Raw genomic sequence first — 116871 nt, forward strand, 5'->3', positions numbered from 1 at the left:
TTAAGTGAAAACGAAAGAAACGTACCAAATGAAGAGGAGGAGGAGAGAAGGCCTGAAGAACCAGATATGCTAGATATAGAACAAGAAGTAATTACAAGGGAAGAGTTAAAGAAAGCTATTAGTAGAATGAAAGTAGGAAAGGCAGCTGGTCATGATGGCATTGCACCAGAAATGATCAAGTATATGGGAAAGGAAGGAGAAGATTTGCTGCTCAGAATAATAAATGTGGCATGGAAGGAAAAGAAGATAGTGAAGGATTGGGAAATATCAATACTAATACCAATATATAAGAAAGGAGATAACAGGGAATGCGGAAATCACAGAGGTATTTCACTACTCAGTGTGCCTGGCAAAGTCTATTCAAGAATTTTGGAAACTAGACTAAGACAAGAAATCGAGGATAAATTAGAGGAGACACAAAGTGGATTCAGACCAGGTAGAGGTGTCCAAGATCACATATTTACAATAAGGCAAATAATAGAGAAAGTTATAGAATACAATAGAGAATTATACCTATGCTTTATAGATTTGGAAAAGGCTTTCGATAGGGTGCCATGGCAAGAGCTATGGAAAACCCTAAAGAAAAACAATGTAAACAAACAATTAGTAGAAGCAATACAAAGTTTCTACAGAACAAATATATGCTATGTCAGAACTGGCAATAACAGATCAGAGGAATTCAAAACATCAACAGGAGTAAGACAAGGTGATATTTTATCCCCATACTTGTTTATTATTCTGATGGATGATGTTCTGAAAGAAATAAAACCAAAGATGAGAAAATTCAAAGTAGGAAATTGGAAAATGAAAACTGTAACTGTATCTGAACTTTTATATGCAGATGATATTGTATTGTTTGCAAATTCACAAGCAAACCTACAAAGGAATATAGAAATAATAAATGGTAATATGTCAAAGAAATATATGAAAATAAACAAAGATAAAACAACTGTGTTAAGGATAGGGAGAATAGAAAAACCCTGCATAATAAGCCTTGAAGATTCAGAGCTAAAACAAGTACAAAGTTTTAAGTATCTAGGTGTTACAATCAATAGTAATGGAAAAATAGATGAAGAATTAAACACTCGAATAAAGAATACAAACAGATTATATTATGCCATAAACAAAGGATTTTTAGGGAAAAAGGAAATAAGCCAAAAAACAAAAATGATTGTGTACAAATCAACTTATGTAACAAGATTGATATATGGAAGTGAATCCTGGATAATTAATGAAAAACAAAAACAAAACTTACAAACAGTAGAAATGAAATATTTGAGGAGAACAGTGGGAAAGACCAGAAGGGACAAAATCAGAAATCAAACAATAAGAATAACATTAAACACAAAACCAATATATCAGGATGTTGAGAAAGCACAACTCAGATGGTTTGGACACCTCAGCAGAATGCCTGAACATCGAATACCTGAACAGGTATGGGAAGCAAGAATGGGAGGATTGGGTGCAAAGAGACCGAAAGGAAGACCACGTAGGACATGGAATGAGGGAATGAAGGATATCCTGAGCAGGAGGAACATCTCGTGGAGTGAAGGAAGGAAGTTGGCAGAAGATCGTGACAGATGGCGAGCTCTCTACAAAACCTCGACACCAATCGGTAGAAGAGGATCGGAATAAGTAAGTAAGTAATATTAGGCCTTAATTGACACGTGGGTTCTGGGGGGATTCTGAATTAAACTTGAGGGGGCAGTATCCAACTCCAGGTCTTAGATTATGGCGGGTATTTTAGTTAAAGAGGGATTAAGCATTAAATTGAGGTGGTATCCAATTCTTGTGTATTACTATTGTCTTAGTCTGTTGCGGAAATTTTGGTGTGGAGACTGAGAATTATTCTTTTTGGAGGCGACAATATCCACTCTTCAATATCAACAGTGTCTAAAATTGGCATGGAAATTTTGTGGTAGGATTGAGTATTAAATTTAAAGTTGGATTTACGAAGCTCTTGATAAAGTGTTAAATCTTACGTAGATTGTCAAGGGATTTCTGTAGTGGAGAGAAAGTTCGATTTGATTGATTGATTGAGTTGGTGTTTTGAGTACACTTTATGCACAGTAAGGCTAATCGGGACTGGACCTACAGTTTAAAGTGGGATCCGTACCACTATGTGCCTCCACCGGGTATCGAACCCGGGATCCAAGAAAGTATTGACATCTCATTAGATTAAGATTAAGCCTGCAAAGAAATGGATATAAAAATTTTCTTGCTCACTTCGCTCGCAATTTTCTGTAGCTAGATTCCGTATTTGGGGCTTTACTGAGATGAATGTGAAGTTTTATACTATAGGTGCATTATAAAACACTAGCGATATTCTCGAATTTCATTAATAACATCGCTTCGTAAAATATAATGCTTAGTGTTGGTATACTGCTTAATTTAAAGCAGGTGCATCATTTGGAAAAAAATATATATCGAATCCGCATTTCTAACTTCTTTTCACAGGAGAATTTTACTTTAACAAGTTAAATTTGCACTGAAGATAAAATCCACGTAATTATTTATATAGGTTACTAAAATAATTATATTTACCCCAAGAAAACGGCGGGGGGGGGGTCTTTGAAAGAGGAGCCGTATTATATAGCGTGTAACAAAAGTCCGGGAACACCTTAAAAAAATTATTGTAGACAAACGAGTAGCAGTACAAAGTGACAAAGTACATCATTTCAAAGAGTAAAGTTGTAAGTTTTTTTCTCATTGCAGGTGTTATGTGTAGTTTCATATATCGTCGCTAGGTGGTGTCATAATCAAGATGGCGCTTTCTGGAGCTGAGAAGGCTTTCTGCGTGCTGAATTTTACAAAACAAAGAGTGCAACGGATGTCCAACGAAAATTTAGGATGAAGTATGGGAAAGTAGTACCAACCAGGAAGGCAATCTACAATTGACATGGAAAGTTTGTTGAAACTGGGTGTTTGTGTGTCAAGAAGAGAAGTGGTCGGCCAGGTGTGAGGGAAAATGACATTGAGCGAGTTAGAGAAGCTTTCACAAGAAATCCGAGAAAATCTATACGCAGAGCTTCACGTGAGTTGGAAATGTCAACAATGGCTGTGTGGCGTGTTTTGCGTAAAAAATTAAACATGAAACCGTACAGACTACAGTTAGTGGAAAAGTTATATCCTAAAGACAAAGACCAGCTCCAGAAAGCGCCATCTTGATTATGACACCACCTAGCGACGATATATGGAACTACACGTAACACCTGCAATGAGAAAAACTTGCAACTTTACTCTTTGAAATGATGTACTTTGTTACTTTGTAATGCTACTTGTTTGGCTACAATAAATTTTTTAAAGTGTTCCCGGACTTTTGTTACACGCTGTATTATCGCCCTGAGCTTAAAAATTTCTAGCTAATTTTCTGTAATGTCTTGTGACACAATAATTGAATCGGTCATAAGGCTGGAGCATTTTATTTGGTTTGCCAAGGTTGAATTTTCTATCTTTACCTTAGTTGTGTAACAATTTGTGTTAAATACTCAAATTGTGAGTTTCATTAAACCCACTCACAAACACTATTTATGTGCATATTTACATAATTTAATTTACTACATTTAACCAACCAATGTGCAAGCTTTAAGTTTTTTTCGAAAATCGAACAATTAAAAAATATGGACAGTTTAACATGGTTTTTCATTCAAATAGACATAAATTATTACGTATTCATCCAAACTATTTTTGGGGGATTATGATGAACTATTTTAGGTGCGGTCTTGAGTGATGGGAACCTCTGTTTAGAGAGCAGGGGCAGATCAAGTATAGTGTTCAGTAAAGCTAAGAAAAAGTTACTTTCGGTAGACACCCTGTTGTAATTAAATACTTTGTGGGGATTACGATATGGTTTGATGGCGAGAATATGATTTGGGGGGGGGGGACGCATGACATGATTTAGCGGGGATGAGCCATTGGCCTTGGGGGGAATGGGCACCCCTGAGCAAAAGGGGGGTAGAAGTCGGCGCTAAAGCATTTGTTTGGAACAAACTAGTATTTGAAATATTTTTTTTCAACACGTTCCATTTCACATTACCAAATAATGGAAAACAAGCAAACAAACTGTATTTTTGAATGACAGAAAATGAATGATAAATGCATTCCCAAGATAATTCTTTGTGTACACAACATGTATAACTTTCACGTTCAAGATATGTTTTACACATATGCAACACGGAGCGACATAAAATAAGAAAATACATATGCAACACTAATTTGTGTACATATTCAAAGTTTATTCAATACATATACACAACACATATTTTTTTAAATACATTAGCTAGAGAAAACAGTAACGTTGCGAGCGAAGCGAAGCGGGTAAGAATTTTTTTTGGCTCGGGACAGGATCAAGACTGGAAATGTTCGAAATTTCCCGAAGCTCTGAAAATCTCGAGTTCTACACGTCATTTTCACCTTAAGTGATTGTTTTTGCATTTCTGATACGAAAACTTACCATTTCCATTCCAATAAGTTCCAGACATTTACAGTGCAGCAAACGTCCAAAATTAACGACTTTTTAAAATGGCCATTCGTTATTTCCCGACTGCTCGGGATCCCGAAAAGTCGGGAAGTCATTTCCCGAACTCGGGATCAGGACGGAAATTTTTTCCCCGATCCCGATCCCGACTTTTCGGGATCCCGCACACCCCTATTTGCAACTGACAACAATATTGATTTAATTGGGAGCAAATAATTTCACGGGTCGTCATGGCATTCTCTGTTGTTTTTTTATTTTTTTTTATTTATTTAGATAGCTCGGCGTCCATGGCAGGCCCGTGGCCAGGAAATCTTTGTAGGGGGGGCGAAGTCAATCCTAGAGGGGGCAAATTTTTAATATATTGTCTCGTATTAGCAGAGATATAGCAGGGTACACAGAGGCACTTGCCTCCTCCCCCCAAAAGAGATAAATAACAGAAAAGGGATGATATCTTGAAACTCCAACGAACAAAAAAAAACTTGGATCAACATCAAATAGCAATATTTCGATAATGACCTTTCCAGATTGCCAAAGAATATAAAGTTTAACATAAATAGGCTAATAGGGACTGTATCTTCTTGATATTTACAGGTCGATAATGTTAATAGACGATTAATATGTACCAACAGCTTTGGGCCTCTCTGCAGAACTGATTAAGGGAACCCTTTATAAATAATGCTTCATAATGAGTACCTCTAGTTTCCAGTATGTAAGATTTTTACGCACAAAGGAATCTAACGAGAATCCAACAACACCATTGTGTTGTGTTATGCAAGAAAAATTGAATTACTTAAATAATGATGGTTACATATTATCTACATTTTGATGAATTGTGTAAAAATTTGTAATTTTGTACTTGCTAAAACATTAAAACCCGTCCCTTAGTCCTGCACGGACTCTACTTCCTTCAAAGGGAAGACTCTTGCATCACTACAGACAATGTTTGCTTACTGGTTGCGGTAACCAATTTACAAAATATTGTGTGAATTGTATTATTTTATTGTTGAAATACATGTCTTTGACACCTAACAAACAAATAGGAATCCCTTGATTGATCAATGACTTCTTGGATTACAGTGTCATCATTAATATTTCATTTTAAGATTCATAGAAAGAAATTCTTTAAATAGGGCGCAAATAATTTTACGGGGCCACATGGCATTCTCTTTAACATGTTTTCCTTCATATAGATCGTTTGGCTCCCAGGGCCACTCCCGCCGTCTCATAGCTATGGCTCTGAACTTGGACTATAAGAATTGCAGACATTGCAAGCGGAGCAAGCAAGAAATTTTACGAAATGTATTTTTATTTGTATAAAATTTGAAATCGAGGGGGGCAATTTCCCTTCTGTGCCCCTTTCAAGTGCCCTTGGCCGTCTGGAAGAAAAATGCAAGGAACACATGGAAACTAATTCCATCATGAGTATCCAATTGTCCTGCTATTCTTAGATTCTCCTAGTCTTATTTTTTTACTTCAATGTTTGCTTCCCCTAGAATGGACTTCCGTCCAAGGTCGTGGGGGGGGGGGGGGACAATGCACCCTGTCCCCCTGTGGTTGCAGCACTGTTTATGAGTGTCTCTTCATCAATTTCACGTCATCACTGGTTGTTACGATTTGCTAGAACTGGCAACGCTAAGTAACAGAAATCAAATATCCACTCCCTCTCTCTACCATATGAATCACTATTACCAAAATTCAGACTTGGGAAACAAAACTTTAAGCAGTTGCAAGTTCATAGCAACACATCCAAGAAAAACATCCAAGAAAAATATCCGAACACATTAGGCACCTTTAATATGTACAAGACTACTCAAAATGTCACAACTCTTCTAGATACTGAAAATTGCGAAATCATTCCCAAAGTCTGAATCTGGAAGCGAATTTTCCCCCCAATTCTGATACGACATTATATGGAATCCCACACACCTTCATAAATCACAAAATCAATAAATGTCTTTGTTATGTTGCTAGAGTAATATAGGATATAATTGTAAAGATTAGTGAGAATTCCAGGTAGGAATGTGTTCTGTATTTTTCACAAGGGGGACAAAGCAGGCTCTCAGGGGGGCAGTTGCCCGCTCTGCTCCCCACCTCTAGCTACGGGTCTGGTCCATGGCCGACTCCCGCAGCCCCCTAGCTATGGTTCTGAACTTGGCGAGACTGAGAAAAGCGGGCATTGCGAGCGCAGCGAGTAACAAAATTTTACGAAATGTATTTTCATTTGCATAAAATTTGAAATCAAGGAGGGCAATTGCTCCCTCTGTGCCCTCCTGCAGGTGCCCTTGGCCATCGATGTTTGCCTCCTCCCCCCCCCCATATTTACCCCTAATAGGGTGCAATCAAAATCGCGGGGCGCGAGAATTTTTTTTTACAGACAGCTATGCCACATCTAGGGAGTTATCCAATCAGAGGCGAGGATTTTGTTTCCCGCGCGTTTCTGTCGTCTGCACCTGCTGCCCATTCCAGCGTAGCTCTGTCGCCTACCATTCAACTTACGATGGATGGTTCTGGTAAAGAGTTTGTTGTAACCACAGAGAAGATAATTTCTTCTCTGTGTTATAACTTTTGCAAGTGATATCGGTATGGTAACAAACCATAGGCGTGCACACGGGGGTGCAAGAGGGGGCAGTTGCCCCCATAATAATCTTACTTAGAAATTTTGTGTAGAGGAATCTAATCACCGTAGTCAAATAATATTATGCTCTGATAAAAAAAAAGTATTTTCAGGCCGTCGAAACTTCCAAGCTCCTACGGAAGGAGCGCATTATTACCTACGTAATTGAACTACCAAACTTCATTCTCTAGCTATTTTTTCTTTTGTTATTAACACTCCCACATACTTTATCCTTTACTGCGTTACCTCTAAGTGTTTGCAGAATAAATTGCCCATACATTGGAAGTCAATGTCGAAACTGGGGATGGCAGGCGCCTATAGCCACAATTTTATATTCAGGGTGAATCATCCCTTATCAGCCGCTGACATCTAAAAGCGAAAAATTGGGGGTTAAATAAAAGCCCAGAATATGGATTTCTCAGTACATTACAACTAATACAGTAGGATCCATGAGAATTGCCGTGCAAAATGTCCATCGCCATGTTTGTGCACTTTATTTGACCCAATAACAGCTTCAAGAGTCAAAAACAAGCTGTTGACAACTTCTGCACCAGCATACAAAAAAAAAAAATCAAACACATACCATGTAAGAGAAAAATTGATGAAAATAATCATGGACAATTTGCCGAGCAATACTAGTGGATCGCACTGTACAAGATGTTTAATTCTGCTAAGAAAGTAAAATTAATTACTACTACACACTATTTAAGTTAGATATTATTTGCACGAATTCGTCGGGGCTCAGCCCCCGAGCCCTTCTCCTGACTACGTTCCTGGTGGATTGGGGGCTGGTCAAGAACAGTTTCATTTTTTCAAAGTAGACAAGTTTTAGCATTAAAAGGTCATAATGCAATGGTAAAAGTGTGTGTGTGTGTGCTCGTGTATAGGTTAAATTCCTATATGCAATTCTCTCTTTTATTTTTTGTTCCTTTGTAATATATATATATTGCTTTTTCTATTTTTTTTTAATACTTCAATGTAGACTACTAACTTCCATATTCAAAAATTGTGTAAAAACATGGTCAAGTCAAAGAAAAGGCTCCACAGCCTTAACTTCGCAATGTAAAACAGGACGAAATAAATAAAACAATGGTGCCCCCTAATGACCGTCAGGGGTGCCCATAGTGGGGAACTATGGCGCAAGCTACGCCATCGAGATTCTAGGGGGGATTTTTCTCTTCAAATAATATAAAAATACAACATATATGTAAAAATTTTACACCTTAAATTTTATTTAATTCATTAGATGAAGAAAAGAAAAAATTTAAGGGTATTATCATAGGAGAGGAGGGAGAGAGAAATATCCAACTCTTACATATTAGGTCTTATTTGACACGTGGGTTCTGGGGGATTCTGAATTGAACGTTGGGATGGGGGGGCGCAGTATTCAAATCTAGGTCTTTGATTATGGCGGGTATATTAGTTAGAGAGGGGATTGAGCATTAAATTGACGAGGTATCCAATTCTTGTGTGTTGCTGAAATTCTTGTGTAGGGACGTAGTATGTCTATGGTAGAGACCGAGAATTAATTTATTGGAGGGGTCAATATCCACTCTTCAATATCAACATTAAGTCTAAAATTGGCATGGTAATCTTGGTGGTTGGATTGAGTATTAAATTTAAATGGGGAGATAGGAAGCTCTTGATAAAGTGTTAAATCTTAGATTGTCAAGGGATTTCTGTAGTGGAGTGAGAGTTCGAACATTAAATTTTGGAGACTGTATTTAGCGATATGGTATCCACACGTTTTCGACCCCGAACGTGCCAAAAGAGAAGCTGGAAAATACTAAATATCTCGTGATCCTAAGAAAGTATTGACACCTCATTAAATTAATATTCTTGAAAGCCTGCAAAGAATTGGATGAAAAAATATATTCTTGCTTGCTTCACTCGCAATGTATTTCGAGCATCTGTGTTTGGCGCTTTACGGAGGTCAATGTGAAGTTTTATACTAAAGCTGTATTGCAAGACATTCCCGATATTCATTAATAACATCACTTCTTAAAATATAATGCTTAGTGTTGGTGTACTGCTTAATTTAAAGCAGGTGCATCATTTGGGGCATTTCTAACTTCTTGTCACGGAAAAAAATTACTTTATTTAACAAGTTAAATTTGCACTGAAGATAAAATCCACGTAATTATTGTTATGGGTTACTAATATAATTATATATACCCCAAGAAAACGGCGGGGGGAGGGGGTTATTTGAAAGAGGAACCGTATTTTATGTATTATCGCCCTGACCTTAAGGATTTCTAGCCAGGGTTCCGTAATGTCTCGTGAAGCAATAATTGAATCGGTCATACGGCTGGAGCATGTTATTTGGTTTGCTAATGTAGAATTTTCTATATTTATCTTAAGTTGTGTAACTCTGGTGTTAAATACTCAAATTGTGAGTTTGATAAACCGACTCACAAGCACTATTTATATTAACATTTAGATAATTTAATTTACTAAACCAATCAATGTGCTAGCTTTAAGTTGTTTTCGAAAATCGAACAATTAAAAAATATGGACAGTTTAAGATTCATTCAGACATCAATTATTACGTATTCATCCAAACTATTTTGGGGGGGGATTATGTTGAACAATTTTATGGGCGGTCTTGAGTGGTGGGAGGGGCAGATTAAGTATAGTGTTAAGTAAAGCTAAGAAAAAAGTTATTTTCGGTAGACACGCTGTCGTAATTAAATACTTTGTGGGGATTACGATATGGTTTGAGGGCGCGAATGATATGATTTGGGGGACGCACGACATGATTTGCGCCATTGGCCTGGGGGGGGGGATGGGCACCCCTGATCTCTACGAAACCATTTGTACATGTAAATTAATTAATCTCTGAATCACAGAGAGGGGAAATGAAGGAGGAGGCAAAGAACACTGGTGCCACGGAAATTGGAATTCTTTTGATATAGTGATTTTCGATGGGTCCAGACACACTCTATACACGCCCCTGTTTCGTACCCATCAATACAATAAAACAGTGATATGAATTGAGGTTTTTCTTTCTCCGATTGAACATTCATGAAGGCTTCCCCCACCCCTAATCGGGGGGTCTGCGCACGCCTATGCAACGAAGAAAGATGCAAGTTGCAGGTAAGTGAAAATATAATACAGTGGAAACATGAGAAATGTGTACCCGCATTACGTTGATTTTTAAACTTTGGTTTAGCCTATCAGAAAGACAAATTCAATATGCTTTAATTGTACGCAGTATGTTTACCTTGAAGACGATATTTTCAGGAAATCTCTCATTTCCATATTTCCTTTACCACGCAACGTACATACAAATACAGACATCGATTGAACTGGTTTGAATTTTTAATAGATACCAGAGTAGTTCGGTTGTTTTTGCCAGATGACAAATGTATGTGTGTGTGATATACGTGAAAGAATTAATGATGCTCAAAGTGAGTGGTATCCCCCAGCTATCAAAATTTTTGCAAAGCGTTGCCCCAGTTGTCTCATTGCCACAATGTTAAATCATGGAAGCATCCTCTTAGCTAACCCAAAGGCTCGACCAAACATACCCAAAGCTAGGATTCCACTTCAAGGGCGGGGTATCAAGGAAATACGCGTAAGCAGGGGCGCCGACTTGTCAAAATTATTGGGGGGGCTCTGATAACTGAAAGAAATTAATGAATGACTCACTCTAAGTTTTGACCTCAGTGTTCGGAATCTCCTAAAAAAAAACATGAATTCCTCAAAAATATCAAAAGTTTCATTCACAGTTCGAATGCAGAATGTCAATTGTTCACGGATGGATATGTCACAAGTTTCGTCAACCATAATAGCAAAATATTCCCGACTTTTAATATCTGCTACACGGAGCGCAAAACAGATCTCCCTGATATCAACGATCTCGTTCTGAATACCACGTGAGAGCCATTTGTAGCCCGAACGTCCCATCCACTCCCCTAGATCATGCACATTGTCTTTTGAAACTCTTTTTAGTAAAAATGTTAACAATACTCATAATTATATACTTAGTATATAGTAATAAGTTGTGTGTTTTGCTGTCTCTGGTCATAGCCCCTCCAAAGTTGGTGGTTTAGCGATCTCAGCACCCCCCCCCCCCACCAAAGTTGATGGTCTAGAACATTTCAAATGTGTATTTAAAGTTAAGTTCATGTGGCACAATTCAAAATAAACTTTACAAGAGAACTAAAATAATACATTGGATCCTCTTAAGCAAATTATTTGGGGGCTCTGCCCCCAACATCGTCAGCATTCCCCATGGAGTTGGCGCCTATGCGCGTAAGTACACGTATGATCGATCATCTTTATGTCATTGCAGTCGCGTGGCGTGAGTTTTTCAACAGTGTTATCTGCCAGAAGACAATTATGGTTGTTAGACGATATCATTTCCACCGTTCTCCAACCCAGATATCTTGGATCTAGTTTTTTGTTAATTTCGTTCTCTTTTTACAACCCACCTCGGTGATTTATTCACACACATACTGATATAGATAGGAAGAAGTATCACTCATGAGAAAGCTCGAAAATCCTACGAATAGTGGCCGAGCCCTGTTGTCATTTTTCTTTCTATTTGAGGTGGAGAGGGGAAGAAGAACCACACAGTCCTGGGTTCAGTTTTCCGTCAGGTGACAGTACGGCAGAATGTAGCTGCCAACTTGCCAACCATTTTTTTTTTTGGATTAAAATTTATCCAAATCACGAATCATGCCATAGTCATCTATTACCTAATCCGTCTCAGTCGTAGTTAAATCCAGCCTTGGTTTGCAGATAAATTAATTTCTGATATGTGTACGCAAGTAGTGCAGAAAATAATTAAAAGTTCTTGCCTTCGTTCTCTATCTCACACACACGGGTAAAAAAAGTTACGAATTTCATACAATTTAACAAGTTCATTTTCTAACTTTAACCCATTTATATATTTACATACCATATCTATTAGTTTTGTTCATTGGTGGCGATTTGTACTAAAACTGCGGGAGCAAGGTATCGAAACTGGAGAGGGAGGGGGGGGGGCAAGGACAGTTTACTTTCCCCTTTATACATAATGTTTGGCATAGTGCGGCAGCAAAAAGAGTGGGGCACCACTGGTTTTATCTCATACCATCTGCATAACATTTACGGTTATTTCTAAAGTGCATACCAAAAAGGGAATATTTATCATCCACAAATATTTTGAAAACAATCACCGAAATCGAACTTATGATTATTTACTTTTCCATCTCATAAGCTACGACAACCAAAGTGACGTATGTTCATTCCACACGTAGCCGACACTTCCACACGTAAATTTTGCACCATACACTGACGTTCCCATAGGCATACAGACGAAAAGACGACGAACGAATGCTGCGCCATCAAGCGTTATTTCCCTGAAGCTAGTTTACTGGTTTGCTATTGGTCGAAACTCTAAGATATGGAGATACGGTAAATGAATGGGAAATTTCTACCCTGTGAACATTTGAATGGAGAAGGCGCGTACGTGAAAAGCCGTACGTAATGGCAAAAGAAGTAACACGAAATATCTTCAAGATAAGATAAGAGGTTGACACGATTATATTGCCGCGCTGAAGCTGAGTCCTGCCTTCTCAGGGACTTCGACGCTGGATTTTCACTGAATTCAGTCCGCGTCGTTGAATATTATTAATGCATTTTGCATAATTTCTGTGTTCGTAAAGAATTGCATAATAAGTTTACATTTTAAGTACTGTTCGCTGTTTGATGTAGTGATTTTCCAATACCAGTCTATAGATTTTTGGTTATATCATGGAAAACATACGTGTTGTCGTTGTAGGATCATGCAACGTAGACTTTCAAAGGTAATTTTTGTGTGATTGATAACCAACTGAATTTTGCGGCGTATGTGTGGGCAATTGTAATTATTTTTCCTTAGGGAAACAATTGGAACGACTGAAGATGACCGGACCCCTCTCCGATTTTCTTCATATTTGGCATACTCACTAATTGAGGCCTCCTAATCACGAATCTGAAGTTAAAAGTTGTTGGAAACGTCTAGAAATTGCAAAATAAGCTAAAATAAGGCGTTAGTTTTCAGAATGGAAACCGTCGATTATCGCGAAATATTTTGTTTCACAAGCAAATATATATATTCCTGGTACTACCACGACACCAAATTTTAACTATGTTTGCCTAACCTAACCTGTAAGAATGGACAATATTGAGAAAGTCTCCAATTTTGTTAATTTTCGGTATACTAACTAATTTTGGCCTCCTAATCACGAATCTGTTGTAAAAAACCGGGGGTCACCTCTGGAAATTGTACATTTTTGATGAAACATTGTTTGTTAGCCCCAAAAACCATCCACGGGTAGCCCCACAAACCATTGACGTTAGCCCCCAAAACAATCTACAGGTACCCACAAACCATTGACGTTAGCCCCCAAAACCGTACACGGGTAGCCCCAAAAACCATCCACGGGTAGCCCCACGAACCATTCACACGAGGTTAGGTTAGGTTCCATTAGCACTCATTTCACCCCTAAATTCATCGAAAAAATAGGGTTCGTACTAAAACTGAACATCATAAATCATTTTCTTGTAAAACAATGGCGTGGTTGGAAACAATGACAGGAGATTACATTTTTGTTCGTAAAACTACGCATATACACCTGTATATATAAAAAAGTTCAATTGGATTTTTTTCAAATTTCCAGACTCCATCCCCGTTTTTTTTACAACAGATTCGTGATTAGGAGGCCAAAATTAGTTAGTATACCGAAAATTAACAAAATTGGAGACTTTCTCTATATTGTCAATTCGCTCCACCTAACCACACGTCAATGGTTCGCAATTTCTAGATCCTGATACTACCACGACAAAGGTAAGATTATAGTATTGGGGTGACGGATTTCTTAAAATTTACAGGAGAGAGTACTTACGGATATCATTTTCTGTAGCGTTGTGGAAGTTCGTGAATATAGTTTTGATCCATTTTAATGCGAATACATGTTGTTTTCTGCGAAAATCTCTGTCTGACACTCTGTTTCTGCTGCCGCCATTTGCTTTCTGCATGAGAGCACGATGTTCCGTTTGTTAAGTTGACGTAATCCCGTAGTCAGTGTTTGAAACTCGGCGTGTTTTCACTAGAACATGACGTTTCGAGTATTTTTAATTTTTTTTTGGTAAATGTTTACTATCCTTCGGACACCTATAACTTCTGAGTTTCGTCAATTTTTGACATTTGTACTTACCTATCTGCTTTGCGGATCATTTTTTAACGTGTATTCACGTTTTTTTGATCATTTTTTTTTTTAAAAAAAAGTGTTTTTGTAACTTAAAAACGTACGTTTCCGCAAATGGTTTGTGGGGCTGTGTGTCAATGGTTCGTGGGACTATGCGAGAATGGTGTGTGGGGCTACGCATATTTTTTCGAAACCAATTTTTAACTATTGTAACCTATTGTGACCCTACCTAACCTAACCTTACTAAAATGGTTCGTGGGACTATGTGTCAATGGTTGAATTTCCGCTATGAAACATTCCCACATCACACAAAACACCTTCCAGATGTTAGACAATACTACAGGAACTTATTACGGTAAGTAGTTTCTTCTGTAAAAATGAAGAAATCTGTCCGAGGGATAGGAAACTAGTACCAGGCTAATGTAAATGGTTTGTGAGGCTAACATCAATGGTTTGCGAGGTATTAGCATCATTTCAAATCCGGGCACGAAAGTAGGTATTTTCTGGTGGACGAGGTTGCAACACTGCATAAATTGACACAACACGCCCTGAACCAGTATGCTATCGCCCACCATAGTGTGTTACAGAATCAAAATAACAAGTAACAGTAAGTACTCGTAAATGTAAGAAATAGACATTATCTTAGTTAGAAATTCATTATTTCACCTTAGGAAATGTTCCGTTTTCCAAAATAGTACGTTAGCAATGTAAAAATGTGCGAAATATATGACTTATAGGTGTCACCCCCATACTATAATAGTACCCAAAATTTTAACTATGTTTGCTTAACCTAACCGAAACTAAGCTAACCACACATCAATGGTTCATGGGGCTAGCGTCAATGGTTTGCAATTATTTTGCAATTTCTACAAGTTTCCAATAAATTTTAACTTCAGATTCGTCATTAGGAGGCCTCAATTAGTAAGTATGCCAAATATGAAGAAAATCGGAGAGGGGTCCGGTCATCTTCAGTCATACCAAATAATTTGCTGTAGTCAGGACCCGAAAATAAATATAAACGTAAACTACAACAAACCTAATGATATTTGAAAGAAAGATATTAAGGAAAATATATGGCCCAACGAGACAATCTAATAATATATGGCGAATAGAAACAAACGAAGAGCTTGAAACATTAGTAAAGAGTAAGAATATAAGAAGATTTATCAAAACACAAAGATTGAGCTGGTTGGGTCATATTGAAAGAATGCCCGAAGAAAGAATTGTGAAACAAATTTACAATTGGAGACCTATTGCTACAAGATCACAAGGAAGGCCCAAAACCAAATGGATAGACGATGTCAGAAATGACATAAGAAAACTGAAGACACAGAACTGGAAGAAATGTGTGTTGAGTATGTGATGTGCACAAGTCAATTATTTGCACGATTACATTTCGTTCATAAATATTTGAAACTAAAACGCGAAGGTGAAGATACAACTTCTATAGGTCTATATATTAGTGAAATAACTGAGTAATATGCAGTTCACTATTACCTATATTTCCATTTTTGCCAGACACACTGCTACATAATGACTATTGATTCTCGTTGCTATATCAACGTTAGAATTCCAAATATCTCGTTTATACAGCGTATAGTGCAATGAATAACATAAAACATAATTAACGTTGTACAAAGTAATAATTATACATTTTTTTAAACGTTAATATAAAGTGATTTTTATAATATGAAATTAATAATTTCAATAAACATATAATTATATTGTGCGGATTCACAGAACCGTCACAACATTCCCCTGCTCCGGGAAAATGAAAACTACGAAACAGCAAGGAGGAGTTTTCATTTAAAAATCAGTCAGATGTTTATCAACATAACTAAAACAAAGTTACAAATGCACAATATTATCTGACATTCGACAACAACGTGCACATAAACAGATTTGTGCCTAACAGGTAATAACAAATCAGAACATAATACAACATTCAATTGTACAAAATAATAAACAGAATGGTTTCCTTTTTCCAGTATCTACTCTCATAAATTTAATTTTCAGACAAGAGTTGATTCCTCTTTTCTTCCGAACAGTTAAACACTCGAAGATTTGAGAAGTTCACCTTGCCATAATATTGCTGGTTCATTGTGTAAAGAATTGCATTATTGTCCTTAATTTCCTTGACAAGGAATGGCCCAATATACAAGTTGAACAATTTATGAATCTGGCTGTTAATTTTAGAACTAACTTGCCTATCTTTTATCATAACCAAATCTCCTGTTTGAAGTTTGATCGAGTTCAATGCATTCTTAATCTTTCTACTTCTTCTAGATTGTCTAGTCCTGATTTCTGCTAAAAACAATTTGCGTTTCCATGGCAAAGATTTAATTTGTTCTGGCCAGCCGATTTCTTCAAATATTGAGTCCTTCATATCTTCATGTAAGAAAAGTTCACTAGGAGATAATCCGGTAACTGAAGAGCATGAATGATTTAATAACTGAATAATAGAATTTATTTTTGGATACCAAGTGGTGTGATTATCATTGCAGAATAATCGCAGTAACCTAACAATCTCCTTATTGTACCTCTCAATAGGATTAGATTTCGGATTGTATGTAGTGGTAGTAATATGCTTAATTTTCCTTGAATCCATGTAGGCTTTCCACTCATTTGATGTAAATTGGCTTCCACAATCTGATAATAATACATTGCATACAGGGTAATGTTTAAAATATTGTTCTTCAAAACGATTGATAATTTCCCTGGCAGTCGCTTTTCTTAACGGATAAATCATAACAAACTTTGACATAACGTCTACAATTGTGAGGAGATATTCATATGTACGTGATCTTGGTAATTTTCCGATTAAATCAATAGAGAGGAAATCGTGTGGTTTGTGAGAAACGACGTGATATTCATCTCTCCGCAACGGCCGACCTACAATCTTTGTTCGTGCACATTCTAAGCAATCTTTCAGGTAATTTCTAATTGATTTTCTCATGTACGGCCAAAAATATGCTCTTCTACAAGCTGTTAAAACCTTCTGATAACCAAAATGTCCATTTAAATCATGCATTTTGTGCAATACCAAAGGTATAAGCTCACGTGGCACTACAAGTTTACAAATTTCATCTGAATTGGGTTTATAAAAAAGAATTTTGTTGTGAAGAAGATACTTTGTAAAGTCTTTATCCGTTGTACTATCTTCCAGGTGAGAAATTATATTATTGCATTTTTCATCTGCTCGTTGAGCTTTTAACCAAATAGAAGAAGTATCATCTTGTGAATCTTCCATAATTACTTGATTGATATATAATTTATCATCAAGTGCAGAATAAGTAGTACAAGGCGGAAATCTGCTCAAAGTATCAGCAATATTATTCGAAACTCCTGGAACATGATATAACGTGAAATCAAAACACTGCAGTTTGAGAGCCCATCTCGTAAGACGAGAATTAAGTGATTGTGCAGTTTTAAGCCAAGACAACGACTTATGATCTGAATATAAGTTGAAATCAGTTCCTTTAAGATATATAGCAAATTTCTCCAGAGCAAATAATATAGCTAAACATTCCAATTCGTGTGTACTATATGTAATCTCTGCTCCTCTAAGAGAACGACTGCCGTATTGTATGACACGAATTTCATCATTATCAACTTGCCAAAGTACACAACCTAATCCTTTCTGGCTTGCATCAACAGAAACACAAAACCTCAACTCAAAGTCGGGTTGACTCAATGCTGGTGCTGAAATTAGAGCATTCTTTAATAACAAGAAAGCTTCTTGACACTGAGGTGTCCAATAAAATGGCACATTCTTGCGTAAAAGATAATATAATGGACTAGCGATATCTGAAAATCCCTGTATAAAACGATTTCTCCAATTTGCCAGTCCCAAAAATTTGCGAAGTGACTTTTTGTTTTGAGGAACAGGAAACTGTAGAATAGCTGAGTCTTTATCATGATCGACCTTAATCTCGGAACCAGACACCACATGACCCAAAAACTTAATTTCCGTTTGGAAAAATTTGCATTTGGCAAATTTTATGGACATGTTCGTCTTCTGCAATGTCTGTAGAACATAATCAAGATGTTCAAAATGTTTCTCTATTGTTGTGCTAAATATTAAAATGTCATCCACATATATCATCAGAAATGAATGAGTCTCCGGTCCAAACACCTTATTCATCCTCTCAACAAAAACAGAAACAGCTGATTTTATACCAAATGGCAAGTAACAAAACACGTGCTGTCGTCCTCGATACGAAAAAGCTGTGTACTTATATGAGTCGGGCGTAAGTGGTATTTGAAAATATCCACAGGAGAGATCAATCGAAGAAAAATATCTTGCACCCTTAAAATGTTGAAGTAGCTCGTTTATAGGTTCAACATGGGTAAGTGGTGAAATTACATGTTGGTTTAGGCGACGAAAATCCACCACTGGATGCCACTCGCCATTAGATTTTGGGACGATATGTACTGGGTTTAAATAAGGCGAAGACATCTCTTTAATTATTCCCCAGGCCTTCCATTTCTCTAGTTCCTTTTCTAACGCTGCTCTTTTGGCGAACGGTACCAGATATATAGGTGCCTTAATTGGTTCCTTTGTGTCTAGTTCAATTCGATAAGGTTCTATGAATGCAGATCGGGGTCGATCAGAAAACAAACTATGGTATTCTATTATTAGATTCTCAAGCTGAGACTGCTGCTCCGTGTTGAGTGATTCACACGACCGCACCTTCGTTGTGATCTGATCTAGAGAAACGACAAGTAAATTTTCTGCTTCTTTGACTATAGTAACTTCCTGCATCTGGCAGCGATCCCTATCAGTTGTGATTTTGCTAGAATTAAATGGCTGAACCAATTCGGAACCAGTAGACGCCATCAAACTAATTTCGTTTCTTCTAAAATCGAGTACAGCTTTGTATTGCCTTAAAAATGGTATTCCGAGAATTAATTCAGCATGCAGTTGCTTCAATACGAACATCTCCAAAGTAAAAACTTCCGAGTTAATTGAAATACTTATAATATTCCGACCAGCAACACGAAACTTCTGATGTCCTGCAAACGGCAATAACTTAAGTTGATCCACTGTATCCAGTTTGGCACTCGGAATAATTGATTTTATACTGCACCATAATTCATAACTGACTAAATTACACTGGCTTCCACTGTCGATGACACACTGTATCGTAATGCCGCAAACTGTTCCTGTGATCAAAGGTTGATCAGTAATAGGAGTAGGTATACCAGTATCATTTAAAATCCAAGTAGGTTCATCTTCGTACCAATCTAATTGAAAAAATATTGAAAGTGGATAACAATGATCAACTTCAGGTAAAACGGAATTACTTAATACAGCATACTGACAAGTTGTGCCTATATTATCACTACGATATGATTTAGACGGACCCTCCATTATGTTAGTGCGAGCAAACTGGTCCACGTTCACCCGCGACGTTCGTTTAATGTTGCTTCAGGGACAGAAGAAATGAACTGTTTACAAGAAGTTTCTCTTGGATCGAAAGATGGAGCATTTTCATTTAATGGAGTATTCGCCACTGCAGTTGCATTGCAACTGTTTCCCGTTGACAACTGAGAAGACGAATATCCGCAATTGGCACATACACTGCATGGTTGGAATGAGTGGAAATTATTGTTAGAGAACTGAGAGTTAGGACGCAGTGTAAATTGCTGTTGTTCTTGCTCGTTTCTGGCATTGAAACTGTTGCTCATAAATCTACCATTATTGTTGAAGTATCGTGAGCTTTGTGGACTTCTATTTTGCCGGAAATTTTGAGTTCCTGCACCATTACGTCTGTAACGATTATATGGTCTGTTAGTTAGGTTAGGTTTCCCAAAATTATTATTTCTATTAAATATCATCGTCTTCTGGCTGGAGTTTGATTGTTGGTTTTCAGCAACAAACGGAACATCTGTACGTGGAATCTTATTTCTTTTATTTTCATCGCTAGAAGAAACAAAATGAACAGTATCATTAGGTCTTACGTTACGTCTTGAACCTTGATTTCCATTAGGTTCATCATCGTTCACAAACGATGAACTTTTAGCAACACTCTGAACTCTCAGTTTTGCCCTTGCACTATTATTGTCGGTAAAACTTTTAGAATTATTCCCATCATGTCGGAAATTTTTTTCACGTACATTATCATGAACATTAAAACTCTTGTTTGATCTTGAATTCACTAAATCCAACCTCTTTAGTAGCGCAATTACATCATCCATTTTAACTAATCTAGCAGCTAATATTGTTTGTGCAATAGATGTGGGCAACTGATTGATTAAAATATCAATAACTTCTGCATCATTCGGACGATCAACTAAATTATAATATGCTGAATGCGTACGAATAGCAAAAACTTCCATACTACTCGTCGATTTAGGATCATATTTACGACTTCTAAGTTCAGATAATTGAGCCTGAGTTAACGAATAAGACGTGTAGTGATTCAGAAATTCGTCAACAAACTGTTTGTACGATGTAAACGAATCGACATGAGTATTATACCAACCTTCTGCAGGTCCTTGAAAACAATTAGTAATACATTCAAGCCTTTGCATGTCAGGAACTTGCAGTAAGTCTAAGTAGGACGTTAAAGTTTTAATAAACTTACGTGGACTTGATTTTTCAGGATCTCCAGAATATTTAGGAAGAACAGTAAGTTCATTCAATCTTACCAACCGTCGAGGTTCTTGAGTAAGCGAACGCATACAATTGTCAGGATAATCACATCGATGATTCTTCGGATTTGCTGACTTTTGGTTTACTTGCCTCTTTCTTTGCTGACCAGAACCATCAGAATATAAAGAACGGGTTGATTGACATAACTTGTTAGTATTACTAGTTCTCACTCGATTATTACTAGAACGTTTGTGTCTTTGTGAAGCAATGCGATTGTGTTCATCATCAGAAACATCACACGCTGAAGAATCAGATGATTTAGAAGAGGTTAGGTTCCGTGCAGGAATACCAGGTTGACAGTTACTATTCACATGAGAACTGTAAACTTGTACAGGATTACTTGATTCAACATTAGTCGAAATATTAGATGTTAACTTAGTAATATTTTCCTCACATGCTTCCACGCGCTTAGTTATTTCGTCCTTGCTCACAACGACTTCAAGTCTTTGAACTTGCCGAGACAACCCTGAAACATTGTTCTGGCATTCTGTAATCTGATCAGTCAATCCAGCAAGTTTATCAGAATTCTCTGTACAAGTAGTGTTGACTTCCTCGATTTTCTCTGTTAGTCCTTGCACTTCTCTTTCCATTTCCTGATGTAATGAACGTGTTGCTAATTTGCAGGACTCGGCAACTTCAGCTAATTCCTTTCGTAATGATGTACTCAATTCGTGGAAGTCAAGCTTGAGTAGTTGCTGTGAATTTTGAATTTCCTGTTGAGATTCCCTGATTTTTATAAACTCAAGCTGATGAGACTCTTGAGTTTGCCTCATTTTTGTAAACTCAAGCTGTTGAGACTCTTGAGTTTGCCTCATGTTTGTAAACTCAACCTGTTGAGACTCTTGAGTTTGCCTCATTTTTGTAAACCCAAGCTGTTGAGACTCCTGAGTTTGCCTCATAGAATCTTGAGTTTGCCTCATTTTTGTAAACTCAAGCTGTTGAGACTCCTGAGTTTGCCTCATAGAATCTTGAGTTTGCCTCATTTTTGTAAACTCAAGCTGTTGAGACTCCTGAGTTTCCCTAATTTTTGTAAATTCCATATGTTGTGACTCACTGATTTTTCTTAACTCTGCCAGCACATCAAACATTTGAAAAGGAACATTACTTTGCCCCGTTGACGTCTCTGCCAACACAGAAGGACGAATGTCAATTTCTTGAACATTTTCTTGACTTCTTTTCCATTCCACGAAAGCTTCAATACTGAACGGATCATAAGAAGGATCACAATCTGTACAGAAATAATTTTCATTTAACTGGTATAATTCCCAATGCTTATCGGACAAACCCAAACATTGTAAATGATACCAATGGCCACAATTTTCACAAGCTACCAACCTTTCCTTATCGGGGTCTTTGCAGCACTTCACCATATTCATGGCACCATTCTTATTTTGTGATTCATCAGGTTCATCACCACAATTGATAGATCTAGCTGTAAGACTTGTTTTGGATCTCAGATTATAAGGATTACTTGATGCGTACATAAAACATAATTAACGTTGTACAAAGTAATAATTATACATTTTTTTAAACGTTAATATAAAGTGATTTTTATAATATGAAATTAATAATTTCAATAAACATATAATTATATTGTGCGGATTCACAGAACCGTCACAAGTAGAGAAGAATGGAAGGATGTAATTGAGCAGGCCAAAGCCCATAAAGAGCTGTAGCGCCTTATAAGAAGAAAGAAACTACAACATAGGTTTGTAAAATGTCACGAAATAATACTTCAGCATTCAGTCAGAATCTGATGATAAAAATACGTTTGGTCAGATGGATTGTTTTCTTTGTGATGATGTAACAACAGTATCCATGAAACAAACCAAAATCTCTGTGCTGGTGTTTCACTATGATGATAGAAGACAACGTCAGACCATCATTGCGTTGTAATCAAGGGGTCCGGGAATCAATATCCGGTGGATGTATATAGTGGTTCAGATCCCACTTTTAAGCTGTAGGTCTAGTCCCGATTAGCCTTACTGTGCATAAAGTGGACTTAAATCACCAACTCAATCAAAACAGACAATTGAACACACTTAACCCTTCATCGATCGCACCTGGAAAAGTAACACGATCTGTTACTGAGTCCCTTCATCAATTCTATATGTCATCACTCATCCTCATCGCTGCAATTAGCCGAGAGTGGCTGAAAGTGACGTAAAAATAACCTAATTCAATTCAATCAAAAATTGATAGAGGTGAGGAGGAATTCCCTACTTTGAAACTGCTCTCCTCTTTTGTTTTATACTTAGGCTTAGGGAGTGATGCACTAATATTCCGATGCTTCACCCTTGTTATCGAGTTGTCTAAGGTTCAATACCTGGTGGAGGCACATAATGGTTCAGAGCACACTTTAAACTATAGGCCCAGTCTCTTTCTGTGCAACTCGTATGCTTCCAAGAGAGGTTACTGAAATTTCTCCCTTCACTGGAAAATTTTCAAATAACACTCTGATTTTTATAAATTATCTAATCTATGCAAGAATTCCACAGTCCTCAGTGACACATCTTAAAACTGGGCTACTTCATACACTTTGTTTCCATGGCATGCCCAAATACAATTGTCACTCCATCACATCTGTATTGCCCAAGTAAATGCACAGGATTTGTGTTGAAAGTATCAGCTAATTATTATCAGGATGCCATGTGTTGAACCAGATGGAAAGTTTTGAAGTTCCTCTAGAAGTAACTATTTTTTTTTATTTTTTTGTTGAGGAGCTTATTTATGGGTTATGCTATTGTGGTTCGATGTTTGTAATTTTTTTACATCATAATTTTCACAAAAGTACTTTCTGGGATCAAACCTCTCCAAAATTCATCCCTACTTTCCATGAAATAAAAACATTACACTTGCATTCTATAAGTTAGGATGGTAACACTTTCGTATAGTGGAAACGGATTTTTTACTTTTTACATAAGAAAGTACTTACGCAAATCATTTTCTTTAGCGTTGTTGAAGTTCGGAAATGTAGTTTTGATCCATTTTAATGCGAAATCATGTGTTTATCTGCGAAAATATCTCTGACATGTTATTGCTGCTGCCACCATTTGCTTCCTGCACGTGAGCACAACGTTCCGTGTGTTACATGACATAACCCCAGTAAGTGTTTCAAACCTTACCGTGTTTTGACTATAACATGACGTGTCGAGTATTTTTATTTTTTAAAAATTTTTGTAAACTATGCTTGCCTAACCTAACCTAACCTTTACGGGAAAAAATTTTTGTGGGGGCAAACGTCAATGGTTTGTGGGGCTAACGCCAAATGGTTTGCGAGGTATTAGCATAATTTCAAATCTGGGAATGAAAGTAGATATTTTTCGGTGAACAGGGTTGCAACATTGCATACACACTCCAAATCGACAAAACACTGGCTCAACGTGCGATGAACCAGTACGTTATCGCCATATTGTGTGTTATAAAATGCAAAAAATGAAAACAGTAACTACTCGTAAATGTAAGAAATAAGACATTATTTCCATTAGAAATTCATTATTACACCTAAAGAAATGTTCCGCAATGCAGAATAGTACGTTAGGAATGTAAACAAGTGCGAAAGAAATGATTTATAGGTGTTTCCACTATACGAAAGTAGTAGTACCTTTTTATGAAAGATGCTGAAATTGATTTATAATTTCTGTAACCTTCTATAAATCTGTGATTACTACCACATGGATGCATTTTTTTTGTTAACATTGAAGCATGTAGAGTTCATTGTTGGTGTAGTAATTTGTGTATCTATATTTAATCTCCATATTTTCCTAAGATATTGTGGGATGAAAATTTTGCATATTTTTTAGTTTTGCCCCAAGATTACCAAAGCCAGGGGAGACATTGCATGGAACACATTTTGCAATGGGTTATGGTGGGAAAGGAGCCAATCAGTGTATTGCTGCTGCAAAGCTAGGTGGAACGACTGCAATGGTTGCTAGAGTAAGTATAATGTAGCCTATATTGTTGTTATTTTTTTTTCAAACCTGAAAAATGTTAAATTTCCTTGAATATACCTTCCTCCAGATGACCAGTCACCATGGCATCTGAATTTTCATATCCACTTGTAAAAAAAATATTTTTTGATAGAGCTCACTTGTAAAAATTTCCATTACCGTTTTTTAAATAAGAAGTACTGTACATTTTTTAATGTGTGTGTGCTTTGTCTATCATTCAATCAGAATAATAAACATGCCAATAAATTTTTACTACCCAAATGTTAAAAATCTGCCGTGATAATGTAGAGTTGGCCATATATTGGAATGTATTGCTAGTTGTAGAACCACCTTTAGGAAGGCCACTCCAGTGGGAGAATTATGTACTTTAATCCATTCTTGTATCATTAATAAATTACATGCTTTAAGTTCATCTCAGAGTAATTTTAAACCTTGACTAGCAACCATGTAATGTTGCTTATATATTCAAGGGAACCTATTTAAGTGAAACATGATACTTGGAATAACCTTTTTTAGTTACAAAAAATAATATTATGTTGCCCTCGTCCTCCTACAAAGATTTCTCAAAAATTTACAAGTGTCTTCCATATAGCAATGATAAGAATATTACATCATCTAATATAAAGCGAAAAAATTGAACAAAAAATATTTTCATGATGGAGATGTTAAACACGGTTTAAGTATTACCTACATAAAGTTTCGTGTTTCTGCGTTGCACAATTGGATAGTTTCTTCCGATTAATTTTGAAGGCTCACTCTCTTCATTCACTGGACACACTACCATCTCCACTCCAGATGCTGTACCCTGAGTGAGCCTTCGAAATTAATCTGAAAAAACTATCCAATTGTGCAATGCAGACACATGGAACTTCACGTTGGTAAAAAAAGGCTTGTCTCAAATTTTATAATTGAGGGTTCACCATTTTGGTGGTGATATAAATAAACCAACATCTGCTAAAAATACAATACAGAATCCATCTTCATACATGAAATTCAATCCCATGGAGATGAAACTGGATATCCCATTTCTTGGGGTCTAGGTTAAGAAGGATATAATGGTATCTGATAAAATGGGTTAAGATTATTTTTTAATTTAATTTTTTTTGTTGATAGTAAATTCAAAATTCATATATAGTCCTGTTCCTTTATGCAGGTAGGTGATGACATGTTTGGAGAGAATTTTGTGAGAGTTTTCAAAGAAAATGGAGTGAATGTTGATCACGTGCATGTTACCAAAGGCCATTCAACAGGAATAGCGCAAATCATTGTTGCAGATAATGGTCAGTAAGTAGACATTGCCTTCCATTATGTGACCCAATTATTTAGTCATGTGTTAAGCAACGTAAGATTATCATTCTTTCTTTATATTTTGCTCTATAATCTCTAGATGAGTTGGAAGAAATTTGCTTCCATTATTCCTGTAGAGCATGACATACATATGTGGTGTGTAAATAAAGTAATGAGACTGGCAACACTGCGCACGAACCGGTGACGTGGGACTTGGAGGGGAGGTGGATGAACATGTGATACACCATCAGTGCAAGTTGGAACTCGCTAGCGTCACGTTGGTTGTCCGTAGCGATTGTTTTAGCGAACCAGGTTTTGCTTGTGCGTTCGGACAATGAGTGACACGAATATCAAGCAACGGTATGCGATCAAGTTTTGCTTCAGACTTGGACACAGTGCAACGGAAACTTTTGCAAAACTGCAACAGGTCTACGAAGCCAGTGTTTTGTCAAGGGCCCAGGTGTTTCGTTGGTTTAAGGCATTTGCAAATGAAGAGAGTCAATTGCAGATGAACCTCGCAGTGGAAGGCCGTCGGTTGCAAGAACTGATGCAAATGTCAACAGAGTCCGGGAGCTTGATCATGTTCCCACACTTCCAATCTGGTGAGGTATGTGCTTCAGGGATTTGGCTCGGAATCACTTCAACATCCTCCCTACTCCCCAGATCTTTCCTTACATGAATTTCACATGTTTAGCAACGTGAAGAGATCCATTCGTGGACATCGGTTTCACTCGGGCAAGGATGTATATGACTGGTTAAGGTTGTGGATTTGTCAGCAGCCGTCAAGCTTCTACAAGAATGAAACTAACTATTTTTGTTTTCCAGTGAGATAAATGTGGTAACAGCTATGGAGATTACTTCTGAGGTAATACATTTTCAATGAAACCTTTTGGTGGCTGAACCATTTTCATTTGGCAGCACCAAGGTCTACAGTTATCACACCATTCTCTTAATGCTATTGTTCTTCTTAGGGATATTTCAGACCAAAATGACAATTAGTAAGTGACATGTCCTGTAAAAAAGTATTCACGGCACGTGCACCACCAAAAGACCAAGGCACCATGATCCACAGTAATGAGAAAGTTCCACACAAGTAACACGTAACATGTGCAGATGGTCATATCACTAGTTCGAAAGGTTGCATTTATTCCTGCCAGTGAAAAGTGTTGCTTGTCATTTGACGTTTCAGTTTGAAAGCTCCCTTAGGAGGCACCAATGAGAGCATATATTGAAAAACAAATGTGTGTGTGAAACTGTGTCTTAGAAAAACAATGCCGAGGAGCTGAAAGAAAAACCAGTCAATATGCTTATATATTTCTCCCTCTGTTTTTGCATACATTTTGTCAATTTTTGAGAATATTTCCCCGTTGCTTCAAATTATTTATGATTTTTTTTTAATCAATAGTGCATAAAATTGTCAAGGTGGTGGTATCCAATCTTTGTAGTTCAACTTATTTTCAACCACTTTATCAGACAGTTTTCATAGGTACATTTGTGAGAAATGCAGATATTGTTCAGATTAAAACCCAGAAGTAAATGATATAGATCCTAGGTGTGTTGTATATTTTTAGTCTTGTCCAATAGTGTCTACTGTAAATGTTTGTAGAACCTATGCATGATCTACAGAGTGGCAGTAATTTATTGAGCAAATTGACAGACTTTTTGTAACGAGGGATGGGAACTTTTTGTTTCAACAATAACGCAGGAAAGTTATAAGATAACAAAATAAAGGATGTGAATATGTTTGAGAAGGTCAAGGAAATAGATTTCTGGTGCTTCAAGACTGTGACATAATGTCAATTTGGCAGTTTTGCAAGAACAATTTTACACATGAATACAAAAATGCAATGTAACTGGAGAAACAATCATTCTGTTAAAAAGGATTTTTCTTGTATGTACACATTGCTTGCATTGTAGAATTATTTCTCTTGTAGTCTACAGTTATTACAAGCATAAAAACACAATTTTTTGTTGTGACGTTTCAGGAGAACACATGCTCTCTTCATCAGACATTTATTTTTAGTTTGATTGAAGATACAGTATGTATCAGCGTGTGTTCTCCTCAAACGTCCCAACGAAAAACTGTTTTTTTATGCTTGACTACAAGAGAAATAATTATGTTAAAAATGAATGTCCACAGTCTAAAGCAGTATTATTGCTCTCCTCAAATGTAGACTGAAAAAATTTTCAGAGTATAAAATCCTTTTGGAAAAAAATTGCAAGCATAAATTTGTAAAGAGCTTTGTGAGTGGATATTACTGGCATTTGACAACAATATGTAAACTACAGAAACAGTGTTTTTTTGTCAGAAAGGAAAACTTGTAAATATAATGGTGTTTAAAGAGTGGAACTTAGATTATTAATCTTTCATGTTAAATGCCCAATGTCACAATGTAAGATGAACCACCTGGTTTCTCTGGACCTAAGCACCAGTGGGCAACATTTTGTTGTTTCACCTGTGCAGCAATGTATTTGTTAATTTTCCTTGCATTGAATGATTGATTTGCTGTGCTTTATTTTACTTCAATTTTTTGTGCAACTTTTGGCCAATTTGTGAAGATATGGATGAGCGATGATATGATGAAATTGATGAATGGACACTCACATACATCCATACTCACTCAGGCTGGGATTCGAACCTGGGACCCCTGGTGTCGTAGCACGATGTGCTAACCACTCCGCCATGGGGGCCAAAATTTTTCTTGGAGTGTGTTAAGTCAAAATATTGGCATAGGCAGGGATGCGCTCACCGAACCCTTCCCAAAGTTTGACTCCACAATAAATCACACATGCACACCACTCAAATATGTTCTATTGTATGTCATAAACCAGGGCATGAAATTTCAAGTTTGAAGTCAGTCGCCGGTCTAAAATCTTTGGTCGCCACAGTGTCTGATTCAAAGTTAGAGAAGGAAACAAAAGTTTGTATTCTGTCCACTCTGCTAACAGAACATCCATTTTCTCATTGTATAGGCTCGGGTTCAAGTACATGTAGAGCTTCTTTATTTCTTCTATCCCAAACTGAAGAATATTTTCTTTGGGAGGCCAACCCAAGGTGTCAAAAACATGCAGAGATGCAATCACATATAGATTGCAGTCTTTCTGTGATGTACACCTTCGCATTGTGAATTAAGTTTCCTCTAACACTCTGAAACTCTTGCTCTCCATTTTGAATGTTTGTGAGCTGATCTTCCCTGAAATGGATACATGGTCCAAGAAATCTTGTTCGCTTGGTCCAACATTAGATTCCAGGTCAGCCAAAACTGAAATACAGTGTTCAATTCTTATTTTCAGAGATGAAATCAAAAGATTCTTATTTTGTAGTGCCACACTTAAAGGGTTCTATTTCCTGTAGAAATCCAAAAGGAAGTACAGAAGCTTAACAAATTTAAATTGCTTCAAACTTTTCAGCAAACCCTTAGCTTTAGTGCCATCATTGTCTTTTCCATGGGCCCCTCTTCAAGATTGGTCACAACAGCTTTCCATGATTGCAAGAGAGCTCTTACAGCACTTTCTTTGCTGGCTAACCACCTAATAGTGTGGATATCGCTCAGTTTTAGAATTTCTTCTCCTGTAACTTCTGCTGTTTCTCTCAAGAGGTGAAGTCTTTTAGCAGAGCCATGATAAAACTGAAAAATATTCCTAATCATGGAATCAAATGCTCTAAGATATTCAACTTCACCACACGCATCCAACACAGCTAACTGCAAAGGGTGTCCAAGGCAGTGAATATTTATCATTTTATTACAAATAGCTTTCATTTGCACAGCCAATCATGATTTGTGCCCGACTATATTTGCTGCACCATCAGAACCCAAGCCTACAATGTAATACTTGTTTCTGTATTTATTTGAACCTATTGCCTTATCTAAATAATTAGTTATGGCTGTGAAGTGACCAGCAGAAGTAGCGTTTGGGAGCTCTATTACTCCTAAAATGTCCTCTTTGATGTGACCATCATTTGCATCCACGTATCGAACATAAACATTTGCATGCTCGACTGACGATCTATCTGTGGATTCATCAATCAGAAAGCTGATGTATGTACTTTTCTTTAATTTCTACACTAGATCTAACTTCAAAGTTTCAGCTCTGAAATGAATAAATTATCTGCATTGCTTTTCATTGCCATACTTAGGTAGAACACTCACACTTAATTTTCCTGCCAAACACAGCAAATCTACAAAGTCTTTTAATGGCTTCTCATGTTTAGCTACATAGTATGCTACATGAAATAAATTTGTAAGGTGAGAAAACATCTGGTGGTCCATTTTTTTAATGCATTTTGCCATCTGTGTTTCTGTCGGGCATTCTTTTGCCTTTGCACTGGCAACATTTTCACCATGGACTTTACTCGGACTATGCTTTAAAAAGGACTCCTTTTTAAAAGGTACAGAAAACCCATTGACCCATTTTTTATCAATGTAACAGGTAGGCACCTGTTTACAATATTTGCAAGATGCGAGATTTGTTGCCTCATCATACAACAACCACTCAAAATGGTTTAACCACTCTTTATTAAATTTCCTTTTAACTGGAAATGACACTGAATCACTATCACATTTCCTTTTACCACTTTTAGCACATCTGGGAGATGAGAAAAGCTGAACACTGTTACTAGCCGATTTTGATACATCACCCATAACGAAAAAGGATCGTATCTTTGTTTGCTTCTTCTCCATAGCAGTAATTGAACTAAATAAAATTAATTCTCTGGAACCACTTCACTCACAGGCAACTACCACCGAACCAAAAAAAATGAGATAAGCAGAACGAACGGGAATGTTACTACCACGTCATCCAACGCTCACGAGTGCATTTATCGCATTCTTTTGTCAACACAAAGACTGGACACTGAAGTGCACGACAGCAGTTCACAATGGTGAAAACGGGGTTTTTCCACGCACAAGCAAGGAGCCACAGTCTGCTCCAAGCTACCCCTTTCCTCCCCCCCTCAGGTTTGCGCGGTGCACGATACACACATACTTTCTGCAGTGTCGTCATTTTGAAACAACAGAATTGAGGTAAAGCCAAGCAGGGAAAATAGGTTGGGTCGTGGTAGCATCCCAACAGTTGCGGTAGCGTACCAACAGTTGCAAAACTGTTGTGCCGATTAGATGGTGTCAGCGTTGAGTGGACACGGGGTTTTCAATCGGGTTGCTTTTGAAAACTATGTACAAACGTTGGATAGAGATATTCGGGCGTGTTTAACACACATTTGAAACAACAAAATTTTAGTCGCCAGCCCCAAACTTTGGTCGCCAATGGCGACCGGAAATTTTGCGTCCTGTCATAAACCATATGTAGGAACCTTAATTTGGGAGGCAGAATTGCAATAACGCTGAAAAAAACATTAATTGTTGCTCAAAATTGCGTATGAAGTATCATGCCAAATTCACATGATACACACATTTTTTTATGTACACTAAATTGCAAGATAATGGATACACACATTTTTTTATGTACACTAAATTGCAAGATAATGCAACTGTAGTATTTTACAAGATTTCTAACACTTCTCACGAATGTCATCACTGTAAAATTGTAAAACCTAAAAAAAACCATCAATTTTAAATTAATTACTAGTTTTTTAGGATGTCACATTTCCTAGGCTGTGTGTTTTATGAAACTATGTACTGATAGCCTTTTTTCTTATCTGTAGTAGCTTTAGTGAGCATTGTGGTAAGTTCTGTTTGGTGATTTGTCTTTGAGATTAGTTTTTGCCCAAATGGATAACACTCCCATTGTTTGAGTAATGCTGCCAAAATTGTATTGTAGTACTCAATTCATTAATATTGTCATTTGTTCTATTTGGTACAATAACCTCTTCATATTAACATTATATGACCAGGGCTCGAAAAATCCCGGTCGCCAGGGTGACTAAGGATTTCAGCCTGGTGACTGTGATCTTTTGCTACAATATGTACGGAATTTGAATGATTCTAAGTTCAAATTGCAGTACAGCGTAAGTTAGTAAATTTTTTTTTTTAATCAACGTTGTGAATATTCCATAGAGTCTAACAATTTCTTACCCTTTGTCCCCCAACACCCAATTTCCTGCTTCCTCAAATGATTTAGCGATGTTTTGAATACCGTGATGCTCAGCATCTTACACAGTGTGTTTTAAAAGTGGCACAACCCAAACTTTGGAAATGTGGTATATCATGAAAACCGTAAGAGATATTTACACCAGGTTTTCTGCATTATAAAGTCTCATCCATTGAGATATTTTTCAATGCTTAAAATTATCAGTTCACTCCGTACAGAAAATTATATAAATTAATAACTAACTAACTAACTGAAAGCAGCATTCAAATTTTCCCAGAAATGAACTTCTTCGTAAGAAAAATATGTAAGAAATTATCGAAGGGTCATAATTAGACATTTGTTGTCAGTCTGTCATTTGCGACAATCTATCCCATCTTGTTATTGTTTTTAACTTTGTTATTTTTGTTTCAGTTTAAAATGGCCAAATAAGACTGTATCTGAAACTTGGAGTAAATAAATGTGTGCAACATTTGATGAATTTTTGACTGGCGATTTTATGGGTTGAGTGAAAAGTGCCAATTTTTAGGACATATCTTCCTTCATATATGGCAACACTAGCAGGTCGAAATGTTGCCAACAGTCGCATGCAAGATGTGTCTTAACTATTAGCTGTACATTTACGTGAAAAATCGTAAATCAAGATTTTGTGCCGAAATTGGACTCTTGAGTGAATCTTAGGTTGCCCCTGGTTACATTGAATTATCTTCGCCCACTTTCACTTTGCCTGTTTTTTAAATTGATTCAGTATGGCATATTCATTGGAGCAGTGCGTGTGCATTGCTGAAGAGTATTTTACTACTCATTCTTACACTCGTGTGCAAGAGGTTTTCCAATAAAAATACCCTGCTTCTGCTGTACCTCACAAAGCAACTGTTTTACGACTAGTCAAACACCAACAAATGACCCCAAAAATTGTTTGAGTTGGTATTTATTGTTGAAAATCAATTCTCAGATGTTTTCAGCAAATTAACAATGTTTTTTTTTTAATTATTGTAATTGCTTTTATTTAGATAAATGTTGGTAACGCGTCTGACTACCATGCTAAAGGTCCCGGGTTCGAACCCCGGCCGGTTCAAATCCGGGAACTTTTCTAACGGTGGAAGCGGCCCCGGCGCCTACCCAGCGTCGAATAACATGGGTACCTGGGGGAAACCTGGGGGGTAAAGGCGGTCAGGGGCGTGATGCTGATCACATCACCCCCACTCACGACCGGATCAAGAAAGTGTGGGGCGTTACCCCCACACCCCCTATACGCCTTCATGGCGTGGTGCTAAGCACAGGGGAACACTTTACTTTTTAGATAAATGTTAACATAAATTTATGAACCCAGTGATAGCCTACAGGATTAATTTAGTGCAGAAAACCCGGTGTAAATATCTCTTACGATTTTCATGATATATATTTTCAAAGTTTGGATTGCAAGACTTTTGAAACATACTGTAGTATACGCAATTGCTAGTAGGTGGTTTCCTGGCACCTAGCTTTGAAGACAATTTTTCGAGCACTGTATATGACTTATCATATCTGGGCTGAAAAGGTATTAAAATAAACTACACTTTACAAAACAAGGGCACTGAACTCCTTGAACACGCCATGCCATACATTAGGATTTTGAAAGATGGGTTTTTCTAAATCTATGCTACCATGCAGTCTTGCACTTGCATTCATAGTTTTAATTTGTTTAGAAACAGTATTTCCACACATGCTTTGTGTATTATAGAATAGGATGTTCACTGTACATATCAATTCATTGTCACCTTATTTATGTATGTGTAACAACTAGCCCACTTAGCAGAAGTTAGAAATCGTATATCAAGTGAAACAAAAATATCATACATTGAAAGAAGAAAGCAGTCATGATTCATACTTATAATTACTCCTCTCCACTACTGCCATACTCAGAACTTAGTTCTATGCATTACTGTCAAGCACTTTATAAAACTCCTCTTCACCAACACAGGCGACATGTGAACCATCCCTTTGGATTTGGAGAACCATGTAACTGTGCCATGCAATAGAAAACTCCATGGCGGTCTCCCCGATAGCATAATGGTAACGTCATCACCTTGTAATCAAGGGGTTCAAGGTTTGATACCTGGTGGAGGCACTGTGGTTCAGATCCCACTTTAAACGGTAGGCCGAGTCTCGATTAGCCTTTCTGTGCATAAAGTGGACTTAAAGCGACAAACAAAATCAAGAAAGCTGCATGCCACTGTTGCGCTATGTTTTGCAATTATACCATGGGTGAGTGATCAGTATAGCATGCTACTAAGTATGTTTGATTCCTAGATAAGGCTTGAATGTTTATTTAATCAATTCATCATTTATCTTCACCATTACAATTAATGCAGAGTGACAGAAAAGCAAGGTGAAATAACTAAAAATACAAATACAAATTGAAATATGTATTACTAGCTATTATTTGGATTTGTATTTGTGATTTTCTTATTTTACATTGCTCTCCTGCACTAATTGGGTTGATGGTTAGATGAAGTTGTTGAAGGGACACTCGACTATAACATCCATGTCCAGGCTGGAAATTGAACCTGGGAATTACAGTGGCAAGATAAAAAATTGACTACTTAATGCACTTGGACACTGAACTGGCCGCTTGCTATTATAAATACTGCATAATTAAATGTAAACACTGAATTACTAACAATTTTGAAGATCAAATGTTACGGATTGAAATTTGTTAAATCAGATGTTACCTTCACCATACAATTTACATTCCCAATGGTGCAGTGGTGGTGTTGTCGCCTTGTAATCAAGATTCCGGGTTCGATACCCGGTGGAGGCACATAGTGGTTAGGATCCCACTTTAAACTGTAGGTCCAGTCCTGATTAGCCTTACTGTGCATAAAGTGGACTTAAAACACAACTTAACCAACTCCAGTGTCATCAGAATCTGACAAAAGGGAAATGTGATCTCATTGAACTTGACCAATCTGTTCTTTGTGTCCTTGTAATTTGTAATTGAACACAAAATAGAATTGACAGAAAGAATCTATTCACTCTTTTATATTCTGAAATATCTCAGTCATTATTAATTGATGTCCTTCTTATTTAGGTGAAAATAATATTGTGATAGTAGTTGGTGCCAATAATCAATTGAGTGCTCAGGATGTAGACAATGCAAAGGAGCTAATCAAGAAAGCAGAGGCTGTGGTATTCCAGTTTGAAACACCAGTAGAAACTACTGTTCATACTTTGAAGTTGATGAAAGAATCACAAGGTAATTCAAAAGAAAATAAAAATTGTGTCAGATAATATACTTAATAAGATGATATTATCTTATTACCGCAAATTCCTTACTTTAAAATTCTACTTGTTCTTAAATTACACAGATGTAAGGCCAACCGCACAATGGATCCGACACAACGAGTCATTCTTGTTGCAAACCATCTCAAGGAAGGTTTTACCATAGTTCCTTATGGGACGCGGCACACCAGATGAAGCATTTGACTCAAGTCACCTTCTGACAGTTTGCGAGAAAACAATGAAGGTCCATGCACCAATCCATTCATACAGGCACGGACCGGAAATGGGGCCAACTTGAAGCCAGCAATTAAATGTTGTCATTGAATCTTACATTAAATGGTTAATTTCTTATTTTCTAACCAATTATTTGTTAGAAATATATTCAATTCACAACATAGAAACTGAAATCAATCCTACATACACATTGATACATTGATTCTGCTGTAAACTGTTATACGAGAATAAATCATTACCGGCTTCGCAAATTATAAGACAGACCTAGATGTACTTGCCACATGGATAAAATCTGGTATCAAATTTTAGCCAACAAATTGACTTGTCTTGTCACATCATGTCCTGTTGTGACTAGCCATGTTGAATTGTGTCGCGTCAGATCCGGTGTGCAGCTGGCCTAAGTACATTTTTTTTTTTTTTGGGAGTACCCAAATTACCTTACCAAACTCTGAAAGGAACAACGAATTTATATGTGTATTTTATGAATATCTATTCTTCATTCACCCTAAGAATGTAGTAGTTAGTGTAGACAAAACCACGTGATTTCTAATAGTTTTCTTTCCTATTTGTTAGTCTGGGCCTTGTCTTGGTCATAAGCATATTGGTTGTAACTGTACAGTTCATAATATAAGACCCCACAACTTCAATATAGTAGCTATATTGAATGGTATGACTTTAACGCAGGCACTACATTCCTGTGTGCAAGATTTCCTGCACATCTGCCATTCGAACAACCAATAGGATTTCTCAGAAACCGTGTGTATTTGTTTACATTGACTTCATTCTTACAGTAGACAGAAAGTAATGAGGTCAGTTGACAATATGAACAACTGTACAGTATTTACAGTGTGTGGTATTATTTCTCTTAACAGGACATGAAAACTTTCACAACACTAAACTATTTCCGGTAATAAATAACCACTACCTAGTGCAGCTTATGAGGACGGAGAAGAAAATTATGAAGCGTTTGTTAATACAAAATTTTATCACAATTTGTAATAGTATGCTGAAAGTATTCAAGACAATAAAGAGGCATTGCAATTTTTTCACTTTATTGTTAATAATGCTAACAACACATATGTAATATTACATTTTTCGTACTTCAATTGCTATCAAATGGCCGAATATTTACTTGATATTTTTGCAGAGCTTATTACAATGGACACATTAGGCACATTAGATCATAATACTAAACTAGTGACTTAAACATTTATTAATTATTTACAACAAACATATTATTAGCAGTAATGTTGTTTTTTTTGTCTCTAGGCATATCAATAGTGAATGGTGCCCCAGCACTGGCCAATCCAGACCCTGATATTTTCAAATATTCTGACATTTTTTGTGTCAATGAAGTTGAGGTAATTAGCATTTTTTTTTATTTGAAACTCATGTTTAATACATATCTATGTATGTAGCAGGTGGTTATAATTAAAGTGACTGTGTTCAGAGTGGTAAAGCACGGGCTCTAATGAGAGTAGCAGTCTGAAACTTCGTAGATATGCGCTCGCGAATTATGCAAAAAAAAAAAAAAAGTTCCAATTCTCGCCACCAGGGTAAAAAATGGCACTGTAAGCAGTCAAAACGTGGAATTTTCCGTAACTCTGACGTCAAAGTCGGTGACATCCTGTAACTATACCAAGTTTTCACTGCTTACAGCACCATTTTTTACCCTGGTGGCGAGAATTGGAACTTTTTTTTTTGCATAATTCACGAGCGCATTGCTTCATTAGCATATCTACGAAGTTTCAGACTGCTACTCTCATTACAGCCAGTGATGTACCACTCTGAACACCGTCACTTTAATTATAACCACCTGGTACAAGGGAGAGAGAAATGAAAACCTTAAAAGTCCAACAATTACAGCTCAAATTTATATTTTATTTGTCAAAAATATCATACATAATTATACAGTATTGGCCATATTATTGGACTAGTTAGTTGAAAAAATGAAATGCAGATTAACTCACTTTATGTAGAGAAATTTGACAGATTTAATGTTTTGTGATACATATTGCATTGTTATACACACTGCAAGTATTGTCAGTACTTCGTATGATCACCTTTGGCTCTTTTTGGGCCCATTTTAATCATTGTACAATTCCCTTTCACTTTTTTTTTCTAAACTTCAAACCACATGGTTTATGAAATTACACATTGCTTTGAAGATACAAATAAAGAACACAATTACAACAACAAGAATTAATATTATTTTCTTTTTTATAACCAAAAAATAGCATAAATAATATAGTAAACAATATACGTATTGTTCCAGGCATTTTTGCGAATATGCAAAGAATCGATCTGCCATCTATTCTTAGGACACAGTAACAGAAAGGATTGTGGGAAACAAGATTATATCAAAGCAGGTAAATTGTGTTATACCGTAGAAAGTTATAACAGTCGTCAAATATATTTAGTTAGAACACTTTCAAAACATGGAAATGTGCTTCTTTTTTACAATGAGTCCAATAATTTGGCCAATACTGTACATGCCCTTCCAACAAATCCATGTCTGACCAAGCATCACTTAAAATAAATCCCATCAGTCAGTTTTTGATCCTCATATTACATCAGTAGCTTGAACCATTATATTTTATTGTCATCTCGTTATGTCATCTGCACATTTTTTCGTGCCACAGTTATTCATATATTTTCAATGCGCAAAAGTCTTGGTCAACCTTAAACGATCATTGTATTTTATGCTTTTGCATTAAAGAAGGGCATTTTGTCTAGAAGTCTTAACCTCCAGAGATCAGTTCATAGGGTACTGAAAATTGTTACTTTCAGAGAGAAAAATAAATGTCAGTGGCAAACATGGCTGCATACATACTGAGTAGAGGATGCTATTCGTCGAGCATTTATAGTGAGGCCATAATGCATAAAATATTATTAAGAAAAGTTACAGTAGTAGTTTTAGTTTAGAGCTCAGCATTATCCAGTTGTTGTTTATACACTTTTAAAATTATGCTAAATTGTGTTTCACAAAGATGAGGAGCGTGGTGGTAGTATCATTGCCTTGTAATTAAGGGGTCCTTGGTTCGATAAGCGGTGGAGGCACATAGTGGTTCGGATCCTACTTTCAACTGTGGGTCCAGTCCCGATTAGCCTTACAGTGCGTAAAGTGGACTTAAAACACAAAATCAACCTGGAATAAATTGCCCATAACAATAACTAACCAATCAACACCGCATGTTCTTAAATCCAAAGTAAATGACTGTCTACTATGTAAACAGTTTGAATCTAGAAGCACACATGAATAAAAATGCATCCTACAATGGATTAATGGCAATGTAAAAACTTGATATTACTTCATGTCAAATATTTATGTTGCACCATTAAACATTCACAAATCGTGTCTGTGTGCATGCATATACAGGGTGTTTCTAAAGGTCGTTTACAACGCTGTTTCGTCACCAGGCTCGTCGTAAACTGTGAGTGTGTAGGATGAGTTGGGAGGGAGGGCGGGAGGGTGGGTGAGGGTTGGGCATTACTGGGTGGCCTTGTTCAGGCCAGGTGGAGTGGTTGCACTCATGGCCGATATATAGGCGATCATCCACCTCCTACCCCAACCAGCCAACACCTCTGTTCGCAAAAGATGGGAGAGGGCCTATATATCGGCCATGAGTGCAACCACTCCACCTGGCCTGAACAAGGCCACCCAGTAATGCCCAACCCTCACCCACTCTCCCGCCCTCCCTCCCTCCCAACTCATCCTACACACTCACAGTTTACGACGAGCTTGGTGACGAAACAGTGTTTTTTTCGTTCTACACACCGCTTCTTCTTCAATGGGGACCTGGCAACTCTGCAGGACCCCAACTTCCGGTTCCGTCTTCTGTTTCTTCTCACACCGATGATGCTATAAATTAGCGAAAAATTTTGAATTTTCCTACTGTCCGGTGAGTGTTTCCTTTTACCTTATTTGATTTATATATATATATATATATATATATATATATATATATATATATATATATATATATATATATATATACAGGGTGTTTCTAAAGGTCGTTTACAACGCTTGGGAGGTGATTCCTCACACGAAAACAAGCAAAAAGTCTAAGTTCCATTTTTACGACTGAGGCTTCGTTTCCGAGATAGGAGCCTCGCAAAAGGTGACAAAGTGAACGTCACACCTAACTGGGACGAATACTATCACAGATAGAGAGGCGGTTCCAAGGGAATCATAAAGGAATCGTATGTGCTCAGTCCGGAAGTCACTATGAAAAGTTCACTGCACGCATGCGCAATGGAGTCCTCAAAGGAATTGGGGATTTCCAGCAACAACAATGCATGGAAAAGGTATGTAACGCAGCAAGAAGGACCGTGACAATGAGAAATGCGTTCAAGACAACACATCCCGACCTCAAACATCAAAACATGACCACCGAACACAAAATCCGAAAAGTTGAGCACGGTTGCATACCCCAGTTACACGCGAGGAATGAACGAATCATGTCATGTGGCATACGAGAGACAGGAGGAGGGAAAGAAAAACACAATATCAGATGATTGCGACAACGTGTATTTTTACACGCGACAACTGCGTAATATCCCCCCCACACACACACACAACAAACAACAAATGCTACAATATCTTACGCACAGACAGTCCGTGTCACTGTACACCAACTGAAGATGTCACTTTCACCACACAAAGGGGGTGGGGAGCAATACCAAAAGTGTTCTCACTGGTATTTGCCGAGGGCAATAATCACAGACGGTTTTCAAAATGTCTGCCGTTTACTTCTACGCAGAGATGACAGCGACGAATCAAGGATTGTCGAGTACGAGCAAACAAGCCAGGTGTATCTGCTACCGTCGCGGCGGCGACGTTGATGCGAGCAACGAGGTCCTCAGCTGATGTGACAGGTGTGTCGTATACGAGGGTTTTCATTTCTCCCGAGAAGAAAAAATCGAGAGGGTTGAGATCTGGCGACCTCGGTGGCCAAGGCACAGGCTCATCCCTACCAATGAACCTATTGCGAAACACGCCATGCAGGAAATGTCGTACATTACGATCGAAATGAGCTGGTGCACCATCGTGTTGGTACCACATTTCTTGCCGCAGTGCCAAAGGTATGGTCTCAAACAGTTCAGGCAGAACCTCACTAAGAAATGCATGATACGTGCGACCATTCAGGCGAACAGGGAGAATGTATGGTCCAATTAAATGATCATGTACTATCCCGCACCACACATTCACTGAAAACCTGTGCTGGTGATGGGCCACAAAAAGTGCATGTGGGTTGTCAAAGTCCCATACATGACTGTTTCTACTATTGAAGACATCCATCCTGGTGAAAATGGCTTCATCTGTCCACAATACGTTTGCCCCGAAGTGAGGGTTTGTGTCCAGCTGATGCAACAACCATTGGCAAAACTCCATACGAGGGCGAAAGTCACGAGGTAACAGTTCTTGTACTTTCTGCAGTTTAAAAGGGTGCATTCCTTCATCTGACAACACTCGCCAAACATTCACATGAGACGTGTTTCGTGCCCGAGCGAGCACTCGCGTACTGGTGCCAGGATGTTCTGCGACCGCTGTTAACACATCTTCTGCAAACTGATGTGTGCGTACACTTCGGGGTCTTCCAACTTCTTGTCGCGGTGGTAACACTGACCCTGTTTCACGCAGTCGACTGTCCACTACCTGAAAGAAGGTGTGAGACGGTAAACGTCTATGTGGAAAGCGTTCTCCATAAAGACGCCTTGCCTCACGGCTATTACCACGTGCCTCCCCATACATGAGATGCATGTCTGCTAGCTGCTGGGTCGTATACGCAGCCATCTGTGTAATAGGGAGCTGGAACTGCAAAGTATTGTTTTTGTTTAACACTGGCACACTGCACAAATTGGCCGTATCACCGTACGAACACCACAGACCAATTGTTCCTATACTTGACTTGCCCACTCCACCACGTCAACTTCTTTCAATACAACATACTAGTACTCTTCAATGCGTATGACAACCTAGAGCGAACTGCTGATCGTATCCCAGCACCTGCAACACGATTGGGACGACTGCCGGAGAGAACCAACCCTTCGAGCTCCTCTCGCGGGAACAGCAGTCATGAAGGTCAAACGTAGACTACGAGAGCCAGACTTGCCTGTGCAGCGCTTCCAAAACTGGTCTCTTTTACGTCACAATGATCGCGTGCGAACACTTTTGGTATTGCTCCCCACCCCCTTTGTGTGGTGAAAGTGACATCTTCAGTTGGTGTACAGTGACACGGACTGTCTGTGCGTAAGATATTGTAGCATTTGTTGTTTGTTGTGTGTGTGTGTGGGGGGGGGGATATTACGTAGTTGTCGCGTGTAAAAATACACGTTGTCGCAATCATCTGATATTGTGTTTTTCTTTCCCTCCTCCTGTCTCTCGTATGCCACATGACATGATTCGTTCATTCCTCGCGTGTAACTGGGGTATGCAACCGTGCTCAACTTTTCGGATTTTGTGTTCGGTGGTCATGTTTTGATGTTTGAGGTCGGGATGTGTTGTCTTGAACGCATTTCTCATTGTCACGGTCCTTCTTGCTGCGTTACATACCTTTTCCATGCATTGTTGTTGCTGGAAATCCCCAATTCCTTTGAGGACTCCATTGCGCATGCGTGCAGTGAACTTTTCATAGTGACTTCCGGACTGAGCACATACGATTCCTTTATGATTCCCTTGGAACCGCCTCTCTATCTGTGATAGTATTCGTCCCAGTTAGGTGTGACGTTCACTTTGTCACCTTTTGCGAGGCTCCTATCTCGGAAACGAAGCCTCAGTCGTAAAAATGGAACTTAGACTTTTTGCTTGTTTTCGTGTGAGGAATCACCTCCCAAGCGTTGTAAACGACCTTTAGAAACACCCTGTATATATATATGGGTCATTCCATGTCAAATCAGACAGAAGTTGGCCCTCATAGTCACTGATTTTGATGATATTTGGTACACAGCTTTGATTTGCTCTAAAAACGATACCTGTGAAAGGATTTTGCTCAAATATGATTATTACGAATTATATGAGGGGTGATCAAAATGTCATTTTTGAGCAACATGCTCTTTTCAATAAAGTATATCTCGATAACGAGTGAAGATACAGAAGCGTTCTTGAGCTCGTTGTAAAGAGGAAAGACTGTTGCATATTATGAGATGATGAAATGTTGAAACTTAGTAAAATTTGAACACCCTGTTCAAATGTTCAAATTTCAAGGTTGAACAGCTCAAAACACCCCCAATCGATTTTTCTCATTTTTGGATATTTTTAACTATCATCCTTCCACTTCGTACTGAGAAAGTTTTACGGAGGTGTTTTTTGATATAAGGGAGAAAAATGAGATTGTAATTTGTCCTGCATCAGCAATGAACTGAGTCCCTATGATGAGACTTTTAATTTGTGTCGCGCTAAAGGATATATATATATATATATACTTACTGTTCATGGATAGACGATATTCCACTTGATAATTGGCTTCATTTTGTGCTGTTATTGCTAATTTATACGTTACTGTTTCCATATTTTTAGCCGCATTCATTAGTGGCGGCTGGCAGCTAGTATGATGCCAACATGATCAAGAAATAGAAAAATTTTCGCTAGCATATGTCATAAAAATCTAATGAAAGAGGTAATTTTAATGGAACTTTGTTTACTAAAATTGCAGACAAAAATTCAGAGTTGCTAAGATTGGTTTATTTTACTTCACATTTGTACTACTATTCGCTAATCGCGAAGATAGGGATGAGTGAACACTCACAAAGAACACCGATGCCCAGGCCGAGATTCGAACCCGCAATCCCTGGCGTCGAAGCATGCTGTGAGGAGGTCGGCCAGAGTTTCTAAAAATAAATGTGACTATTAAAATTACTACACCTGTCCCCTTTACCATTTTTTTGAAATTTTTAAATAGAATTGATGTTTAAATCTGGCTTGGGACAGCCAAGTTGTTTAACTTTTAATTTAATATCGTATAGTATCTTGGAAAACAGTGTATGTAATAATGCTCTAATCTGACTCATCTTGACTAACTACCCTTCCTTTCACACACCATCGGACACTTTCACTTCACTAAAAAAAAAAAAAACACAGAGTCGATCATGGTATTCTCTCCTTACTTTGTTTATAATTTGCAACCCCAGCACGGCAGACGGTACATCAACAATCAGTGTTACTAATAACTGAAATATGATTATCTGCTAAATGAACTGTAGATCTACAATTTTTAGAATTCAATGCAACAAATTGAATTATATCTCCAAGTAAAATTCTTATACTGATAGATTTTCCGTGTGATTATTTACAAATATTAAAGAAAAAAGTCCCCTGGTGATGCGAATTCCCTTTGATATTTAGGCAATTCTTTTGTACAGAAAATGTCTTCAATATTGTGAACGTCAGTTGCAACACGTGAGTGTCTGTGTGCGTGAGAGCAAGGGATATATCTTTTCTTAAGGAAGAAATCGATAACAAGAAAGCCTGGATGGTTCTTTAGACGCATCTATCTAAATGGTTATATAAATTTGGATATGATATTACATTCGCTCTTGCCAAGTATGCAGGAAAGTATCTTTCTCGCGAATTACTTCTCCAACAAGTATTACAAATCGGTCAGGATTACTCACTTCTCTGTGAAGTTTGCAACTATGTCAACACAATGCTAAAGCTCTGGTGTCGTGCCAACCAAAAAGGGGCACGGATGGTTGTCTTATGGCTACAACTGGGCTACCACCTCCTCGCTCGTTAACTGCGGAGACTTTTTTATGCCTTCGCGCATGCCTCTGAGCACAGGCCAGACTATGCTGGCCCAGAGCAAGTGAGAGAACAGCTGGGGATGTGGCGCAGGAATTGAGGCAGCCGTAAGCTTGAACTCTTACAAGATTTGAATCTCCTCGTTCGAAAATGTATTAATTTAACTATATTTTGGCAAAGCAAGTGCTTTTTCTTTTTATGAGGGTAGTGCTATGGCACGGCGGCTCTCAGGAGAGAGCCGCCGCTGGCATTCGAGGAAGGAGATGTGGGCATATTGTGGAAACTTCTGTGTTAGCCAAGAAAATGAAGGGGGGGGGGATGACAAATGTCGGGGATGTTTGAGAAAAATTCATTACCTATAATATTTTATGAGAATGACTGAATTAGAATCAATGACTGCGATTAGGGGGACTTGGGGCAATTACCCCCAACTTTTTGTCACATTCGCACTATGGATGGCCTCTTAATGCAAAGTCTTATCTAATAAGAAAATTAACTGCCCCTTCTCCCCATCCCCCAAGGTTCGGCACCCAATCACCACTACTAGGTAGCAGTGTTGAAAATATTCCCGAATTGGGTGCTGGTAGATATCATAAAAGCAAGTAACTTTTCCTTACAAACTTTACCTCGAAAGCACTTAGTTTCCGTGCTATGAGCACTTAAAATATATCCTGTATGTATACAACCCAACACAGCAAGCGACCGCTCTGACATAACTTCCAGGGACACGCGGCAGGGTTGCCACTAGCGTCACTCCACTGTCTTACCTGAGCAAAATACAAAAGAATGATGATACTTGTGATGCTGTAAAAATATTTACAGTATTTACAAACTGATCAAGACAAAAGATTTCCAATAAATAAGGACTAAAATTTTATTGTTCATTCTAAAAAGTCTCTATCGTGTTTCGACTGTCATGCAATATCAACAATCACAAGAGAGACGTGCGACAGATGTTGGTGAAATTGAGGAAAGAACAAATGTTGACATAATGTTCTCGCTGCCTCCTTTTTATCACACAGACTGTAAGAATTTATTTGGAAATTATACTTTGGCATGTTGGGTAATTTCTAATCGAGTCCATCACATAATACGGGAGCAAGCCCCTTACTGAAGACAAAATAATGTTAAGGGCTCTTGCAATAAAATAAAAAAAAGCCGTTAATAATAAATTAATTCAGAATAAAATAAAATAAAAACAGTCGAAACACGATGGAGACTTTTTAGAATGAACACACTTGAATTTCAGTCCTCATTTATTGGAAATCTTTTGTCTTGATCAGTTTGTAAATACTGTAAATACTTATTACAGCATCGCAAGTATCATCATTATTTTGGCTTTTGTTCAGGTAAGACAGTCAAGTGACGCTAGTGGCAACCCTGCCACGTGTCCCTGGAAGTTATGTCAGAGCGGTCGTTTGTTGTGTTGGGTTGCATACATACAGGATAGATTTTAAATGCTTATAGCACAGAAACTAAGTGCTTTCAAGGTAAAGTTTATAAGGAAAAGTTACTTGTTTTTATGATATCTACCAGCACCCAAGTATTGTTGAAGTTGTTTTGTGACATCCTGTATATATTGTAATATTGGGTAATGTTAATTAGAAGTTTTAATTTAAATTTTACATGAATTGAACACTTAAAATACTATTTTTATATTTATAAAGTTACTGGACAAATAACAATTATACAAAATTGTATTGCTTGAGACCTCATTTCGAGATGTTGGAATGAGCTCTAATTTATATGACTCAAAATGTAAGAAGATAACCATCAACATAACTTTCAACACACAGTTATTCTCCCAAAATGCTTTAAAAAATGAGATTTTCACAAAAAAATCGTTTATTTTTTAAAAATAGATTTATTGTGAAAGTTTACACTATTTGGGGCATTTCTGAGAAAACCAGACGTTGATAGGTGTCACGGTTCCTGAGATATATCAAACCAAAAGTATCTAATACGGCTGACTCTTTTGAACATGGAAGGCATCAGCACGCACATAGCGATTGGCTCCTCGAATGAAAATACCTTAAACAGCATAACAATTATACTACCAAGCTTTTGCTTTTATCAAAAAGTGTAACAATTCGTCAATCATTAGGGACTTAGCCACTGGACAGTAATCAAGATGGTGGGTACAAAGTCTTTATTTGGAGACACATCTTATGGCGATTCTTTGATTAAATACATTAAAACTTATATCAATTTAACGCTTACAAATTAGGCTATGATTTTTATTACAAATAATTTTCTGTCCCATAATTTATTCGAAAGTTAAAATGGAGAAACTTCTAAAGCTACAGGAAGACTTGCCTTTCTTTAAAACATGATTTCTTACATAACGTCAAAACCACTTACATTATTGAACAACGAAACGTAATCTTTTCTTCAGTCCATCTAACGAGGATCAAAAGTTTAATAGAAAATAACTGCTTAGATATAGGACAGTAACTAAGAGTCTGTGAATCCAATGGTTGAGGGGAAGCACAGGGGAGAAGGGCGGGAACTTTTGAGATTTTGTACTTTTAGTAGTGGTCTAACAACTGTTCAAAATCAATCTTTTACGGAATTATTCCCGACATTTGTTATTTTCCCCTCTTCATTTTCTTGGCTAACACACGAGTTTTCACAACACACCCACATCTCGTCCCCACGAATGCGGTTAAAAATATGAAAACAGTAACGTATAAATTAGCAATAACAGCACAAAATGAAGCCAATTATCAAGTGGAATATCATCTGTCCATGAACAGTAAGTATATACATATATCCTTTAGCGCGACACAAATTAAAAGTCTCATCATGGGAACTCAGTTCATTGCTGATGCAGGACAAATTTCAATCTCACTTTTCTCCCTTATATCAAAAAACACCTCGATAAAACTTTCTCAGTATGAAGTGGAAGGATGATAGTTAACCTTTTGGCGCCCAAGGCCATTTTCACATGTAAGCCTCTCGGTACCGAGCCGATTTTGAGCAAAATGCAGAGTTTCAATTAAATGAGTGTAGATCGGAGACTAATTGCCCTAGAGAGATGAGTGATATACCGTTGTACACGGAATGAACCAGAGATTCAGACTATATGAAATTTATGCAAATTCGACGTATATGTGGCGGGGGGGAGCGGGCTAACTCTCAAAATTCCAAAATTTCGGGAAAAAAAAATTGGTTCCCCCACCCTCACCCTCCTCCAAGAAAAAAAAGTACATGACAGTGTCGACATGCACATGGAAATGATCGCTGACATGTAAGAAACACAAAAATATTTGCATTATTATATGAACAATGTAACTTGAGTTGTACCCCCAAAAGGAATGGTCGGCACGCCACTGATTCAAGCTTCAAAATGCAACGGTACCTTGAAATGACTTTAGCTCAGAGACTATTTGCCCTGGAGATATGAACGATATACCGTTGTACGCAGAATGAATCACAGATTCAGACGATATATAATTTATGCACATTCGGCGTATATATGGAGGGGGAAAGAGGGGAAATCCACTGAAAATAACTTTTTCTTTTAAAAAATGGGGTAACGCGTGTAACTGGGGTATGCATCCGTGCTCAACTTTTCGGATTTTGTGTTCCGTGCTCATATTTTGATGTTTGAGGCCAGGATGTGTTGTCTTTAACACATTTCTCATTATCACTGTCCTTCTTGCTGCGTTACATACCTTTCCCATGCATTGTTCTTGCTGGAAATCCCCAATTCCTTTGAGGACTCCATTGCGCATGCGTGCAGTGAACTTTTCATAGTGACTTCCGGACTGAGCACACACGATTCCTTTATGATTCCCTTGGAACCGCCTCTCTATCTGTGATAGTATTCGTCCCAGTCAGGTGTGACGATCACTTTGTCACCTTTTGCGAGGCTCCTATCTCGGAAACGAAGCCTCAGTCGTAAAAATGGAACTTACACTTTTTGCATGTTTGCATGTTTTGCATGAGTGGAAATGAAAATCAGGCAAAAACAGGGTTTGCTTTCTAGCTTAGTTCACGGAGCAACAGCATGGTTTGCCAGAGACCCAATCCTGTTGGAGCCTACATTTTTGCTTAAATTTCTATGTAGTATTTGAATTCAAAATATATAATTTTAAATTATTTTATCATGCAAGGTAATGCCTTTCTGTATGTACCCATGTGTGTAATCATATGCTTGCATTTAGTTTTTAGAATGATTATTGTAAAATTATTTTTGTGAGCAATTTACCCATTATACAGTGATGGACACTTCTGGGTTGTAACAATCACAGAAGCTGGAACCTGTGGCCGAATGGTTAGCACATCGTGCTGTGACGCCAAGGATCCTGGGTTGGAATCCCACTCAGGCTTGGTTGTTTGTGAATGTCCATTCATCAATTTCATCACTCATCCCCATCTTCGCAAATTTGTCAAGAGGCACAAAACGTGAAGTAAAATAAGCTAAATCAATAACGATGACAGAAGTGTCCGTGACTCAACAAGGTAATAAATTAATTTCAAGTAGAATATGCACCTGATCCATTAAATTATTTTGTATCCATTGAAATTCAGAATGAAAACACTTTTCTCGCTTACTTTACAAAAGTTGATATATCTGCAACAGGAAACAAGATTTATATTTGCTGTTGTATCAAAAATCATGATTTTTACTTAATTTTGGTGTAATGATTTTGAAGTAAAATAGATTATAAATATTTCAGTTAATATTTATGCACAATTTCAGGCAGAATTGATGACTGGTGTTCACATAGCAGGAGTGAATGATGCAGGAAAAGCAGCAGAAGACCTCCTGAAGAAGGGCTGCAATATGGTTGTGATTACTTTGGGTGAAAATGGAGCAATCTTTGCATCACAAAAGGATCCTAGAGTTCAACATGTGAAAGCACCTGCAGAGCAGTCACCTGTAGATACAACAGTGAGTATTGTTTCATTCACAAATTCTTGATATTACTGTAAAAAAAAAAAATGTTTACGAACATGTTATTTATTAAGATTCTGGTTTATATTTCGAATCCTTTTTTTGACAAGAAATTTATAATATTGAAATATACAGTGTGTTCTGTTCAAACCTCCCACATTTCAATTCATCATTGCTAAAAGGTTGTGAAACATAATGGAATGCGAGTGGTACTAGACGAAAAAGAAACTCCAAGAATTTTATTGCATGACCTCGAAGTTCACCGTTCTCTCACTATGCAGCGCCACAATCGCATAAAGCACAATGGCGTCTCCGCAGCAGTGGGCAATCTGTAGTCTGGTATGCAGAGACCAAATCAATCATTACAGTGAAAAGAAATTAACGGAGAGAATATAGAGGTCAAGCACTTGATGGGAAAACCATTAAGGCATGGTGTGCGAAGTTTGAACTTTGAACTCCTTGGATTTTTGGCGAAGTGATTTACGCGGGCTTCTCTGAAATCCCGCTCTAATTTCTTCCACATTCTCCTCGGAAACACGTCGACGAGAACTGCCAGATTGTTTATTAACACTTCCAGTCGCCAAAAACTTTGCACACCATGCCTTAATGGTTTTCCAATCAAGTGCTTGACCTCTATATTCTCTCCGTTAATTTCTTTTCACTGTAATGATTGATTTGGTCTCTGCATACCAGACTACAGATTGCATGCTGCTGCGGAGTCGCCATTGTGCTTGATGCAATTATGGCGCTGCATAGTGAGAGAACGGTGAACTTCGAGGTCATGCAATAAAATTCTTTGAGTTTCTCCTTCGTTTAGTACCACTGGCACATAGGTTTTAAAAAATATAATTTATTTCAAATGCTTCAAACAGTCATCAATAGCTGTAATAACAAGGATCATGGATCTGATGTAGGGATGGTCCTGAGTTGATTTACTTCTTCTTTATTTTTTTCTCATTTAGTTTGTATATGTAACATCTACAGTGGAACCTCAATTTTACGGTTTTCAGTGGACCAAGCTGAAAAAACAAACTGCAGGAAAATGTAAAATTGAGGTTCCACTGTACAGCATGTTCCGTTCAAACCTCCCACATTTCAATTCATTATTGCTAAAAGGTTATGAAACATAATGGAATGCGAGTGACAAATAACAATAACAATAAGTGCAACACCTGATATTATTTATTTTTAATAATGTTGGCAGAAGGCATATGCAAGGTTTTCATTAAAATGGTGGAACCTGGTGTACCTTTTTAATTCTACTCTGTTAAATCACAAACTTTTCTAATTAATGTGTGTTCATTATATAGTATTGATTAATTTAACTACTTATGTGAGTGACAACGTTTCGGAGGTCAGACTGCCTCCTTCATCAGGTTCGTGGATGTTTCTAGGCACAGAGCATAGTGCCACGTAAAAGAAGGTTGAATGAGGATTTGGTTAAGGGTTAAGGTTAAAAACACTTACAAAAACTCTGCCATATTCCAACTTAAAAAATCTCAGCATCTTAAAAACTTCGTAAAAATACTCCACACTTATATTAAAATAATTAAAAAACGATCCCAAGTGGCCGTTACAAGCCCAGGCTGGTTGTGAGCCCTACACTGGTGAGCAGCCCCACCTCAACCGAAAGGAAAAAGCTACCTCCCCTCCTATAAACCGTCCCTCCTTTGTCTCTTAACGTCACCAATCCAAAGTGAATTCTCGTTCTTCTTCTGCTGCTTTGATGACCTCAGAAGTAACATGGAAACCTATTTTAGAATCGGTTTTCCCTGCCTTATCCTATTTTTTAAGAAAACTGATCCATCCGTCCTCTAAATTACCGTCGTCTCTGTTGAGTTTATTCCTATTTCCCGTGCAAATATACGCGGCTTCATAAACATTCCTATTTAATTTATTATTATGTTTCCTAATGACTTCTCTTTTTACAATCTTATGTCCACTTTCAATAATATGTTCAGAGAGAGCAGTTTTGGGTACTCCCTTCCCGATATCCTTGTCATGTTCGCCCCATCTTATGCGCATGCTTCTTCCGGTCTGTCCTATGTATTCTTTGCGGCATTCACATTCTATCCTATAGACTCCTTTTTTGTTCTTCTGGGATTCCCTGTTCCTTCCCCCCTTTTTATATTCAGTGAAATGTTTTTCTATTTTTTCTGATAATCATAATAAGGGATTCCGGCAAAAAGATCTTTATTAATCGAATTCCCTACCTCAGCATCCTCTTTTGCATTCCCATTAGGGTCGTTGGTGTTCTCCCTTTTTATGATCCTTCGTGCTTTTCTAGCTACCTTATTCATTTCTTGATTTGTATACCCGTTTTTTAAGCCTACCTCCATTATCCATGAAATTTCTTTTTCCTTTTCTATTCTTTCGTTGCATAGCCTTTCTGCCCTGATGAAAAAATTAAGAAAAACATTTGTCTTAATCCTTCCAGAGTATTCAGATTTTTTGTTGATATACAAGTCACCAGCTAGCGGTTTATGGAAAACACTTGTTTTTTTTTTTTCCTTTATTGGTTTTTGTGATACTTAAGTCTAGAAAATTAATATTCCCGTCGATGAGGTTTTCCTTTTTTTCCTGCTTTCCTAATTCGTCAAAAACAATATCAAGCACTTTTTATTTCCCGATTATTAAAATATAGTCGACGTACCTCCCATAGTATTTTAAATTACATTCTGTGTGCTCTAAAGCAGCTTTTTCTACAAAATGCATGAAAATGCTAGCCACAGTGCCCAATACCGGGTTGCCTATTGCCAACCCTTCTTTCTGTCTGAAAATCTTATTGTTGACATAAAAATAATTATAACGGGTTACAAGGAAGAACCACGTAACATTTTCCCAAGCAGCGAGAATTTCGACCCCTTTTTCCAACAACCACCTCTGAAGGCAGTCTCCCACTTTTTCTCTAGGTACGATCGGATACAAATTTATCACTTCAAAGCTACTAATCATATCTTCATTCCCGACTGCTAACTTTTCGATGGATTTCTTAACCTCAACAGAGTTTTTGACACTATACTGTTTGTCCTTGTTAATTTTCTTGATTCTACTTACCAATACTTTAGCCAACCCGTACCCCGGGTTTTCGTAGGTCAGGATTATGGGTCTGAGTGGAACTCCGGTCTTGTGTGTCTTAGGAATACCAAAAGCAGTAGGAATGTTGCCCTCTTTAACGTCTTGAATAAGTTTCTTTTTTCCCCACTTCCTAGTGTGATACAGTTTCTACACTTTTCCTTACTTCATTTTTTATTTTATTTATCGGGTTTCCCTTAACCTCGTCGTAATCGTTGTTTTTGAAGCTTTCTTTTAACTTATTATGATATTAGGTTTATATGAGGGGAGATAGCTTTTTCCTTCCGGTTGAGGTGGGGGCTGCTCACCAGTGTAGGCCTCACAACCAGCCTGGACTCGTAACGGCCACTTGGGATTCTTTTTTAGTTATTTTAATATAACGAAGTTTTTAACTTGCCGAGATTTTTTAAGTTGGAATATGGCAGAGTTTTTGTAAGTGTTTTTAACCTTAACCCTTAACCAAATCCTCATTCGACACTTCTTTTACGCTGCACTATGCTCTATGCCTAGAAACATCTACGAACCTGATGAAGGAGGCAGTCTGACCTACGAAACGTTGTCCTAATAAGACTCCATACTTAGTTAAATTAATCAATACTATTTAACATATTTATTTCCTTTAATAGTGAGTAACATGCACGAATCTACAATATGTTATGTGTTCATTGTATCCCAAACATCAAATTATTTCAATTAAACGGTAGTTTTGAAGTCTTTGCAGAGAGATCGTCCATATAAACAGTCATCATAGAATGTTTTAAAGCAACACAGTTTTTTCAAGATTGATTGTTTACTGGCTTGCAAATGTACTGTTTTGTATTTAATTGTTGTAATGTTGTTCCTGATTATCTTCTGTAGCTGACATTAAAATACATGTTTTTATCTCATGAGAAAGATGCATGAGTTGTGCATCAAAATATTAAGCAAATACATAAATTTTCTTACAGAAGTTACAGTTATTATTAATTTGTTATTGCAGTTCACAACTGACAAAAATTCCTGATTGCAATGCGTTTTTTCCAACCATTCACAAAGATATCTTATCTTGAAAAAAAAAAACACATTGGCAATTTAATGTTTTCCTCAATCTAATGCTTATTTTTTTTTCCAGTCCCTCCACCCACGTTAAATTGTAATTTCAGTATATTGAGGAAATACAGGGTGGAGCAGAAACAATTAGACAATTTAAATTTGGTGCCATATCGACATCTTTGTAGGTGGCCTGGTGACTGGTGAAAGAAACATCCCTGAATGGAGTGGTTTAAAGCCTTCAGTCGCTATTCAGCATTGGTCGGAAGAGCATCGAGCATTTCCTGTGGAAACATGGAACGGCTGAGGACTACGCTGAAATGCTTCTGTCACTTGGTGCACATTGTCTGGTGTTCGTACTGTTTGAGAGCAACCAGGAGGCCTCTTGCTGACAATGGATGCAGTAGTCCTGAATTGTGTAATTCAATTCGATATTGTTGGCGTCAGAACCTTTCCATTCCTTCTGATGTCAAGATGTCATTGTAAAACATGCTGCATTACAATAGCGGAGTCATTGTTTGAAAATAACTTTTCCAGCAAACGATCGACGACTTCCGACCAACACTGCATGATGATCGAAGGCTTTAAACCACTCTACTCAGAGATGTGTGTTCACCATGCCAGCTACAAAGATGTCAGTATGGCGCCAAAATTTAAATAGTCTAATTGTTTCTGCCCCCTCCCGTATTTCATAAACATAATTGCATTATTATTTCACAGGGTGCTGGAGATGCTTTCGTTGGAGCTTTAGCATATTTTCTTGCATACTGCCCACATCTGTCCATGCGAGACAGTATTGAAAGATCTTGTAAAATTGCAAGTATGTCTGTGCTGAAGCCAGGGACTCAGTCAAGTTTTCCATTCAGAAAGGACTTGCCAGAAGAATTCTTTCAGTGAGACTTCCAGAGCAATTTGGTGAGCATTGAATTGAATTTACCTGTGGGGGGACAAGCTTCAACTAGTGCTTCTTGAGTTGTTGTTTTAAGTCCACTTTATGAACAGAGGCCAATCAGGACTGGATCTAGTTTAAAGTGAGATCCGAACCACTATGTGCCTTCCATCGGGTATCGAACCCAGTACCCCTTGATTACAAGGCGATGATGTTACCCAACTAGTGCTTGTGTACAACTAAATTTAAAATAAGCAAACAAAAATCACATTCATGTGTAGGAAATAAAAGATGTGGTAATGTAACAAATACACATCAGCCAATTACTAACTTTTCCCACAAGATCTACTTGTAAAGGTTCTATTAATTTCAGTCGCCCCTGCCAACATCCACACAAGAACTTATTTCACTAGCCCACCATTACAAGCAAGTTTCGTAGAAAACGTTAGTAATTCATTTACATGTATGTATAAAAATCATGTCATGAAATAGAACAAAAGCAAATCCATATTCAACTGAACTTTATAGTACCTATAAATGCATATTGAGATATGGTGCTTATTTGGCATAATCTTATCAAAAATGCATTTATTTATCTTATTTGCTTATTCTCACACTCTTTTGCTAACTTGACTCTCTCCACAGTATGCTATAGAAGGCAGTTTCTTGATTTTAAGTGTTATTTGATCAATTTCATGTAACCACCATTCATCATTATTGTCAAAATTTGCCAAAATCAACAGAAAAGCAATGCAAAAAATAAGAAAAAAAAAACCCAACAGAATACAAAAAAAAATTAATCAATAAGTTTGCAATTGAATAAGGGCCGGTTTTTCAATGTTCAGTTAAGGTTCATGTTAGCACGTAACTGGTTTGTGAAAAATTCGGTTTTTCAATGTACAGTTAGGTCGTAACTGGAACTCTGGTGGCGATTATCTTTACTGCTACTCCTTCTTGCAGTTACCAGCCTAACTGGAAGTCGCGAAGCAACATGTCTGCCTCATGCAGCTATCAAAGTTCTACACTTGCAACTTCACTGTCAGATTAAACAAGGTATGATTCATAAAACTGTTAAATTGGTACAGAAAACGACTTGTTTTGTTCGGCAGAGCTTACCAATGTCCATACAAATATGGAAATTAAGCAGCATAGTTGCTAGAATTTGCTTGGCAAGGTTGTGTTGGAGAATTTGTAGGCAGGATATCAGGCCTACCAGGCGGGACAATCTCCAGACAGTAATTTGGTGCAGTGGTTAGCGACACCAGTTTGCGGAGTGTGTTGTGTTTTGTAATACGAGTTTGAGTCCTGGCCATGGATCTTTTTTTCCTTGTCAATTATTTATTACTTGTGTTGCCTTCAATTCATGCTTTATTGTTTGAATGATCTTCTGTGAGAAATATTACAGTAAATTTAAAATTATTTTTACTCGTACCTTCATATTTTTAGAAGTTTACAAAGCATGCTTACTATTAACATGTTGTTTTTTCACTCAACAAACATGCATAGAGAGGTACAACGCATGCAGTCAAGTGTACAATATTTACATATTAATATGTTTATATCAACAGACAGGTATTATTAATGTTTCGACTTTCGAGTTCTTCACGCTTCTTCTACAAGAAAGTATCTGTGCTTGCGCCTCATAACAGCATTTCCCCTACGTGGAATTGACCTTTATTAGAAGAAAGCCAAATTTGTAGTGCTGGCTTTCGTTAATTTATTTTGTAAGCATACAGGATGGATACTCAGCCATTGTTCCAATCGTTTCCCAATGCAATGACGTGCTTTCGAGCACAGCACGCTTGTAGTTCTATATTTAAACACCAGGCTGTGTGCCAGTCGACGCGGTTTGAAACTATACTAACAGATCGATTTCCTGTAATTTCCATGCTTCAGAATTGCCAATACACTGTTTTGGAGAACGAACCATGGTTTAGTTAACTTGCAGTTACTTTCACATTAAAAAACTGGCTGTTACCTCCAACTGGCAGTTAATTAACAGAATAACAGGACATTGAAAAACTGGGTCTAAGAAAGTTAGTAACAAGTTAATGTAGACTGCCTAATTTTGGAACCTTTTTTATTCTATATTTTTTAAATGCTTATTTTAGTCTCGTCCTCCTGAGGTATTGTTGGTAGTTAGAGGTGCAGATAACATATCCTCTTCTAGTCTTCAGCTTTGCTAGTACCCATTACCTCGGAAAGATAAAGATCATACTTAGAGACAGGTAGTTTCTTAGAGAAATGGCTGAAGTAGGGTTCCACACATTTAATTCATCACAAAGGATGAATAAGAGAATTGAAATAGGTGAAAAGGATATTTGACCACTCACTCACACACTAATGAGAAAAAGACAACCTCGACACTGAGCAAGGATTGTGATCTACATCGCTCTTGATCTACCATCTACACTGTTAAATCTGCATGCTAATTAGATTTATTGAAAAATTATGTGAAAATTGTAGCTGCACCAGGAACGGAATCAAATTATGTAAAATAAGTCAAATCCTTGGAAATCCTGAAAGTTGGGGAGATCAGCATCTAAATTATGGGAAAAGTCGGAGAATTTGGTTTGGCAAAATGAGTGTGAACCCTGTCTAATATTTAAACTGATTCCAAATACACAGTGGAACCTGGATGTTTCAGGAGACCAAGGTGAAAAAACGTAAAATATGGGAAAATGTAAAACCCAGGGAAATTTTCCATGTTGCTTCATTGGACATGTAGTGAAACCCTGATTTTATGTTCCGAAATTTTACATATTCCCATGTTATACATTCAATCTTTATGGTCCCAACACACCAAAATATTATAAAATTTCCACTTGCATTGCTAACCTTCGTGTGCTGATTTCAGGAGTTGCAGTCACAATATCCAGAATCTCCTGTTATTGTACAGGAGTCGTAGATCAAGGTTGTCCTCTTTCAACAACCCGAGGTGCAAAATTGCCAAATTCACACAGGCGGCGATGGATACTCACAAATGTTTTTTCTATCTGGGCATCTTTGGTGTGGGTACCTCTCATGGTACAAACGACGGGCCTCTACATCATTGCCATCTGCCAAGCCATACATGAAGTGCATATCTGCTCGTTCCTGATTGATGTACATGGTCTCAACAAGGCCCACTCAGCATGTACCACTCATCAAATAGCTGGTTGTGTTACAGGAAACCACCTGTGGAAGATGACAAATTCCAGTGAACATATGTTATGACAGCCTATAACTCGAAAAAACCAAACATTTCCGGACCTATGTTCATATAAACTTTTTTATATGTTTACATGTAAGGAACACACTCCTGAAGTTATGCCACCTATTTCTGGGATACCCTGTATAGCTCAAATTTACATGAGGTGTCAACTATTATTTACAAAACAACCTCAAGGCTGCAACACTAATATTCAAAATGTCATTCTTGCACCAGTGAAGGGGAGTGTTTTTTCCCCCTCTGTCAGCCTAAAACTTACAGAAATTTCTCGGCAAATGAAAATTCAATATCTCTGTGCATGCTTACCACACCATCAAGTTTACTAATGGAGGAAAAAGTTCGACAATGGCCTCGGTTCGCAGCCAGATGGGTGGAAAGGCCTTCACAATGGCTCATAAGTGAATGCACGTGGACCCCAAAGATTTATTCTTTTTAAGGTATGCAATCAGTAACTCAAAGTTGAATATAAATGCAGATCAGCAAGAGGTCTGTGCTAAAATGCAGCAAACTTGTGCAACCCTACATACAGAAATCTACTAGATAGGAATCAATATTAGCCTTGGAACCTGCTCAAAAAATTATCAGTGTAATTGGTAAATTTTCTCCTTTGTCACATCTATATTCTGTAACCTATTTAATCGTTTCCTAGTCTTTGAAATGGAAACAAACGTGATAAAATAATGAATGAGTCAAGATAGACTCAAATCACATGTCAATAATATTAACAAGAAAATGAAAACTTGACATAACTCTCTGTGAGGGGTTCCCAAAATGTTTTGTTTCACAGCACCCTTAGTGTTTTGAAGATTTTTCCATGGTGCCTATCTAACACTTGCCATGCACAGTTAGTGTGGTTAGGTTGCCTGCTTTCAGTTAAAAAATTAACATGTTTCAGATTTAGAAACATTTTACATGTAAAAAGTACTAAAATTTGAATCTGCCATGTGTAGTCTAACAAGTAAGTGTCATTTTGGTGAAAATAATGGAACATTTCGTGGTGCCCCTGTTAGCCATGGTGTCGCGGCACATACTTTTGTAACCACTGCTCTATACATTTATTTTAATTTGTTCAAATATTTGTGGCCCTTGTGGTAATGGATATATTCAGGGATAGAAAAAAAGTGAAACTAATTCAAACCCTTTTTCTCAGGAGCCAGCTTCCCCCTCCCTCTTAAAATTACAAATGATGAAAGTAAATGGCTACAAATCATGCACCATCGTGGCATTGAAGCAAAACGTAATCAAGGAAATTTTAGCCATTAATGATGATGCTCTTTCATTGCATGGAGTCGTGGACAAATTTTGGTGCAGAGTGCATGAATGTATCTGTTTCCGTGGAAGCCATTTGCAAAGTATTATTTTAACAAGAAGAAACTAATAAAATGTATTGCATTACAGAAAAAAAACCTGTCAGATTTTCATGCTGTACCCTGTATACAGGGTGCTCGGAAATTCCCCTTACAAACTCCTAGGGCTAGTAGATTGGACTGAGTGGACAATATTTGGAATAGGAACCCATGTCCGGAAACGTACTCTTTCCATGCTACAACCATTACAATGTGTCGGAATTGCCTATGTTGGTATGCAACCGGGTAGGTAGTACATGACGTCAGAAGATCACCTGATGGCACGTGACGTCCATCAGGAATTGTGGTTTCAGTACGATGTTGCACCGCCTCACTTTACATGTGACGTTCGGAGACATCTTAACCGAAGATTCGGGCAAAAGTGGATAGGCCAAGGTGGTCCAACCGCGTCTCCTGTAGACACAGAGGACGAACTGCTGGCAGGAGTTATGATCGCTGCACAAGAGATTGACGGGACACCAGGTGTGATGGAGTGAGTGTACCGGAACATGATTCGTCGGTACAATGTGTGCAACGACGTTCGTGGTCGTCACATCAGTGCCGTATGCGACACATCCAGTGCTAAAGACAGAAACAAGTTGTTGCTTTTCACTGTCGACACAGGTGTTATTGTAAGCAATGAATAGTACATTTATTTCTTGTTTCCTTGGCATTGTTACCAAATAAATTTGCTTGTATTATGGACTGAGTCACACGTCATTCACTTCTGTACCTTACGTAACACCTCATTTGACATGGTTGTAATAAATAATTACACTTTAGTTATCAGGTGATCTTCTGATGTCATGTACTGCCTACCCGGTTGCATACCAACACAGGCACATCCGACACTTTGTCATGGTTGTAGCACGGAAACGGTACGTTTCCAGACACGAGTTCCTATTCAAAATATTTTCTACTCAGTCCCCTCTACTAGCCCTAGGAGTTTGTAAGGGGAATTTCCGAGCACCCTGTATAGTCCTATTCTATATTTGAGAGATTCAAATGAAATGCATAATGTAATTTTTCATTTTATTATTACTTTTGCATAGAGATGTCAATTCATTAAATGAGGCACACTCAGAAGATGTACTACGTAGATTTTCAGCGACAAATGCAGGCTCGACCAGGACTCGAACCCTACCCTCTCTCTGTCCCATAATTATTGTCTGGTACACTTTATTTGTTGTCCCATAATATTTGTCCGATAGGCAAACTGTGACATTGGTGTATACTGAAGAAGAAAATTAAACACGAGAATGAGTCATACAACGTTATTATTCAAGGATCAGTACAAATTTGTCGATCAAGTATACAAAAGAACATAAATAAAAAGTCACCATTTTGGCATACCGGACTATAATTTTGGGACAGAGGGAGTAGTACTTTTGCATGGAAATCTTACAGGATTATTATTTCTTTTTTTGCAATTCACATTAAGACATTTCTCTCGTTTCAGCTTACAGATGAAGCACCATTGCATACAACAGGTTGATGCCAGAGGGTTACGTCAAAAGACTGCAGAACAAGTTTAAAACAAATTTTAGAATGTCAATACTATGTATATTACTGAATTGTACATATACCATTCCTGTATGATTTATATTTTTGGGAAAATATGATGATTTATATGTGTAAAGTTGTTATATTTCTAGGTAAATACTAATGCAGTTTTCAGATTTCCCTTTTATTAAAGAGGAAATTAATTTTTTTTCAGGGTATCCTTTGTATGATTTAGGAAATACAGTGGAACCCCAGTTTTACATTTTCCCACATTATACATTAATTGTTCATGGTCCCAGAAGCATAATGATATAAAATTTCTCAGATTTTACATTTTCCTGCATTTTAAGTTATTTTAACTTGGTCTCCTGAAAAACGTAAAATCGAGGTTTCACTGTAAATACATATAAGAGAACCATGGTGTTCCAGTTCGTAGGGCATGCAACTACCATCCGGAGAGTAGGTGATCTTAGGTGGGGATTTTTTGACAATGCCCCGTCATGGTAAAAGCAACCAGAGCATGGTGCCGTTCCCTTCACCTCCAATATGGTTGACATTAAGTATGTGTGAAGTCTTATCTCAACGCTGCCTATGTATCTTGATGGTGCAATGTGCATGGGTCAACTTTACTTTTTTAAAATAATATTTGCTTTAACCTTACACAGCAGTAAAAACCACTAGAAATAACCATGCGGTTTTTGACATTTTTATCCTCAGAATCTCAAACAAATTCACATTACCTGATTTTTTAAAAAAAATGTTCTTTACAGTAGAAGGAAAAAGAAAATTAAAGTTTGTATGTAAATGGATAGATTGATTTTTCTCCCCAGTGTTTGTGTATGCAGATCCGCATGTATCAAGCTTTCGCCTTTGGTGTGAGAGGTCCCAGGTTAACATCCAAGTGGGAGACTCCAAAATTCCGGTGTTGGACTCTCTTGGAGATGTGCTGACCACACATTACCCAATGAAAAGTCATTTAGGAGGAGTCATGACAAATTAAGGCATTGTAGATTTTTTAATGAACTGATGAATGATATTTCATATTGTACACAGGTCTGTAAGTATGCAATTTCTCAATTTTGTAGATGGGACAATCAAGTTATCTAAATCTACCCCAAACTTCACATTTTTCTCTTCCTTTCCGAGATATGAACGAGTCACCCCAATGTCAATTGTCACTGTCAGTTACAGTCAAGATGTAAAATATCTTATTAACCTAATATTTTGTACCTTTTCCAGTGTGCAAAATGTTATCATTGTGAGTTAATTTGCATTCATTATTTTACATGCAACTGCCAAATCAACTACTTGAGATTTAACCTGGTGCTACTCGTGGTCGAATTTGTGGTGCCAAAAGTAACTTGGGGGGAGGGCAAAGATAGTATATTTTTCTTTGCAGATAAGGTTTAGCATAGTGCTGAGACAAATTGCAAAAAGTGGAGAGGCAACTGCCCCCCTCCCCCTAATTGCTGCCACTGCATACACACATTGGCAGTATGGCTAGTTGCACCATCTTGCTGGAAGAATGTTTCTTCATTTGGGTCATAGTCATTGAGGGCAGGCAGGAAAAATGTGTGCAGAACCAAGGATGCCATCTTACTGACACCGTATTCAAAAAATGAACAATTTTCAGGTACACTAGTAATTTCAACTCCTGTACAGCACGTTCATGTTAAAAGAAATACCTAATAATTGCTCTCTATTATTTTGTGATTTTTTTAATTCCCGTTTGACTGCCTCACCCTGTATGTATATTTTGTTTATGAGTAAACATTTTAATTCTGGTTTCATAAGGCCCCCAGTTGTTTCATCAATGACTCTTGCATACTGGTAATCAATGTAACGTTTCTGTTCTTTTAGGTATGTACGAAACTAACATACGAGGGTGGTTTGAAAAGTTCTCGGAATGGAATAGAAAGAAACGACTTACAACAGTGATTTTTATTTTATTTTTCAATGTAGTCTCCCTGTACACTAATGCACTTGGTCCAGCGATGTTCCAATGCCTTGATCCCATCTCGAAAATTAGATTCCTCCAGGCCTGTGAAATACGTGTCAACTTCAGCTATTAGTTCTTCCTTTGAAGAGAATCTCCGTCCACCGAGGAAACTTTTGAGTTTGGGGAAAAGATGGAAGTCTGAGGGAGCCAAATCAGGCGAATAAGGCGGATGTGGCAACAATTCGTAACCAAGTTCATGAATTTTTGCCATGGCAACGACACTTGTGTGAGGGTGTGCATTGTCCTGATGCAAGATGATTTTCTTTCTTGCCAAACCTGGCCTCTTTTCCCGTATCTTATGCTTTAGTTGGTCGAGGAGATTAGCGTAGTATTGTCCCGTAATTATTTGACCAGTGGGAAGATAATCGATCAACAGAATCCCTTTCGCATCCCAAAACACTGACACCATTACCTTTCCGGCCGACCGTATTGCCTTTGCTTTCTTTGGTGGTGGTGAATCAACATGTTTCCACTGCTTTGACTGTTGTTTTGTCTCTGGGGTATAGTAGTGGACCCACGTTTCATCTGTCGTCACAAACCGGCGCAAAAAATCTGTTTGGTTTATCTTAAAACGAGTCAAACATTGTTCGGAAATGTCCAATCTGATGCATTTATGGTCCTGCAGATAATTTTCTCATATCCAATTCAACTGTTAAAATGTGATACTCCTGTTCGGATGACATTCCTATAGCTTCAGCAATTTCACGCACTTTCAGTCGGCGATCCTCCATGACCAATTTATGCACTTTTTCAATAATTTCTGGGGTAGTAGCACATTTTGGGCGACCACTACATGGATCATCTTCTAAGCTGTCCCGACCAAATTTAAACTCGTTTGTCCACTTTGCAACAGTTGAATATGAAGGAGCAGAGTCCCCCAGTGTGTTCAGAAAATCGGCATGAATTTCCTTTGCTTTCACACCTTTCTTTACGAAGTACTTAATCACCGCTCGAATCTCGATTTTTTCCATCTTCACAAAGCACTGCACGGGAACAACTACAAAGTGACGTCCGCACCACAGATTTCTACCCAGAACACTGACGTGCCACATGTTTATTAATAAAGGATGGCCTATTACTATGTGGGAACCTCGTTGTCCTAGCACTGACATCTGGTGGTGATTCCGAGAACTTTTCAAACCACCCTCGTACAATACTCACCAAAAACAAAAAGGTTGTTATTTACAAGCCTAGTGTTGACTAGTTCTGGTGGAATCTCTTATCTTTCTTCAGTGTTGCGACCATTGTCAGATTTTTCTCCCGTACAAGCTCATTCACTATTCCAGTAGAAGAGAACCAGTTGTCGACAGTCATTCTATTGGCTGAACCATTCTTCTGGCAACATTGTTAGGACTATTGTCTAATAAAAAGGGTTCTTCAGGCAGTTTTCCCGCATATATCTCCATGTTCACATGGTTGCTTTCGGGTGAGTGCTACGCTCCCTTCTGCAACACGACAAACAAAGTCAGCTCAGAGGATGTTAGCAATGACTATTTTGGATTGTGGTATCTTATTGAAGGGGATACTCAGAAAGGAAGATAGACGAGAGCTTGGCTCTCACACTTGCACGAAGATCGAATTCCAAGCATTTAAAAACTAAAGCGAGCGCAGGACTTGCCCACTAGAAACGACGGGAAAATTTTGTGGGCCAGCCACGGCACTGCGACACAGTTTTTGGGAACCACTGTATTAACCCATTACCTGCGGTGGATCTATATATAGACTCTTTTTCTTATAGACCTTGTTTTATTGTGCTTATATTAGTCTGGCAAACAATCCATTGTTGATGCTTTTTCGGTTCCTGATTTTTTCTGTAATGTTTTCCTGTCTTTTAGAATTTGCGGCAAAGTTTATATACTTTATATATATACTTTATATATACTTGCTTTACTAGCTTCATTATGTGGCAGAGTCTATATATAGATTGCTTTCCTTAGCTTCATTATGCAGCAAGTTTTTTTATAGTTATTTTTTACATTTATCTATGATGAAACTAATTTGCGGTTATATCTATATAGAGACGATTTATTTTTGGAAGCACTTCCCTTCAACATCGCCGCAGGGAAGAGGTTAATAATAAATAAATATAGTAGCAATTAAATTATAACTGTCCTTGAACTGCTGTTTGGTTCGGTTTGGATTTGTGTGTGTGTGTAGGAGGGAGTCACTTCAGAATGAAATCCTCCTTAGTTTGTTAGTGCGAAAACCTAATACCAGTTTCTAACATTTTCTGCCAAGCAGATAACTTTTAACGTGGTCAATAAAATTTGCCATCCATATTTTGAGAAATTAAATGCAACAATAAATAAATATATATATATATATATATATATATATATATATAGATTGCTCATGTCATTTGCATTTTAATTTGGCATTTTATTAATCTTGGTGTATAGGACAGAATGTTTATGGCTCCCACCAAGAAATGATCAGTCTTCATCTGGCTGCTGTTGCAAACATGTTTCATGCAAACATAGTGACTGACTGTGCTGTTGCACGAGTCCTTCGGAAAGGCAAGCAAATAATACCAATGGGCTATTCAATCCCTTAAAGGGCAAATTCTTTTTTTGTCATCTGAAACACCGGCTCCCTGTGTGTTTATTGTTTTCCTCTGCCCTTTGCTGCAAATGTGGCAACCAAGTGTTCATATTTCCCTCGCAAAGAGAACAGAGAGCTCTGGTTGGTAGAGGAGAAAGCACATGCTGTCTCCAGCACTCCTCTTAGTGGGTGGAGATCCTCACATGATGGTGGACAAGATCTTTCAGCAGAAGACAACCACCATGTGACAGGATCAGTACCAGGATAAGCCTTTTGAGATGTGCTGCTGTAGCTTATTTCTATGCTTGTACCGAGTTTTAGTTGTAGCTATGGGGGTACATGTATGACAAGCTTGGCCACTGAAAATGTGAAATTCATGGGAAAAGTATTAGTCAAAAAAAACCTTAAAAGTCCAATAAAATTTGTAGGGCACACTTTATACAGCTCAAATTTACATGAGGGGCCAATCCATATGAAGTGGTACAACATAGTTGCTTGATCATTTTTAATAAAGTTTATTTTTTGTGTGGTGTGAGCCTCATACTGACAGTTTAGAACCACTGTTATTTTATTTTTACTATCACCGATTTGAAGATGGATGAACACGATTCCGATGACCTCCATCAGTTGCAGTACGTGGCCTTCCACTCCATTCTCTCACATACGCTGAGCGTTCTTCAGCTGGGGTGTTCTTTACGAGCATGAAAAGCCCAAGATCGCACAGTACTGATGTCTACAAATTCATCCCCATAAAATGCCTTCAGTCTCAGATGAATTTCAATTTGTAGCACATTTTCTTCAGTTAGAAACTTGATCACGGCATACTACTTCAGGTGCTCCACCGACATTGCATAGTTACATGCTGCCATTTTCCTCGCTATAGTTCAGCACCCCTTGGCGATAGAAGTTTGAAACCTTCATTGGAGAAGCGGGAAAGTCTTATAAGTGCAATGTATGGTTACTCAAAATCCAAAATGAGTTTAAAATGTAACAAAAAAACAAACATAGGAAGCTTTACTTTTCAGCACACCCTCGTATATGTACTTTATTCCAGAGCCATTTCAGGATTGTAATGTTGTTGATTGACATTTCAAATTACAGTTTGCAGAATTTTAACACAAAATCTTAATAAGAAATGAAATTAGGCATACCATATTTAATGCAAAATATTTAATTTTTCATGAGTTTTGTATCTCTTAAACCAATTGAATATCAAACTCAAAATTTTTACTGAAGTTACTTATCATGAAGTACTGTATTGTGTACAAATTTCAGATTTTTAAACAACTGCCCACCAGAGATATTTAACCCTGAACTTGGATTTTTTTAAACAATTTATGACCCTGTAGAAAAAAAAAGATTAAAGTCTCAAGCTTCAAATAATTTTGACACACACTATTGGTACACATAGGGTGACCAGACACATACATGTAAAAAAGAGGACAGAACATGATGAAAAAGGAGGACAAAGTCATAAAAAAGAGGACACCGCAAAAATGGCAACTCATTTGCCATTTCTCATAATTTAATCAATATAATAGAAAACCGTACCAAGACTTTGCACACATATAATTCTGATGATTTTTTAAACAATTTCCTCTTACCTTTAAGCAACGAAAGCAATCTCCTAATTATCATTTAACACATGACAATCGTAACTAAGAATATCTATAGTTTGAAGCACACAATTTTACTCTTTCTACAATCTTCGATATTAGAATGCAATATCACCACAAGTGAATGCAAATGTAACGAGTAAGCTTCGCTTTAACATATTTCCAAAAACCTAATTTAAATTTTAGGTTGTTTAGAGATTGGGTTGAAAAATATGATTTTAATGCCACGGACATTCTAGCACACTTTCAACAACAGGGGAAAGTAACAGCCACCTTACACTTTACCTCATATTCGTTTCTTCCATCCTTTAAAAGCAAGATCATTGATGCATATTCGCTTAGTTATTTCATAAAAGTAAATATGACTTAATAATAAAAATTCTCACTACGCGTTTCTGTATCATGTATGTATGACTCGAAAATGAACTGGCCAATCTCTGTGGTGGAGTGGTTAGCACACCGTGCCACAACGCCAGAAGTCCCAGGTTCGAATCCCTGCCTGGGCAGTATGTTCTTTGTGAGTGACCCTTCATCAAATTCATCATATCATCGCTCATCCTCATCTTTGCGATTAACCAAAAGTGGCAGAAAAGCGAATTAAAATAAACTATACGTATCAGTCAATCAAAAGGAACTGCTCAAATTACATGTGTTTCACAAGTCTCAGATTGCGAAGCAACGAGTTAGAATAATAATACATACTAATGACTAGGGGTGTGCAGGACAGAACTTTTTTTTGGTCGGGATGGGGAAATTTTTTAAATTCTGACGTTCGGGATGGGTGAAATCCACAATTTCCGAACAAAGCCGGGAAATTTTCAGTAACGGGAAATGATAAAGAAAATTCCCGACGCTGTAGAAATCGCGAATTTTACGTCATTTCTCTATTTTTTTTTCATTTCTGAAATAAAAGCTAACAATTTTCGAGAAGTGTCAACACACTTACAATGCAAAAAACATCAAGAATTAACCACTTTTTAAAACGACCATTTGAAAGTTCTGAACTGCTGGGGATCCCGAAATGTCTGGAAATAATTTCCTGAAGTCAGGATCGAGACAGGGATTTTTTTATTACCGATCTCGGTACCGACTTTTCTGTATTGCGCACACCCCTACTAATGACTCAGTCGGGAAAGTGATCATGTTCAGCTCCCAGATGCTAGGTGAGCATTGCTCTAATATTTAACGTGGCCCAAGTGATATGAATATCATTATGTGTGGAAGCATTCTCCATGCAGAACATTTGCTACGGTCAATGCTATACTCTTTCTATAAAAGGAGGACATTTACCGATTTCTAAAAAATCTGCCTGGACGCCGGACAGACACCTAAAAAGGAGGACATGTCCGGATAAAAGAGGACGTCTGGTCACCCTAGGTGCACAAAAAAATTCAAGTGTCAAAACAACCTGCCTTCCCCCTAAAAAAAAGTCCAAAAATGTCATTTTGAGCGATTAAAATACACAATTTTGACCTTAAAATTTATTATGAAGGAATAATATTTAGAAAATTACACACAAATATAATTGTAGCCTATAATATATTATTGTATATATAATTGTGGCCGCAGTGGCTCAGTTGGTAACGCATCTGACTACCATGCTAAAGGTCCCAGGTTCGATCCCCGGCCGGTTCAAATCCGGGAACTTTTCTAACGATGAAAGTGGCCCCGGTGCCCACCCAGCATCAAATAACATGGGTACCTGGGGGAAACCCTGGGGGGTAAAGGCGGTCACTGGCGTGATGCTGATCACATCACCCCCACTCATGACCGGATCAAGAAAGTGTGGGGCGTTATACCCCACACCCCCTATACTCCTTCATGGCGTGGTGCTATGCACAGGGGAGCACTTTACCTTTTTTTCCCCTCTTTTTCTTAATGTGCTTAACATCACAGATATTGTCTCATTGTTGTAGGACTTACCGGAGCTGAGATAAAAAAGTTGTCGCTGATGCTAAGAATGGAGAAAATGACGCGCACCATGATAAAAAAATGCCTGCCATCTTCAAATCGGTAATAGTAAAAATAAAATAACAGTGGTTCTGAACTGTCAACATATGATGCTAACACCACACAAAATATACACTTTTTTAAAAATGGTCAAGCAACCATGTTGTTTAAAATCCACTTCATATGGATTGACCCTGAGGTGTTTACAAAACAACCTCAAGGCTTACAACTAATCACGTGAACTTCAAAATGCCATTGTTGTTATTTTAATCCTAGAAAGCTAACACGTCGTCTGACAGACTATACATGTGGGGCAGTTTTCTTGTTTCACCCCTTTCCACTAAAATCTTCCGCTCCCCATATCTTTATTTTGATCAGAAACACTGACAGGGAAGTATCGGTGTCCTTTTACAAGCATTCCTTCACTGTGATTTTAACGGTTTTAAATTTTTGCGTCATATAGCATACAAAACGTTAGTGTCTATGTAAACCAAAACTTCTACAACTTCCTGAATGTGGGAATGCAACAAACATATGCATATGCTCAACAACAACAAGAAATTTGTGCATTCTGACCCTCCAGCAAGAGGAGGATGACAGATTCTTCTGCTGCCATTGCTCCAAAGCCACGTGTGGTGAACATCAGTCAAAGTGTTGTTTTGAGACTTATAAAAATATAATTTTCCATCCCTGCCATGCTATTCATGTATTATTTTGGAATTAAATACAGACTTTTGTAGTAAATGAAATAGTTTTTGCAAAATTTAGGCTGTTTTAATACTGTAGTACAGCAGATGAATGGTTAGCTTTACCGTTTGGCACAGGACACGTTAGCTTTCTAGGGTTTTAAAGATGGCGCCTCCTATACACACTTGCACCAGTGAAGAGAAGTGGTTTCTTGCCCTCTGTCAGCCTAAAACTTCCAGAAATTTCTGGCAAATGGCAATTCAATATCTCTGTGCATGCTTACCACACAAGCAAGTTTACTAATGGAGGAGAAAGTTTGACAATGACAGTTCGCAGGCAGATGGGTGCAAAGGGCTTCGCAGTGCCTCATAAATGACTGCACGTGGACCCCAAACACTTTTTCTTCTTAAGGTATACTTAAGGACACTAACTCAAAGTAAAAATATATGTAGATCAGGAATAGGTCTGTGTTAAAGGTTTTCATTAGGGCTGAGCCGATACCAGGCGATATTTCCAGCATTTTGATGTTTCACAGGCTCCCCAAAAATGCTGTGTGACACTTTCACGGAGTCTAATTATCCTGAAAACTATGAAAAATTCGAAGTTTATTTTCATTTTGCACCAGTTTTGCATAAAAAAATGATTTTTTTATAACATAGCGTGTAATTTAATATTCTGGTGTAATTATTGAATATTTTAAATCAAAATCTTGGTAAATTGACTCGTGTACTTATTCGAGTGGAATATTTACACAAATGTCAATCCATATTTTGAACAACTTTTAATTATTACAATTTTCAAGTACCGGTATCGATGGGAATCTGAGAGTATCGGCATCGGTTCAAAGTGGTATCGGCTCAGCCCTAGTTTTCATTTGACTCTTCCTTGTACAGTGGGATCCATGAGTATTATCGTGCAAATTGTCCATCACCATGTTCGTGCACTTTATTTGACCCGATAAGAGCTTCAAGAATTAAAAGAAAACTCAAAACAAGCTGTTGATAACTTCTGCACCAGCATACATAAAAATCCATCGCTTAAAAACATAGGATGTAAGAAAAAAGTTAATGAAAATAGTCATGGACAATTTGCACGGTAATACTCATGGATCCCACTGTACAGTAGGATGTGAGACTCCTCTATTGTGGGCCCTGTTCAGCACTGCACAAAAAGAAGCAAACAATAAAACATGAAATTCCAATGTGGATGGTGACAGAGGCAAGGAAAATCAACAGAATGCTAAACAAACAGAGACGTACAGATATCAGACGTATACAACTTGGTCACATGTGGAAACTCATGTAGTAAATTTCATTACAATATAGTGTAAATGCTTTTTTTTTTTTATTATGCCTAATGCTTAAAACTAAGTACATGTAATTGTTAGACCAGAACTAAACACTTTCCAGCCTACTGGGTTCAAAATTATTTATTTAAGGTTCAAAATATCTTGCTCACATTGGGTGAATGGTTTTTAAATTTATTGGTCCAAAGATGTTACCATTTAGTTTTCTAAAAAGATATGTACACTGTACAAAAGGAATCCTTCATTGCCTTTTATATGCTTCTGACTTTCTTCTTTTCTCTGTATACAACAGCTGTTCTAACTGAAAAAAAGAAGAGAAATTAAGTCAAATGTTTATGTTGCATTTTTTTCTAAGTAAATGTTCAGTTTATATAATATATTTTAATCTTCAATCCACACATAGTAATGACTAAAACACCTAAATGATGCCTTAAAATTCCAAAATGATGGTTAAAAATGCTCATGTAATGACTAAAATGCCTAAGTAACACCCAAAACACACAAATAAAGCCTAGAAGCGTCCAAATAATGAATAAAATGCATAAATAATGCCTAAAATGCCTAAGTAACAAAGTGCTTAAAGACTAAGATGCCTAAATAAAGATTATAACACCTAAATAATGACTAAACACCTAAAAATCCCTAGGCAATGGTTGAAGTGTCTAAAAAACACCTAAAACCCTAAATAAAGCCTAAGAACACTTAAATAATGGTTAAAACATGTAAATGATGCCTAAAACACCTAAATAATGCCTAAGTAATGAATAAAATGCCTTTGTAATGATAAAAATGCCTAAATAATTTTTGCAAACAACTAAAATGCCTAAAAGCCTAAGTAAGGACTAAATAATGCCTCAATAATGACTAAAATGCCTAAGCAATGCCTACTATGCCTCAATAACGTGTAAACAACTCCTCAAATGTTTAAGTAACAACTAAAATGCCTAAGTACTAAAATGCATGGTAATGATTAAAGATGCCTAAAGCACATCCACGCATGGGAACTGGATAAGTCAATTGGCAATATAGGGGTGATGGTTGCAAGGGGGAAATTAGGGGGCAGATTCTTTAAAAATGTAGAAATGCCGCTGCATTATAAAGTGGGCAATAATAAACACCACCTACAAATGAAATACTGAACCGATATCTACTACATATTTCTGCCTCTCCCTTTTTCACATTTGGGGTTTTCCACCCAAGCTAGGTGTATCTTCCGTGGTGGAACGGTAAACAACCAGTAACATACACAGTCCGTCCAGTGGGAAAGGTGACTAATGAGAAATGAAAGACAAAACGTTGTGGACTGTTTGTTTACAATAACGTTTATTCAAAATAGACACCTTGTGAGTCAATACATGCACTGAAGCGGTTGTAGAACTTTGTGAAGCAGTCTTGGTACTCCTGTTACGGAATTGCCTCCAAAATTGCGGTTGAAGCCTTTTGGATGTCTGGAATGGTGTCGAAACGCCTTCCTTCCAACGCCAATTTCAGTTTTGGAAATAGCAGTCGCATGGAGCTAAATCTGGAGAATATGGGGGTGATTGAGCTCCACTATCCCTTTTTTGGCCAAAAACTGGCGTACCAACCTGCTCTTGTGCACAGGTGCATGAGCCCTGTTCCCGATATTCAGGTCGAACTCTACGAATCCTGGCCAATAGACGATGCAAAATACCCACGTAATACTCAGCGTTCACAGTGTGACCGTCTGGAGTGAATTCTGTGGATGATGCCTTTGGAATCGAAGAAAACCGTGAGCAGGGTTTTGATTTGGCTCTTCTGCATGCGCACTTTCTTCGGTTTTGGAGAGCCTGGACCCCGGACAATCACGAAATCTTGCATACCATTTAAACACGTTCTTACGACTCAATGCCTCACTACCGTAAACAATTTGAATCATTTGAAACGTCTCTGTTACACTTTTACCCAATGTGAAAGAGAATTTAACGTTGGCACATTGCTCAGTTTCCGAACGATGTTCAGCAGGTACTGTCAGTCACAAGATCCGTATGAGTAGTGCTTTGCAACTTTGCTGGAAGAAAGTCGAAATGTGTCGCTACGTAGTACATATACTTCTCCATAGATGGCACTGGTGGTTCCGTGGCAAAAAAATCAGTCACCTTTCCTACTGGACTGTGTATAAGTGTGGATTTTTAACGGCTAATCTAATAAGAATGAGTTTTTGTAAGATCAGATCAAAAGGACCACCTGAGGTTAAAATGAGACTTAAGGGTCATTTCTACTACAGAGTTTGCATGGCCAAGCAAGATGTGTGTATATAGACTTTTTCTAGAAACAAATCCAGCCTGGATATATTTTTCTATCAGAAGGAGGGGGGGGGGGGAAGCCCTCAGAGGCTGTTGCACCATGAGTTTAGGGTAAATTGTTCCTGTTAAAAATGTCAAAATTATGTCAGCAGATACAAATAGGAACATTTTGGAGGTAAAAAATAAAATATATGTTGTAAGAGTAGATGAATGCATGCATGTATATGTCTGCCAAAATATATGGGGTGCTAAAGTACCACATAGAGGACATCGTCAAATATCTTATCTTATTATAATTTTACTCATCAATGATTTCAATGCTATGAATCCTTGAAAAAAGGACAATTTCTATCCTGTATATGTTCAACCACACAGCACAAGGTCTAGGTCTGCCACTGTCATTAAATTTTCCTTGGGCCACGTACGGAATAAGCAGATCGTGTAAGAAATTCATCAAGATGAGAACTTGTCCTCTGGAGTAGGGATGGCCAAGTCAGAACCAGACATGGGATAATTTTTATATCCAGATAGTTTTACATAGTTTATATGTTTTATGGACTCTATTGCATATTCCTTTATTTTGTTATGTCTCTACAGTATGTATTCTCAACATAAATGTCATTCTATCTATCTGTCCCTTTATCCAGTTAACAGATTCTCTGAACATTTTTAATTTTTACAGACAAATCGGTGTAAATCTAGATCGACACATGCATTGCACGAAGGCTGTGTGTGTGTGTGCCCAGAATTTCTTCAAAACTACACACAATATTTCAGTTTGCCTTTTTTTGTTCATTTGTATACAACGCCAACCTCATCACAAAGTGTCGCATCTAAATTTTCACAATTTTTCAATTTCGTAAGAGCAATCTGCACTCATATTCAAACTTTTGTAGCTGAAATAATAAATCTGAAACTAAAATTTTGGATGTACATTAAGATTTCATTTTAAACAACATTTTCAAAAATTGTTATATCTAGTGCCATAAATGAGATAAGACTGATGATGAATGTGGTATGTTCGCTGCTAAAGATAAGACACATTTTTTGATTGAGCAACTTGCATTATCTTTTGTGTATTAACTTTTTGTTACTATTATTGAAATGCTGTATCACTGTGGTATATATCATTTCATTTTTACTTGCTTTTTCATGCAGCAGAAAAATGAACAACACAAAGTTATTGTTACAAAATTCATTAAGATTAGGCACACACAGGAGATGTACTATGTAGACTTTTCAGTGAAAAATGCAGGCTCAACCAGGATTCGAACCTGGGACACTGTCATACTGTGTCATTGCTCTTCCACTGAGCTACCGAGCTGGCCTGGCTTCACCTGGTTTTTCACTGGGATCGTCTCTGCTAGTGCTACCACAACGGGATCTATTGCCTTGAAACATTGTAGAGGTCGGAACCAGGCAATGCCGATATCTACAGTGTTTCAAGGACAACAGATCCCATTGCGGTTGCACTAGCAGAGATGATTCCATACATTTTTTCTACATCGCAACAAGTTTGAAAAGCACACATGTGAAAACTTCTCATCTGGAGAGGCTAACATGTGGGAGAGACTGTTGTCTGCTAAAGGTTAAATATTTTGCTTAAAAATGTAACATTTTCTGTTTTGTACCCTGGTAACCTAATATATGGACATGTGCTGAAAGAATGTTGTTGGGCGTCGGCAAAAATTTTTCAGGAGAGATCGGGCTAATGATAAAAGTTGAATAGTCGATAAATAATAAGTATTATTACCACAGTTATAAATGTTATTATAAAATAATAAATATTACAAACTAACATTTTTTTTCGAAATAATAATAATAATTATTATTATTATGTACATGGGGAGACTCAATCCACCAAACGAGTGAATACACACACAACTATTTTCCATTATTTCTTTTGCATTTTATGCAGTTAGTATCTGAAAGCATTTTGATATTAACCTCTGCACGTCTCATTCAAGAAAAGGCTCTAAATGTTTTTCTAAATTTTTTTTATATATATATATAAAGTGTGATGTGTGGCCTCTCACTTACAACTGTAATTATTAGAATTTTGAAAACTGTGAAACCATTTGTTCTTTGGATGAAATTGTAGAAGAACTTTGTTCCTGTATTTTTCACTCAAATGTTTTCGATCCAATGCATTTTTACTTTGATTATTCTGTTCGAATGCTAACTAAATTAACTTTATTTCTGTAGGCTAACAAACGTTCAGCTTTCTTGTATCTTTAAATGAACAATGTCGATTTCCACAGGGGGTCCACTGACCCGTACGACCCCCCTCCCGATGCCCATGCTTAACCTGACAACTATCTTGTTGCCTCTCCCATGCCACTTCCTCTCTCAGCATCATTGTGGTCTGGTGTCTCCAAGGGAGCAAGCATTGCATTTTATATCAAAGCACACAAATAGGGAAGTTTGTGTGGGTTTCTTGAGTTTGCTTTATCTTTCAATGTGTATGATTGGTGCATTGAACTTTAATTCAGTTATTATTTCTTAACTTAAGAATAACTCGCTGACCTTGAAAAAGCAAAGAGCAATCCCTCTATACAGATTAATTGGTTAATTTGGAAATCGATAATTTCAAATCGAAATTTTTGTGATCATCTCTACCTAAGCACAAAACATATTCAATGAAAAAGTTTCAATTACGATAAGCATCATAGAGTGGTGATGATTGCACTCTTTCAGAAAAATTGGTAAGCCCAGCCACTTTATCCTGCTGATACGAGGATTACTATTTATATTTTGAGCCTAACAATGAAAAAACAGGAATTTGGCATTGAAAACTGCTTTATTGTTTTTCGAAATATTCTCCTTTATGGTCAATACACTTTTGCATTCGTTCGAACCATTTGTCAAAGCAGTTTTTCCAATCTTCTTGAGACACCTCCATAATATGGTTTTTGAACGCATCAACGGCGTCTTTCGCCGACGAAAATCGTTGTCCACACAATTTATTCTTGATATTCGGGAACAAGAAGTCATTGGGTGCCAAATCAGGACTGTACGGCGGATGATCCATCAATTCGATTTTTTGACTGTTCATAAAGTCGGTTGTTAGACGAGATGTGTGACAGCTGGCATTGTCTTGATGAAGAATGATCCGACGGCGTTTGTTTGTTTTCCGTATTTGACCGAAGACCTCTGACAAACAAATTGTTGTGTACCATTCAGAGTTGACCGTTCTACGTTCCTCTAAAGGCACAGTTGCCACATGACCATTTTTCCCGAAAAAACAGGCGACCATTTGTTTCGATGTGCTTCGAGCGCGAACAACTTTTGTTGGATTGGGTTCATCTTGAAACACCCATACAGTCGACTGCTGTTTACGTTCCGGCTCATATGCATATATCCATGATTCGTCACCTTTTACAATCTTATATACGTCTTTTGAAGCACCACGATTGTATTTATTGAGCATTTGTTTGCACCAATTGACGCGAGCGTCTTTTTGAGGTTTTGTCAAATTGTGTGGGATCCAACGAGAACATACCTTTCTCACAGCTAAATGATCATGTAATATTTTATATATGCTGGTGGAACTAATGCCTATGGTTGCCTCAATCTCACAGTATGTCACATGACGATCTTGCAGTATTAGGTTTTGCACAGCATCAATGTTTTCTTGAACAACAACTGATTTTGGACGACCTTCGCGAATCTCGTCGGTGAGCGAATGGCGGCCACGATTAAATTTGTTATACCAGCGTTTCACAGTGGCAAAGGATGGGGCTTCATCGCCAATTGCGGAAGTAAGTTGATCGATGCACTATTGTCTTGATAATCCACGTCGGAAATCGTAAAAATCATCGCACGAAAATGTTCACGGGTTAATTCCATTTTATTGTTGTCGCACAATCTCCAAGGCAACATAAACAACACAAATGAAGCTATTGACAAAACATTTGAAGTACGTTATGGTCAATAATGCCAGACGATTCCGTGCAAACGTCAAATCGCGCCTAACTTCAATCAGTGTTGCCAAGGCTCAAAATATAAATAGTGACCCTCATAATGTACTCATAGTGTTATTATGTGAGTTACAACTTTGTATCTAAGCTAGGGTGACCCAACTGTCGACCACGAATTTAAGGCACATTTCCAACTTTCGGCATTGAATTTATGGAAGATTAGATGCAATAAATTTAGCGCATTTTTAGTGGCACAGCATCACTTCAGCAAATGTTTATGTAATGGATAATATTAAACAAAATAATTAATTTCTATTTTATATATTATACAGATCAAAATAGAGAATAAAAATTTACAAATTTGCACGTGTCTTAATCCTAACCCATTTTTTTGTCCATTGCTGATGCAGAACTGAGAATCATTCAACCACTGGAAGATTTTACATCACTTCCGCCTGCCAAAGGTAAAACGTGCAAGATTTTGCAGTCGACTTGAAGTTTTGTATGGCTCGCAGAACTCGGAACGTGTTGAAATTTCATGATCTTGGTTGTTAATGAAAAATACGGGAGAAATATAATGTCAATACGGGAGTTGGGAGGATTAAAAAAAAAAAGCTCTAATATGCGAGAGTTGGTCACCTTAATCTATGCTGTGTGATTGCATACATGCAGGATAATGTTTGCAGGGTTACCAGGTCTTGTTCTCTGAAAACAAAGCCACAACAAGCACAACAGTTTTAAGCTCCTCCACATATTATGAGAAAAAAAAAGGTTGGAAGGACTAATGCTAATAATAATAAAAAAAAATTATATGTTTAAAGTGAAGTTTTTTCTTACCAAAAGGATCAAATCTTATAAGTTCCTTCTTGTCTGCAAGCCTTTCCCGAACTACATTAATCCTGTGTCCAGACACCATGCTCTCACACATAACCAAAATTAACCTGAAAATGTCAAAATTAAATTTAATTACACTGTGTATTCAAGTTAGCTGCATCAAGAAAAACATGTAAATCAACACTAAGCAATTTTTTTTACGCATAACATGCATGCTACTCTAGGTTATTGTACTTTATTATCGTGAGTGCAAAGTAGCTATTTTTTGAGGGTAGCATTTCAGGAAACAAGTATTGAAATTAACAACACATTTCAACAACAGTAATGAGCAAAATTATGGTATGCTTAAATTTTTTTCAAAAATGACCATTTGTTCTGACAAAATTATATATATTTTTTCAAGTATAAGAGTTTGTACAAATTTTCTTACTATTTTTAACATTCAAATATACAGGGTTTATTATAATTTAATGATGACCTCATGCTTGGAATATGTTTTTTCAAAGTAAAATATTTTAAGGCAGAGAACTCTCTTGTTAAATTTATTTCTGTGTTAATTTCATATGGGGACAGAATGCATAGTGTTTGTCATTATTTTTTTAAACTACGGTTAAGTATGGAGCCACTTCAATATTCGAAGGAATAGAAAGTCTCAGACTTTCCATCATGCAATTTCTATCACGACTTTTAGTAAACCATTTCAAGAATCATACAACTTTCAGGTAGCCTAAGGAAGGCAATAAGAATGGCTACACTTCTGTAACTTTCTCTAGAGAAGCACCAGAAAGCATGGACTTGCTAAGTAAAAATTCAAAGATTTTGTTAATAACATAGCAGTATCGTCTCAAGGTGGGCATCAGGAGGAGGGGGAGGCAAACTGGTCTGTCCCCCTGAAGGGAAATTAAATTAAAAAGGGACCAATTAAAAATATATAGCTATAGCTAATTTATCCATTTTTGTTCTCAAATCAAAATATTTTCCATATATAACTATTTTTAAATATATAGCTAATTTATCCATTTTTGTTCTCACATCAAAATATTTTCCATATATAACTATTTTTACGGTACATGTGTTGAACGTGATGGTTTCCTAATTTTGTTCAAAACAGGATTTCACAAAGAAAAGTAGAATGGAAGTTCGTCATATCACTTACTTTGACTTCGCTTTCTTGCACAGCACATTGGTCAGAAACATTCTGTAATTCACTCAAGTTCGTATCTGAAAAACAAATAGGAAAATAGAATAAATATGACCAGTTTAAATGCCATCACGATGAAATCTGAATTAAACAATCGGAACTTGGGCCAATGACTGACCTAGCTCATTAGAAGAAAACTAAGAATTAGACTGTACCTTCCGATGGAGTACTGGTAACGCTGTCCCCTTTTATTACATGTTCGATCTCCGGTCAACACCTCTTACTCGTTTATTTCTTCATTTTTAACCTTTGTACTTACCTATTCTGCATTGCGAAAGATTGTTTAAGGTGGGATTTTGCTTCTTTCACGAAAATAATTTCAATTTTTAACATTAACAGTAATTATTGTTCTTGCTTTTTTCGCTTCTTCTTCTTCCATTAGCATCACAACCCTTTGTGGGTTTTAGCTTTCTCAGACAAATCATTCCAATCTTTCCTCTTCTTTGCCATTTCTTTCCAATTTCTAACTTTGAGAATCTTTAAATCTTTGCATACATCTTCAATCCATCTCATCCTAGGTCTTCCAATTGGTCGCCTTCCCATAGGTTTCCATTCTAGTATATGTTTTATAGTTCTCATGTTATCCATTCTTTGTATGTGGCCTAACCACTTAATTCGTTGACTTTTGATATATCGTATAATGTCTGCACCATTGATTAATTTTTCTAGTTCCACATTATTTCTTATTCTCCATACATCATATTCTATCTGTACCGGGCCAAAGATCTTCTTTAAAATTTGTCTCTCAAATATACTTAATTTGTTTCTATCCTTCTGTGCTAGGGTCCAGGTTTCAGCAGCATATGTAACCACTGGTCCTATCATAGTAAGATATATCTTCATTTTTGTATTTCGTTTCAGAAGTTTCGAGTTTAGCAGGGATACATTTGCATAATAGGCCTTTTATTACCTTTCTTTATTCTTTCGTCTATTTCAGATTCTATTTTATTGTTTTCATTAAGTGTAGATCCAAGGTATGTAAAGTTACTAACACATTCAAAAGAGTAATTATTTATTAATATTGATCTGTTATTATTCATGTTTGTTCTAATAATATTCATGTATTTAGTTTTCTTTTCATTGACTTGGAGTCCTACTCTTGCAGCTTCCTCTACTAGACTTATAAACGTTTCTGAAAGAGCTTTCTTAGTTCTTGCTACAATAGCTACATCGTCAGCATATGCTGTGACTTGTTTTAGTCTAGTACTGATGTCTCCTCTCACATCTAATTTTTTAATCACCGAGTCCAAAACTAAATTAAATAATGTTGCTGAAAGAGGATCTCCTTGGCGGACTCCTGTCATGACATCGAAAAAGTCCGATCTTGCATTTTCAATTTTAACTGAGGCTCTAGTGTTTTGAATTGTCATTCGGATTAACCTTACTAATTTATTTGGTATTCCAATTTCTTGTAACCTTTGTAATATTGTTGGTCTATATATTGAGTCGAAGGCTTCTTTGAAATCAATAAACAAAACATGCAAATCTATATCATATTCATAGCATTTCTCGAATATCAAACGCATCATCAGGATGTTATCTGTAGTACTTCTGTTATTCCTAAATCCACTTTGATACTCTCCTATAATATCTTCGGCATAATCAGTTAGTCTGATGTTAATTATTGCTGCAAGTATTTTATATAGGTTATTTAGTAGTGATATGCCTCTATAATTTTCACAGACTGTTTTATCTCCTTTTTTAAGTATAGGGCACACTAGTGCTATGTTCCAATCATTTGGCATTTGTTCTCGATTCCATATATTAATTATAAGTTTATGTATTCTACGATACATTTCTTTTCCAGCTGCTTGTATAAGTTCACTGTTCATATTGTCATTTCCTGGTGCTTTCATTTTTTTAAAGTTTTTAATTACTGTCTCCACTTCTTCGTATGTTGGTGCATCAACTAATATGTTTTCATTATCCTGCTGATTCATCGTATTCCAGTAGGGCACTTCTAAATCCTGGTTGTGCTGAACTCCCTGGAAGTGTTCTTTCCATCTATTCATTATTTCTGCTTGTTCAGTTAGGATTTGACCATCTTTGGATTTTAAGTTTCTAGTTCTTGGTTTATACTGTTGTGTTATAACTTTCTGGGTTCGATAGAATTTTCTATATTCTTTTTTGGTGTTTAGTTCTTGTAACATTTCTATTTGTGTTTTTACTGCTTGGCGTTTCTTTTCTCTACACATTTTCTTAGCATGCTTTTTCAGATTTTCATATTTTTCTCTATTTGATCTTGTAGTTCTATTAAGACAACTATTTCTAGCTTCATTTTTTGCTTTAACCGCCTTTTTACATTCTTCATCATACCAATCTTCATTTTTTCATATGCTTTGGTTCCTAAAACCTGATTAGCAGTACTATCTATGATGTTTCTTAAATTATCCCACTCGACTTCTACATCATCTTCTTCTCCTGGTTCATCGAGTTTTGTTTGTATTTTTTGTCTGTATGTATTTTGTATAGAAGATTTCTTCAATTTTTCTATGTTCCATTTCTTAGTTTTCTTGTATATTCCATCATTAACCATGCTAATCCTTTGTCTTATTTTAGTTCTAACAAGATAGTGATCCGTATCACAACTAGGTCCTCTATATGTTTTGACATCAATTATTAATGTAGCTCTCCTCTTATTGATCAGTACATGATCAATTTGATTACATCGTTGTTCACCGGGTATTTTCCAAGTCCCTTTGTGGATTTTTTGATGCTTAAATCTGGTGCTACTGATATCAAGGTTTTGTAATTAAAATAATTTCAATTTTTAACATTAACAGTTAAACATCCACAGCTGTGGATCATGAGTGGGTATGCAGTGTTTCCAACCTTCTTAACCGAAAAATGGCCCCAAACCATTCCCTCATAGTCCCAAATATCATTCACACATAGCCCCACAAACATTCACAGTAAGGTTAGGTTAGCTTAGGTTAGACAAACACAGTTAAAATTTGGGGCCACAAACCATTCCCGCATAGCCCCAAATACCATACACGGGTAAAATTTTCAAAGCCGGGAAACTTCTGTAAGTGTTGACTTTCGTACTTACCTATTCTGCATCGCAAAAGATTGTTTAACAAGGGATTTAGCTTTTCTTAACGAAAATAATTTCCATTTTCAAGATATCAAGTAATTAATCTTCCTTGTTTTTCCCCTTCCAAAGGTATTTTTGGTGAAAATGAGTGCTGATGGAACCTAACCTAACATCGTAGGCATACCTCATCCCCGTGATGGTTTGTGGGGCTATCGTGAATTTTTGGGGCTAACGTCAAATGGTTGTGGGGCTACCCGTGGATGGTTGACATTAGCCCCAAAAACCATCCACGGGTAGGTAGCCCCAAAACCCATTGACGTTAGCCCCTCCCAGATGGTCTTTAAGGGGTGCAAACAAATGATAATCACTGGGGGCTAAATCCGGACTGTAGGGGGGATGGGGCAGAACTTCCCAGCGCATGTCGGCCAGAGTTGTTGTTGTCACATTGACCATGTGAGGGTGGGCATTGTCATGGAGAAGAATGACATTTCCAAACAACATCCCAGGTCTTTTCTTGCGAATGGACTTTCGTACAGCACCACTCAACAATGTGGAGTAATACTGGGCATTAATCGTGCTCCTTTTGTCCAGAAAATCCACATGGATAACGCCCTTCATGTTCCAGAAGACACTTGCCATGATCTTTCCAGCGGGCGGCTGCGTTTTGCTTTTCTTGGGGGGGAGGGGAACCTTTATGCCGCCACTCCATGCTGCGTCTTTTGGTCTCTGGGGTTGAATTGTGCAACCATGTTTCATCACACGTGATGATGGATTGCAACAATTCATCACCTTCTGCTCGAAACCGATTCAGAAGCTGTTCACAGACCGTGTCCACTTCTGATCGAATGTCAGCTGGCGGGGAACCCACCTTGCACAGATTTTGCGGAAGCGTAAGTGGTCGTGAATGATTGTCTCAACACTCCCGAGACTGATATTCACCTCGGCAGCAATATCCCGCACTGTTACTCGCCGGTTCTCAAGTATCATTTGCTCAACTCGTGCGATATTCACTGGTGTGACTGTAGTCGGGTGAATGTTTCCATGCGCTTCATTTGTCACCAGCTCCCGTCCTTTGCGAAACTGCTCACACCATTCGTACACTCTTGTCCGCGACATCGTTTGTTCACCATACTGTGCTTGCAATCGTCTGAAAATCTCAGCTGGTTTCACTTTCTCCTTCACGAGAAATTTGATTACACACCGCTGCTCCACAGCCACAGACACACTGCTTGCCGCCATGTTCGATGCAAATGCTGCACATGCGCGAAATACGTCATGCTGGGTGCTAGTTACTCGCGAAGGAATACATTACGTCGCCCGCACGTTTCATCATGATCCGGCTATTCATCGATTTTTTATGTACGAAAATCCCGGTCAACCTTGAACGACCCTTGTATATTTCTATTTTTCATATTCTTGCAAAACAACGGCATGGTTGGAAACACTAACAGGGGGTTATACGTCCACGAACTTTGACGATGCTACAGAAACTCGGTAATTTTCCCATATCCTGAAAATGGCTGAAATTTGCTAGTTCATTTAATTTCAATATTCGTACTTACATATTCTGCATTGAGAAATATTGTTGAAGGTGGCATTTCGCTTATTTCATGGAAATAAGCTCTATTTGCGACATATCGAGTAAGTTTTCATCGTTGTTTCTTCCCTTCCGTAACATGCGAAATGGCGGTCACAGTTTCACTACTGTAGTCGGCATGCAGTGTTTCCACCCCCACTCCACACAAAAAACCTACCTAGCCCCACAAACCATTTCCAGTAAGGTTAGGTTAGATTGGGTCACGTTTGTTACAATAGTTAAAAATTGCTTTAGAAAAAAAATGTGTAGCCCACACACCATTCTCGCATAGCCCCACAAGCCATTTGTGGAAACGTACCTTCTCCAGTTACAAAAACATGTGTTTGGAAACACTGACTGGGATTACGTCATCACATACAGGCAACATCCGGCTGGAAGGAAATGATGCAACACCTTTCGTGCATTGGTCAGACATTTATATCGAAAAATACATGATTTACCGGCAAAATTCAATGAACGATGCGAGAAAGCACTTCCCCAAACTTGCACAAGTCTAAAGAAACTGCATTCCGTAAGTAACTTCTCCTGTAAATTTGAAGAAATCCGTTTTTCGGATATGGGAAATTTACCCAGAAACTCATTTTCGTAAGTCATTTCAGCCCAAGTTCCTTTTGTTTTATTGCGATTTCATCATGCTACGAATGCAATTTTTACATGGTTCGATTTCGATGTACGTCTGTTAACACATACTGCGAAGTTTTAGTGATTACTTAAGGTTCTTGTTCAATATATGCTTTCGTGGTTAGGTTAGGCAGGGTTCAATTAGCATTAGAATAAAGTCTCTAAATGCATTCTACTAAGGTTCCGATTTACTTCTACGATATTTACTGTCCCTTGTCGATGGAGAATATCATGTCCATGAGAAGTGCGTAATGTAATTTTCGGTAAAATTTAAGTATCCCCAAAACGTATTTCTTCAATTTTACAGGAGAAAGTACTTACCGAACTGACTTTCCGTACACTTTTGAAAGGTCATGGAAGTGTTTTTTCCCATCGCTTAATTTATATCGCTGGTAAATCATGTATTTTAGAAGATTAATGTCTCTCCGATGCAGGAAAGCTGTTGCCTCTATGTCCTTCTACTACATAAACCAAATGCTGCGTGCGCTGGATGATGTAATCCCCGGTCAGTGTTTCCAGCCACTCTGTTTTTTTTGCAAAAACATGACAATTTTAACTATGTTTGCCTAAACCTAACCTAACCTTGCCATGCATGGTTTGTGGGGCTATCCGTGCATGGTTCGTGGGACTATTTATGAACTTTTTAACAATTTTGAAGACGACAATTTTAACTGTTTGCCTAACCAAACCAAACCTTGCCATGCATGATTCATGGGGCTATTTATGAATGGTTCGTGGGGCTATCTGTGAATGGTTCGTGGGCTATCCGTGCATGGTTCGTGGGGTTTTAGAACCTGGAAAAAAAATATGAAATCAGTAACACGAAAGTAGGTATTTTTCGATGAAGAAGGTTTCAACACTGCATAACCACTGATCATCGACAACGCTAGTCAAGATTTCTCCGCCATTTTGCGTGTAACGCAAGCGAAAACGAACAAACAAGAATTACTCGATATGTCGAAAATTGAGATTATTTGCGTGAAAAAAACGAAATGGCACCTTCAAGAATCCTTACGAATGCAGAATACTAAGTACCAATGTGAAAACCAAGAAGAAAATAAAGGAATTTCAGACGTTTCGGGGATACTTAACATTTAATGGTTCAAATTTCGTGTGACAATGATTTCCATAATTCTACGATATTAGTCTTTGTGCTAGGAGAAATCATAAAACAATCGGAACCGTTACCGTAGTTTCTTCTGTAAAAATGAAGAAATCCGTTGACCGGAGATCGAACAGTTACCCCCATTTTAATCAAAGGGACCCAATAGGAGGAAATTACACAGTAGTTCAGGTTCCAATTTCAAATTTGTACAACCATGAGCACAAATAGTACATGGAACAAAGTTCGTTATACCTACTATACTTCTGCATGCCAAAAGATACTCACATATGCAAGCAAATGTCTAAAGTTTCTGTAGTTATAACAAATTTCCGTGTTGATTATACACATAGGTATATATAGAGTCAACAACAATTCTATATGTAACCAACAAGAAACATAAAACAACATTCACAGCAATATTATACGAGTGTCTTACCCAACCAAAACAAACGACAAACATTCACGCTGTATAAAATGGTATATGTAGTTTTCGAAATTCACGTCTTTAATACTTTGTGATCAGAAATTAAGGTACCCTGTCTTTGAATCAACAGTCCAATCATTTCATAATGGACGTTACATTTCGAGACGGGGCATATTCGCCTCTTCCCGATTAAGTTAGGATTTTCTCTGGACAGGATATTACCGAAATTTCCCGACTGTGTGAAAATTGCGAATGCTACCGGTGGCGAATTAAGGAGGCGCATGCTTTTACGGCGACCCCTTCTCAATCTAAGAAGAAAAAATCTATCCTCAAGAATACCTATCCCTTGTGTAAAGTTATTTTCAGTGTCTCGATCTTTCGTACTTACCACATCCAGCGCCGTAGCTATTACCTATGCTATCACAGGTGACTAGGGGATGTGCGGGACAGAATTTTTTTGGGTCGGGACGGGATCTGGACGGGAAATTTTTTAAATCCCGACATTCGGGACGGGAAACATTCGAAATTTCTAGATGCTCTGGAAATCTCGAATTCTACAGGTTATTTTCACTTTAAGTGATTTGCATTTCTGGAATAAAAACTAACAATTTCCGATAAGTTCCACAAACTTACAATGCAGAAAATGTCGAGAATTAACGACTTTTTAAAATGATCATTCAGTATTGCTCGGGATCCCGAAAAGTCGGGAAGTCATTCCCCGAATTAGGATCTGGATTGGAATTTTCTTTTCCAGATTTTCCCGATTTTCGGAATCCCGCACACCCCTACAGGCGACACATGGCTAGAGATAGAATTTTTCACGAAACGGAAGGTTTGATTAGTGATTACAATACAGCAGTCCTACTGCCTTTTATACGGGTGTGTTCAAATCGTTCAAATCAGTTGGCTGTACCTTTGTTGGAGTTGCAGTTTCGTTGTACATCCTGCTTGTTCCATATACAGTACACGGTAGGGGTGTGCGGGACAGAATTTTTTGGTCGGGACGGGAAATTCTTTTTATCCCGACATTCGGGACGGGAAAAAAATCGCCATTTCCAGACAAAGCCGGGAAATTTTCGGGACGGGAAATGTTCGAAATTTCCAGAAGTTCTGAAAATCTCGAATTCTACACGTCATTTTCAACTTAAGTGATGGTTTTTGCATTTCTGGAATAAAAGCAAATAATTTTCGATAAGTTCCAGACACTTACAATGCAGAAAACGTCGAGAATTAACAACTTTTAAAAATGACCATTCGGTATTTCCCGACTGCTCGGTATCCCGCACGCCCCTACACGGTAAAGCCAGAGAGAAGGTGGTAGCAGTTTGTTTGCAGTCCTCAAGGCATTGGACTTTTCCTGAAGTTCATTGTTTGCTGAATGTCCTCATTTGTACTGATTTTCTTGGTGTGTTTCAGAATTGATTGATTACTTAGCGTTTTGTGCCTCTTGGCTAATTTGCAAAGCTGGGGATGAGTGATGAAATGATGAAATTGATGAATGGACATTCACAAACAACAAAGCCCGAGCGGGATTCGAACCCGGGACCCTTGGCGTCGCAGCGCGATGTGCTAACCACTCCGCCACAGGGTCCGGCGGTGTGTTCCAGAATCTGGAAATGGATATTTTCCAGGCATCCGATAGTGCAACGTATTTTGTGACGACCTCTGTCCCTCTCTGTCAGGGCTGAAGTTCCCCCAGTCACGTGGGCATCAAAGAGAATGAAGCAACCGATGCTGATGCAGACGGTGATACACTTGTCCACCTGCTGCCAACGAGAAACCTGTAGAATACTTTTAATTTTCCCCTTTTTGGCACCTGATAGGCAGGATCGGGTTTACCTCTTTGCCGCCTCTAGGTTAAAAAAGCTCTGCCGCTCCCCATACCGTTTTCAAGAATAAATTAAAAAAGCAACACCATTATTTTCTGTATTACTATTTTTACTATTAACGGCATGCAGTATTAATTAAATGATAGTTACATACAAAAAATGTAACAAAGCGATATGACGTAAATTATATAAATTACATTCCAACATTTACCTTGTTTTTCAGAGAAGACTTATTTTTATTTCATTTAAGTGATAGGACAGAACACACACTGGGCTCGTCAACGGCACTTTTCTCACTTTTTCATGATTACATTTCTCTATAAAAAAGAACTGATTTTCGGAACCTTCATCAGAAATGCTTCCTGCTTTTCATCTTTCTCCGCTTTTCTCTTTTTGTATTGTGTTACTCTTTCATCACTCGTAATGAGCGTAATGACGTTTTAAACTTACCTAAACAAACTCACGTCGGATACTGACATACGCGAGACGCGACTCACCACCTACTTCTTGAATATTATTCTCGAGCAACTAACAGTAGAATAGTACAATGCGAAACCCCTTTAATAATGCTTGCGCCGACAGTTTAATTCTCAACAATTCAACGCGAATCACATACTTTTGATATGCGGGCAATGCCGGCAGTAACAAGGAACGGCGTTCCTGGAAAGCAGCCAAGCCGATGTTGTCTTTCAAAAGCACGCAATTCTTCGTTAATTTATATTTACAATACAACTACATTAAGTCATTCCATTCGTGTGTCTGCAGAAAAAAGATGCAATCCGAGATTTAGGTATTCCTTATACATTTTAAACAAAGTGCCGCTCTAGGCCTATGAGGCCTATTGGGAAATCCGGGCCTGGTTATGGGATGAGTGAGGCGAGGTAACGGGGAATAAGCTTCCTGCTATCAAGCTCACTGTTGGTGCATGACGTTCCTCGGACCGCCCTTCCCGTCGATAAAAGGCCATTTTAACCCGGCTTCTCATTGGACACAGTCGTCTCACACATCATTTGCTGCAGGGGCTGAACCCCTCGCTGCCGTGTATGTAACGTTGATATAAGTGTTTGTTACATCCTTATCGAATGTGCTATTTTAATGTCCTCAGACAAACTTTTCATATTCCCGACTCGTGCTGTAAGATGATGGCAATGCTTTCAGCTTTTTGAGAAGCACGGGCCTTTCACACTGTTTCTGAGAATAATTGTAACCTTTCCTTACAGTAGTGTAATCATATATGTTCAAAGTCATACTTGGTAGGAGGCCTATTATTTTTATTAATTTAGCCACAATGGAAAACCTATTTTGACGATGTTTTTGTTGATTTTATAGTATTGCAAACTGTGATTTTTCATCTCATACTTCGTACGAGTGTCATAATTTATTTCGAGTTAAAGTACGTAACACCTACACCCACTCACACCCACGCACACCCACCTACACCCACGCACACCCACCTACACAAACGCACACCCATTGCAACTTTGCATACATAGTACGAGGCCTATTGATTTTATTAATTTAACCACAAAGGTAAACCTATTTTGAATATGTTTTTGTCGATTTTATACCATTGCAAATCTGTGATTTTTTACCTCACACTTGGTACAAGTGTCGAGGCCTATTGTTTTTATTAATTTAACCACAGTGGTAAACGTATTTTGATGATGTTTTTGTTGATTTTATACTATTGCAACTCTGTGATTTTTTTATCTCGCACTTGGTACGAGTGTCATAATTTCTTACGAGTTAAATTACGCAACATTGCGATGGCTCGTAAGGTAAACTATTGTGTAATGTTTACGCAACAAGTTATTACGCAGACCCGTATCTAGCGTGTTGTTGGTTATGGCGTAATGGGTGTCTTCTGATTGACTTACTGTTTCGGATGTTTTCATCCGCGCTTAGGTTACTTAAAGGGTTTTCGCATTACTGATTAGTCAGTATCGTGAGAGTGTTTGAAGAGTACGGAGGTGTTGTTGCAGTGTTAAAAGTTAAGTATTTAATTTATTTTAAAGCTACATACTATTTATTATTTTTAAGTTTAAAAAGTGTATCAAGTGATTTTTTTTTCCATAGTAATTTCGATCAGATTGAGTTTTGATGTGATCAGATGTTACTTGTTGTCTCCGGAAATTCTGTATAAATAACATAGCTGAAAATTTTATCGTAATAGCTACAATTATTTTATTTTGAAGGTGGTTCAAGTTGTTTTTCACACAGAATGAATTTTGACTTGATTGTGCGTTTTGTATTTTTCCCCGAGAAAATTTATATATAAATACCGAGAAACTTCTATTTAAATAACACCTTGTGAAAATGACAACTCGAATAACTGATTTACCATTCGAACTGCTGCACAAGATTTTTGCGTACACATTCGATGGAGGTGAGGATGTCGCGAGGCTCGTCGACTTAAGCAAAATAGCTCCTGAATTTCGTCCACCGTGCGAGATGATTTTTATGGACAATCTTCGCAAAATAAGCGGTATGAAAAACTTGCAGAATCCCGATTCTCTTTTTCGGGCTGCAGGCAAAAAGTTGGCCGATAGGATGGACGAGCTTCATGAGGCGAGGGAAGGAAGGAGACGATATACGGATGATTGGTATGAGTCAAACGCGGAAACAGACAGCATCATCACACAACTTATCGCATTGACTGTGGCGCGAACTTTCTTCCTAACCTCGCATGATATATAAATAAAATACCATCACCATGAATCCCAAAGGTGTCGTCTATCAGGTATCATAGGCGGACTTGTGGTTTGCTTGACTAAGGGAAATTTCCTAAGAATTTTTTCCATTCTAAATATTCCTGTGTGTGTAGAGATTGATGCACTTATGCATGTGTGTAAATATTAAGCCATTGACCTGTTAAGAATGTTACATTAATAATACTGTCTCGGGAATGTGTGCTGATTGGTTGGCTAAGGGGAATTTTCTGATTACTAGTTTTGTTACGAGAATTCTTTGCATTCCAAACATTCCGAAGTGTAGAGATTGATGTACTTACAGCTATGTGTGGGCATTACCCTGTTAAGAATGTCACATCAATAACAGCGGCGTATACTCTGGGTCACCTAGGTAATCTGAGATGACCCGACTATAATTTTTTAAAAAGTTGTTTTTTATTTCTTCGCAATATTCTTCCCAACCAATCTTTGATTCACATATTTCCTTGCTTCCAGCGCACGAATGTTTTCAACCGTTTGCCGCGGAATGTCCGTGAGGCTTTTTCTCCAGCTGGTGGAATCTGGTGACGTCAGGGTGAGATTCCACCGGCTCCCTTTAAAATCCCTTGACGGGAGGGAGGGGAAGGAAACACTGCTTCTCAGGCGCGGTGATTCCGTGGCAAGGGTAACCTCCTTCTGGAGAGAGTCCATCGGTCGCACTCTCTACCCCAGAGCCTTTGCCGTTCCCTTGGCTGACACCCTCTTGTGCCATTCTTCGCCGATGGCCTTTGTATCGTAGGAGCTGTGTTGTTTGCGACAGGGAAATTTCTCAGGAACCAGAATTCTGGGTTCACAAATTACGTACTGAAAAGGAAAGTAGAGAAAATACATCTGAAAATGCGCGAGAAACAGGGAAATCTGAACAACATTTACGAACCAATTCTATGTTAATTCTCATTTTGCATTTGCTTCTGTCTTCCTGATCTCTGCTATTTCAACAGATATTGTCAAAGGAAAAATTACTTTAATATTGAAGATGAAGGTAATTAAATAAATTAAAATTTGAACTAATTAAATAAATTAATTCATAAATTAATTTGTTTAATATGGAATAAAGAAGAAATCCCTCAACAGTGGAAAGAATCCATAATTGTTCCTGTGTTTAAAAAAGGTGATAAAATGAACTGCAATAATTACCGTGGAATTTCTCTACTCTCAACAACATATAAAATATTATCTAACATTATTTTAACAAGACTAACCCCATATGCTAATGAAATTATAGGTGATTATCAATGTGGATTTAAACGTAACAGATCAACTACAGATCAAATTTTTCACATTAGACAGACACTTGAAAAAAAGTGGGAATATAATCAAAATGTCCATCAGCTATTTATTGATTTCAAAAAAGCATATGATTCAGTCAAAAGAGATAAATTATATAATATATTAGTAGAGTTTGGAATACCTAAGAAACTTGTTAGGATGATAAAAATATGCACCAGTGAAACAGAAAGTAAAATTCGTGTGGGTATTAATATGTCTGACAAATTTACAATTATGGGTTAAAACAAGGAGATGCATTATCTCCATTGCTCTTTAATTTTGCCTTAGAATATGCTGTTAGGAAGGTAAAAGAAACTAAAGAAGGACTAAAATTAAATGGTGTGACTCAGTTGTTAGCATATGCAGATGATGTAGACTTACTGGGGGATGATGTGAATACAATTAAGAATAATGCTAAAATATTTTTCAAAACTGCTAAAGAGATAGGTTTGGAAGTTAACAAAGACAAAACTAAATATATGCTTACAGGCCGAAACCAAGTGTTAGGTAATAATCAAAATCTAATTATTGATAACAACTCGTTTGAACCAGTTTCCAAATTCAAATACTTAGGAGTAATATTAACAAATGAAAATTATATTAAAGAAGAAATAAAAAGTAGGCTTAATTCAGGAAATGCATGTTACTTCTCTCTTCATAAACTTTTGTCTTCTCGTTTAATATCTAAGAAATTAGAAGTTAAAATATACAAAACAGTAATTTTGCCTGTAGTATTATATGGATGTGAAACTTGGTCCCTTACATTGAAAGAGGAACATAAATTGAGAGTATTTGAAAATAAGATCCTTAGGAAAATATTTGGACCTAAAAGGGATGAGGAGACGTGTGAGTGGAGAAGGTTACATAATTTAGAACTACAAAATTTGTATTCATGTCCAGATATTATTAGAATAATTAAATCAAGAAGACTTAGGTGGGCAGGCCATGTGGCACGAATGGGAGAGGAAAGAGGAGTTTACAGGATTCTTGTTGGGAAACCTGATGGTAAGAGACCTGTAGGGAGGCCAAGACGAAGATGGAGGGACAACGTTGAGATGGACCTAAGGGAAATCGGTAGGGATGGAAAAGAGTATATAGATCTTGCTCAAGATAGGGAAAGATGGAAGGCCTGTGTTGCTGCAGCCATGAACCTTCGGGTTTAAGAAGGCTAGAGAGTTAGTTAGTTAGTTAAAATTTGAACTAGAAATTAAAGAAATTACATCGACCTCCTTTGCGGAGTGTTAGCACAGCTCCCTTCGACGCTAGAGCTCCAGGGTTCGAATACCGGTCAGGGCATGGGTGTTCTTTGTAAATGTCCCTTCATCAATGTCATATCATCACTCGTAGTGATTAGCCAAAAGTGGCAGAAAAGCGACGTCAAATAACAATTTAATCAATCGATTAATGAAGTAAAATAAGCTATTTATATGCTTACTTTTTTCAGTTTTGTATTTTAAAATGCGTGATTACTTTCTTTGTAGCCTTCAAAACCAGTGAGAGTACTTCTTTCACAGAAATGAATAATTTTTAAAAGGGAAAGCTATCAAATAAATTATATATATACGTACACATATATTAGGTAATTTAAGTTGCTTTTCCTCCCTCTTTAGATTAATAATGATCATAATGATAAACAATGTTTGAATGTAAAATATATAAACAAAAAACGCAATGATATCAACTTATAGAACCTCGCGCATAAAAAGCTGGGAGAGGGACTTTTCAGCATCCATATGGAATTTAATGCTGCGTCAAGCAGGAAGGAACCGCATTAGAAGATTGGCGCAGGGAATTGAATGCGTGTTGTAGCAATTCGAGAATTTAATATTTATTTAGCTGTTAGTAGTTTAGTATTCGTGCTAGTGCTGTGTTTACTGAAGTTAAAGGCAATGGATATAATACAATATTTGCGTGTCAAAATATTTGGAACAGGATTTTTTCCGGAGAAATTGGAAATAGTTAATGTAGTTAGGCCAGTAGCATCTCTTGTATACCACAGGTCTTGAACTTAAACTTACGTGTATAAAAACAAAAATCGGGAATGCACGAATAACTGGGTACTGGAGTAACTTGAATTTTATACTTCAATTAATATTGAGGGTTTTTATTTCACTACCGCATTCCTTTCATATTCTTTGTTACAAGGTTTTTTCTTATAGATTTGTTATATTTCCTTGTTTTATCATTTGAAATTCTAAACGTAGATTATTTGCAAGTTCAATCACAACAATTATTCGACAGTGGTCTCAACAATAAGGTAAAATTTTAACACATACCTTCATAAATCCTGTATGGATGTTGAGGTAAATTTGCAGGGAGACTTCAGTAGTGGGTGGCTGAATCAAGTGTCGGAGATTACCCACTAGTTAAAACCAGCATACGCCACTGATCAATAATACTGGCTCGGGAATGTCATGACCCCTCCCCCTGTGACGAAGTTACGTGAATTGTGTTGATTGGTTCGCTAAGGGGAATTTCCCGAATTGAGGTTATAAATATAATATATTCTTACTACTTATGTGCGTCTAGTTTTTTACACCACAGATAAACGGTTACATAGTGCAACATTAACTTGTCTATTTCGTTGATTTGGTGTTAAGAAGTGTATTTGGTGTCTGCATGTGTAGTACTACGTTCTGGAGCGGTGTAGTGTGTGGTGTATGGTTACATGGTGCGAGCTAACTAAACAAATGAATGTTTAAAACAGAGGCAATTTTTGAATTTTTTTGAACTTGAATACAGCTATTCGTCTATTTGGTTGAACATAGTTCTACTGCACTAGCCTGGTGCTGGGATGCACCTGCACTCCACCATATGTCTAAAAGTGTAGCAAACTAGACGGGGCTAATAATTTCTTATTTCTGAAAATATGATTGTTATGAAATTATTTCGACCTAAAAGAGATGAGTGGAGAAAGTTACATAATTTAGAACTACATAATTTATATTCATGTCCAGATATTATTAAAATAATTAAATCAAGAAGACTTAGGTGGACAGGCCATGTGGCACGAATGGGAGAGGAAAGAGGAGTTTACAGGATTTTTGTTGGGAAACCTGATGGTGAGAGACCTATAGGAAGGACAAGACGAAGATGGAAGGACAACATTGAGATGGACCTAAAGGAAATCGGTAGGGATGGAAAAAGAGTATGTAGATCTTTTTCAAGATAGGGACAGATGGAAGGCCTGTATTGCTGCAGCTACGAACCTTTGGGTTTAAGAAGACTAGAGAGTTAGTTAGTTTGTTATGAAAGCACATGCCCCTATAAAAAATACAATCCCTGGCATAGAATGAACTTTTAAGAAATGAAATTTATTTTCACATAATGAACCTCAACCTATACAATTGTACATTTTTTAATCTGCAGTATTTAAATTAAACAGACTTAAATAAGAATTGGGAGTACGTACTAAATATAGAATAGAATCAACAGTTAAGTAATGTATAAACCAAGGAAAAAGTAAGCAATGGTTTTCATAACCTAATAGAAATAGGTTATGGTTAAAGAACAGCATGTTTAGAAGTGACAAAAAAGAGATTACTTGAAAAGTAAAATTAACGAAATTGAAATAAAAGTATCAGAGGTGCAAATGAATTTAGAAAGGGGTAGCAACCTAAAGTAAACTTGATGAAAAATGGCTGACTATTTTAAATAGATGGAAGAATTGCTTTAATGACTTTTTAAATGTTCATGTAGGAGATAAATCAGAAATAAATGAAGCAGAACCTATAGTTCCAGAAACTAACTTGATTGAAGTTAAATATGCTAAAAAGATAAATTATTCGAATTTGGAATACCTAAGAATCTTGTTAATATGTCTGATAAATGTACAATTCATGAAAGGTTATAAAACAAAGATGCATCATATCCATTGCTTTTTAATTTTGGAAGGTAAAAGAAACTAACGAAGTATTGTGACTCAACTGTTAGCATATGCAGATGATGTAAATACAATTAAGAATAATGCTAAAATATTTTTTAAAGCAAGTAAGAAAGTTAGTAAAGAGAAAAGTACAGGCCGAAACTAACTTGTTTGATCCAGTTTCCAAATTTAAGTAATACTTACAAATGAAAATGCTATTAAAGAAGAAATGAAAAAAGAAGGCTTAATGCATGTTATTTTTCTCTGTCTTCTCTTATAATATCTAAGAAACTAAAAGTTAAAATATACAATAACTGTAATTTTGCCTGTGGATGCGAAAACTTGATCCCTTCCATTGATATTGAGAGTATTTGAAAATAAGATTCTTAGGAAAATATTTAGGCCCTAAAGGGATAAAGAAACAAGTGAATGGAGAAGGTTACATAATTTAGAAGTACATAATTTATGTTAATTTCCAAGTATTACTAGATTGATGATTAAATCACGAATACTTAGGTGGGCACGAATGAGAAAGGAATAAAGAAGATTTTACAGGAATCTTGTTGGGAAACCTCATGGTAAAGGACCAAAAACGAAGATGGAGATGGACCTAAAAGAAATCTGCAAAGATGGAATAGAATATATATAAATTTTGCTCAGGATAAAAACAAATTTAATTGTAACCATGAATTTTCGAGTTCAAGAAGGCTAGAGAATTAATTAATTAATTAATATTTAATGTAATATGGTTTCACATATTTTTTTAAAAAAAAAACAAAGGTAGTAACATGGTATTTATATTGACGAGAATTTCTACAAAACTTATTTTCCTCGTACGTTTACTAATAGCAGTTACATTCTTATGACATGTTTGACTAATCGCGAAGATCTAAAAACATCCATAAACTCAAGTCACCTTCTTTGGAAAAATGATTGCAATTAAGAAATTATTAGCCAAAAAAATTCAAAAATTGCCTCTGTTTTAAACATTCATTTGTTTAGTTAGCTCGCACCATGTAACCATACACCACACACTACACCGCTCCAGAACGTAGTACTACACATGCAGACACCAAATACACTTCTTAAGCCCCTATCACACGGAACTGGATTTCTAGTTAGAATGCTCTAGTTGACGCTGGACTGGCTACCCATTTGCTAGTTTTCGCCTCACACGGTACTTGTTATACCGTACTTGTCGATAGTCTTTCGTTCCCATAATGGCGGCCGCGCGAGATGTAAACAACGTATCACTTCACACTTTTAAAATGCGATAACTATCCAACCGAGAGGAATATCGCATCGCATTAAATGGTTTTAGGTAGAGAAGAACGGCGCTGATAAAATACATACTTTACAACGTTTACTATACACGTATGGAAGAATATGTTAGCTTTTTCAATTGTAAACATGCCTTTCGTGTTGTATGCACTAGTGATGGGTCGTTCGTGAACGAGTCGTTCAAAAGTAACGACTCTCTCTTGTGAGCGGTGAACGACTCGTTCACCAGAATTGAACGACACGTTCAAAGAGTCGTATGTGTGCCACGACTCCTCCGCCCGCCAAGCAACTATTATTCCATTATTCCCTCTCCTTTCCACGAATTTTGCGAGGAAGGCGCATGCGCAAGTGTATACTCGCCTGGCGGCCGGAATTTTTGAAAGAAAGCAAGTCGATTCTGCGGGCAGCAAATGGGGACTGGAGAAGAGAGGGAGGGGGGGTCCTCTCTGTTCCTTTTCCCTACCCCTAGTTGAGTAAAGCTGGCTGAAACGTGCCGTGTACGATGAGAGGGGAAGGAGCATGCTCGCGAGTCGACTCTTTCCTTCGTTCAAAGAGTCGTGGCACACTTTAGCGACTCTTTGAACGAAGGAAAGAGTCGACTCGCGAGTGTTGTTTGCAGAGAGAGAGAGAGCGCGCAACCTCAGCCCATGACGGGCAGCGAAGAACAGCCAACAAATTTGTCCTGTAGTTTCAAGTTCGGCCAAACCATTAGCGCTAAAATTACAAGAAATTAAATGTTAGTAAAAAATATTAGGGGAGTCTTGTAAAGATTTTGGGAAGGTGTTAGGCACAGACCTCTTGATTACAATATTCCGATTAGCCTACTTTGAGTTGTTATTGTTTAAGTCCACTTTATGTGCAGATAGGATAGTCGGGACTGGACCTACAGTTTAAAGTGGGATCCGAACCTCCACTTTGTATTGAATACGGTACCCCTTGATTACCGGCGACGTTATAACTACGCCATCGGGGAGACCCGATTAGCCTATTGGAGCATAAAAGTGGACTTATAACAATTTTTGCCAAGCAAACCATTTTAATACACGACAGCGTTAACCACTATGCTATTAAAGTGAATCAGAAAAGGGAGGCAGTAATTTATAATTTGCAACACAAAATACTTAGTGTGGAAAGCGATTGTTACTTTTAATTATTTTCTAAAGCGCCGGCCTACATGGTGGAGTGGTTAGTACACCTCATTACTCATCCTGATCTTCGCGATTACCCAAAAAAAAGTGACAGAAAGGCGAAGTAAAATAAACCAAATCAATCAACCAATCATTATTTTCTAAAGCAAGATCAAAGACAATAAACACCTTTTGTTTTCTGTTACTCCAAATCCAAAAATGACGTAATACAAGCAGCAAGCACAAATTCAAATGATAAACCTTTAGTGAAAATAACAAACATGTATTAAAACAAAAATTATAACTTACAATTTTTTATATTCAGTTAAGAATTACCTAATAGAACAAACCACATGATAATGAATTAATTATAGGTGGACTCGTGAAATGAAGGTCTTTTTATATTTGAATACTACATTATGTTCTGTTTTTCTGATTTTTTAATAAAGAACCTGAGAGACAAACACACGCTCACACACGCAGTTATACATAATTTCTTATAATCCGATCTATAATAGATATTCAATTTGTTATAACATTAATTTAATATATTTTGTGTAATACAAGGAACAAATTTGAAATTATGCGGGGAACGGTGGGGATTTCCCCTCTAACGATCATATCATGCAATTTCCCTCTCTTTCTCTCTGTATGCATGTGTACATACATATACTTATATATTATACACGTGAGATTAGAAGATTAAAATTTAAATCACATTGAAATGATAACGTTATTAGAGACGAATCACAAATTTACACCAATAGAAACACAGCATTATATACAAAATAAAAGTAAAACACAAATGAAAAGCAAAGATAAATATGAAAATTCAGTGCGCAAAATCATTGCAAAACAAAAATGCAATCAATAAAATTAATATTGACAAAACTAACTCAAGTATTCTATAATGTATGCCGGCGTGGTTAGCACATCAAGGGTCTCGAGAAATATAGTTTAAGGGATGTAAGGGATGATCCTTCCACGTAGTACACCCAATTGTCAACCTCAGTTCCACATAGTACACCCTGGACTGCATTTTGCAGACTAACGAGGCTCTGGCGTCTATACCTACGGCCAGTATAATTTTTGTAGGAATGTGTGTGTGTGTTGTCCTGTGTTTTGTCCTTATGTGTGCAGAGTGCCTTTACAGCCTCAGCTTTTAACTGGTCAGATTATTTTAATATTTTAGTTACTACAGGACATTACAGTTATGTTATTTTAGTTCTGGTAAGGGGCTGGATCCCGTATAAAGTGAAGGGTGCAAAATAGCCTAAGTGACGCACACAAAATTTTAAATTCATATTCAATCATAGCCTTTAGTATAAAACAGAGATGTGATGGGGAGGGCCGGCCCCCGTGGCGGAGTGGTTAGCAGATCGCGGCACGAGGGCAGGGAATCCTGAGGCCGATATTCGGTGGAAACACATAGCGGCTCGGGATACCACTTTTGCCCAGGCTTTGCTCTTCTGCCACTTTGGCTAATCGCGAACATGAAAATCAGTGATGATATAATGAAATTGATGAAGTGACACTCAATTCCGAGATTCCTCTTAGCGCACTGTTCTAACCACTCCTCCACAGAGGCGACTGAAATTGTTGGAAGTGAATCAGTTTCACAAGTAGCAGGACATTACAAAATCGCAATGAAAACAGGGCCAACCCTTCCAAAGTTGGTGAGATGATGAGAGACACTCTGTGTAAAATGTACTGTCCGAGAATCTCGTCTCATTGGAGTAACGATACCGATTTATGCTTTGAAATCGATAAGCGAAGACCTGACAGGTGTTTTTAACTTGAAATCAAATCACGAACAAGATATGCATTCTCATTCACGAGTTGAAACGATGTGCCAAGTCATCTTGTCTCACCACGATACTCGATCGAGTTGCTCTTCCGCTTCGTGCACATGTAAACCTTTTAATTTGCACGTTCAATTTTATTTATCCAAGAAAACAAATCTGTTAACATGAGAATGAACAGAAGAAATAAGCTACTAGTTATTTTCTCATTAAGGAACAAACAAATTTTAAAATGCTATAATTTCTTATAAATTAGCATGCAGTAATTATATTTTATAATTTATTAATTCAGTTTTAATATTTTAACTGCCTAACACGCTTTGTTGTACTTTATGCATCTTTTATACCTAATTACTTAGTATTGACAGCGAGGATGAATGAATTTTACGTACAGATAAGCTAATCGGGACTGGATCTACAGTTTAAAGTGGGATCCACCAGGTATCGTTACAAGGCAACGACGGAGGATGGATGGTGATTAGAATAATTGACAAGAGGTTAAATACAGATTACCACTCATCTCTGGGCTGGGGTTCGAACCCGGAACTTTCGGTGTCAATAGGCTTACTTTGAGGAGGGCGACACCACTTATCTGTCACTCCAAGATTATTTCAAGCTGGCCAACATAGAAACCAAGAAACAAAGAACATGCACCATGGAGTATGTTTTATTTATGTTATTCAACCATCCTTTCATTCCTTGTTAAATCCTGGTAAGGAAATCGCTTTCTGTCTCGGATTCGATCCTCGGTGGAGGCACCTTGCCCAGTGATTTAGACCCCCAGTTTAAAATGTAGCTTCAATCCCGAGCATAAAGTGAACTTTAAACATTGTCTGACAAAATCGATTTCATATGACGTGAAATATTTCATTAACATTAACGTGTAAATATTTTACTAATGAAAACAGCATTAAAGAATAAATATAGAAGTTTAATCATAAATCTCATCGTACATGATACTGCAAAAAAGCTTTTATTGAATGACTGCAGAATTAGGAACAACTACGTAAGATGTACATGGGTCATGTTCACGAGTGATATAAACAGCTGTTGGCCATCTGCGGTGAGCCTACGTGTTAAGGTGTTTTACTAGTAGAAAGCAACATTAAAAAAAATACATACGTATAATTTGGCCCGCTTTATAGAAATTCGATCATACATTATGATATTGGCAGAAACTTATATTGAATGACTGTAGAACAACAAAAACATGGATATGGGATGGACATGGATAATGTTCAAGAGCGATATATATTTCTTAAACACAGCTGTTAGCCATCCGCGGAGAGCGAGCGGGTGGATCCTACTTTAAACTGTAGATCCAGTCTGCTGGCGAGACTGCCGCCGCCGCGCCTTGTGTAAGAGAGCTCGCGACTCGCGAGCGAACGATGAGTGAGGAGAAGAGTCGCTAAGGCGAGCGAGTCGTTAAGGTGCTTAATGACTCTTCGTGCCGACTCGCGAGTCGTGAACGATGAGGGAGAAGAGTCGCTAAGGTGCTTAATGACTCTTCGTGCCGACTCGCGAGTCGTGAACGAATGATGGGGAAAGAGTCGTGGGACTGTGCTGTGACTCTTCGTGCTGTTTCAAGAGTCGTGAACGAGCGATGCTCGTGGAAATGCAAGCATGTGTCGCAGCGCAGATCTGAAGTGCATTTTGTTGCGATATTAAAACCAGTGATCGAATGCAAAAAAGGAAGAATATGTAAATGCACGTTATTACTAATAAAAGGTTGATATAATTATATAGCATTTCTGTGCATGCTATCGTACTGCATAATTTGCATTATCCGCAGCATGAAATGTAAACTGAAACAAGATACAAATATAGAAAATCTCACTCATGAGGCAGAGTAATGAAAACAAGTATGTGTATAAAAAAAAGTATAAATTTTGTTTGTGTGTGTGTGTGTTTACTGTTTACACATATATGTATATCCACACACATACAGAATCGTATTTGTATTTTTCTTATTTTATGCCGCTTTTCTTCAAATGTTAAGTAATCGCGACGATGAGGATGATGCGTGATGATATAGATGAAGGGACACTCGTAAAGAATATCCTTGCCCAGACCGGGACTAGATCCCGGGAACTTCTGTGGCAAGATCAAATGTCGATTACTTCAGAATCTTGGCCATCTAGTTGGCTACACGCACACACACATACACAAAAATGCAATACAATTTATTAATCTTGAAGGACGTACGTTGTGTTCGTTTACTTAAATACAATCATCTGCTTCAACACCACCTACCCCCTTCCCCCTCTTCAGGCATGTGTTTCGAGAAAAAGAAGCTTGGCGACTCTTTTGAACGACTCATTTGAACGACTCTTCTCGGTGAGCGAGCGCTCATGAGTCGACTCGCACAAATGAACGGCTTGAACCCATCACTAGTATGCACTCGGAAGCCACAGACAAAAAAGGCTACTTTACAAACTCACAGAATATCTTCACATGGCCAAACTTTGCTCTGATTGGCTGTTCCACAGAATCTAGTCGAAGAAGTTAGTAGCAATTAGAACATGTCCTATTCCTCAAAACCAGTCAAGCAGTCAGCCAGGCGGCCATGATTACTAGCCAGAAAGTCAGTTCATCGCCAACTAGGGCATTCCAACTAGAAATCCAGTTCCGTGTGATAGGGGCTTTAACACCAAATCAACGAAATAGACAAGTTAATGTTGCACTATGTAACCGTTTATCTGTGGTGTAAAAAACTAGACGCACATAAGTAGTAAGAATATATTATATTTATAACCTCAATTTACTAATCGGGAAATTCCCCTTAGCGAACCAATCAACACAATTCACGTAACTTCGTCACAGTCATTTTATTAATAATGAGTTTCGTTGTTTCAAATGTAGGAAGGCAAGAGGTCAATGTGCAGTGTCAGTGCCAGATAGTTCGTTGGACACCCCTGAAAGATGTTCCCTGATATTTGCAAGAATGGTCACTCTCTCCCTTCCCCCCGAGGCCAAGGTCGAGACCACAATGCTGGGGCTGTAAATAGTTTTCCTCCCTCCCCGCCTGGCAATGAGCCGCCACCCCCCGTGACGTTACACAGGCTGAGCGTGGCAAACCGGAGATTCCTTGCAAACTTGTATCCGCACGTAGAAGACCTTGCTTTCCCCGAAAACGCAGAAAATATCACGGTGGGCCACGTCAATATTAACCGCATAAAGAACAAAATAGATGAAATCGCAGCTTCCCATATAATAAACTTCACATGCGTTGCAATCACCGAGACTTGGCTCGATGATTCCATTCCAGACAAACACGTTGAAATTGAAGGGTTCAAAATGTACAGACTTGATCGGGACTATCCTAAGCAAGGGGGAGGTATTATTGTTTACGTAAAAACAGCTGTAATATCGGAACTTATATATTCTGTGTCAGATGTAGACATTGAAGGATTGTGGGTGTCTTTAAAACTCAAACAGAATGACAAACCTTTAATTCTAGGATGCGTATATAGACATCCCAAGGCCCCCGTCACTTTTAATGAAAAACTAGAAAATATTTTGCAGTCATTTCCGGCTTGCCACGCTTCGGTTCTCGTTGGGGATACAAATCATGACGTCATGAAACTAACTGCAGCGGACAATGCATTTTTCGATACGATGGAATCAGCGGGGTACAAGCAGCTCGTTCGCCTGCCGACACGCGTCACCGACACGAGTGAGAGTCTCATAGATCACATTTTTACCAACAAGAAAGAATTGCATGATAAATCCGCCGTAGTAATGCATGATTTAAGCGATCATTTTCTGATATACACCTCAATTAACCTAAGGCCACAAAGATCTCCAAGAATACTCGTAACTAAGCGTTCTTTTAAAAATTTCCCTGAACAACAGTTCGTTGATCATTGTTCTTATCTACCCTTTCACAAAACAACAATGATGTCGGATATAAACGATAAGGTGACATATTTGTAGTCATTAATAACCGAAGCTCTGGATGTCTATGCGCCAATAAAAACGTTTCGTGTTAGGGGCAACAAGCGTCCCTGGATCACTGGCGGTCTTCTTAGATTGATATCACTCAAGAACCGGATGTTTAAGCGCGCACGTAGTCCAAATAATAATAATTACACGTGGGGACAATATAAGACCATAAGGAACTACGTAACAAATACAGTAAAAGATGCGAAAAGAAATTATATCCTTACGCAGATCTATTCCGATAAATATTCAGGCAATAACAAATTCAAGATTTTCAGGTTCTTAACTGGAAATGATAGCAAAAGCCAATCCATCGCATCTATTGAACATAACAATGAAACAATTACGGAAGATGCGAGGGTGTCGAACGTCCTCAATGACCACTTTGCTTACGTCGGTAAGTCAATATCCAACACATTCACTAACAATTTAAGGGCGAAGAAAAATGAAAGTAGCAAACAAAATGAAAAAGACGCTAAATATCAAGAAACCAGCTTCAGTTTTAAGCCCGTCTCACGTGATGACGTTATGAAAATTCTTCAAAAACTTAACGTCAGAAAAGGTCCAGATTTCAATGAAATAAGTAATCGCATAATATATCTACTCGCCCCATGGATTGTCGAACCTCTCACAGATATAATTAATTCATCCTTAAAAAGCGGAATCTTTCCTAACACTTGGAAACACGCAAGGGTCACACCTATATTTAAAGGGGGGTCCCCGACGCAAGTTAATAATTATCGCCCCATATCAATTACTTCCTCATTAAGCAGGATTCTTGAAAAGGTAATAGACAAGCAATTAGAACAATACTTACATTCTAACAATCTACTGACAGATAGACAGTTTGCTTTTAGAAAAAATCGCTCGACAGAATTACTCGTGCACGAACTGATACATAACTGGAGAAATATATTAGATCGTAAAGGGAAGCAATACATTGGCATTATTTCTCTAGATATCAGTAAAGCATTCGACAGTGTTCAACCAAATTTATTAATACAGAAATTACATCAGCAATTTAATTTCTCTGCCCTTGCATGCAACTGGATCGAAAGTTATTTATGGAATAGGAGTATCGACACAAAAGTAGGCAACTCGATTTCAAACCGTGTAAATGTATCTTTCGGTGTACCACAGGGATCTATTCTAGGTCCTAAACTGTTTAACATGTTTGTGAATGACATCGCAGACAGGGAATTTGGGTTTGAATTATATTTGTACGCAGATGACTGCCTCCTGTACTGCGCGTCAAGCAAATTAGAAAAAGTAATTGCAAATATTGAGGATAATATGCCCGAAGTTCTTGAGTGGTATCAATCTAACATGTTGAAAGTGAACGAGTCTAAGACGCAAGTATTAATACTATCCAGTGAAAACAATAACAATACGCTAATTGACAACATTAAAATAGGAAATTTCAATATAAAACCATGTGAATCTCTAAAATATCTCGGTATGCACCTAGATAAAAGTTTATCCTTTTCACAACATGTAAAAAGAATGTGTTCACGCGCAGCACCTAAAATCAAGCAGTTTCAATTTGTCTGCAAATATGTACACCTTGCCCACAAATTAGCGTTCTACAAAGCATTTATTAGGCCGTTACTTGAATACTGTTCCTCTGTACTTTATGGGATTAATAGAAATAACACCACGAAACTAGAGAAAATGCAAATTTGGGCTATTCGTAGCATAAGAAATACAGCGCACACGACCTCACGTGCAAGCAGAGAAGAACTCCAATTACCCACGCTGGAATCCAGACGAAAATATGCATTTCTACTAAAAATTCACCAGGCAATTAACAAGCACCACCACTTATTAAAGGACAAAGTAATGATATCTAGTAATAGAAATTATCCCAATCTGCGATCCAACAACACCAACAGTATCCGAGTACCAAAATGTAACAAGGCAAGATACGGATCAAAATCCCTGTCATCACTGGCAAGTAAAGCGTGGAATCAAGTGCCTGTAAATTGCAGAAAGGAGAGAAATTTGACCACATTTAAACAACAGATTAGGACATTAATTTATGAATACTGACACTGTGCCTATTCTACCTCATTTCTTCCTTCATAAAACGTAGCTGCAAAAAATGTTTATTTTAGTCTATTTCTTATATTTTTCAATTATATAAATTTATAATATTCCATTGTATGTATACTTATAAACAAATAGCATAACTGTATATTAATTCATGTAGGGCAAAAAGCTGTTTTTGTTGTTCGGAATCAATGTAAAAAAAAATGTAAGCTTAATTGTAACCCTACTTTAATAATAATAAATAATAATAATAATAATAACAGGGGGAGGGGTCATGACATTCCCGAGCCAGTATTATTGATGTGACATTCTTAACAGGGTAATGCCCACACATAGCTGTAAGTACATCAATCTCTACACTTCGGAATGTTTGGAATGCAAAGAATTCTCGTAACAAAACTAGTAATCAGAAAATTCCCCTTAGCCAACCAATCAGCACACATTCCCGAGACAGTATTATTAATGTAACATTCTTAACAGGTCAATGGCTTAATATTTACACACATGCATAAGTGCATCAATCTCTACACACACAGGAATATTTAGAATGGAAAAAATTCTTAGGAAATTTCCCTTAGTCAAGCAAACCACAAGTCCGCCTATGATACCTGATAGACGACACCTTTGGGATTCATGGTGATGGTATTTTATTTATATATCATGCGAGGTTAGGAAGAAAGTTCGCGCCACAGTCAATGCGATAAGTTGTGTGATGATGCTGTCTGTTTCCGCGTTTGACTCATACCAATCATCCGTATATCGTCTCCTTCCTTCCCTCGCCTCATGAAGCTCGTCCATCCTATCGGCCAACTTTTTGCCTGCAGCCCGAAAAAGAGAATCGGGATTCTGCAAGTTTTTCATACCGCTTATTTTGCGAAGATTGTCCATAAAAATCATCTCGCACGGTGGACGAAATTCAGGAGCTATTTTGCTTAAGTCGACGAGCCTCGCGACATCCTCACCTCCATCGAATGTGTACGCAAAAATCTTGTGCAGCAGTTCGAATGGTAAATCAGTTATTCGAGTTGTCATTTTCACAAGGTGTTATTTAAATAGAAGTTTCTCGGTATTTATATATAAATTTTCTCGGGGAAAAATACAAAACGCACAATCAAGTCAAAATTCATTCTGTGTGAAAAACAACTTGAACCACCTTCAAAATAAAATAATTGTAGCTATTACGATAAAATTTTCAGCTATGTTATTTATACAGAATTTCCGGAGACAACAAGTAACATCTGATCACATCAAAACTCAATCTGATCGAAATTACTATGGAAAAAAAAATCACTTGATACACTTTTTAAACTTAAAAATAATAAATAGTATGTAGCTTTAAAATAAATTAAATACTTAACTTTTAACACTGCAACAACACCTCCGTACTCTTCAAACACTCTCACGATACTGACTGATCTGTAATGCGAAAACCCTTTAAGTAACCTAAGCGCGGATGAAAACATCCGAAACAGTAAGTCAATCAGAAGACACCCATTACGCCATAACCAACAACACGCTAGATACGGGTCTGCGTAATAACTTGTTGCGTAAACATTACACAATAGTTTACCTTACGAGCCATCGCAATGTTGCGTAATTTAACTCGTAAGAAATTATGACACTCGTACCAAGTGCGAGATAAAAAAATCACAGAGTTGCAATAGTATAAAATCAACAAAAACATCATCAAAATACGTTTACCACTGTGGTTAAATTAATAAAAACAATAGGCCTCGACACTAGTACAAAGTGTGAGGTAAAAAATCACATATTTGCAATGGTATAAAATCGACAAAAACATATTCAAAATAGGTTTACCATTGTGCTTAAATTAATAAAAATAATAGGCCTCGTACCAAGTGTTACTTTGAAGGAATCCAATTATACTACTGCAATAGTATAAATTCAACAAAAACATCATCAAAATAGGTTTACCTTTGTGGTTAAATTAATAAAATCAATAGGCCTCGTACCATGTATGCAAAGTTGCAATGGGTGTGCGTGGGTGTAGGTGGGTGTGCGTGGGTGTGCGTGTGCGTGGGTGTGGGTGTGCGTGGGTGTAGGTGTTACGTACTTTAACTCGAAATAAATTATGACACTCGTACGAAGTATGAGATGAAAAATCACAGAGTTGCAATACTATGAAATCAACAAAACATCGTCAAAATAGGTTTTCCATTGTGGCTAAATTAATAAAAATAATAGGCCTCCTACCAAGTATGACTTTGAACATATATGATTACACTACTCCTTACCTTCTTAACATTTGTGTACCTATATCCTGTGCAGGCCCCTTTGCACTACCCATGCACTTTTAACTTTCAGGTAGAGATTGTAGATTAGGGAATTTTTCCATGCATAATTTGAAGGGTGCAGTCTCTATGTCCCGAAGAACACATAAATTTTAAGTCATTCATTCTTTCATTTATAACGCTCCAAGGTCCATTTTCATTGGAAGGTGTTGTGTATCACATACTCTGTTGAGATTGCTCAGATAAAATAATATATTATATTCAGAAGCACTAAGGTCTTGTCCTGTTACGTAGTTAAATACGGCAGATTGGTAAATATTAATCACTAGACTACATCTTCAAGAAAAATAATTCATCGTTATTCATTTATCAACAATAAAAATTTTAAAAAAATCTTGAAATTAAAACTCAACTCTCTTAGTCTCTACATGGTATTGTGATCCTCTCTTTTTCTTCTCATAATAATAATAATCCTTGCAAATTTATTTCAAAATAATTATTTTATAATAATTATATAAAAAAGTATTATTAGAATATACTATATAATTTTCTTTCTTAAAAACGAAAATGTGTTAATTTTCTTCGAATTTAAGACCCTCCAATTTCCTCGAAACATTTTTCCTTTTTTGAACATTTATCAACATTCACTGCATGTAACTTATCTATAAATAGCCAAATAACCTTCTGATTTGTATGTCTGGATAAGTCTCATTGTACAGTATTTTTATTTATAAGGTCATGTGTACTATATTCCTGAATACCACATGCAAAGTGTGTAAGAGTGTAAGGTGTGATAATTTGCCTGTAATCTTGCAGGCTAGCGATACTATGGTGACTGGAACTACGGCCAGTATAATCCTCCGTGGGACTTGTGTCCACGTGTGTTTGTGAATGTACTTTCCTTCACTTCATCTCATCGCTATTTATTTCCATCGTCACGATTAACCAAACGTGACAGAAATGCAACGTTAAATAAACTAAATCAGTCAATCATTTTGTGAAGTGCATACTTGAGGTATGTTAAATCGTAAATATTTGATAATGTTTCCAATACAAGCAAATTTGAATAAAAAACGAAAATATTATTCCAACTATAATTTAACATTTTTCCGGAAACATGAACTAAATAGTGAAATGCATATGGAGAAGCCCTATCGCTTTCCCCCTTAAGAAATTGTAGACCTTGTGGCAACACTTTGAAAGAAAAAGACTAATTCATCTCAGATATTAAATGTTATTGCTGATCCAAAAAGGATACAGGATTGCAAACGGTGAGATTCTACTCCAGGCCATCCCACTCCAGGTTTCTCTTGTGCTTTGTAGAGATCTTCTGTTTGTTTGGTTTCCTCCCTTTTCTGTGTAGTACTCCAAAGGACTGTGCACCTCGCAGAAACAAAGAACATGGGAGTTAATGCGAGGGATACTTACCATTCCTCCAGTTAAGAAAATTTGTGAAAGCATCACCGCTGCTAGCGTCCCTTTCCAAAAACAAATGAATTTATACTTTGAATACGTATGTGTTAATATATATTATTAATTTAAATTTGCACCGCTAGATGACAGAGAAACTATAATTTTACATACGTATATCGTTTCATTTTGTAAATACGTATTTATTAAATTTAAAATTGTAAATCAGATTATTACATATAGCGTTTTATTTCACACGGGTATTTCCCTTTTAGCATTTGAAAAATATTATTGGTTTGAGGACAATCTACACTTACCTCTCGCGGTGAGTGTCTCCGCAGATCACTTCAAAAGCGACCTATACCGCGTTTGTTAGAACCTGTCCCGTTTCCCGCGCTAGGGATCGCTCGACAGTTTCGGTGCCAATGAGAAACGAGGAAAAAATCGTCTACTGGACAGCGAGGAGCGAATGGAAGCCAGAAGAGAGGCGCTTACGTAGACGCTGTTGCCACGTTGCGTATTTTAATTGGCTGCCTGGCTTTGACTTTCCCCAGCACCGAGAAAAGCCAGCCATCAGTTAGCGCGGGAACCGGGACAGGTTGTAACAAACGCGGTATAGAAGTGCACTCGTGGTTTACTCGTGGTCCTAAAATGCTTCCGCCCAAAGAATGGACTTGGAAATTCTATTTTTGTCTTTTCTGTCGAAAGTTAGGGAGGGTCACGTTAACCGCTGAACCAATCGGCTTTGACCAGTTACCGTGGTGAGGGGTAATTTTCGTGGTATTCTGTGTTGCCAAGTGTATGCCTGACATGACAGCAAAAGTTCGGCGTTATTGTGCGGTTTGTTTGTGCTTTTTTGTCGTATCTGTGATTTTTATACTGAAAGATGATGAGCTTAACTCGAATACACCGGCGAAATCGGAAGAAAAAAAAAAGTTGTCGGGCGTGGTATTCCTCTGCGTGGCCAGACTCGTGAATTAGTATGTGCAGTGCGAGATTATTTTGAAAATGAAAGAGATAATAATGGCCCTTTGATTCCGTTTTTAAAAAAGTGATTGGGAGAACAGCAGCTGCTCTGGGAATTATCAGAACGTCCGTGATGTTCATCGGGAAGGAAAAGTCTCGCTTAATGGTGACAGACGCATCATAACATGCTACAGTACCACTGGAGTAAGCAGGATTTTATTTCGGAGGGTTGGAATTGTAAATGTGGATGTTACAGAGCTGCATTTTTTCCCGTGGGGCGGAATAATTAATAAAACATTTCATAATTATTAGAGTTGAACGGATGTCTCTTACCTATCTCACCGATACCCTTGTTTGAAAATGACGCGTATTAATTAAAAGCTGTTCAAAATATTGACTAATATTAGTGTGTAAGTAAATACTTCCAATTGTGTGTATCATTTTATTAGGGTTGTGCTTTAAACGTAAGAATTATATCAACATCTGAAAATACTATTACGTAATCACAAAATACACTTTCCCATACAACATTGGTTCAAAATAACGGAAACTTGGAATAATGCATACATTCAAGGACACCCTGAAAGTGCCGGTGTCGGTAAATATAATCCAACCGATATCTTCCGATACTGATACCACGGTTAAAAGTGGTTTAAAGACAAAAATGATATTTGGGAAGTTGATTTAAGAGGTTCTCCAGTTACCAATTTGGTTTTCCTGATTTTTTAAAAATACTTTTAGTTGAAACTTTTGAATTTCTCAAAATTTCGGAAGGGAACTGCAGACCCATGAGTCCCCCTCGACCCAACCACCCATTCTATATCGCATAAATTCTGAATTCAACCTAAATTTCAGGATCTTACTAAACATGCTGTAGATACTCTTGTGAGGATATCAGTAAAACACATAATGTTCGTTCACTTCCAATCAATTTACAATTCGCTATTTGATATCGCTGTGTAGACAACAATGAAATTAATTAAAACTATAAAGGATGGATAATATTGAGTAATCGGAACTCGACGTGCAATTTTAACTGGCGAGCAAAACGAAATATGCCACCACAAGTAACTGGACCCTAAACCTTGATTGCAGTGAGATGTTCATACGAACAGTCTCCACAATACTAGGGTGACCAGACACATGCATTCAAAAAAGAGGACATAGCATGGTGAAAAAGGAGGACAAAGTCATAAAAAAGAGGACATCGCAAAAAATGGGAACACATTTTGCCATTACTCATAATTTAATCAATATAAAAATAAAAAAACTACCAACACTTTACTCACAGATAATTCTGATGATATTTTCAATAAATTCCTCCTACTTTTAAGCAACAAAAGCAATCTCCTAATCTATTGTTTAACATGACAACCATAACTAAGAATATCTATAGTTTGAAGCATAGAATTTTACTATTTTTTCCAATTCTTGGATATTAGAATGTAATATCCCCATATGTGAATGCAAATGTTACAAGTAAGCTTCACTTTAACTTATTTCCAAAAAGGAAATTTAAATTTTAGGTAGTTTATATTGTGTCAGGAAATATGATTTTAATGTCACGAACATGTTTGCACTCTTTCAACAGCAGGGGAAAGTGACAGCCACCGTACACTTTACCTCATATTCGTTTCTTCCATCCTTTAAAAGCATGATATATTCTTGCTTAGATCATCATCATTCGTTATTTCATAAAAGTAAATATGACTTAATAATAAGAAAATTCACACTACGCGTTTTTGTATCGCGTATATTTGACTCTAAAATGAACTGGCCGACCTCTGTGGCGGAGTGGTTAGCACACCGCGCCACAATGCCAGAGGTCCCGCGTTCGAATCCCAGCTTGAGCATGAGTGTTCTTTGTGAGTATCCCTTCATTAAAATCATGATATCATCGCTCATCCTCATCATTGCGATTAGCCAAAGGAGGCAAAAAAGCGAATTAAAATAAACCATATCAATCAATCGAAAATGAACTGCTCAGATCACACGTGTTTGAGAAGTCTCAGATTGCGAAGCAACGACTTAAAATAATACGTACTAATGTAATGACTAGGAGTGGGCGGGACAGAACTATTTTTGGTCGGGACGGGAGAGAATCGCGATTTCCGGATCAAGCCGGGAAATTTTCGGAACTGGAAATGTTTAAAAATTTCCCGACGCTGTGGAAATCACGAATTTTACGTCACTGTCTTTTATTTTATTATTAATATTTTTACAATTTTCGAGAAGTGTCAAGACACTTACAATGCAGAAAACATCAAGAATTAACTACTTTTAAAAATTACCATTTGAAGGTTCCTGACTGCTCGGGATCCTGAAAAGTGTGGAAATAATTCCCCGAAGTTGAGATCGGAACAGGAAATTCTTTTTACCTATCTCGGTACCGGCTTTTCTGGATCCCGCACACCCCCACTAATGACTCAGTTGGGAAAATGATCGTGTTCAGCTCCCAGAAGCTAGGTGAGCATTGCTCGAATACTTAACGCGCCCAATCTGGATCCAATTTTTCTTGCAGACTGAAATCAATTTTGATTTAATAGGGCGCAAATAATTTCATGGGACGCCCTTGCATTCTCTCTTTTACAACTTTTGTGCCTCCCCGATGGTGTAGTGGTAACATCGTAGCCTTGTGATCAAGGGGTCCTGGGTTCGATACCCGGTGGAGGCACATGGCAGAGTGATTCGGATCCCACTTTAAACTGTAGCTCTAGTTCTGATTAGCCTTTCTGTGGACTTACAGCCACAAATCGATCAAACAATTTTACAACTTATTTTCATTTAGATCGTTCGGCGCCCAGAGCCGACTTCCGTCATCCCCTAACTACAGTTCTAAACTTGAGAAGACTAAGAAAAGGAGGTACTGCGAGCGAAGCGAGCAAGAAAATTTTACGAAAAGTATTTTTATTTGCATAAAATTTGAAGTTGTGGGCGGTAATTGCCCTCTGTTGGAACACTTAGCCGTCAATGTTTGCCCCCCAGAACTCATTTCCGTCCAAGTTTGGGGGAGCAATGCCCCCTGTGGTTGCGCCACTGGATGCTATCAAAAAAGGAGGACATTTACAGATTTCTAAAAAATCCGCCCGGACGCCGGACAGACACCTAAAAAGAAGGACATGTCCGGATAAAAGAGGACGTCTGGTCACCCTACACAATACCCTATAGCTCGACCACAAGGGAAAAAACCTTCCGTCCAAAGCGTTCGCGCATCTTCCCTGCCGTTATCGGTGCTCGGGGCAGTGTTGCCAGGTCAGACTTGAAAAAATCGGGAGATTCTTCCTTGGGAAGAATGAGCCCACATGAGCCCTAGGTAGTCATAAATGAACCAAAAATATAGGTATTTTTACTAAAAAAGCAAATATTATTCTTGGGAAACCAGAAGATCTGCTACAAAATCCGATGATCGACCTTCTCGGGGGCGGCATAGGCGTGCGCAATGGGGGGGGGGGGGGGCAAGAGGATGTCTGCGGATTTTTTCCAGCGAGGGGGAAACAATGTATTTTTATCAGGCGGGTAAACGAGGCATATTACCCCGTATAATGTTGCCCTCTCAGAAAACACCACTTGAGTTTGAAATTAACACGTTCCTACATCCCTATTATAATAATGGATGTTAATTACAGTGACTGAAATCAACTCATACGTGTGAAATAATAGGTACTTTTATGTCAACATTCATTTTCCGGAAGGGGAGGGGGTGGCGACCATCCTTGCACTTCCTTCTGGACGTAAATGCCGCTATATAATTTTGTAGAAAATTAATTATTTAAGTATAGAATAGTATATTAAGGATAGAAAATTAAGTATTTTCAAGCCGATGAAAGTTCCAAGCAACTACGGGGGAGGGGGTGCATTATTTCCTTAGTAATTGAACTATGCCGCTTCGTTCTGTAGCAAATTTCTTGTTATTAACACTCACATGCTTTATTCGTCAGTTATGCTGCCTGTATGTTGCTGCATTTAATATATAATAGACACACACACACATGGACGTCCGCAGGATTTTTTCCAGGGAGGGGCAAGGAAGGTATTTTTTTTCCAGGGGGGGCAAACAAAGACAATTTTTTCCCAAAAATAGTGTTGTTCCCTAAAAGACATTGCTTAAATTTAAATTTATGGTGTTCATGCAATAATTAACACATATTATTGTGGCTAAAATGAAATTATATGTGTGAAATACATATTTTTTGGTTGACTTTCATTTTCCAGGGGGGGGCACGGTCCCCCTTGCCCCCCCTTCCGGACGCCCATGATAAAGAATATACTCATATTGTTGAATCTTCTTTTCATTAAGATTTATAATATTAGTTAGATTAATTCACTGTATATGTGATATGAGTACAGGTCATTATGCAGAGTATGTCCAAAGAGTTATCGACAGTTGCTGGAGTAATTACGCATGTAAGAACGCGATTGGAGTCGTTTACATTCTGTGCTATGACATGAGAGATGGATCTCCAAAGGGTGTACTTCAACATATGTCGAATTGGTTATGTTTATCGCAAGAATCGGCGCGATTTTTAAATCTTCTCAATATTGCTGACGGACCCTGTACTTTTTGCGACACTGCATATTCATCATGTATACGATATATATATACATGAACAACGTTAATGACACACTTATACAGGGTGACCTGTAATTGGATGTAGAGGGGTTAAAGGGGTTAAAATAGAGGCAATTTGCAATAAATTTGACCAAATGATACCCCGTCCGAAAATTAGTAGTTTTGGAGGTAATCGAATTTCTATTGTTTTTTTTATTATTGAATTACAATTTTCCACATAAAAATGGGAATTGAGAGAAAACAGCTCATTGTATGGCACATATTTAAAATATGTGATTAGTTGGAAAAAAGTTTGTCCAAAATAACAATCGCGTGTAAGTAACGGGTGGGTCTAAACTTACAAGGGATGATAAAAAATGAACTCTTAGTTTACTTGGCAACGTATTAATAACAAAAATGGTATGACATGAAGCGTATAAATTACTTAAATTACTTCCTTGTGTCATCTGCTAACATTCACATTTGTGTACAAGAAATAATACTTCATTTATCTTCATGTGAATGGAATCAATGAACAATACAATTAAAGAACATTACACGTCTTGCTCAAAGTGGGCATCTCCGTTACGAATGCAGGCACGCAGGTTTTTACGGACATTCGGTCTCGTAACTCGTGATGTGATGGTGTCCTTGATGAGTTGACCAGCTTTTAAGATCCTCTCCCTGAGCTCTTCTTCCTACAGTAGTTTACCTGTGTCTTGTAAACTAAGTCTTTCATGTGGCTCCAAATGTAAAAGTCGCAAGGCGTCAAATCAATCGGGGGATCGAGCTGGGCAGCCATCATGCTGGTAAATCATGTCACGTCTTGTAGCTAGAGGCACATCCTCCAACAACATTGTCATCCCGTTCCTCAAAAAATGTTCATAAGTGATGCCATTTAGATTTGGGGCAGGAAAAATGACTCGATCAAATTATCGTTGATGACGCACATCCATACTTCTGCCTGGGCGTGCGACAGTGGCTGGATGAAAATTACCCAAAAAAGAAATGGATTGGCCGAAGGCTGCCCGATTCCTTGGCCAGTTCGATCCCCCGATTTAACGCATTGCGACTTCTACATTTGGAGCCAAGTGAAAGAAGTAGTGTATAATGAGCGGTTCTACGAAATCCTTTGTAGGTATCCCCTATTTTCTATGGATTTAGCCTCAGTTGTATCATATTATGACGATTTTTTGTGTATTTTATGGCGTTCGACGACGTTCCAGAACAGTTTTCACCGCAACTCGGTTTTTTCCATCTCATCCTTTGTAGGTATGTCACGATCTTACGTGATATAACTTAACCTATTCACTTTTTTACGAGTTAGGTAACATACATTCACTCTAGTTATGATCTGTCATGAGGATTTTTTTTCGATCTTTTACACACTAAACTAACCTACATTTAGAGTAGTATGAAACGGTAGGAGCTGGACACACCCTTTGACCTACTTTTGATTTTACGACCTTTTACGGTCTAAGCTAACCTAAAAGGAGAAAAAAATGCACAGTAGAGGCTCTGGCAACACTTTATCACCTTTGTAAATTTTCGCTATGTTCTTTCTTACGCTGACCGCTTCCTTTGACCTATTTTTTTTGTTTTTTACAATCTTTTACGGACTAAACTAACCTATGTATGCATATCCAAGAAAAAAACAGATTTTGACCAAAAGTGTAACCGTTTTCGAGATCCGGTCTCAATTTTGAATTTCGGAGGACAGACGATGCTAACCCCCCAAAAAACAAAAAAAATATGTTCCTACGATCATCCCTTCGAAAGCTACGAGTGATCGAAATAAAAATCGTCAGTTGGCCCACCCCTTGACCTCAGGACCACCAAATTTTGTACGCGTACTCTATGTTGCCAAAATCGACAGTTGGATCAACGGGTGGGGGGGGGATTTTTGTGTTATTTTTACGCTATCTCTAACCGTTTTCGAGATACGTCCACTTCCGGTAGACATTTTTGAATTTCGGAAGGTCACGGAATTTTGATAGGCAACAACAGAGCCATATATGAGCAAAACGTTGTAACTCTCGGATATTGGAATTTTGATAGACGACGACAGAGCCATCTATGAGCCAAACGTTTTAACTCTCGGATGTTGGAATTTTCTGTCAACTTTTTTTCAGTACATCAACATTTTTTCTTTTCTTAGTGAATGGGTTAGGTGACTTACAACGATGAAGACCTTCTAGCAACACGAACTGCGTATTTCACTAAAATATGTCTTTAACTATTGTCATTTAGGAACCGCCATCTCCTTGTGGTTAATTTGGTTATGGTCAATTTTCAA

The 116871-nt window shown here is 37.5% G+C and overlaps 2 protein-coding genes across 2 annotated transcripts; one reads left to right on the forward strand and one right to left on the reverse strand.

Annotated features, from left to right (window-relative positions):
* The first annotated feature begins 12532 nt into the window (after positions 1-12532).
* On the forward strand, positions 12533-60521 carry LOC145981097 (ribokinase-like). The gene is made up of 8 exons (XM_083114235.1): positions 12533-12886; positions 24731-24863; positions 26031-26157; positions 35283-35447; positions 36977-37068; positions 49156-49347; positions 54175-54369; positions 60360-60521. The coding sequence occupies exons 1-7, from the start codon at positions 12834-12836 to the stop codon at positions 54349-54351; spliced, it is 939 nt and encodes a 312-aa protein (XP_082970361.1). The 5' UTR covers positions 12533-12833; the 3' UTR covers positions 54352-54369; positions 60360-60521.
* A 10005-nt stretch (positions 60522-70526) lies between these two features.
* Positions 70527-85511, reverse strand: mRpL33 (mitochondrial ribosomal protein L33). Its single transcript, XM_083113735.1, has 4 exons — positions 85367-85511; positions 78677-78741; positions 77524-77627; positions 70527-70803 (listed from the first exon to the last, which is right to left on the reverse strand). Exons 2-4 carry the CDS (start codon positions 78715-78717, stop codon positions 70754-70756), a joined length of 195 nt encoding a protein of 64 aa, XP_082969861.1. The 5' UTR covers positions 78718-78741; positions 85367-85511; the 3' UTR covers positions 70527-70753.
* Positions 85512-116871: the final 31360 nt, after the last annotated feature.

Source organism: Lepisma saccharinum, chromosome 28 (assembly GCF_977018435.1).
Source record: "Lepisma saccharinum chromosome 28, izLepSacc3.1, whole genome shotgun sequence".
In the NCBI taxonomy this organism is placed as follows: Eukaryota; Metazoa; Arthropoda; class Insecta; order Zygentoma; family Lepismatidae; genus Lepisma; species Lepisma saccharinum.

What these genes read in the sequence shown, in the direction of transcription:
- mRpL33 (XM_083113735.1), bottom strand. Translation starts at nt 78,717, where the DNA reads ATGTTTCTGACCAATGTGCTGTGCAAGAAAGCGAAGTCAAA. An exon ending in TGCAAGAAAGCGAAGTCAAA is followed by an intron (nt 77,628 to 78,676) that starts GTAAGTGATATG and finishes TGACATTTTCAG; the next exon opens with GTTAATTTTGGTTATGTGTG. An exon ending in TATAAGATTTGATCCTTTTG is followed by an intron (nt 70,804 to 77,523) that starts GTAAGAAAAAAC and finishes TCTTTTTTTCAG; the next exon opens with TTAGAACAGCTGTTGTATAC.
- LOC145981097 (XM_083114235.1), top strand. Translation starts at nt 12,834, where the DNA reads ATGGAAAACATACGTGTTGTCGTTGTAGGATCATGCAACGTAGACTTT. An exon ending in AATCATTGTTGCAGATAATG is followed by an intron (nt 26,158 to 35,282) that starts GTCAGTAAGTAG and finishes CTTCTTATTTAG; the next exon opens with GTGAAAATAATATTGTGATA. An exon ending in TTTGTGTCAATGAAGTTGAG is followed by an intron (nt 37,069 to 49,155) that starts GTAATTAGCATT and finishes GCACAATTTCAG; the next exon opens with GCAGAATTGATGACTGGTGT.